This window comes from Ixodes scapularis, unplaced genomic scaffold (genome assembly GCF_016920785.2).
Source record: "Ixodes scapularis isolate PalLabHiFi unplaced genomic scaffold, ASM1692078v2 PGA_scaffold5__190_contigs__length_132052651, whole genome shotgun sequence".
Taxonomy (NCBI): Eukaryota; Metazoa; Arthropoda; class Arachnida; order Ixodida; family Ixodidae; genus Ixodes; species Ixodes scapularis.
In genome coordinates this window covers 50,875,841-51,007,161 of record NW_024609880.1, presented here as the reverse complement: position 1 = coordinate 51,007,161, position 131,321 = coordinate 50,875,841, and the positions used below count along the sequence as shown (strand labels likewise).

General features: G+C 45.4%; 3 protein-coding genes across 3 annotated transcripts; 2 read left to right on the top strand and 1 right to left on the bottom strand.

Annotated features, from left to right (window-relative positions):
* The first annotated feature begins 13,470 nt into the window (after positions 1-13,470).
* Positions 13,471-79,785, top strand: LOC121046138. The gene is made up of 29 exons (XM_042294203.1): positions 13,471-13,632; positions 14,878-15,078; positions 16,059-16,160; positions 17,231-17,390; positions 20,526-20,686; positions 24,948-25,148; positions 28,153-28,254; positions 28,545-28,686; positions 29,978-30,066; positions 31,826-31,949; positions 39,635-40,002; positions 41,174-41,284; positions 43,458-43,590; positions 44,110-44,276; positions 44,792-44,995; positions 45,367-45,470; positions 45,570-45,663; positions 45,745-46,072; positions 52,496-52,650; positions 56,834-57,034; positions 59,553-59,654; positions 61,944-62,091; positions 62,609-63,498; positions 64,878-64,948; positions 74,547-74,646; positions 75,736-76,092; positions 77,376-77,579; positions 78,086-78,187; positions 79,402-79,785. Exons 1-29 carry the CDS (start codon positions 13,471-13,473, stop codon positions 79,477-79,479), a joined length of 5,361 nt encoding a protein of 1,786 aa, XP_042150137.1. The 3' UTR covers positions 79,480-79,785.
* An 8,878-nt stretch (positions 79,786-88,663) lies between these two features.
* Positions 88,664-101,886, top strand: LOC8038741. Its single transcript, XM_029988323.2, has 6 exons — positions 88,664-88,910; positions 91,674-91,796; positions 95,697-95,808; positions 96,298-96,467; positions 98,504-98,660; positions 101,682-101,886. Exons 1-6 carry the CDS (start codon positions 88,664-88,666, stop codon positions 101,884-101,886), a joined length of 1,014 nt encoding a protein of 337 aa, XP_029844183.2.
* A 5,860-nt stretch (positions 101,887-107,746) lies between these two features.
* On the bottom strand, positions 107,747-121,675 carry LOC8036546. The gene is made up of 4 exons (XM_040207653.1): positions 121,402-121,675; positions 119,979-120,037; positions 113,728-113,773; positions 107,747-108,095 (listed from the first exon to the last, which is right to left on the bottom strand). The coding sequence occupies exons 1-4, from the start codon at positions 121,658-121,660 to the stop codon at positions 107,794-107,796; spliced, it is 666 nt and encodes a 221-aa protein (XP_040063587.1). The 5' UTR covers positions 121,661-121,675; the 3' UTR covers positions 107,747-107,793.
* Between the last annotated feature and the right edge of the window lie 9,646 nt (positions 121,676-131,321).

Genomic DNA, 131,321 nt, shown 5'->3' with positions numbered 1-131,321 from the left:
TGGAAATGGCATTAGTGAGCACCATAAAACTATCACTTCCCACCACCCCAGTAGTTTTGATGGCAGCCTTTGAATAAAAAAATTAATAAAGAAACAAATAAAAAACCGGCGATTTTTTTGTTTTTGTTGTTCGCGCTAATAGTGTAGCGCTCAGTAGCCACATAACTTGGGCTTTTTTTGAGATTGGACGTACAAAAACTTTCCGTGGTATAGGCTCCCAAGAATTTTGCCTAAATTTATATAGTACTACTATGTAAAATATCTACCGAAAGTAAAACAAAGAAAATAAGAAAGAATGAAACATGAACAGTAGATAGGACACCGAAGGTGTGTTTCAATGTCTACTGTCTTTATATTTACATTTTTTCTTCTTTTTACTTACGTCAATGGCCACGCGCTCACTTCAAAAGTAAATTCAAACAGAGTTCCCGGAGATTCTGATTTTCATGTCAAATACATCTAAAGTATGCATGTAGCTCATTCTGTTTTCCTATCCCATAAAAAAAAAGAAAGAAAAAAAAAAAAGCTAGTAATACGCCGGCAACTTTAGCTATTGTAAACGACTTTACTTTCGCGTGCTCGATATTTTGCGATTCTTGCGGGTTGCGGGTCTGGGAACATTTCGCGAGCACCAAATTTCCGGATTTAGATTGATACGTTATCTATCCATTACCAGAAAGTGATATACTTGCAAAACAAATTTTTTCGCAATTTTGTTTTTTGTTTTTATATTTTCCAAAACGTGGGTCCTCGCACAACTTAAAAAAAAATTTACGGTATCCAAAAAGATATCGACGTAAATGGGGTACATAAATAGCAACCGGTCAACAACTCCAGTTATTTATAGCATCCGTATAAACAAACACCGTCGGTCAGAAAATAGGTCGGCCTGATTGATAGACCGAGCCGTCCTAATCGCTTCTTCGTGGGAAGAGGGGGGGGGGGGGGGGGGGGGCACTATGGATTGACTTGGCTACTATCGACACGCCAGTAATTCTCCTTCCCGCGTTCGTGTTTCGTGAACGTAATAGGGGATCGAAGCGATGCAGCCTATACAAACCCGCCTTCGCATGGCCCGATGCTGGAGGGTACTGGGACTGATGCGCGACATGCAACAAATGCCACGTTATAAGGGGAGAGAGCGTTAACAGGAGAGCTATGTTTTCGATCTTGCATAATGGGACATTCACCCTATTTTCGGTTCGGGTTCGGTCCTGAAAGAGTAGTAGCCCATTTAGGGGACATATACCACAGTCACTGAGAGAGTTAGAACGGCAGGGCGTTCTCACGCTGCAGTACGGAAGAAGGGTCGGGGTGGTGCCGAAAAGCAAGCGAAAAAAATTGGGGGAGAGCGTCGGCAAAAGGGTGAGGGACGTGAAATTCATCCGTAAGCCCAGGTTTCTTTTTTTTTTTTTTTTTCTGCATGCACAGCTTGGCAAGCGCGCTGCTGGGCTGTTATAATTGACCGCCAACACACCGATATTTTATTACTTTTTGTTGTAGGAGCTGCGCCTCTTCCAGCTCGAAACTTCCCAGTCTCAAAGGCGTCTTTTTCGACGAGCCGCAACCTGTAGAAGTCAAATGACCTACAAAAGAAAAGAAAAAAAAAAAAGCGCAAAGAGCCACGGGGTTCAACGTTGCAAAGGTTCCCGCTAGGTCAGCGGCGTGGGCTTTCCATTTTCCCGGGGGGGGGGGGGGGGGTGGGGGGGGGCGGGGGGGGGGGGGGCTGAGAAGTTCTTCTGGGAGGGGGAAGGGGGGGGGGGGGGGGGAGTGCTTCTCCGCGCAATTGTTTTTTTACACTGGCAATTATCAGTAGTTTATTTTAGGGGGTACATTTTACAGCGTATGTATATCGCTATGTGTCCGTCGCTGTGTGCGTGATTTTGTTTCCATGCCACTACTAGAAGCTCGTTAAATGGCACGTAAACAGCGTCTTCAGCAAGGATCAGTGCCCAGGGGGGGCACGAGCCCCGATGCCTCACCCCCCCCCCCCCCCCCCCCCCCCCCACCCTCCCCCCGTAGTCTACGCTGATGCGCTAGGTTGCGCTGATGTAATTATATACACGCTTACAAGTATAGCCTGTGGCCACCGTCGTCTTGCTTCTGGCGTGTCTACAAAGTGTCACCGAGACAAAACAAAAACATTTACAATGTTATTTTATATATATATATATGTTAGGACACGTCGTAGAGTGTCTGATAGCTTGCTAAGGCGTTGCCATGAATTGGAGCCCAAACAAGATATTTTACATCCATTGTGTGCAGACTAACTTTTGAAGCCTGGCATGCTTACAAACGTCTACGGTCGGGGACAGGTTAAATAGTAGATGCTCTGCCTTCTTGAGCGCGAGCTTTCTGCATTTGATAACACTTCGTGGCACGCGCAGTCAAATCCCGGCGGAAGGCAACGGGCGCGGGCTAGAGGCCAGCATGCACTGGATTCTTAAGCTGTCACCAACCATAGTCTTCCACGCCGGTGCTCTTTCTGTGAAGCGACCCATAAGCTTAAAATAATAGCCAGCATAGCACAATGACGTCATCTGAAATCATACTACGTTATACGTGCAATGATGACCATAGATGTACACCTCCCGGATCCATCATGGCCGTGCAAGTGTGCGCGAATGGCGTTCGTATCGCGGTCGAAGCTAACCACTTGGCACAGCGATATTGTGGGACATACGAAGTATGAATTGCTGAAAGCACTTCCGTATTCGGAGTACAAAAAATAAAAATAAAAGGATAGGCGACGATTTGGACGCGGTCGATGCTTGGCTTGCATAATTAACGACCGACCTAATGCGATCGTTCAGCTGCGACGTTTAGAGTGCATGGCATGCCAGGCGCGTCGCTGGCCGGCCTATATTATACTCCGTTTCACTTTACGGTAGACCTCAGTGGACGCCACGAGCCATCCCATTCAATCCAGCGGTTTGAACGCATCACGTGACTAAGCTCCCCACGCGGCACTGTGCCCCAATTTAGAAGGTCACGTGACGCTGAGACGCCATTGGAATGGCTTCGATGGCTCGTTTACCATCCTCTGCGGTCCATTGTAAAGCGAAACAGAGTATAGCTTGCTGCGTCGACAACCCCATCTATGGAATATTCTATTAGCTATACCCAACCGCGGCTCTCCGACGGCTTACATTTTTACCTCGTTTAGTAAAGTTTCCGGGGTTATGGAAGTGTGTGCGCTGGGAGGAGAACTACAGTCACGTGTCCATGTACGTGGTCACTCGGAAGGACGGGGTTGTGTTCCTGCAGAGCCGTGTTGTAGAGAGAGTTTGGTCAGTGGGAGGCGCAGGGCAGAGCCAGGGCGTGTGCCAGATGCAGAAAGAGGGCTTTACACGCTCTCTTGGCCAACCAAAAGCCCAAAAGAATCCCCTAGCGGTGGTAGCGAGAAACCGTTTTAATCGTAGGTAGATGGTTTTAATAAGGACGTAAGAGTTAAATGTAGTAACTCTTCATGGTTGAAAATAGTGCACGCGGTGTTTCGATCATGATCGTACAGAAAGATGTAAGAAAGGAATGTGCCGCTCCAACTCTGTTTTGCTCGAACAGAGCGTGACCGCTCGGACGGCAGATTCCCGGCCCTCGGCGCCTGGCGTACGGATTATGTCGGTCATTCCGCTAGTCGCACTCTTCCACCATGATTTTGGATGATTGTGATTGAAACATCACGTGCACCATATTTTCTATCACCGAGAGTTACTCCGATGCACTTATTAAGTTAGTTTCTCGCCACCACCACCAGGGTAAAACTTCCGGGTTCTGGTTGGCCACATTCAAATTTGTGAAGACTCCCTGGAACACGCCCAGCCCACTTTCGGTCGATGGCGCCTCCTGATTTGTCTCCTATACTTCCCAATAAATGGCCAAACTCTCTACATGGCTCTGCGTTCCTGCGGAGCTGGATGGCTGGATGACAGATGTTAATGGCTATACCCTTTGTAACGGGCGGTAGCTTGCGCCACCTGGCCTAAGTCTTAAAAAGCAAATATATGAATCCTGCCACCCTCCTAACACCAATTTTCTCCTCCTAACTATAACCAGGCAGTGTGGTATATTACCAAAAAACCTTTAAAGAATCGGGCAAAAAGAATCATTAAATCATTACATTTTGTCTTTTCCCCGCGGCGAGGGAGTCGCCAATTTTCCTCTAGTCAAACCTTGTCGGCGTTACCCCAGCACCGAACCCACTTGGGGACAGGGTTGTGACTTTGGGCCGGAGCCACGCGAGAAGGTGTACCAAGTTATCTCGGTACCGCCTATCCCCAGCTGTGCTAGTTAGTTGTGCATCATTCAATTTTCCCTATATTTCCTCGAATCTTCTAATCGCCGATTTGTGACTGTAATTCTTTTCTCTTCCGTCCTTCCATCGTCGCCAGCGAAACCCAGGGCCCCGGCCAAATTTGTTACCCCATCAGGGAGGGCAGGGCGAAGCACCTTGCACTTCAATACCAGGTGCTCTAGTGCCTCGCTCTCATTATGGCAAGTAGCACGTAATGTGCCTGTCTCCTGAAATTTAGCCCTATACGTCCTCGTCCTAAAAACTCCCGTTCTCGCCTCATACAGTAAAGAACTCCCCAGTGAATTGTTAAACACATTTTCCCTTGTTATGTCCTGGTTTTGTGTCCTGTTCATGGTTAGAGCTGACTTTTCCTGCATTCTTCCCACATTTTTCTTTCTGCCTCTTTCACTCCCTCTTCCACGGACGTAGTCTGCTCAGCCACATCACAGTGTGTAGGTTACATTTAGACGTTCTGCAGCTTCGCTGCAGAACATCGAAATAAAACAGCATTGCTTGTATTTGGTGAAGACGTGGCTTTTCTATCACTAGCCGAACATCGCTCTCTTTCTTTCTGTCCTCCGGTGTCTCCTCATCATGTCGAGCACGTGGCCGCTACTTCTGTCCAGGTATCTGCCCTTCAGTCCGCCCCTTCTTCTTGCAAGGGAGTCTGAGGACTGCGACACAGTCAGTGAGCACCTCGTTCCACTACTCACGTACGTGCGCGATAAGGAGAGGAGGACGGCATATATACCTCACTCTTCCGCAAAGCCCGCGCGTGTACATGCGTTTCGATGGGACGACCGAAAGTTTTCGTTGTCGCCCCCATCTGGCTGAAGTGCTCATTTGGCGTACGGCTCAATTCGGATGAATGGACCAATTCGGCTGAAGCTCTAATTTGGCTGAATGCCCAACGTGGCTGGAATTTCCAAATCGGCAGGAAGTTTTCAAGGTGTGTGTATGTGTTTTTTTATGTGTTTTTTTTTTGGGGGGGGGGGGGGAGGAGGGGGGGCTTAAGAGATGATACTGCAATAACACAAGGATAAATTTAACATAAGGGAGAGAAAAAAACTGTTAGCCTTTCCGCTCTGGTGAAGAAGAAAGACCAGCGAAGCTGTACTATTCTGGGAATGAAGTATTTATAAATGTAAAGATTAAGGTGTGATTGGGTAATTGGTTATTTGAACGTTTAAAGAATCAGACATATACATAACGGTCTGGGATTGTTATTTATTTCGTAGCCACAGTGACCATGGCCTTGTGATCGCTGTGGTACACCGCCATAGGGCGTACGCTGACAGCAGGCACGTTCTTCGTGAAGACGAGGTCTATACACGTCCGATGCCCAGTCGTGGGCACCGTAGGTTCTCTCACATACGCAAGCCCGAAGCGTTCGAGCATAAACGAAGTGAACCACTTTCCCTCCTGGCGTGGAGTGTCAACGTTAAAGCACCCGTCACAACGGCAGACGCGTCGTCGCCGAGCATGACTTAACCGAAGAGGACCATCATGAATGCCTCAATGTCTCTCTTGGTGGTGGTGGTGGGGGGGGGGGGGGGGGGGGGGGGGGGGGGGAGGGCGTACACGACGGCGACCACCGGACCATCGCGCACCTTGACGGAAAGGCTGGATAGGTTTCCGCATCTATGAGCGAGGGCTGCAACCAGATTGCTTGTCTGGTTGCCGCCGTCGCGCATAGATGGCGGTAGCTGTCCAGAGCTTTGTGTAGTTTTGTGTCGACATTTGTTTGATACCGGACACGAAACTGGAAAAACTAGCCCTTAATAGCTCCGCTGTAAAAAGAGAGTGTTTAGGTGACCTCTTTTCGGGGCGCGGCGCCCGAAAATCTGAGCATACCTGCAGTGGTGTTTTCTTATCCCACAATAACTGAGAACTCCTAAAGAGGAAGCGCATACGTCTACGTTCATACTGAATCGCCCTTTTTGATACAATTGCGAGGCGAGCAGTCGAATAACCTGAAGATATTTTGTTGCAAGTCCTAAGAAAGATCTTGGACATCTCTTAAATCATGTTGAAAAGAAATATTCACGATCGACATTCCTTTCACAAAAGAGTTCAATATTTTGAAGGACTAAATAGTACCAATATAGATTTCTGGGATATAGTTTCTTTATTAACGATGACAGTTGCATTTTCACATACTACTGTCTAAAACAAAGTACTGAAATGGTACGTCATAGTTAAGATTCTTTTTTAATATCAAGATGTTGTTACGTTATGACTTTGCTCACGCTCAGTGGAACGGAGGATTGTGCACTGACGGACGCATTTAAAACGCTGATCTCTATGACTTATACATGATGAAACATTTCCAGCGCTTGATTGGTGCTTTATTTCTTTCTTTCGTCTAAAGATGGCAGAGTCATAGCACATTCGCAGTAGTTGGCTGGTTTATTTAGTTATTTATTCATTACAAAAATTTCCCCTCGAGGGCGTAAAATCAGGAGAGAGAGAGACGAACTAGTCTTGACGCCACGAAAGACAATCGGAACGGAGGTTGTCTGGAGCAAACTTACAGATGAGTTCGTATATATATAAAAGAAGAGATGTATCTAATATTTACTAAACCTTGAGTGCTAAGAGTTGGTCATAGCGTAAAACAAACCGTGAGTTCACATTTAGGCAACTTATGCTTGGCCGAAGTCCCAGTAGCATTCCAGAAGCGTGACCGTTTCGGCTCTTGTATTGCCTTTTGGTTAACGCAACGGTCAAACAAAGGCCTTCCCAACAGCAACCATGTGCCAATAATTTTTGTTGGTTTACTTCCTGGGGCATGTGCATCGGACGAACTTCTCAGGATTGCGCTCAAGCTATTGTATTTTGTTGTACTCAGAAGCTTATATTGTTAAGAAGAAGCGGCTGCTGCCTAGAGGCACGTACTCTTCCTCGAATGATACACCACCACTGATATAACACCGTGTATTTCAATTATCCTGCGTTAAATCAACTTTTACCAGGACCCTAACCCTCAGTGGAGGTGCGAGAGGGAGGGTGATTTATAAGTCCTCCACGGGTATCAAAACAAGACACAAAACGTGGATGGACGTCAGATCAAAATAGCGAGGTTATTGCTACACTATATGTGTGCGGAATAGCAACGCTCTTCATTGGTACCCCGAACGCAGACGAAAGGGGAACCGATCCTATTTCCGCAACAAAGTGACCGCGAGCATCCGAGCGTGCGGTGCGGTACCGTACTATCTTGGTCCATCGAGGTCATCGAGCCAAGTCATCGGCTCTCGATGGAAAACTACTCTCACAGTCGATTGATTGGATGAGTCAGCGAGAGCCGCGAACCTCCGCAGTGACGTGGGCGAGCATGCTATATACACCGAGACGTCCACGATGAAAAGTCGGCGTCCTCGATCTAGTGTCGTGACAGCGTGTTGACTTCATTTCTCCTTTTTTGTTCTCGTTCATCATCCAGATGAGCGATGGAATATAGCGTAGGCGTCACGAAAGCACACACGTTTACACGAAGAAGAAAGCCTCGCGTAGCGCGTTGCGGGTCAATTTCTGGAATTGGACGCTGTTGCGTGCGTTCAGCTTGAGAGCGCAATGGAAAGCTTTCAAGATGTGCGGCATGAGAGCGCAATGGAAAGCTTTCAAGGTGTGCAGCAGGGCTGCCAACACGGAAAGCTTTCAAGGTGTGCAGCATTGCTGCCAACACGGAAAGTCCAAATTTTCCTGGCGGACGCCTTTAGTTTCCCTATTTCTGCAGAAATTTCCCTCGCTAGCCCAGATAATTATGTAATACTAAATATCCGTTGTTTTCTGCATAATTTTCATTTTCACGATGATAGATACGCCTCACGTACGTTTCGAAAAAATGAGACTCCCGGGGCAAAACCGTAGCCACACTAAATCTGGCGAGAGGAACTACCGCAGAAGATTCAAACTGACGAATGAAACTCTATTTAAGCCCCAGATGTTAAGCACGTAATCAGAACATGGTACTGCATTAATAACTTCATTAGTGTTTTTTTTTTATAATAGGCAGTACAAATCAAAAAGTGTAAAACAAGTGAGACTTATCGAACTCCAACACACGGAACGCGACACACTAAGTACCATTTCGTGCACGGCACGTCACGAAATGTTAGTAGTCTGTACACTCTAAGAAATGCCTGCGTGTCTATACTTACCCGGAAAACACTCGAAGAGTCAATCCCTAAAATGTACCAGCAAATGATGAGGCGGAACATTTGTTGAGACCTCAAATTTAAGTCTGCGCTGCGGCATTACGCAATGGAAGCATGACGCTTTGCATTGCGGAATGCAGCAGCGCAGGGTTCGTTTTTAGGTCTAAACGCATGTTCCGCCTGATCATTTCCAGAGCTGATTTCTTAGATCGCAGAAATTGGCTCTTTGAGTGTTCTGCAAATAAGTAGACACGCATTCAATTCTTAGAGTGTATCTCCAGACTTCGTAGTATTCCTTCTTGGACTCATGCTTTCTTTTTCGAAAAGGCGCAGCGGCGCTGTCACAAGCTTCTACCTGGCTGGTTCCTGCCTCCATAGTTTTCACGGGGGCTATGAAAACTGATTTTAGCGAAGGAAGTTGTCTCAGTGCCCCTCAGTGCTTCCAGATGGTCGCACAATAAACCGCCAAACGGCTGGAGGGAATAGCCCAAATGTCGTCAAAGTCGCTACAATTTGGTGTTATCCCGAAAAAAAAAAAAATCCATATGGTTACATCAAATTCCAGATATATACGGTGAACACATTTCTGTCAAACTAGCAAGATTTTCCTTATTCCCACATAGACCTGAATATTACCTTAGTCTGAAAAATTGCCCTAGGGTTGGCAGCCCTGGTTTGCAGGCGCTCCTCATGCAGCGGCGAAAGCTCGAACTACGGTTGTCACCCTAAAGGAAAACAAATTGCGCTACCTCTCCTTCCTCCTCCGCGACAGGAAAGCGCAACTGCCGTTCCAGACGCCAAGTCTAGTTCCAGTTTTCCTGCCAATAAGTGTCGCCTTCACGTAAAAAAAAAAAAAAAAAAAAAAAAAAATACAGTTGGGAATTTGTTTTTGTAATGTCGACAGTAAGTAGGCCAAAAAAATTGCATTCTACGGAAGTTTAGGTGCAATCCAACCGCACGTATTAATTTTTTTAAGCTAATGCTTATCAGGGTTTTTTTTCTGTTTTTTATGCGAAAAAAAAAACAACTAAACAATAAGCTCTATGTGTCTAACTTGAGACAGATGGGCACCCATTTATTGTAGGGACGTTAGCCATAAATGAAGCCACGGTCGCACTGCTTATACACGATACAAAAGACAGGCTTCAGAAACTATCTGAGGCATGCGTTCCTTCCTTGTATGACTGTCCTGCCGCATTGGTCATACAGAAACTGTGTACAGACATACTCAACGAAGCACACATGTATGCGTGTTTCGAAAATGCCCTTGCATGTCCGCATACAATTTTGTCAATATGCCTGCAGACCGTGTTTTTGTAGGATGTAGGAGCGGCATGACTGGCGGATTAAAAGTGTAAAAGTAACCGAAGTTTTATTTAAAAAAAAAACAGAAAAAACTTAGTTTAAAGTGAGGATGCTTCCTACTCCTTTCATTGCTAAAACAAAGGCGCGAGAATCTTTGTGTTTATCTAACAACAAAATGAAATTGCTGCATTTCTAGTGAAAAAAAAAGTGAATATGTCGAATAAACGTATAGGAACATGTATAAGATAAGGTAAGAACCAGTGTCGTAGGCGTTACCAAAAAAAAAAAAAGAGTAACGAAATGCCTTACTGTAAAAAAAGGAACGCGTTACCGTCAAAAAGTAACGCACGTTACGTTTGCGTTACTTTTAAATGCGAATTGATTAACTGTCTCATGGAGCGAGCGGACGTCGTCAGTTTGAAGCGCGAAAACGGCAGATAGTTTCCTTCGGCTCCATTGGCTGGCGCGCGTCGACGGGGCTCCCATTGGCCGCTGCGCTCGTTAGTTTCCACGACCGCTCACCCCATGGCGCTGCGTGTCCATCAGTGCGGAGCGTCCAAGGTCACCAGGGGAGCACACGCGCCGACCTGCGACGAAAAGTACGCAGCAAACGAAAAAGGAAGAGGACGAGCGGCTTCCATGCTTTCGTGTTCACAACTCACAAGAAAAGCTTAGGTGTACCTCGATCTTTTTTTCTTTTTTTTTTTTAATATGAATTAACACATCTTATTTTTTGACGTTACAGGTAAGTATGCATAAGCGCCATATATATAAAAAAAGGAAAAACAATATGTCCTTTCAGGAACTGAACATAATTACCTTCTTTTTTTTTACGGTTCCACATAAATACCCACTAGAAAAAACGCAAAGAAAATTGCAAAAGATGTATATAGCTTGGCGCCTAGAAAGATAAACAAAAAATGAGATGTAATTTTGCTTTACGTCTTAATAAGGATAAGTAACGAGTAACGTAACTCTGATACCCGTTACTCGAAATAAGTAATGTAAGTACCTTACCCGTTGGGTGGCACTCAGTTTGTTGAACGACGTTTTAGCGAACGCCGACCTTTCTTTGAAAGACACATGCGTCCCCGCTACTCTCTAAAACGTCATTCGCTGATGTGATATCGACCCCTTACCCGTTACGGATTTTAAAATGTAACGAGTACGTCACAGCGTTACCGGGAAAATATGTGGCGCATTAGCGGGAAACCCATTACTTTCTAACGCGTTAGCGCCAACACTGGTAAGAACCTATGTATTCCTATATAACTTCGGATATGTTTGTTGAATAAATCATCGAGCAAAAAATTCCCTTTCCATTAGCGATATCTGATAACAAAATACAGGACGCTAAAACCTACCCTCCTGACTACAAATTAGTTTGTAACAGAGAGAAATATCACTAATCAAGCCGACATCTCTTTCTTTTCTTTTTGGTATTATAAGAGCAGGAAGGCGAGGTGACTGGGGTTCAGTCACCTCTCTAGTCGCAGCTGGGCGCTCTGGCAAAATTATATGCGACACAAAGTGCATCGTGCTTTATGAATCCCCACCGCTGCCCGACACACGACCCACCGGCGTGCGGTGGGTCGTGTGCGTGTAATGCACGTTCAAGTCTCCCGGCTGGTGGTGGCACTGCACTGGCTAAATTTCCCATCTGCGGCGTAGAGGCAAGTCGTTCATTGAGGTTGACTAGCTTCCGGCTGTGTCTAAACATGCATACAACACTTTACGTGACAGCTGAAAACTCTGGTTTGCTAGAACACACTTGGTTCCCGACAGAAGAATTGATAGCATAAACAAAAAGTTCCGCGTCCCGGTCGTTCACCTGTCTGAGTGCGCAGCTGACACTCCGCGAAAGCATGAACTAACCCGAGTGAAAACAGCAGTAAAGCGACAGTTTCCCATAATTACCCCAAATGGGTAGATTAAAAAAAAAAAAAAAAAAAAAAAAAGCTTTTGCGTGTTATATAACATAGTTTTTTTATTTGATATTTTGTATGTCTCCTCTCTCTCTTTTTCTGTCTTTTATTTCTACCTACCTATAATTTTTTTTAAATACCTTACCTCATTCCTTTCTTCCGACGCGAAATGGCAAATCAGGATTCAGACCGGTTGGCCTCCTCGCTTGTACGAGTTGCGTTTCTGAGACGCAACGCTACCAACGATTGTACTGGAGTGGTCTAGCAATTTCCAGCCATGAATAGCAGAAACAAGATGATGCTGCTAGCATCTCTTCCGGTATTCACACCATTCAATGGTTACAAACTCTAAGACTCTAGAAATTTATGTTTCGAGTATTCTCTCGCATTCACAACAGTGGCATATCCATGAATTGTACTCGGGTGAAGTGGGGATGAGACCTTCATTTATAGATTAGTACTTCATGTCGGCGCTTACTCAGTGCGCAGATCGGTGTGGTTTGAGCTTTCTTACTGCCGTAATTTCAGCAAAAAGCTGCTATAGGTAAAGTTAACTGCGATGGAACCAGCAAAAGGTCCCACCCTGAAGTGCAAAACAAATGATTTCTGTTCGCCGTTTTTTCTATATACGAGCCATATATGGGTTTAGTAAGCTAGGCAGAACTTGATATAATGTTTCTTTTTTTCTAAGTAAAGAAACCGAGCGCATTTCTTTTTTATTTGGGTCATGTCCGTTAGGAGTGTAAAGCGTGTCAAGACCATGCGCGATGTCAGCCGACGACCACCATTCTAGGGTTCTGACTCCTTTCGACGGAATGCATGCATACACGGTTTTCGTTCAATGGTTTGAATTGCAATGGCATCAAGTGGGCAAATGAAGCCATTTATTGTTCACGTTGCCCAAAACAGCCTCTCGCGTCTTCACGCATCACTTTGCTTTAAAATGTTCGCTTTCTCGCACTCGCCTGCCTTTATGATTTTCCAAAGATAGACGGCATTTCTTCCCGTCGTTTCATATCAAATCAGAGCGCAGTCTCGAAGGCTAAAAACACACTTACGCACACACATAAACGCGTACGCATCGAGACTAAAAGCGCATTGGCACGAAGCACTCTTTTTTTCTTTTTTTTTTTTGGGGGGGGGGGGGGGGGGCGGTGGAATTAGCTGCGAAGAAAACCCATACAAGAAAAGAGGCTGAGAGCTGTAACGTTGCGCTTCTGGCATTTCTTGGTTGGGGCCATCGTCTCACACCTTCTGCTGCGCTCTGGAGGTACAGGCACGAACCCTCCCTTCACTCCTCCTCCTCCTCTTCCTTCGCCCCCGCTGCCGAGCACACTGTTTTACATCTATTTCTTGCTTTTCTGCACTCGCCCGCCGTTATGATTGTTTCAAAAATAGCAAGCGGTGCTCTTGAAATGATATCGTTAGTTTTCCATATATACGCAATTTCAATATTCGCCTTCTGTGCGCTGCCATATTTGTTTGCTGGACTGTGGAACGCTCTGGGCGAACGACGCTCTGTGGAATATACGTGAAATATACGACGCCGCGCGCATGCGTCATCGGTCCAATGTAGTCGAACCCTTTCGCCTGCCCGATAAGCGATGGAAAAAGTGTGTAAAAAAGTTCTAGGTCCGTCTTTTTTTTTTTTTTTTTTGATCAGTGCGGGGTTGGATGTTTTTTGAGAGCAACTTAGAGACAAGGCTCTTCACCCTCCATGTTGCATAGGTCGTGTCCAGGCGCTGACCGCGAGCCATCGCGTCGTTCTCGTGGGGACCATGGGAGCATGGCCTCGGTGAGCGATGACCCCATCTCGCTGTGGCTGAAACTGGGCGCTCTGGACAAGCTGGAACAAGCCCTGCTCGACGGTTACGGGGAGCAGCTGCTGGGGAAGACCTCCAGGATTCCCCAGGTGGCCAGGTTCCTCAAGCAGGTCCCCATGCTGCAGGTGAGCTCGGGGTACCATTCCTTCCCAGGTAGCACGCCAGAGATACGCGCAACGTGGCACAGGCTTGGGAATCATATAAGGGCTAACTTAGGCCTTATACGGTTTTGTTGATCCATGGCGTTAGTTACCGCCACAGCACTTTTCTTTGTCGTTTCTGTGGCTTCTTCTCTGGCTTGCCACATAACTACAAAAGTGCCAAACTTGACCCAAGCACGGCACGTATACACCGAAGAACCAGCAGTGAAGTCTAAATTCGGCACTTGGTTTGACAATTGATGCCAAAAGTTCCCACATAAAAACAGAACATCCAGAAGTGAGGGTATAACTCTGGCACCTGTTTGGCAAGTTAAGCCCGAAGATTCCCGATGACAGCCAAACTGCCAGCAGCAAAAGCTAACTTTGGCACTTGTTTGGCGAGTTAGGGTCAAGGTACCCAGACAGTGGTCAAAGAAGGTCAAATTTGACTCTACCCCTGGCTTCTTCGAGTTTTTCAAGACCATAAGTTCCCAGACAGAAACGAAATTTTGCCCAAAATACTGTGCTATTTGTGTTACCTTGATCGAATCAATCGGCCGGAACAACGGGCACGTCCAGCCCTGACATGGGAGAAGTGTGTCCAAGGTCTGCTCGCATTTTGGCAAACGTCGTGAGATACGCAATATGACTCGGGGCTCTGGGAACCGCCCTTATTCGCACACACGTTTTCAAGAAGCGCTTTTGGCCGCGTCTGCATGCGTGGGGACCCTAAGCCGACAATGTCCTTTCCGAGAGATACGTGAAACCCAAGGGAAATTCAGGCTCCCAATATGATCTTGTTCAAACTATATAGGGATCTTAGTTTAAACAGCTCTCTTCTTCCACCGTGTACAGTAGTTTCTACGAAGAACGCTGGTTGCTCGCGTGATGTGCTTCCGATCATGTGTGTACCACGTGGCATGCGATGTAAAGAACGGTCTCAAGCACCATAGACTGAAAGACCTGCCTACGACTATTTGGGACCTTGTATAAGCCGTAGCTCATATGGATCCTCTCACATATGATACTTGGATAAAGTACGACAAAGGGGCCTAGTCCAGAATAGTGTGGACTAGGCATCTTTAGAACACCATAGATGTTCGTCATTTCTAATTCTTCTACTTGTCCATCGTTTTTAGCTCTTTTACTATCTAAATATTGCATGAAACGTCCTGTGCCACAGTAAGCGTACCTTTCACTCCGACTGATAGGGTCGAACCTTGTGCACAGGCGCAGATCGAGCAGATCCACGAGGACACGATGCAGGGCAAACTGGACGAAATCCGCTCGCTGCTGGGAAGTCGGCAACTAGCCTTCTGCCGAGACCAGCAGGGCGCCAGTCCCCTGCACAAGGCCGTCCTCTTTCAGCAGCGCAACATGGTCACCTTCTTCGTCGAGAACTTCCCGGGAGTCATGCACGCCAGAGACCATGTGGGTTCCCACAACCGAGTCGAAACAATACCACATAGAATACGTCACCACTATAGAGGTTACACGCATAAAGCAGCAGCTTGCGTCAGCATCGCCAGCTTCAGCGTGTTTTCCGCTTGGGGCGAGTAGGGGATTTACCAGCGATGACGTCATACACAGGCCTTGTCTTCTAGGGTGTATACCGTGTAGGTCGAACACGGGCGCGTGAGTGCCGGCCCAATAACTTTGCCTCGTGGACGTCTAACTTCAAAAATCCTACAACAGTTTTTTTTTTTTTTAAGCGGTTGCATTGATACGCAAAATGCGAGATTGTAATTTGCCTTATACATCTGATCTACATGGGGGGAGTTTACTCGCGATTTTGTAGTTTCGACGCCGAGCACCGCAGCTCTCCCCACATTTTGCGTTCCCGGATAGGAGCGACATCGCAACTATAAAAGAGAGATCCCATTATGCGAATCGGGTTTTAAAATAGTAACAGCGTTGAGGTGCAGCTATTTTGTCCGACTCTATTTTGGTGTGACATGTAAAAACATTATCAATGCTTAGAACAAAAAAAAAACTATTTAAAAATCGCGTCAGCGTTTACGAAACGTTGCTGTCACATGCCAGGCTTTAACGCAAACTTCACTATTTCGAGGAATGGGGAGAATACAGTAGGCATTGGTAAGACAATAAAAAATGTCAATGAGCCAAATGACTTCTAAAAAGGCACATTCAAGTTGAATGTGAACAAAAATCGAACTGACATCATGCTTCTACTTACAGATAAGAAATGCTATCCTCTAGTCTAAAATCTCTCGCAAGACTGCTTATGATCTTATATGGCCAATAGCCAGTTTTTTTTATAGAAAAACTGGCTATTGATGTGACCTATAGACGTTTTACCATGCGGTATATATTGTATTTCTGGGTACATACAGTTTGTCTTGAGAATGGGGAAAAAACATAAACTTACGTCCCCTCTTCGATCTTTCCAGCAAGGGCGAACTCCTTTGCACTACGCTGCGGTGCTCCAAGACAACTGGGAGATCTACAACATGCTTAAGGCAGCAGGCTCTGACGAGAACGCCACCGACGTGGTAGGTCTTTTCCGTACAAAGCTTGCGGGTTCTTTTTTTTTTTCGTTTTTGTTTTTTTACAACGCGGATTGTTTATTGAGACTTTCCGTTTAAGAAGAAGATGTGTGTCAGGAATGATATGGTGTGTCAGGAATACCTTGAACTTGAGCACACGCTTGAATGCACAAAATAAGAAATCCGCACGATGTTCGAGGACGCAAATGCTGAGGAAGCACCACTGTAGTCGAAGTAAACAAACACGAGCGTTTCTGCTGTCTTGAAGGTGCTGCCACCACATCACCGCACGAGTGATGTGGTTATTTAGCGACACCCGACGAGGATTCTCAGTCAAGGATAAATGCGGAATTACCACGCCGACCACGTCGACGATCACCACCGACGGCATGTTTTTCAACAGAAAGAAGGAACCGCGATCGGCGTGCAGCGCGCGTGGCCGAGCTTTCCTTGAACTGTGATTGGTCTGTCGGTGCGCTGGCTCCCTTCGTTCCCGAACGGGTCGAAAAAGTTCAGCCCGGCTCATTTCCTTGCCTTGTGAAAGAACACGAGCGAAACCAGCGTTTGGCGCTCTGTTGCTTTCTCTTTCTCTATTTCCCTTCCTATGAAAATTGTCCATTGAGGAATAATGGTGCTCGTGGGTTTCTGTAGGTTTCGGCTTTTGTAGCGGTGCCAAAAAAGTGAGCTGCAAAGTTCATTTCTGACAAAAAAGGAAACATGAAAAGCGTTTACAATTCTCTGTACTGCCGAATTAGAGCGCAGCTCTTGAGGAGGAGGAGGAGGGGAGAGTATGCTCTTTCGTACATTCTCCTTCTCCTTCCTGCTCCCCTCCCATTTAGCGGAAAAACTTTTCCCTTAAATTTAGCGGAAAAAATTTTCCACTAAAATTAGCGGGGAATTTTTTTTTTGCTAAATTTAGCGGGGAAATGTTACCGATAACTTTAGCGGGGAAATTTGCCCATAATGCAACGCGTGGTTACGCCGACGGCGACCGCGACGCCGCTCAAGCCGGAAACGGGTGCCTAAGAGCTGCGCTCTAAAAAATACAACAAATAAATAAGAGCATTTGTGCCCAGTACGGCCACACCCCTGACTTCTACCTGGAGGCCCCCGGGGAGCTGACCTTAGAGCAACTCAAGGAAGGAGTGTCCACCCCCAGGTCTAAAAAGTCCAAGCACAGGAGAAAAAAGTCGGAAGAAAACGCCACCGGTGCCACCTTCCGGGGATACTCCGCGAGTATGAACGCCAATTCTATTCCTTCCTTTTGTCACTGTTCAACCGTGCAAGTATTACCGAAGAAGTTACGGAGATCTAGAGAATAGCTCGGGCTCATAGGTTTCTTCTTCCAGGTGTCATTCATTTTATAAGACACCTTATCTGTTGGGCGTGCCACGCCCGAGTATATACGGGCACTTTCCCGTGGTGTTCCAATATCGGTTTGCTCCCTGTCCGTCCCAAACTTTTATTTTTTTAATATTTTTTTACGTATAGCGGAATGTATTAGTAATCGATGCAAACAATGTTTTGTCTTGTGGTGTCACTTTTTGATGGCATGCTTTTTATTTTTGTTCATGCTACGTCTGTTTCGGTATACTCCTTCGTTGTTACAGAATGGCAAATCTACTATGTCGTTCAACCTCGCGATTCATGGCGAACACTGAGATCTGGAAATTTCTAATAAGCTGGGTACTCGATGACTGGGAAGAAAAAAAAAGAGGAAGTTACAGTTCCGAATAAGCAAAGACCGAGTAAGGCCGCTCAAAAAAGTGACTTCTGGGTGCGAGGTCGAAGTACCACTGCTTAGTGTATGCGTGTCTCGAAAAGTAATAATATGTCATAGGTTGGAGGCATGCAGCCACGAATTAACGTTTTACCCATGGTATAGTGCGCATTTTATAAATAAATATTTTGTTCAGAGCAGGTTACGGTGTTACTGAGACTAATATTTGCGTTCGGCATGCGGGAACAGAACCCGGCACTCAAAAGGTAAATAATTGTAAGTTTTATTGCACATAATGGTAAACCCGGAGACTCCAGAAAGAACAAAGTGAGAATTAATTTTTTTGTTTGTTCATTTCAGAATACTGTCAATTCTTTTTTGGGATTATAAGAGGCAAAGCTACCTAAAAGTATGATTTCTAGGTGGACGAAAACAATATAATAGTCAAAATCGTCACTTTCTTAAATATTCAGTCAACTCATTAATTTATTGAAGAGGTGGTGTTCAAGGACATTAATCAACGAATCTACACTCGTGAAGCTAAAGAAATATGTGTCAAGGTTGTTCCAATCTCTTATGGCGAAGGGGAAAAAAAGAGTACCTGAAAGAATTGTTAAATGAATAGTCGATAATTGTATTGCCGTGTTTGTGTTTTGTTGTTCTTGTTTGCGAAAAGCTCACATACTTATTTTTTGTCTCTTCTGAAAGCGTTGTTTGAAAGGGATACCATAATTTAGGTTGTCCTAATTATGCGCGATCAGCAATGATCAAAACACCGGATCGTTTCAGCAGCTCAGTGGGAAAATCAAACCGTTCATATTTCTGGTAAACAAATTTTATTGGTTTCCTCTGAACACTTACAAGGATATTGATATTGGTTTGTGTATGAGGAAACCAGGTTATGATTGCACATTCTAATGCCGGGCGCACCAGTGTGGTATATGCGAACAGTTTGGTTTCATGACTAAAACATTTTAACGTTCTTTAAAAAAAAATTATGATAAGTATTTTACATGTCACATATTTTACATGTGCGTTCCAGTTATATGCGCGTCCCAGTTTATATCTGACGTTATCACGACACCTAGATACTCGTATTCGGTGGCTCTACGCAAATTTATACAATTTAAACTGTAAAAAACAAAATGTAGATTTTTTTTCTTTTTTTTTTCGGTCAGGCACATACAAACCGTTTTTTTTTGTGATTGGAGTCAATGCTCCAGTCTGCCACCTTTCTGAGACACCTGTTTAGTAATATAGTGAGAGGACAGAAAAAAAAAAGAGGGACACAAAAAAAGGATACACTGTCTGTCCCCCCCCCCCCTCCACCTTTTTTTGTTTTTGTTTTCTCCCTGTCCTCTGCCCCCAGTCGCAGGCTTTACCAACATGTTCAATATTCACCATCTTGCCTGCACTCTATGCATTGTCTTGAGTTTTTTTGTTTTTTTTTTTTGTTTTTTGTTTTGGCTCTTGCACGAAACAGCTCTTTCGATGTTCGGGCTTTTCTTGAAGTGCAGAACTATGGCTACTAACAGCTTGAAAAACGCAGAGTGTGGCTTATTTTGTTCAGGCTCCCGGCTTCGTGATTGGCTATTTGGCTTTATTATCGACAAATCCAATAGACCGATTTCACCAAGCGTTCGGCGCATGCGTGACGCCGCCATAACTTTAGTTCACCGGAGGCGGACGGCGGTGCACGAGAGGGCTCGTTCCGTCTTGTGCTCTACACGCGCAGACCTCCAGCGAGGTTGTCGCACGCGCCCAAAGACTGAAGTTCCCTCGATGCATTGCGGCAGCGGTGGCGTAGTCAAACTGCCTGGTAAGATCGGTCTATTGGTTGCGGAGCGATGATGAGATGCCAGATCAATACTGATGACGTCCAGCCTTTCTTAAACTGCCAGCGACTATAAGTAGGGTTTATTCTCTATCACGTGGTCCTTTGCATCACATTTTTTAAGACGTAGTTGAGTATTGATTTTTTTTGCGCTGGTGACCACGACTGACAGGAGTGACAAGCACAAAGTTACATAGACCAGGGTCATGCACATGTTACAAAGACTGCTCGGTTAAATATATTTCGAGAATAAAAGGCGCAAACCCATATATAGTTGGCAGGTAATTGGTACACCTGTACGATGTTCTGTAAGGGTTAACGTTCATGCCGCATAGACGAATGTCTATAGGGACAACATAATTGCGATACAAACTTTTTGCTTCGGTTCCATGTTTGCGATATGCAAGAAACAAAACGAAACTAATTATAGGTACTTCACCCTTGCCAGAAATAATAAAACTTTTGCTGTATACCATACTAAATTCTCGTTCAGAATTTGGCATTAGTAGAGGCATCGTGTTGTGCCTTGTCGACGTTTTTGAAAAACTAGGACGCCACACGGCACATTTAACTTGATGCAACCATCACAATGAGAAGTCCTCAACTATGCTTACAACTTGGCGGTAAGTTGGGCTAGTTGGTTTAACATCGTCAAACGTGAAAACAGCGCAAAAAATTGAACAAAGGACAAGTGAAAGAAGTGCACGGACAAAAAAAGTCTTTGAAGCTTACAACTTCTAAGACTTTTTTTTTCTGAAAATGCTGTACCAAGCTTGATGAAAGGACCCGCTGATAACACACTTCGTTCTTCTCGCAGAACCAGCGGGCCTCAAGGTTCAAATCCGCGAAGTCATCGCCCAGGGCAACCTGGAAGCTCTCGAGGAGCTTGTCCTCCACGGTCACGGGGACAAGCTGTTAGGCGAGATCAGCCCTAATCCCGTCGTCCAGGAGTTTCTCGACACCGTGCCTGGTTACATGGTAAAACTTATTTAAAATAAATTCACAGCATTTAGTTCACCTTTGCTCACGTCCACCCGAAACTACAGCCTGTCGCACACGTTAGACACCGCACCGAACGGATTGTCCCTGAGCTGGCCCTTCAAATGCCGGCCGGCCGCTGTGTAATGCCAGCTGCCTTCCTGTCGCTGCTGGGCCCACGCTTCTGGTCAAGAGATCCAACGAGTCAAAAGATCCAACGAGTCAAAAGGTCCAATAATGGATCTCTTGACTCGTTGGATCTTTTGACTCGCCAGACCCGATTCAAAAGATCCAATGTGGGTCAAGAGATCCAACGAGCCAAGAGATCCAACGAGTCAAAAGATCCACGGCGAGTCAAGAGGTCCAACGAGTCAAAAGGTTCAACGAGTCAGAAGGTCCAATAATGAATCTTTACGCGTTGGATCACTTAACTCGGCAGACACGAGTCAAGAGATCCATTGTAAGTCGAGAGCTACAATTACCCGAGAACTGCCGCTTAATATTGCAAAGGGGTCACAAAAAGCCCCTCACCATTCATGCCCTAGTAGCGGGGAGGCGTTGCACAATAAAGGTCCGTAAATGTGGTAGTAAATGTAACGTAAGGTCCGATGACGCCATAAAACTTTGCGTAAAAAAAAATCAAGAATATCAGGCTTTTGACGCGTCTCTTCACGTTTCCACGACAACATCTGAAAAAATTAGCCTCAAATCGAGCAGAAACTTACTGAGCTTGCTAACTTAATACACTTTCAACCAGTTCGCGTCACGCGCGTAGTTTTATCGGCCGGCACAAGCGGCTGCAGGATGGAAAATAGTCCCCTTTCGTCTTCGCGATTTCTCCGCGCACTCGCGACATTTAAAAAATTGGGTTGTGTGTGTGTTTATACAGCCTAGAACTTGGTCTGCCTCACAGGGGCGACGAGTCTCCCAGCTGTAGATGAGAAATTTAGCCAGTGCGGTACAACCGCTAGCCTGGGGTCTTTAACGTGCATCACGCAGTAGTGGTACACGACCGCACGCCGGTACGATGCTCATCCAGATCGAAACGGGCAGGGGTGGGGCTCGAACCCAGGATCCCTGGGTTCTGCAGCGCGAGCTTTCGCTCCACGTGCTCCGAGCTGGTGTGCTCTAGACCACTCGGCCACCGATACCCCCCTCGCGACATTTAGAAAACTCAAAGCGTGCTTTCTGTTTTTCCTTTTTTTTACTAACCGAAAGTTAAGCGAAAGTGACACGCACCAGATTCTTTGAACATTAAAATCATTCCACGGGCCCTTTGAAGGGGTCACGAAACGTTATCGGGTTGGAACGTTCCTGACCTTGCCGGTTCGTACTGGTCCCAGCCTGGCACAGACCACCATTGATTCAGATACTTCTCTGTCGTGGGGAAATTGTGAAATTACGAAGATAAAAGGGCACTACTTCTTTCAGTCTTGCCTTTGCAAAGCTGGATGGCGTGATTGTGGAATCAAAACCACTTGACTTAAACTGACGACACTCGAGCGCGGCTCATGCATGGATTGGACACGAGAACTGCGTGAGTACTCGACTTTAGCTCGTAACAATGAATGCCTCGGCGGACACTCGGGTTGTGGCTCGTGTCCAACCACTGCGGTGATGAGGATAGCTGAACTCTAACAATGCCCGGAGCTCAGCACGCGTTTTCTACTTTGTCAACCCCAGCACGTGGGCATGATTAACGTTGAAGGTATAGAATAGGCACCATGCCACCTGGCCGCTTGTTCTGGCTCCGAGTTGAGGGGATAAACGATGCTCATATTTCTCGAATTTTATTGGCGACTGCCATTGCCTAGGAAAAACTGCTAAGGCAAGTTTATTGAGTTATTAACGTTAGGAAGCGATTCTAAGTAGTATTAAGCAAAAGTAGAAAAATTGTTAGATTTTTCTACTTCGAAGAGAAACATCTCTTCAATGTGACCGTAGATGGCCACTTCGAAGAAAGTAACTCTCGATAACTCACCGGTTCTTTTCGTGCAGGTAAGATATCGAACTTGGCCAATGGAAAGGCAATATGACGAAAAATAATTTAAAATAATAATTCAAAAAAAAATATATATATATGTATTTTTTTTAAGGCGGGTTGATATTATGGTAAACTTTTCCCTTCTAATAAACTTTCAGGTTCGATATAACATATATCGAAATTTAAATTAGCATTTGACAAGCGGTTGCAGTAATGGATCATGGGATGCAAGGTTCCAAATATGTCGCGAAAATATGGAAGGTGCAATGTTGTTTTTTCCTCGGCTTTATTACGTGCGAATAAAATATTTCAGTTTGAACGGACAAAATTGACTAGGTGCCGTATATTAAAAGGAGAAGTAATATATGATTTACGTGTTTATGCAAACCAAAAAAATAAAATAATATATATGCACGTACTATCGCGATACCTCGAAAGACAAATAAAATTGTGCATTTCTTTTGATCAATGCTGCTCAACCTGGACACGAGCCAGTGAAGCGTGTGCATGCACAGCAAGACAAGGGGTACTAGGGTTTTCATTCTACTCTAAAATGCCTCGAACACAAAGGTGTTCAAGGCGTTGCGCGGAGCGAGATGCCCCATGATGCTCTCGGCTTCTGGCAAGGCTGCGGTGAATCCTTAGGTGAAAAGGAGTATAGCCTGGGGTCTTTAGGTGCACCACGCAGTAGTGGTTATACGATCGCACGCCGATGCTGGTTCTCTGTACAGCATGGTGCCAGCCAGCAGTCATGCTGTACTGACCGGCAAGATACTGCTACATGTGGACCCTCTGGATGGCTGCCAAACATTATGCTGTCCAAATGATACGCATAACTCTCCCTCCCAGTTCGGCTCATGCTGCGTATAAGACCAACGCGCTGTTTTCATACAAGCCCACACAAGCTGTGGGGAAAGGCGCAGTTTCTGCACGAGATGTGGGTACTGCACGTGCGCAGGAAGTGCGTCAAGTGGACCGTTTGTGTGTGCGCAAACGCAATACCAATAGCAGCGCCACCGCAGTGGCGGGACGTCAGCACTGCGTGTTGGTCCATACGTGCCTCGTAATTCAGTCACCGATTAACTGTTCGTTGATTTCTAAATTCGAGAAACAATCTGCGTCCCTACGACCGTGTAGCGTGCATAACTCACGGGAAATTCCTGAGTTAGTCAAGCATACCGCACGAATAAATGGGTTGGCCACCAGCCGATTTAAATGGAAAATGCACAACGCCGTGACACAGCCAGCCATTCAGGATCCTGAAACTTTTCATCCCTGAGGCCACTGTATCCTCTTCTCTTAACTCCCTCTTTTTTATTGCCTTGTTAATAGTCGCGGGATCCGACCCCGCTGCAGTGCAGTGACCGTCACGCCCCTCTTTGCCATTCGAAAGTCGTCATTCATTGTAGTTTTGCTTTTCTTTCTTTCCTGCTTTTCTTCAAAGTCCCTCCTCCCCTTTTTCGGTGATCGGGAAGGGAGTCAAGAGGTCCAACGAGTCAAAAGGTCCAATAATGGATCTTTTGACTCGTTGGATCTTTTGACTTGCCAAACACGAGTCAAGAGATCCAATGTGGGTCAAGAGGTCCAACGAGTCAAGAGATCCAACGAGTCAAAAGATCCACGGCGAGTCAAGAGGTCCAACGAGTCAAAAGGTCCAACGAGTCAGAAGATCCAATAATGGATCTTTTGACGCGTTGGATCTTTTGACTCGTTGGACCTCTTGACTCGGAATCCTGGGCCCAGCGCTCTCGTTTTGCAGCCGCGCCCCTTGGTCTTCCCTCTTCACCTTGTTCCATCCGCCGTTCTTGTCCCTTGCACCACTTTGCTGGTGCACAAATCCCGCAACTAAGAGCATTCATAGTATACGCGTAGTCGGCTTTGGTGCCGAAAGCACACTGAGGAGAGCTCCAAGAGCAGTCGCCGATGTTACGCTGTTCACGCTGTATTGAGGCTACATCCCAGTCTGGAGCACGAAAGTGCCAAGAGCTGAACCTACAACTGCTCTTCATTAAGAAGTCCTGAGTTCTATGTTTACTAATAATTTTATATGGCAGCATACGACGAAATGACTAAAAACATTTTTGTTTTGCGCTAGAAAAACAAAAACAAAAAACTCATGTTTGTCACGTCTTCAGTGTCCCGATTATACTTTGCAGGAAAACGAGCGTTGCGACGAAACGATCGGGCTTTCACTATGTAGCGAAGGGTCACCCTAATGACACTGGCGTTTGCTGGATTATTGATTCAAACGACTCTGTCCGCTCGCTGGCCTCGCAGGAACAGATCAACGACGTGCATCGAGCCGTGGTGCGTGGACGGCTTCGAGAGGTACAGACCCTGATGAACCACAAGTCGCTGTCGCTAGCCAGGGACTCCCTGGGCGCCACGCCGATTCACAAGGCAATCATGCACGGCCACCACGAAATCGTCCAACACCTCGCCGAAAACTTTGTCCAATGCCTCAGTGCCAAAGACCTTGTGAGTTCCGCTGCAAAATTATGCATGGCTTGAACGTGATGTCATCGCACGATGCTGGTGGTCATTCCCATTTGTTCTTGCCGAGAAAAACGAATTTACTGGTTCGAAATGTATGCTTGTTAAGATGAGCGCTCAGCAGTAATGCCACCGTAATAGCCCAGCCGATATGATTTCGATTGGAGTAATGTATTGCTGAGAATATTTGTTGGTCGCTCGAAATTGCGCCCTACATGTGAGTTCTTTCTGCGAAGAGGAAGTTAAAGTAAAATAATTATGGACGATTTTGGTCCCTTCTTGTCGCCCGTCCCACGGAGCGCCTAAAGACACTGGATCGTGAGAAAGTTATGCCAAACTCACTATATGGTCGCCATTTTTGTTCATGGATCGAGCAGTTTCTGCTTTACCTCTTGATTCTTGGTGAGCCGATCCAAATTGCCGGTGATAGGTTGCCTTATAAAGACATTTATTGAATACCAAGATTTTGTTATCCACAGATTGACGAAACTAGCGCATATCTTGGTCCCGCCACGAGATGCGGCGTCGGTGTTTGGCGGCATAGAAAAATAATTTTCCTCTCTTAAAACACGCAAAAACAACAATACCGTGTAAGAGATCTGTGGAGATAAGTGGGATTAATAAATTGATTGCATGCACAGAGCCGAAGGCGCCTACATTGGCGAGAAACAGTTTCAGTACGCTGATGCTCCCTAGAGATCTTGGCACGAGTGGTTCAGAACGAACCTTTCGAAGCGTCGAAGATTTAAAGGGACCAAAATGGCGATCTTTATGGCAACTGAAACAGATCCATTAACTTTCCCAGAATCCAGTAACTTTAGGAATACCCTTTCATGGTTTCGACTATATATACCATTTTACTGTTTACACCGCTGCTAGCGTCCCAAGCGACTTCCGGTCGCTTCGTCTTTGCAAGCTTGTCGAGCTTGCTTTTGTCACCAGCGCTAGCAGGGATGGGCAGTATTTCAAATAAAAGTATTTGAAATACGTAGTTCAAATACTTTATGTATTTTGCATTTGTATTTAATTACAAATTAGATAATGTATTTGACATGTGTATTTAAATACTAAAACGTGAGTATTTCAAATACAATTGTAATTAAATACAATTTTGTGGGCGAAATTACATCCCTCAAATTTATTGTCACTGTCCAAAGCAGGAAGAAAGCTACGTTCTGCACCCAACGCAGTGTCTCTCAATCAAGCACGAGCGTTTAGTGCTTTTCTTTGTGATTACGGTGCTAGTCCAGGGCAAGAATAGTGACGAAATCGACGTTCACAGGCAGACTGGCTAAATAAGTGCCCATGACACCTTGTGATGCTTTCCAGCCTGATTTCCCATATTTTTGCCTGGAACATTCTAAATGCGCGGGTCGTCCAGATTTTCGTAACTGGTGCGAGTTGCAACAATAAAAAATTCTATAGCTAGTGCTGCGCGTCTTTATCGTCTCGCTTCTTTGTTGGTCTATACCAAAATGTAATCGACAAAAAAAGCTGCTTGAAGCTCTGTACTTTTTTCACTTATTACGTCCAAGCGGATTACATTTTTTGGGATTACATTTCTATTACGTTACTAGAGCCTCGCACACCAACTCCCGAGCGTGCGATGCAAAATTAAATTGAGATACCCAGAAACCCGTTGCAGGTGTCCTGAAGTCGCCGACGCAAATTTTGAGGAATGTATTTGGAAAAGTATTTGGAGGAGACCAAATACAGTTGGTTGTATTTGTATCTTGTACTTAAATGCTTTTTTGGAAATGTAATTAGATTTGTAACTAAATACATTTTTGACGAAGTATTTTGTATTTGTATTTCGATGCATATTTGCATGTATTTTGCCCATCCCTGATGCTAGAAACCATATATGCTACACGGAGAACAAAGCTGGAGATTTTAGCGAGGGCCTTTAGCTGTACGATTTAACGACTTGAACAAGACAAGTTGATTTAAAAGAATATTCGAAAACTTTGAACAGATCTCGCGCTTCTTGGTTTTTTTGGCATTCGCCTGGAAGATTGGTGGTTAAATGTTTCATCGATGTTGCAAGCAGCGGCGTTAGAGGCCGACTTGAAGAATTCTCTTCTGCCGGGCAGAAAACCGGTCCCAGTTTCCTTCTCGCCATTTTCTCTCGCCCTCTTCTCTCCTTCTGTCTTGAATGAAAAGGATTATTTGAGGGAGGGTTTCCTCCTTTCTGCTTGTTGGTCGGCCTTTGAGGTGGGCTTTGTTCATTTCTTTTAGAAACCAAGAGTTCGCTGGGACGTCAAAAACAGAAGCACCGCCTGGTGGCGTTTGCAAAAAGGGTTTATACATAAATTGCACGTTACGTCATCGCATTATGCTAATTGTCATTCCTTCTTGTTCTTGCTAAAAAAAAATTCAATAGTGCAAACTATAAGCTCAAGACGTAACGCCCCAGCAGCAAAACCACCACAGTGGTCGCTGACGTGACGTCACTGCAAGTCATGTATATTCAGTATCAGATCACATGACTGTATTAAACGAGGCGCCGAAGCACCGCCATGTCTAATTAACCGCTCACTTTTGTCTCGGTGCAGCAGTTCACTTAACCCAGAGTAACCGTCTCTACGAAGAATATTTGTCTTTTTCACTACACTAGCCTCAACACTATTTCCCAGGTGTCATTGAATGCAACGTCCAAATACATGATTTAATATAAACGTTTATAACCTACTAGCTAATCCCCGGCCGAAGCGCAGCAAAAAACGAGAATCGATTAATTAAGTGATCATTTTGACGAGCTTAACTTATTCTTGTGACAAAAGGGCAAGTTCGACTAGCCTCGTAAAATGTTTAACGATATTGATTGAATCGATCTGCTGCCTTTGATCAGCTCCTTCGTTCCTTAGATTTGCTTCGGATATCCAATTCTTCTTAGTGAACTTTCGCGGGGCGATATTTTTTAGTCAGCAAAAAGGCTCCAACTTTTCTGATCATGGTCATCTATTGTTTTTTTTTGTTTGTTGTGCAGGATGGAAGGACACCTTTGCATTATGCATCCGCGATGAAAGACGGTAGGAAAATGTACAACATGCTGCTTTTAGCCGGGTCTCCGACAACCATAGTGGACAGCGTAAGTAGTTGCCGTTTCTCTATAGGGGGTGTTTGTTTGTTTTTTGTGCTTTTTTTAACCTTTACAGATTTGTACAGGTGGTTATTGGAATGGTCTACCGAGGAACAAAAATGTGGCCCCCAAAATAAAAGCTCAAAATGAGCACATTTATTACTCTAAGCTCTAAAATAATTTAAAAAAAAACATTAGAAACTAAGATTTTTTTTCCAGATAATTGTGTCGTTCTTTGTACTCACCGTCTGCTTTGGTTAAAACGAGTTTTTTTTTTTTTTTTCTCTCTTTGACTGTAGAAGGGGAAAACGGCGGAGTACTATCTTCAGTACCCCGACAAGTTAAACATGGAACAAATCATAAAGAGGAATCAACTAGCCAACGCGACTTATCTCGGAAATACAATCAGCAGGCTCAAGACCCTGGCACCTTCCTTTCAAAGTAAGAGGTGTACGCGTCTGCGCCGCGAGCACGCTCGACACCAAACTGCAGTAGTGAAAATTGTCACACGTTTGGATAGGTACTCCTCTCGTTTAAAGCTAGTTACTCAGAAAATCCGTTGGTCCTAAGGCACGCGTGCTCATCACGGTACACGGCCATAATGCTGGTAACCTCATATTAAAGTTTAAAAAAAAACAAAAAAAACAACAAACAAACGAAGAAACAAATGTATGTTTATTTTGCTGAGTACAGTTGAAACTACTTTCTTTATTTGGTATGCTTATTATGAACAAAAGCATTTAACGTTTTCTTAACTCTCAACAAAAGCATTGAAATCATGACTTCAAAAGAGATATGGCCTTAAGTACTAGGACAAGCGACAACAGATGTGCTACAATCTAAAATATGTGGTAGCCACTCTTTATTACGCCACCAAAAGTGTTTTATTTGCTTTTACGCTTAGCTTGTGGGATCACCAAAACGATGTCATAGTGCATTAACACAAATCACGTAACAACTTTTTTTTTTATAGTATTTTTCTTTTCGGAAGTACAAAATTGACTTTCTATTAACGATTTTTTAGAAGTCTATGTCAATCACTCAAAAAACATAACTCAAAAAGTCAAAACCCATCAAAACGCGGTTGTACAAAAAAAAAAAAAAATAATAATAAACACATCGTTTAAGACCTTACTGCTCTATATGTTTATAAAGACGCTAAGTCTTGTTGATCTGGAAAAAAAGTTGTATTACGCTTCGATCATAGCTTGGATTCTACCCCAAACAAAGTGGATAAAGTGATTTTTTTTAATAAGCTAAAAGCCTTACTTTGCTGGATAAATTGCCCATCTCCAGTAGATATCCTAAGGTCAGCGAAGGGTTAGAACGGCAGGGAGTCTGTTTCCAATACATGGTCTCCAGCATGCGCTCCTTGCCTTCCGTCGTTCTTTTGCTGCGCGTGCACGCCCGAGGCTCACGATACACCGAAGCATCACCGAAGGTGGAAAACTCGTGCTGGAGGTGGGACAACTGAAGGACCGCCCTGCTGTTCTAATGTCGTCAGGGCCAAAGGATACACCATACGCTATTTCAAAGTAGGCTAACTTCCCGCCGTCAAAACTTCTTCCATACAACTAATCTGACTTTAGATGTTATCAAAACTTTAATTATCCAGAAATATGTCACGCTACTCAGTGGCTAAGGCTCAAAACAATTGTGTTTAGTATCATCCGGCTCTAATTGCCCGAGAGGATATTGAGAAGATGCCTTTTCTTATCCCCCATTTATGCAGAAAACATTGTCAACATGCACGAAAGGTACCACCTAACGAATGCACCACCGAATGGCAACCAGGAAGGATTCTTCAATGGCGACGAAGAGGTACTGACCATTCCCCCCAGCTTTTGTCCGTACCACAGTGATTCTATCACATTCCTATTCGCGACTTTAGCTAAACGGACGACACCTAGCGGGAAAAAACACTGAACTGGCCGGAACAGGTCCTTCTGCAATTTCTTCTCGTCTGTCGGGGCTTCCGTGTTTGCGTGTCGGCAGTTGGCGCGATAGTCGCCAAAGTAAATCGGAGTAAGTGGCGTTGGTTGTGTCCAATGCAACTAAAACGGCAGCAACCAATGACAGGGGCGCACGGAGAACCATCAGTCGTAATGGCCTAAGGAATTAGGTGCGCGTTGTATGACTTCTCATGTGTATACGGCAAACAGTTGTCCTTGTGAAATGCCGCATCAGCGTGTCGCCTAGCGCGCTCGGGACGCAACTATATACGCCAGCGCGTGAACCAGACATTTTGCATTTATCAACGTTCATCAGCGCGATAGAAGGATGGTAGGTGGCTTTCGTTGCTTCCCTTAAAGAAGGCCAAAAAAGCGTCCGGAAGATCGGCTACGCCAACAATCCGCCGCAGGTTTAGAGCGTAGCGGATACGAGTAGGGCCAAACCTCTTTGAGGCCAATGCTTCCTTGCTGAAAGCCAAAAGTATGCGGAGCGCAAGTATCGTCTGCTACTTGCGAACGCCGAGCTCCTCAGAACGCCGAGCTCTGATTGGCTTTGATTGAAGGATATGTGTGTAGACCTCAAAGCAAGCTGCCTTGAGGTCTACCCACTATTCTTCCAATCGATCCAATCAGAGTCCGGTGTTCTGACGTCTCTGCGACCCCTGCAAGTAGCAGACAGTGCTTGCACTCCGCGTAGTGCGTTGAGCTGGCACATGCCATGGCACGACCTGTTTTCGACCGCCATATTTGTACGAAAGTGGCGACCCCTATGGGTCCTTGGAGTCGCGAATACTCAATTAAAGCTCAAGAAACGCAGGGCGTGGCTTATTCAATTAATTCACACTCCTTGATCTACGAATGGTTCATCGGGGCTCTTATCGGCGAATGACGGAATCTCATTGACTGAGGAGTGGTAATGAGATGCCGGCGGCACTCACCCCTCCCTGCACAGTGACTTCATGCTTGAACCACGTCGGGCAGTGTTTAGGCTGAATTTTGTCCAGAAGTTTTTATATCCCGTGAGTTCAATTAAGTGGGGCGAACGCCTAGTTTCAGTAAGGCGTGTCTTTGGATGCATTGGAATAGTATGTATACCAGAGTGTACCGAGAATCATGCATTCGAGGGAAAAAAGCTTGTCTATAACAAAACAAATTTGTGTGCGGAATAAACAAAGCTTCATTTGTTTCAGTGATTCTTCCCTGATATAATCGAGAGAAAAATATATATATATATATGGTGTGTCTGTTTTCCCACAGAGCACTTAAAAGAACCAATTGCTGCAATCTGTGGAGGGATCAGCTTGACGAATACTCTTTAAACATATAAAAAAATACAGTGTGTGGTGCTACACTGAGTATGTAGTTTCATTATAATGAAATGTTTAACTCATACTGTTTTTGTTTTGTTTTGTTCGTCTAAGCATACTTTTATTATTATTATTCGCCGAATTGCCTCTGCATATGGCATCAGTTGACTCTACCAAGTGCTTTTGTAGGAGAGTAGACAGACACGCACTGGATTATTTAGAGCGCAGAAAATCACGTTCCCACGCATGTACGCTGTCGTCGCGAGCAAAGCCTTCCCCAACCTAGGAACGCCAATTTGTTTACGTTTTGCGTCTTTCTAGAATCGATCCGAGGGCTCCGAAGAAGCGGGTGATGACAAAACGGCAGCGATTGCTTCTCAGGCGGAGGCGCTCAAGAAAGTGATGATGCGAAGCAAACCAATCTTGCCCCCCGTCATCCTGCCACGTATGTACAACATCTTGACGCACCGTCGCCATTTAATCTTATATGGCAAAGTCCTGTGCTGAACAACGCCCCCTTTACTCGTTGTCACATCAAGAAAAAAAGGAAGTTTTACGCAGTTTTCACACGCTGCGCCAAGTAGTTGTTTTCAAAATTTGGTTGTTAAAAAAAGTGTTTCTCTTTCTGCTTTTGAATTGTGTACATTTTGATAAAATGACATAAAGCTAATCTAAGATGCACCAAGATTTATCTTGATTTAAAACATAAAAGGACAAATTATTGCCGTTTCGCAAGAAAAACAAAAAATAGACTGTTTTTTTGCTACGGTTTCTGAGGTAAAAACAAGTATAGATAACAAGGCTCGATTTTATGATGTCACCCAATGGAGGCCAGTGCTGCGGGTCACAGGTAAAGCCCGAGTGCTGTGTCAGGATATGGCTGGGACTCGTTTCCAATCTGTGGCTCGCGCTGGCCTCCGGTAGGTGACGTCACAAATCGAACACCCCAGCCTTGTTATGTAGGAAGTGTTGACTGTACCGACTCTTGAGATCAAACATTTACGATTTATTGAAGTCTTTTGAAGCACCAGAGACTAGGGATGTCGCGAATCACCCTAGGTTCGATTTCGAAAGGTTTCGATATTTGCGAAGCGAACTGAGGTTCGATTTCGAAAAATTTCGATATTTTCGTACCGACCGAGGTTCGATTTCGAAAAATTCGCAACTTTTGACCACAGCGGAGTTTCGAATTAAAAAATTTCGAAGCTTTCACGGTTTCTAAAATTTCGAATTCGAATATTTCGAATATTTTTTTACTTCAGGTTCGATAAATTCGAAGATTTCGAAATTCTTTGTAAAAAAAATTCGAAAACTTCGAACGCTTCGAATTTTTATAGACATGAAGTTCGAACAATTCGAAGATCTCGAATTTCTTTTTGCATAAAGTTCGAAAAGGTCGAAGGTTTCGATTCCCTTTTAACGCTAAATTAAAAAAAAAAGAAAAAAAAATTTCGAAGATTTTGAATTTCTTTTTACTCCAAGTTTTCAAAGTTCGAAGTCCGATTTTCAAGTTTTTCCACAGTTTCAGTTTCAAATAACATTTTCACGACTCACTGGTTTTCACAAAATCGAGTTTAGAAAGGTTGGGGTGTGATACATAGAGTTATTAAAATGTACGCTAGAGGTTCAACTGGCGCTAGTGTCTATGTGACTTCCGTGACGCAAATTGAAGCAGACAGCAACCAGTCTACTTTTGCGTTGCTCCTGTGCATTCCTATGGAAAAATGCGCGTGCATTTTGTCTCTTCGCCGGAAAATAACACGGAACACTTTGGTTATTTGGGTCGTACCGAATAGTATACACCTTGATTAACACTGTAAAAGTGTAATTGCTTTAGTTAGCACATTTTTCTTCATCGGTGAGTGTTGTTTAACTTCGCTACATTTCAGTCCAAAACGTGTGTTCCGCAGCAGGTGTGTAAAAACAAGCGATGATTTAAAGCAACATTACAATCGAAAGAAATCTAGAGTGTGTTCAAGGCTCGCCAGCATTCCAGTGACGCTTATATATTGATAATATGCCAGTCCTGTCAATATATAAAAATGACCCCGTCGTGCATGAGCGGATAAAAATATTCAAACCGTAGAGAATAAAGTTCGTGGGCTATGAGAGGTGTCTCTTCGTATTATTTTCTCTGCCGAGCACTTGGGCTCAAAGATTTCAAGCGTGTTGGTGATATTTTGAAAGTAGAACGAATATCATTTTCGCTCAGAGCAGAAAGAATAAAGCGGTACTTATTTAAAATCGGAATAGATTACGTGGCCATCAATTTATTTTGATCGCACAAGCACGGGTAGTTACTGATCTAGTGTTACTGCGTAGTTCTTGCCGTCTCCCTTAATTTCCAGATGTTCTTCGTTCGTTTGGCACGTGTATCCCTCATGCTGAAAAGCGCCGACGTCGTGTTCGCGCTAACAGTGTCCGACAGTGCACATAAATACACGTACGAAACCGTTTTAGCACCGTTTTTAATAAGATGAATTTGAAAGAAAAACGCCGTAACTGACCAAATATTTCGTCGGCCTGACGGAGAAATGTTCTAATGTGCTAGTACGTACAAATTATTTGAGATATTTGCTGTTATGATCGAGCGCAGGGAGAAAATGCACTCACTTTTTCCCATAGGAATGCATTACCGGAAGTCAATTTTGGACTGGTTGCTGTCTGCTTCAATTTGCGTCAGCCCACTAGCGCCACTTGAACTTCTAGCGTACATTATAATATAATAACTGTATGGTGCGATATCTAGATTCTGCGAAGAATATTTGCCAGTGCAGAATTGTGATTGCCAGCCCCCGGGGGAGGGGGGGGGGGGGGGGGGGTCTTTAATTTGCATCACGCAGTAGTGATTGCACGAACACACTGTTTTACGAGACTCATCCAGTTCGAAACGGCCAGGGGCGAGCAGGAGGTTGAGGCTAAAAAAAACCTTGAAGCGACCTGGCGAACTAGCTCGCCACCCCTTGCACGCTGGTAGTAATCCGATCCGGTGAAGTTTATAATTGTCCTGGAGGTTTATTTTCTGGGACGGAGGAATCGCCTCGCAAAAAGCACAAAAGCCGACACAACTCGAGGTCGAGGAGCGTTCTACCATACAAGTGGCGTCGGAAGAGGAAAAACGGGGGGAAAGAGGGTAGCGGGGGGGGAGGGGGGGTTGGGGGGGGGGGGGGGGGGGGGGGCTTCAGCCTCCTTCTCCCTCTTGCAGGTATTTCGGACTGGAAAAGAGGGCGTGGTCGAGCTTATTTTAATCTCAAATTATTTATGCATATGTATAGCTACTGTCGCTCTTCACTGCATAAAAGATTGCGTAGATGGTCATTGTTAGAAACTCGTTGTCAGAAGGCACTGCTCGTCACATGCTTAGTGGTTCGGAAGTTCAAAGCTGTCTTTTCGACCTAAACACCTGTGCCGATAGTAGAAAAAAAAAAAAAGAAATAATAATAAATGCGGGAATAAAAAGCAGGAGAAAAAAAAAAAACTATCAAGAATTCGTCGGAAGTGTTCGATTCTTGCATATTCAGAGGTTCAGAACTTTGAAACAAGTTTCTTTTACCAAAATGTGTACAGGCTAAAAGAAACACGTCCCAGGAACGTGAAGTGAAAAAAAAAAAAAGTTTTCTTTTAATGACGTGCTGAACTTGAACACCATTAGAAATCTTCTCCCATGAGTTAATTTATTCCTTAACGTGAAAAAACAATAAATATATTATTTTGTATTCTGCAGATGGCAATGATATGTACTGTCTGTGGTGTTAATTTAAATGCGATACCTCAAACAACTTAGACGAAAATAAATATCAAGTTTAGGTCATAATTGCATGCAGATACATGTTTGGACATTTCTTCGAAACTCACGTTGAATAAAAATAATCACATCTTAAGACGGCACTTACCTAGGCTATACATAGATCATTCTTAAAAAAGTATAACATATCTACCATAAATAGCTCCGGCTGCAGCGTGCTTCAAATCTGGCACAAACGACAATCGTCAAAAACCCGTCGTCCTTCCTCGCCCCTTCGGGGATTTATTTCTTTAAACCTAAGCATGCCAGATCATTGAAATAAACGACATTGTCTTTCGTAAGGAACGCAGCACCACGTGTAAAAGTTCGAGAAAAAAAATTACGAATGTACCCCACTACTTGAAATCAAATGAAACCGTCCGCCGGTCTTTCGAAGTTCGACGAACGTCGAACTTTCACCCTAAAAGTTCGAAGTTCGTCGACCTTATGACTTTTCAGAATTCAAAAGTTCGAAACTTTTCGAATTCTCTTGATAAATAAGTTCGTAAGTTCAAAATTCATCGAACTTTTTGGTCAGTCAAGTTCGAAAGTTCGACAAGCATCGAACCTTGCAGCGCAATAAGTTCGAAAGTTCGAAAAAGATCGAATTTTTTAGCGTAATAAGTTCGACGGTTCGAAAAGCGTCGAACTTCTTAGCTTAACAAGTTCGAAAATTCGACCTCCGTCGAATTTTACGATATAGACAATTCGAAAAATCGAAATCTTTCGAACCTTTCGAACCGCTTGATTCGATCATCGAAACTTCGAATCGAAAAAAGTTCGCGGCATCCCTACCAGAGACATACTGTGTGTGTGGCAGAAAAGATAACAATGTGTATCGATCTCACCGCAAAAAAAGAAACGACGCTTGACCGAACGCTGCAGTGTCCGCCCAAATCTAGCGCTAGCGGTTGGGGTCAGAGGGCAAAGCTTTTGCACTTATCGTTATCTAATTCAATAGCTATAGGCTATATTCAGAAATGTTCAATAAGAAAACTGGACCCGTTTTTGCCCGTTCCCGGTGCCATTCGTATCCACACATTTGCAGGCATCGTTGGCCGCCATTTTTCTCAATATAAATTTCCGAAAACTGCTCTTAATCTTTAAATGAAAAATCGGCGAGCCCCGAACTTTGGCATCATGTCCCAAGTGCTAGCGCTACAATCGGGCATGAAGATATTGCTCGGCGATGCGTGGTCCTTCTATAGTGTGAGAAAAACACCGATCTCTTTTCTCCAAGACACCCTGTATTTTAAATGATCATAGCAATTTTAGCACACTTTCTCTCCCATTACCGTAGAAACCTAAAACACATAGTAAACATATCCTGAAGAGAGTTAACACAGACGACAGACGTTCTGTGTCGTCGGTAAACATGTACTTGGTGAAGACATTTTTTTGCAGGATATGTTAAAAAATATATATATATATAGTTGCAAGTCCCATATAAAATGCTACAACATTTCTCGGTGCAGAATTACGTTCAAACACAAATTATTTACGCATTCATTCGTTTCGAGGTCGAAATACAGACAGACAGAACTTTAGATGTCGAAGGAGGGATAAGACAAAAAGAAAAAGCTCTGCAACCTTTGAAAGTGAGGTTTGCCCGAAGCCTCGTCGCGTATGGGCAAGCCTTTACTTTGGATGCAATTTCGACCATATTGGTTTATTCTTTACTTCTTCGTAGCACCTCTATTCAAAACTGCCACAAAAAAAAAAAAAAAAAAAAAAAAACTCTACGCTTTAGAACATGTATCGGCGTTACGCTCTTCTCAAATCCACAGTGCAATAATCGACTTCAGATATTGTGTATTTAAACCAACCACTTTTTTTTGTAACATATTTGTTACAAAGAATATACAAAAAGGCCCGTGTTCATTAAGTCCATCTTAGTAATCAGAAACAAATATAGAAACATAAAGCTGAAAACCTTTGGTTTCGCAATTTAAGACAAGTTCCTCTAAGTAATACGCCTCGCAAGTGGGCTCATTTTCGTCTTCTGCGCATGAAAAAGGAAGTAGCGGTGACGTCAGAACGCCGAGTCCTGATTGGCTGATCGCGACCCCCTATTGAGCGTCGTCTGCTCCTTTGCAACGTCGTCTGCTCGCAACATCGTCTGCGTCTGTCTTACCTTTCCTGCGACTTTCGGAGCGAACTCGACTCGAAATAACTCGAGCGGTGCGTTGTTTTCGTCTAACAACTAGCAGACGCGCATCAAGGAGGGAAGTCAAAGGACTCACTGGCGAGGTGTCCCGGGGCGCCGAGGTTTGTTTGCTTTGTGTCCGCAAGTTCCCTCCCAAATACTTTTTACCTCCATTCGTGTGCGGCGAGACCCCTCACTCTTTAACGGCGCCGGCGGGTTGGCGCAGTTAACGTCGTCTGCTTTACGTCTGCTAGTCAAAGCGATGGCTGCTTTACCTTTCCTGCGTCTGTCGGAGATTCGCCGCTTTTTCACCGGCGAGAGTCACCGTTGCCTCGGGAAACAAGGAGATAACAAGAGGAAGAAATTGACCTCTTAATCTAAAATTGAGGTCAGCGATCAAAGTATAACACGGGAAGGGTTCACAAGGGTCGCGCGGGCATATTCCATTCAGCACGTCAGCCGGTCGTGGGCAGACGGTCGCCGAGTCGCGGAGTGCCTGCTAGGCCTAACTGCCCAGCTCGTTTGGTCGCGTTCGGTGGAATCGTCGCCGTTGGAGCTTTTCCCCGGTGTCTGTGCATCCAGCGTTCTTGTTCGTCGTGCTCTGTTTCAAACAATTTTTACTTTTTTTTTGCTGCTTGAAGTCAGGACGCGTGAGCTCACGTAGAAAAATAAACGTCCGTGGGTCGTCGCGACCGCGACGCTGTCGGCCATGCTGACTTGATCGTAAGAAGTGCGTAACAGCTTCGGAGCTGTCGTAGGATTTCGCCGTAACCTGCGCAAAACTTACGAAAATTTCGTTTCGTGAATACGAATTTGTTCTTAAGTTTTGTCTTACGCACATTTTTGGCGTAAGATCGTTTCGTGAATCTGGCCTCTGCACTGCCGAAAGTCGCAGGAAACGTAAGACAGACACAGACGACGTTGCGAGCAGACGACGTTGCAAAGAAGCAGACGACGCTCAGATAGGGGGGCTCTATCAGCCAATCAGGGCTCGGCGTTCTGACGTCACCGCTACCCCCTGCGCAAGGAGCAGACGAACTTGCCCTCCGCATTCTACGCTTTTAGGTAACGAGACTTCAGTCGTTTTGCTGCCTAAAATCATGGTTGCCAGTTATCCAAAGCTACATCTGAAATCGCAGAGAAATATTTTTTTGTCTTGCATAAGTGTTAGAACGGTTCGAGACAGTGCAAATCGACACTGCCTGAACCTTCTGACACCGTAACTAAAGGGGTATCCACACGAAGGAGAACTCCGCGGACGGATGTCGTGACGTCAACATCCCGGGAAACTCCGTCCCCGGCTCCGCCGCGTGCACTTGCGGAGCTTTCGTGCTTTCAGTACAAAGCCTCCGCGCCTCCGCCACGGAGGAGAACGCGCCGCGAGGCGTCAAAAAGGGATGACGTATGTGTCACGTGATGCGCGATCCGCGGAGGAACGTGGCGGATTTCTCCTTCGTGTGGATCCCCCTTAAAGGGGTATCCACACGAAGGAGAACTCCGCGGACGGATGGCGTGACGTCAACAACCCGGGAAACTCCGTCCCCGGCTCCGCCGCGTGCACCGGCGGAGCTTTCGTACTTACAGCACGAAGCCTCCGCGCCTCCGCCACGGAGGAGAACGGCGGCGCGAGGCTGGCAAGGCGTCAAAAAGGGATGACGCATGTCTCACGTGATGCGCGCTCCGCGGAGGAAAGGGGCGGATTTCTCCTTCGTGTGGATCCCCCTTAAAGGGGTATCCACACGAAGGAGAACTCCGCGGACGGATGGCGTGACGTCAACAACCCGGGAAACTCCGTCCCCGGCTCCGCCGCGTGCACCGGCGGAGCTTTCGTACTTACAGCACGAAGCCTCCGCGCCTCCGCCACGGAGGAGAACGGCGGTGCGAGGCTGGCAAGGCGTCAAAAAGGGATAACGCATGTCTCACGTGATGCGCGCTCCGCGGAGGAAAGGGGCGGATTTCTCCTTCGTGTGGATCCCCCTTAAGGCTCAGCAAGTCGCGTGTTCGAATCATAACCATCGCCACTTCCACCGACTCTGCAGTAAGCACAAAAATGGCGGCTACTCAAGACAGTCGGGGAATGGAGTGTCCGTACGTTACAAGAGGACTATACTATACGCGCAGCTTATTTAGTAGCTCTACATTAGATAATTCCGCGCAGAAAAATGGAATTGTGATTTTTCTTGTGTTCTTTTGCGCCCAGGACTGGAGGTGACCTCTGCTAACATCCGAAAGTGGATAGACGAGCACGACCTGAAAAAACTCGAAGGAGCCGTCTTCGAAGGCTACGGAGAGCGACTAGCAAGAGAAACCTCGACCGGCCACCAAGAGGTTGAACAGTACCTCCGAAAGGACGTGCCGCGCATGCTGGAGCGCATCCAGGCCATCCACCGAGCCGTGGCCGACGATGACGTGCCCGGCCTGGAGAGCCAGCTGGACAGCGCCGACTACGCGCTCGCCAGAGACCGCATGGGCATGACGCCGCTGCATCGCGCGGTCGTGCTCGGCAGGCAAGACGCGGTCAAGCTACTCGTAGACAAGTTTCCCGAGACCATCAACGCCAGGGACAGGGTGAGGATGCACGCTGCTTGATGTCATGCCGCCGTAAGTTGCATTCCGGAGAGACTTCGGGGACACTGACTGAAATGACGAAATGGTATCGCAACTTGAAAGGATGCCTTCTGCCTGGTAGGCTCAGAATGGTAACCAATGCTTTTCCAGGACAAGCTGAAGTCTATTATGCCCGAGTCCCACTATAGAGCGACCACAGAAACAACCGATGCCGACCAGCCTCAAGCACGCGTAGCATGCGTATCTTTTGCAAGCTTGGAATCACTCGTGCTCATTTCACGAGTACCGAAAGACTGCAAGCCTGCTTCGCGTGGATCCTGCATGTTCTGAGGTCTGTCGGTGTCGGTTGTTTCTCTCTGTCGCTTTAATGTTACTCGGGCATTAGCGAAACGTCGCCCTGCGGCTCTGATTCTTCTAAGAAACACTTTCTCGGTGTATTTCGTCTAGTTTGGATTAGGGATGCCGCGCACTTTTGTCGAACCTGAAGTTCGATGTCGAACCTTGGTGCGTCTAGTTTCAACCACCTTAGTATTTTGTATAAACAAGGAAACAATGAAGATTAAGTACATAAAAACGCAAAAACAGTGGCTTTAATTGGAGCTTCGTGAGTAGATAGCATGGAGCATGGACTACAGTCAACGCACGCTATGTAGTACAGAAAGTATTATCTTGGGTTTTAAGAAAAAAAACATAAACGCTTGAGTGTGAAAGGCCAGCAAAAGTCTCTTTTTCTGGAGAACTTCACGCACAATTTATGGGATTCTTCTTGTCCGGATGATTGTGCTCGGGTGTGCTCAGTTTTGGTAGACCAACTAAGTTTAATATTTTAGTCTTCCCCGGCACACCCAATCATAAATGCCGAATACGTTGTTAGAAATCCTTTAGTCTCATATATGACTGCAGACCTGTGTGCCCTACAACGCTGTTGTCCGTTCTCGCATATTCCCTTCTAGGAATCTGAGAACGTTTCCCCGTTGTGCCTGCATCGCATGCTCGCATCATTTGCCACCATCTTAACCCATAACAGCTGTAATATTTCAAAGAATGACTGACCATGCTTTTGGGTGTAGAAGAAAAGGGAGGATAGGGGAGAGTGAAGGGTGAAGAAGTGTATACAAAACAGAAACTCACTTAAATTAACCGCTTTTTTTTTTCTTCTATTGTTTTGCAGGAAGGACGAACTGCTCTGCACTACGCTGCGGCAGCATCCCGACGGAGCGGCCGAAGTCACCTGTACCGGCTACTCCTGCAGAATGGCTCCGATCCTCGCATCAGAGACAATGTAATTTTGAGATCATCTACTCAATACACCTCGCACAAATTTTTTAATCTTTAAATTCAAACTTTTGACACATACATTTTTACATACGTATGTCTAGTCTTGGGTAAGTTACTTTTATACAGTAATTCGTTAGTTACAGTTACTATCAGAAAAAAGTAGCGAAGTTACCGTTACAGTTACCGCAACAAAAGAGTAACTCGTTACAGTTACAGTTACTTTTCAGTTACTTTTCTATAACACAAAAAAAATTAGGAAAAACTAGAAAACGCCCTCACGAAGTTTTATTGCATAACGTGAAAAAGTACGCTTTTTACTTCATATTGTAACTTAGCAGAAGTTGCTTCTCAAAATTAGTGTTTGAAAATTTCCACGCCAGAGCAGTGGCGCAAATCAAAATACGAAACATGCGCAGTGGCCTCCGCGTGTATTGTTGTTTCACGGTTAATTCACCCGATTAAAAAGCGTTTTCACAGGAAAAAGAAAAAACACATATAGATAGTGCTTCAAGACACTAAGATCTAAGTGTTCAGTCACAAAGTACAAGCGCGTGCCTAAAGGTAACTAGATTTTTTTCGTGAAATTTACACGTGGCTATATTCGGGTCGTGACTCGTTAGGAAGAACGTATTCACAAGTTCGTGCAAGCCCGGCTTGACAATCGAAATGTCAGAATAAACGATTTGAAAAGTGCAAGGAATATCTAAATTGTACTCGTTCAGTGATATATTATTCATAAAACACTGGAAACTAATGACAAAAGTAAAGTCGTCACTTTCATCGTTACCTCAGAAAAAAGTAATAGAACTACAGTTACAAGTTACATTTAAAAAAAAAAGTAAATCGTTACAGTTACAAGTTACCAAAAAAGTAATGAAATTACAGTAACACGTTACTAGTAACGCGTTACAGTAACACGTTACTAGTAACGCGTTACCACCCAAGACTGCGTATGCGTATTCGAATTTCTATCAGTGAAACTATTTAGGCACAGCATAGCAATCATGTTATTTAACATAGATATTAAACTTACCCTCACTTTGCCCAAAATAGTAAACTTTGATTCACTCATAATATTTTTGTGGTGATGACAAATGTGCCTGCAGGATACTTCATTGCATGGTCACAACTACCTGCGGTACGAAATTAAATCAAAATGAACTCATTTATATAATTTACCGCGATTATCAGTGTTCTACTTTCTCGGGCCTTTTACAGGCAAAAGTACATTTTTGTTTGACAAGTTTTATTTCAAAGTTAAAATTTTTACTAATTAATAAAATGTTTACTTTACTACCGGCTTCACCATCATTCCTACATGTTGATATAATCACCGAAATACTCCTTGGTTAGTTTGCAATCAATCACAAGCTTACGTAAAAGAAGTTCCCTTCGGTAGTGAACCAAACGAAACCAAAACCAATAAGGTCACTAAATATATTTAATTCAAGAAAAAAAAAAGCAACACAGTTCTGTGAGAAAGAAAATTGGTTATCGTCTGGAAATTTAGGGCTCAAAAGAAACCAATGGATAACTAAACTTGATATTCTTCGGACAGAGTTTCAGTATCTGGTCCCTCACCACCAAACAGGTGCCAGAGTTAGGTTTCACTGCTTGGTTGCTCGGTTTTCACCTGACATCTTTGAGCCTCAATTACAGGAATTGACAGAGTTAAGCTTCAGTGCTGATTGTTCGGTTGTCATCTAGCATTTTTGTCTTATGCTTTGCGCTTTGCAACTCATGCGAAAACCAACAAAAGCCAGACTTTGGCTTTTTTTATTTTTCCGGCTAGTTAGGGTTAACAAAAGCTACCTTGGCCCAACTAATGCCTTGGAGCCATCGAGGTAGGAAGCTTCTGGAAGCGACATGACCCAACAGAGGTGAAGCCAGAAGTGCGGAGGGTAACGCGCCCCAACGATGACCAAAACAGCTGTGGTTTTAGTATCGTTGGGGGCGTGTCCCTCCACACTTTTGGCTTCACCTCTGGTGGCGTCATGTCGCCTCCAGAAGCTTCCTACCTTCATGCTTGGAGCAAAACCTTATTAGGCTAAAGCGATGACTTTAGGATTGCCAACCTTGGGCCAAATTAGGTATTCCTATCTGGCGTGCTGCCTCGAGAATTCCCAGATTCACAGCCTATCTTTTGACAGTGATCCTGTTTTGTTTTGTTTTCGTAGAGAGGCAAGTCCTCGGAATTCTACAAGACGCACCACTTACCCATGCCTCCGGAGATTGGCCAGCTGGGACCAAGTGCCAAAGATAAGGCGAGAAGTCGCTCCGAGCCTCCTGGGAGCAGACCTCGAAAGCATTGTGAGAACCCTTTGTATCTCATCTTTGTGACAGTTTCGTCAAGGGCAGTTCAAACAAGACACGTTTCTTGCAGTCACAGCATTTGCTGTACCGAAAGTGGAGCTTTTTTTAGGGTTCCGGTCCCATTAGAAATCATTTTTTTATTGCTATTGTTAATTCATTTCTTTTTTTTTTTTCCGGGGTGAAAGTTACATTTTCCACTTCCGTCATTGGACAGAGGTTTAAAGCATGCTCATCACGTGGGTTGTCAGCCACTCATGCACTCTGTTGTTGTCGGTCCCCAAACTCGAGAAAATGAGAGCGGGGAGGAGATGGACATCAAGGAACCGAAAGGTAAAGCCGTGCTGTTTGTGTGGTTAATGTTTTCAATAAAAACTTACGCGCGCCGCAGCCTTCACATTTTAAAAACGCACGCACGCACTTTTTTTTCCAGCGCACAGCATTGTTGTGTTCTGTTTAGATATTTTTTAAGGACTGCTATCAGCACGGGTGCGTTTTGTTTTCGCACTGCGTTTTCAGCCTTTGCGACGTCGCTGGTGGTCGAAAAGCTGAGCTCGGCGCTGCAGAAAGGAGACCCTGCTGAGATCCGAGAGCTGGTGCTCGAGGGCCATGGCAGGCACCTCCTGGGGAGGACAAGCTGGAACGAGGAAGTTCGCCAGTTACTCAAAGCACTCCCTACCCATTTGGTATGTCCCTGTTTCCAACCGCGCAAAGTAAAACCTGACTGTTGACGCGCAGCTGGCGATAAAATAGCATGTCCTCATGACCGATATAAACCGGCCTCTGTCTTATACTCTAAGAAATTTGGAGCGTCTACTTTACAGCAAGGCACTTGGGAAAGCCGATTGCTGCAATCCACGGAGGCACCAGTTATCTGTCTGTCAGTAGTCTGGCAGAACTTTTGAATGATATGCCTAATTTTAAAGGCAATGCATTAACTCTATGGATCAGGCTTTGCATTATTCAAAGCGAAAGTTCTTGTCGTTTTTCGGTGTTCTTGTCCGCCAATGGCGCAGTGTCGTTGAACGCAGAGGGATAATATAATGCTGGTGACCCTTGGCACCCTGCCTTTCTTGGGCTATCAGTGACCACAGCAGTCGATCACGTGCACAAAAACAGACCCTCAAAAAGTTTTTGAATACCTGACTACAAAACTAGAATTTCGTCATATAAGACCACTTTCTTTTTTTTTTTTTGTCAGCAAAACGTCAACGCGACGCACGAGGCTATCAGCAGAGGAGACGTTGCCAAGTTAAAAGAACTGGCGGCGCTGGACGAAACCTATCTCAAGACGCGCAGCGAGGACGGATGCCACCCAATCCACGCGGCCATCGAGAATCGACAACTTGAAGCAGTGCGGCTCATCTTGGAAAAGTTTCCGGCCTGCATTAATCTCAAGGCTTCGGTAAGTTGCATTAGGAAAACCCAATCTATCCGCGATACAACTTATGCGCCATCTGATTCTCGACTAAGTGCAAATGTGCCTTCTACTGTGTTGAGGGCGCAGCAAATGCAAAAGCCTCGGATATTAAACGAGTTGCTTTCCCGATAAACGAAGGAAAGTGATGAGTCTGGATGAGGGATGATGACGGGCTATTCTTGTGAGCCAAGCAAAAAACAAAAATAAATAGAGAGAGAGAGAGAGAGAGAGAGAGGAAGAGCGTGTGAGAGCTAGATAGAAGTCATGAGGGTTAGACTTAGACTGTGCACTATTATTTGTCGTGTGGAAGTAGCATAATGCTGTACACATGCCACATTGTGATCGCTTCTTTTCAGCACGGCCGCAATCCACTTCATTTGGCGGCTTTGAGAAGAGATACAGCCATCTACAAGCTCTTGGTTGAATGCGGTGCGGACCCAAAGGCCCTGGATCAGGTGACGTCTGTGGATATGTCCTCGGACTAGTTAAATTGCCCATCATTGCATCGTTTAGAACTATAAAGTAAGAACAGATCAACCTGTTCGAACGTCATGCGCAGTGTTGATACTTTGAAGCATAACTTATCTAGCGGCTTTAACGTGGACGGTTGCATTAGTGACGTCATTGCTGTCGTTAAACCAACCATAGGAAAGGCAAGTGTCGCTGTTCCGCTCATCTAAAGTGAGAACAGGACGTTAACCGGATTTCTTTTGCTTTGACCTATGTTCTTCCAGAAGGGAAAAACCGCGGAGTACTACCTGAAAAGCAGAAGGGGAAGGTCCAAGTCTTCGGCATCACCCAACCCTCCTCGCGAAAGATCGCCTCCCAAGGAAAACCCGTTCTCCAGTAAAACCACCAAGGTGGAGACCATTGCAGTTCCAACGATGGAAAAAGAAACACTCAGCGGCGGCGCGGAATTACAACGTCCTCGTGAAAATGTGGAGGAAAAACACGAGAGTGATAAGAAGGCCGTTCCAAACCGAGAAGACGCCAATGCTGAACAGAACGCCACCGCTGACGACGGCAACAGCCCCGAAGAGAGTGATTCTGGAGATGCGGAAGGTAAGCAGCCCCACAACGTACCTTCGAATTCTGATTCGAGAAGCACAGACGTAGATGTTGGAGAGATTGTCGCTGCAAACAATCCTGCAGTTGCTGATGTCACCTCTGCTGTAGATGACAGCGTTCGGGTGCCCGAACCCGATGTTCGGAACGGAGATGGGATTGGTGATAATAGACCAAAGGCGGACGATGTGGCCGACAGGTCTGCATGTAGCGTGGAGGAAAATGGCGGGAAGCAAAGCGACGACCTTGAAAGATGTAATTCAGCAGCTGAAAGCGCAATGAAAGATGGAAAGCCACCTACCGGTGACGAAAAACAACAAGAAAACGTGATGCAAAAATTTAATGGTGACGGTAAACCCTCTCACGGCGATACAGAGGAAGCAGACTATTCTTCCAAAGCGGTAACAACTCCTCTTAAGCGTCAAGATGTTGTCGAAGTTGACGCCACTAGTTCAAATCTTGATTTAAACTCTAAAGCGAAAGAAGAAGAGACAAGTGAACTGCATAGCTCAACTCAATCCAAGCCTGATGTTATTTCTCAGAAAGGAACGTCAGATTCACCAGAAGAAACTCAGGGCCAAGTTGACAAGAAGCGGGACATATCTAGTATTACTGTTCCACCTGATGGCATGCATACTGTGAACGTCGGTCAGACGAAGGATGAGGAGCCAGAAACTGGTGATTCCAACATTAAGTGTGATACAAGGCCTGACAAAGAACGCACCTTGTCAAGCACGGATGAAGGGCCTGCTCAGGGTGAACTTAACAGCTACAATAATATCACTGGTGAAGCTCACATCAGTGGTGAAGCAGATGCTGCAGACATTTCAAAGAGGTGTGAAACTCACAATAATGATGAAATAAATACTGATGAAGTTTCAAAGCAAAGTTTTTCGCTCCAGCAGGAAAACCAAACTGAAGATGAATCAACCGCGCAAATCGTCAATCATGATATTGCTCTGAAGTCTACATCAGAATACCCCAGCACATTAGATGAAGGAAATGACTTGCTCAAGAATGGAGTGCAAGAGACTCGAGGCATTGAACAAAATGGCACTGCAAGCTCAAAACCTGTGGTTCTCTCGAGACAAAACCATGTTAAAGCGAACAGCGCATCAAGCAAGCCCAATAGTAGCAAAAAATTGGATGAGGTCAAAAAGCTTAATAACAAAGAAAAAGCCACACAACTCGCGAGGAGAAGTACGCAGATTGTTTCTAAAGCACTGAACTCCAGCCCGGCAACCAAAAAAAGTAGAAATGAAAAAGGCAATGTCTCGGCTATGAATCCTAGAATCACTCCATTTGTGGAATTGAGGGTGAACGGCGAATTGCCAAAGACACCTCCCGAGGAAGACGGTGACCATATTCAAGAATCGCAAGAAAACGAACATGAGGCTGCGCGGGTCGAAAACAATAGTCGGGCCACGAAAGCTAAAAAAATGGGAACAAAAACTGAGACGTTTTCCGGCACAAAAGACAAAATACACGAACCAAACAAAGCTCATCTTAGATCTGTTCCAGAGGAACAGCCAGAGAACCATCAAGAAAAACAAGGTGCCGATGCTTCGGCTAATGGTGACGAGAAACAACCAAAAAGCAATGCTTTAGTTACTGCTGATCCAAAAGAACAAGAAAATGGCAATGACATTATTCGGAATTCAGACAATATTGTTTCTGGCCTTGATTTCAGCAAAGATAGGCGATTCGAGAAGGACAATGCTGCGAATATAGAAAAGGCCCGTGAAAAAAAGTTGGCTATACTTGAGCCTGAGCGTAAACACGCGACTTCAACAAAGGATACCCAGAACCTTGAATTCAGCAATGACGCATGCAAGGAGACTGGTAAAGACGCCGATAATCAAGATGAAAATGCTACGCTCAACGATAAGGCAAAACCAGCCAATGACACCACCAAATCTGTATCAGCGTCAGAACCACGTCACTCCACAGAGGCTGCCAACCCAACATCTGAACAAATCTCCATAAACGACGTGTCCCACGTAAAGGATGAAGGGCGTGACGAAAGGCCAACTTCTGGAGAAGGGGCTGATCAGCTTCCGTCCAGCAGAACTACCTTAAGTTCGAGGACGAAGAAAATACCATCGGACAAAGATCCAGATAACTCAGTCGCGAAAGCAGCTGTGCCTACGGAAACCTACAAGGATCATCTTGAAGGGCCACCTCAGGTTCAAGCCAGGACAAGCGGATCGACGAAGGTGCACGACGACCTTGTAGAAGCAAGTGATGGTGACCAAGCAACAACGGAGGAAACCAAAACCAAGCAGGCGGATGTCAAACGACAAAGAAGGGCTTCAAGTTCGAATGCAGACAAGGAAAAGCATGTTCAATATAAGGGGAGTAAGCTGTCCAGTAGCACTGCCATGCAACTAGGTAAGTAGGACCTCTCCGGTCGAGTCAACTAAATGCCCCCACTTTGCGCACACACAGTAATGACGGACACCTTTTCTCTGGACACCTAGGCGAGAGAGAAAGCCCGAATTAATTTTTGCTTCTCAAAGGCTGCTTGTTTTGTTCAGAGCGGAAATGCAACTTCCACTGCTTTTGGTCCCACCATCGTCCCCATCTCATCTGCCGCAACTCGAGCAATGAATGTGTTGAATATATTTTTTCATCTCATTTTGCGTAGCTTTTGCATGGCTACGTGGCCTCTACTGCTGCCACATTTCATTTACTGTGGTCACAAGATATTAATTTTTTTTATGCGCGCAAAGTTTGTCAAAAGTGATGAATCCTTATTATATATAAAAATTATCATGCTTATGAGGGTAATGATAAATGTCCGACTCATCAAACTAAAAAGAAAACTACAGAGCGCAGTTTTTTTTACATTGTTCAACATCTTATCATATGCATTCAAATTGTAACGTATATGGGACGCACGTACTACAGAGCTTGCACGAAACGGCTTATGGCTGAAGTTCACGTGTCTGCTTGTAACCACCTCTCCTAAAGCAGCCACCAAAGCACCACCAAAACAACAACCACATTATTTTGTTCCTGTTTACGTCCTCCTACCTTAGCACATACCGTGTGTCCATGCAATACTCGGAAAAAAAAAAAAAACTTCATCGCTCGATCATCGTGGGGTGGCATCAAATCACGTAAACATCATCAGCGTGTCATGGGAAGGCAACCATCCGCGAAGATCGACACGTCGCTGGTGGGCTTTGCTGCGGTCAAGCACGGCTGCTCTTTCTGCATGCGTAACATCCAGAATGGCAAGGCCGCTCGAACACCTCATTCCCGTCGTCGAGCATATGCTTCACAGCGTAGCCGTGAGGCACCATGCTGCACTGCCATGTGCGTCACCTTTTTCCATGGCCCCAATGCATCTTCTGTCTAAGAGTTCTTGTAGTTACGGCCTTGAGTGACTGTTCTACCGTATAAAAAAGAAATGTGTATTTTTGTTGGAAGGTAGGTCTACTCCGTTTTACTTCAATAAGGACTGCAGGCGAGGCATGCCCTCACATTTGACATTGGCCGATTTCGAACGGTGGGACATGGTTAATAATGACGCCGTAATTCGCGGCTATATCATTTCATGGTCCCTTTAACCGCGTGATGCTGTGACTTTGTTGACTGCCCAGTATAGACCAACACGCGCCTCTGACGTCACGCTGCTGCGGTGGCGCTGTCGACGGTACTGCGCATGCGCAGACGCTTCAGTTCACTCGAATTCGGTTTCTGCGCATGCGCAGTGCCCACACCTGGTGTGGGCAAACGCGGGCTTGTTTGTAAACAGCGTGTCGGTCTATACGCCATTCCCATGTATACAAACTCACAGCCCAGCGTGCGATTCCAACAGTCCAGCACTTACGTGTTGGTCGCTTCGAAAATGTGTGGAAATCACGCGCCATGCACACGAATGCTGAAAATAGCACCGACCAGAAGCTCGTTATTGGGACGGTCTTTACTATACAAAAGAGCACCGCAATGTTGCGTCCCCGCAAACTGAGGGAACAAACAATCCCCACAGTAAAACCGTTCCTTGCAACGTTCATGAAACAGCTCATCATTAATTCTCCAGCTGCTTAGCTAAAGGATCGGTTACCGAAAAATTCGTTAAAAGCTTTTTGTTTTTTCTTTTTTCATTTTTGTATGATGACTTATCACATTTTTTTATGTTGAATTACTGAATAGCATAGTATAAGGACCTTGCTCCATCTCCGACTTCGTCATTTCTGTAGCACCTTCCGTGTCCTAGCAATTCCAACATAAACAAGCTCGAAAATCTTGTTGAACCGGAGACACCGGAAGTTTCTTGAGCTTGTTTTTGTAAACAAAGAAAACGGTATATGAGATGGTCAGGAGTGATCGTCTCATATACCGTTTATACCAAAGATGAAGCCCGGGTGGGAGATAGTAAGCTCAGGGATTGGTGCCTGAGCCATTGCAAAGCCTTTGTAGCGCAATCCCTTCCCTCAGACAGACAGAAAATAACCAAGTCGGAGATAGACATATGATGCCAGTAAAACCTTTATGTTATCATACAATAGTTACACGAGCGCTTTTAACTGTCATTAAGCCAACGATCGTTGGCATCTCCCAACTGTCATTAAACTGAACTAAGTTGTCCGGTGGTACACGGTACATAGGCCTAACAATTAACCCCAGTTGAGATGCGCGCCAGGGGGCACAGTTTTAATCGAAATGAAACCAAAACTGATGTCACATTACCTTTTTTATATAAAGTGATGCAAATGAATCACATGCGCATTTTTCAATCATTATAAAGGTTACAAAATGAACTTCTTTTTTTTTTGTTTTTACAGTAAGAAGCGATAATCAAAACGTTTCACACAAATTCATGCAAGAAAGACAACGAAAGTCTTATCGGCACTGACATCACAATGGCCGCCCTCGCCGAGCTTTGGCTTGTGCGACGTGCCATGATGGATCTAGCGGCAGCCCTGGCCACGAATCATACCTGTTCCGACAACATTTGCTGCTAGGATACTTTCTAGATACCTCCCCAATCTTCCGCAATAATAAGTGCCTCGCTGGCGCTGGCCATGGGCACCGATGCGGCGGGCGCCGCCATCTTTAGCTCTATTGGGGCGAATCCCCATCAGTTAACTGAGGCAGGACAGCCCAGTTTAACTCAATGATCGTTAGCGGCTCGATGACAGTTCGCCCCGCCGTGTAACGCCGGTCGATCGCGATTAAGGCACTTGTCATTGGCTTAATGAGTTAAGAGCGCTAGTGTTGCTAGGGTATTACTGTGCGCATTACGCCTATAATAACCCTGCAAAAATAAATAAAAAAGTTCTTGTTGCTAGTGATTTACACAAAGCGCACAAAGCTCCAAAACTAATATATATATATATATATATATATATATATATATATATATATATATATATATATATATATATATATATATATATATATTCCTATTTTATGGTGTTACAGTATTGTTTCATTGTATTGAAGGTTTCCCTTTTTTATTATGCCCTGTACTATGTATTATACGTTCACCCCTGCCGGGGCCCTGAGGGACCTACAGTATTGCTAAATAAATAAATATATATATATATATATATATATATATATATATATATATATTAACAATGTCGCATATTAGTCTTGGCGAGCAGTGGAACGATCCACGTCACTTTATCTTCTAATTTAAGTGTTTTGCATTAGCAGGCGCAAACAAGATCTGCCTAGCTATGTTTGGTCTCGTGAGAGCATGTCAGTAAATAGAGTTTTGAACGTGAAATAGACCCATAAATAACATGTTATTTATAAAATGGATACAGCGACGTATTGCCTTTGCCAGGAAGCGTTTTGTGTATCCTGATATAGCTTCTTCTTTTTTTATCTTTCTACAAGGATTTTTGTATACGAAACGTACAATCTAAAAACGTTTGTCACTTCACTTTGCTATACAGTACAGATGTAGCCAATCACGGCGAACAAGAGAAAAATCCCAGCGAGTGACGAAGCTCCGAATGTGATTAGAGAAATCAAAATGCAAAAAGTGCTTCGTACTTCGCGCGCGCTCGCGCGCGTGTGTGTGTGTGCGTGCGCGCGCGTGTGCGTGCGTGTGTGTGCGCGCGCGCGTGTGTGCGTGTGTGTGCGTGTGTGTGTGTGCGCGTACACGTGCGTGTGCGTGCGTGCGTGTGCGTGTGTGCGCGTGTTTGTGCGCGTGTGTGTGCGCGTGTGTGTTCAGATCGAATCGTATTCCGCGCCGCGTCATTCGCTGAGTTCGTTGTATTGTTTGCCGTGATTGGTTGCCTGTGAGTTCTAGGAAAAAATACACCCAGAAAGTTTTTTTTTTCTTTCTTTTCAGTGTAGGCTGTAGTAATAGCAAGTAGGAAGTGCTTTATTATATTACATTTCGCCTGGGCGGAAGCTTCAGGAGCTTTCACCCAGTCGAAGCACACACTGTTTCAGATCGGCTGAACGAGCTCATCGATCTCTGGATCAAAGATGGCGACCTCCTCCGCCTTGAACACGTGGTCATCGCGGGCCAGGGAGAGCGCCTGCTCAACAAGACCTCCGAGGACAAGCAAGTCCAGGAGTTCCTGAGCCTCGTGCCCGCGTACATGGTGAGGACAATGCTGCCTTATCGTCAGCATTTGTTCGTTTTTATGTGTGGGTATATTGCTCTTGAGTGCACTACTTTTGTCGTTCTTCAGCTTAGTTGTAACTTGTTTCTACTATTCAACTTTTAGCAGCACAACCTTTTGTGTAATGCCCCATGGTAGGACGTACGAGTAATAATAAAAAAATAAATAAATAAATATAACCTTTTAATACTCTGTTTCAACTTACGAAGGGCCGCAGAAAATGGTACGAAAAACCGGAGCCAATCCACAGCTAGAAGAAAGTCACGTTACCCTCGGGTTAGGACGAGTGAACCACGGGACATGAAGTCACGTGGTACGTGTTCAGCGCTCAATTGGCTCAGATGACACCTGGCGTCCGCTACTTTCCATCGCAAGGTAAAACGGATTAAAGTTCTGCCTTAAAATAAATTATTTTAATTAATTCAATATCATAGTTTACACTTAGAATACAATTAGCTTGGTGATTATCCAGCTTGATAATTGTTTTACTGTTTATTGCAATAAAATGAAATCGAGGTCTACAGTTCGTCCTGCACGCTAAACAATTAGTGTGAGTCCACTTTCCTACAGATCACGGAGGCAAACAACAACGGCAAAGAACAGAAGAACAAGGCTTTACAGCTTCACAGGCAGTGCGATGATTCGAACCTGATCAAGAGTCGAGAAAGCGCGAATATATCTGATAAATGCGAAGTGTGAGGGCATAGTAATGAGCAAGTCAAATGTCATGCTCGATGTCCCTGCGCAGATCGCTTCTTTATTTATTTATTTTTATTTTTTCGCTTCATCCTTTTGTGAGCTTCGCCATTTTATGGGATCTGTCGATTTTTTGCCTCGATTGGCTGTCTCTGTGGCCTACAGGTGAGTAAACTCACGGAACTTTTTTTCATGGAGTGTACAGAACAGAGCCTCGGCACATAGTAGCTGTAAAAAAACGGCGTAAAAAAATCACCATAAATTCGCAAAAACACAAAACAAAAAAGTGTTGAAGTATTATAGCAACATTTGTCGAATCTAGATCCTCGGACAAGGAGAAATTAAATAACGGACAAGACGACTTGAGATTTTCTGTCGTCTCGTCCGTTGTTTTATTTCTCCTTGTTTCAAGGTTTAGAATATGACGTTTCCTACCCAGCTCGCCTGCATAGTTTTGCTCCCTGGTGAAGTATGTCTTGATCACGGAAATTGGCACTCGAGACCAACACACGTCATCTATATAAATGTCGGTTCATTTGAAAAAAATTCAGGCATTCTGTCGGGCGCTTTTTTACGAGGAAGCGCTTGGGTGCACAACGATGAATTGGCATGCACTAGGCAAAGCAAGCTTTACGGGAAATACGAACAACAACCATACTGTGATTTTAGACCTTCTATCGACCGCCTTTCCTTCGTGATAATGATGCGGTTTTACAAAAAAAATGCAAGTAAAAAAGGGTTTATGTGTGTGTGGGGGGGGGAGGGCTTTTTGGTTATTTACTCAATATTGTCACGAACGACAAATGGTGAGACGGCGAATTAACTGAAGAAACTAAACATTTAATGGGGCAAACTTGTGCCCAACACAAAATAGAAGAAGGTTAGCGTTTCAGGCGTCGATGTCGGCGAAACAGCAGAATCGAGCGCTGGGGCGACACTGACTCCGGCTCGCCACGCGGAACCCTTTATGTGCACGCGTGGACTTCTGAAATAATTGGCGTAGAAGTTTCGGCGCGTAGAGCATTCGGACCTAGAATAAACAACTATGTTCTCGAATTCACCAAAACGCGACATTTACAGAAATAACAGAAAGGTGCGTTTGCTCCCAGGCATCGAACCTCGAGCCCCTTGCGTAGGAGTTAGGAGTCAAGGAGGATGACCATTCAGCCACGACTGCGCTTGCTTCAAGACGCGCGTGGCAACATCCACTATAGTCATTGGGCGTGGCTTGTTACTCCTTCTCAGTCAATAAGACTGCAGCCTTCACCAACGAGGACGCCGTAAGACAAATTACGAAGCAAGAAGCGGAAATATAGCCACGTCCCGCGCTTCTTAAACAGTCTCTGACTACAAGCATATCGACAGTTTCAAGACTGCCGCGGTAAAAGCAAACATGGAGCCCTATGCTGCACGGCGGGACCGAGCGGGAAAAACGACCGGGATAACGCCGTCTGCTGCTATTGGTCAGCACCACGCCGCTGACCGATTGTGGCAGATGGCGTTGTCCAGGTCCTTCGGCCCCGCCGCGTAGCAGAGGGCGCCTGAAGATCATATATCAACTGGTGCGGGCCGTGATTAGCCCAGTAAAAATGAAGACAGCGAGGAACGCGATAATGTTTAAAACAACATCTGTCGAATCAGTCGGGTGAGTCGCCGCAGCAGTGTCGTCCAATCCGCCGGCTAGGAGTGAAAGCGAATCGGTTACGACGATTCTTCGTAACATGTATTGAGGGACACTAAATCAGTGTGCTCCGAAGCACCAAATAAAATCTTCGTAATTTGTTATTGGAGTGTTTTTTTTATGCTTCCTCTAGGAAGAGTTGACTTCTTTGAGGGCTATACATTATTTTACACACTATTAGACTGAATCAGTCTCTGCCACTTACATGTTTCATTACGTTCTGTTTGAAGCAAAAAGTAAGCAGGATAATTTGCACCTTTCAGAAAGTATTCGCAGCAAGAAGTTTCGGTATCGCCGCTTGGTCGAATTTCTTCACAACCCAAATTGAGGATATTACAACTTACTCTGCTGGTGCAACCGCGTGCAATGCCAAGCTTCTATGCACTATTAAAATTAAAACCTAACCGAGTGGGCAGCACGTGTACTACCCAGAGTGCGGAAAACAAAAGCGTTCTTAGCGAGATTCTCACCGCGAAAAGTCCCTCTTCCTTCACCCCTCCCTCAAAATCAAATCCTCTCGCCTATTTTTTTTTTTTTCTTTTTCATCTTCTGGGCTTAATGAAGTATCACCAACCGCAGGCCAGGGTCGCTAAACTCGTCAAACACGAATTTGAAGGCGAAGTTGACGGAGAGCACCGATTGGCCGATCATGGCGATGACTTCGCGCTTTTTTCGCCGACGTCCAATCGGCGCGCTCAGCAAACTTTCGGCTCAAACTTTGTGTTTCACGAGTTTAGGGCCCCAGCGCGGTGCACAAACTTGGCTCGAGTGCTTCGTCAGCTTTCGGCAAGGGCTCGTGTCCGGTGAGAGAGAACACAGGTCCCAGCCGAGCGCTGACGTACCGTTCATGTTGCATCTGTGCCTCGCGCTGGCCCGACAGCATCTACAGCATGTCGAATAACGCTTTTAAGGCAATTTAGACGGCCCGAAAATATCGGTTTTACAACGTATCGCACTGCGATTTACTGCAGAAGTGCAAGGCGGTGAAAATTTACAGTGGAAAAAATAAAAAATAAACTCATCTTGTTAAAAAAAAAAAAACCGCTATAGGGGCAGTTTACGTTGCCACTTCGCAAATGATGCACGCGAGGTGGGAAGTGCTGCCGACAGGTGGCGTACGCCGTGTCGAGGGGGCGCCCGCCAGTCTTTTGCGGGATCGTCTGCTACCACAGGCCGAATCGGCCGGCATTCCCTCGATGCGGCGTACGCCATCTGTCGGGAGCACTTCTCAATACGCATGCATCGTCTGCGAAGTGGCGGCGTAAATTGCCCATAACAAATTTCTGTTCTTCTTTTTTTTTTTTTTTTTGAACGGTGTAATTTTATTCCTTGATTTTTTCTCTGTAACCTCTCACCGCCTGCTAGCCGCTTTGTAGTAAATCACAATGTGATACGCTGAGAAACCAATCTTTGCGGGCCGTCTTAAGTGCCTTAAAAGTATTAGTTCACGTGCTGTAGAATAATCAACGCCCATGCACTAAAATTTTGACGCCATCAGAGTGAGATCGAGCGCGGACACAGATTGGACACGAGTGGTGTGTCAGCGCTCGGCTAGGCCTCATGTCCGTTCAGCACGACGAAGGAACCTTGGCTTCGGGCTCGGGCTCCATTGCTAAGTTGGCGCACTTCTAGGTTGACGTTCCACGGATGAGGAGAATGCCCTTCACAGGCTTCGACGTTCGTGTTGGTGACGTAGTAAATCTAACGCTGCCGTCTCGTTAACAAGGAAGATGAATAATTAGAAGTGAGGTTCTCAAGATGTGCACCCATGACCGTTTGACGCAGGAGCGCATCCGAAGTGTGCACGAGGCCGTAGTGCGCGGCAACTTGGCGGAGGTGCGTCAAGTGTTGACCAGGAAACGCTTCGCGCTGAGTCGAGACCACCTGGGCGCCAGTCCTCTACACCTAGCCGTGCTGCATGGTCACACCGACGTGCTCAACTACATCGTGGACAAGTTCCCGGAGACCCTGGATGGACCAGACAATGTACGTCAGTGCGTTATATATATATATATATATATATATATATATATATATACACATATATACGAGCGCCAAACCCGGTCCCACTAATGGACTTGGTCGTCTGCGTCGTCGCCCGCTATTGACCCTGACAAGTTTTTTGGCCCTATTTTTTACCGAAAGAGAGCATAAGTTTGTAATTTTACAAGAAAAGACCGGCCTGGGAAATACACCTTTGACGAAAATTTTAGATTGCTATGTGCAGGCGTCGATTTTTACGGTCCATTTTAGACCGAACCTGGTGACTTGGGACACCCTTTATATAGACGCTTTCAGGCAGCTGTGCATGGGCGCCGCCATAACTGACCTTCAGTTTTTGTTCCCTAGTATTCCGTTCGCTCCACTTCATCATTACAACAGCAGGACCGGCTATTGCCATTTTAAGTGTTATTGTGTCCTTCTCCCCAGCATAGGCCCTTCTGGAGACTCGTCAAGGCCCGCTTCAGTGGCTCGGCATCTCGGTAAGACAAGAGAAGGTCGGCTATGGCGGCTCAACCTGGCGCGCGCTGAAAGCGTCTATAAACAGCGGGCTACGGCAGTGCGGCTCATTATAGGGGGTATTCACAAGACGCCATATTGTTGGACGTTGTTCACAACGCATGCTCAGAACTAGCTGCCATTTATTGTCTTCTAAGAACAATGGTTCTGATTATGTAAATGAATGTTGAACGTGCATTGTTGTGCATTCCTCGCAGTCAGTACAGCAAAAGCTATGGATAGCCGTGCGCTCGCGGACCTTTTGCACCGATCAAAGCTGTGCACACGCAGTATTCGCTTCCTCTGAAATGCCAGAAACAGATGTCCTCAAGCATCGTTCTGCGCGTGAGCTGCGAACAACGTCCAACAAAATGGCGTCTTGTGAATACCCCCTCCTATGCAGCCCGGAACGGCGTTACTTAAGAACTAGTTCAGTTTCACAGCTCCCCAGGAAACGTGGGCTCCTCGGCGGTCGCAACGACTAGTGTCGCTGCAGTCGAGTATTGGTTCCGGTTCCTCGAGCCGCTCTGCTGAGTATGCGATGGACGCTCGCTTCGATCTTTTGTTCTGCTTTGTTTGTGCCGAGAGACCCCACTGACTTCAGAAGGTGAGACCAAGCTCTACAAAGAAAAGACAGAAACCTTACTGCAAAGTGTAAAGTTTGTGACGTGCGCATCGAAGACGAAGATGTCATCAAGTATTACCGTTACGTTATCGGCGGTAAAGAGGTGCTTGTTTCTCGTGAGAAGTGGCAGCTTGCACTTGATAACAGCACCGTGTTCGGGGACGTTTTCTGGTATATTTTGGAGAAGCTGGAGGCTCCTCCAAAAGCAGACGACGCACGGGAAGGAGGCGCAATACTCGACTGCAGCGCCGTTGGTTCTTGCGACGTCCACATGCGCCACTTTGTTCCATAGCCTGGAAAAGAGAGCTGCGGAACTGAGTCGGTTCTAGTAACGTTGGCCCGGATGCCACCGAAACATGTTCGCGATGCGGAGGAAGAAGAGGCCCACAAACGAAAGCGAGCCATGGCGGCGCGGTTTCGCCGGGCCAAACTGCAGAGTGGCTGGTGTTTAAATCGGAATGGTAGGAGTCGTCTTTGCACGGTACGAATGTATGATGCGTCAAAAGACACCACGGTTACCGCCACCTTTTTATTTCTAGGGTACGGCAATGAGCTTATTAATTTTCGTTCTCTTTTGCGAGCTTATTTGGATATCGTGTTTCCCACTCTCTGCTTCTAAGAAGACCCTTCAGGTTTTAGAGCGCACTTTGAGCTAAGGTGCCTGGAGCGCGTCTCCGACTGGTGTGTTTAGCGTCCTTTGTCGCCCATACATTCAAAGTGGTACCGAAGTGGCAACAAATGACGTCACAGAAGCCAGAGTGCCATGCTGTTGGATGTCGCGATCCTGGTGGTCGGTCGTGGAAACGCTAACGAGAAACTGCGAGTGGCACAGCCGAACGCGAGTGTCGCTGTCGTTACGGCGTCCCAACTTCTGGCTGCCGAAGCTTCCGAGGACTGCCACCCTGGAGAGCGACTTAAAGCAGAACAGGCATCTGCCACATACACCACAGTTGTTTGGACGCCGCCAGTATCGCGACTTGTGACAGCATGACACTTCTATGACGTCGTCAGGCGGAAATCGAGGGACCACTTTTTTGGACGCGGTAAACACACCAAAGTGTATAGATGTACTCTTATAGCCAACTATACTTCGTTTCACCTTGTGTGCGAGCGAAGGCAAAGCTGGAAGCGCGAGCACGAAAGCTCCGTGCGTTCAGGCTTTGCTCGAGCGCGCGAGCTGGGGAGAAATGCAAAAAGCGCTGGACTCGCGCTTCTAGCTTTGGCTTCGCTCGCAGATAAGGTGAAACGAAGTATAGCCCAACAGTTTCGATTCACCAGTCGGAGACGCGTTCCAGCCACCATGCTTTGAGCCTCTCAGTTTGCGTTGACACTGCCGCACACAGCCGGGATGCGTACCAACGACGGATGCTGCTCTTGCAGGAAGGCAGGACGCCGCTACACTACGCTGCCGTCGTGATGGAGGCCCAGAACTACTTCGACATTCTCAAGAAGGCTGGGGCAGACGACACCATCAAAGACAAGGTAAAGTAAATATGGCAGAAACGGTCTGTAATATATGAATCAACTCTGCCTGCATTATTCTAGTGACGTCTTAATGACGCCACATCATGTAACACTGTTGTCGAAGTTGCTTCGCACCTGTTATTGGTATTGCCATTTAGTTTTTCTTACTGTCATATGGCTAGGTTGCTAGAATACGTATCTGGCCATCCAAACGCTTGCACATGTCTATACCTTTTAATCGGTAGAATCAGATAGAAAGGTAGAGATTCTGGAACATTAGGCTTCACCATTTCTGTTCTCGTGCTATGCACATAAGAGAAAGGACAAATGATAATACGTTTATATGGATATCATCGGGAGACAATGCTATCCGCATCGTCTCCCCATATGACAACCAAGAAAATAACAATATTCAAATAGACCACAGATAATGCGCAGCGCTTTTTTGCAATACTTCTGATCACAGAAATATTCCCACTCGTTAAAGAACTTATAATACGAGCATAACAATTGATTAGTTTTTATACCACATCTCATGAGGTAATGTATTCGACAAAATAAGGTACAACACCCAATCTGAACTGTTGATAAGTCTGTGATTCCTACAAGCTACATTATTTTTCGATTTGGAAAAGACACCATAAAATTTGGCCTGAACGTTGAGTTTACGCCCTAGATGTCTGGACGACAACTTCTTCAGAAAACTGACAGGTCTGTCGAAGCATGGCAAGCAAATGACATTCTTATTTTACGCAAAGGACACTTGTCAATAAGTACACAGTAGCTCGCATGGATTGATCATTTGAATTTGCTTTAATTGTCTGACACTAGATTAGGCACACACCACAGGTCGAAAAATCGTCCAACCAGGCTAACTCTAAAGGTTGTATATCGCGCGCCCACCTTCCCCGCACACGCACACCTGCATGGCGTGTGCTGACGTCACATCAGTTGCCATTGTGGTGGCCTCGTGGCTGAGCGCGTACCTGCTGTGCATTTCGCATCCCAGAATTTGTTCTCCCGGCAAGAACAAGTAGAAATGATCACCATCATGGTTTGGTGACGTCACACGCGAGCCATGCATAGCCTGTGCACGCGCCCCGAAGAAACAAAATATATCATTTGTGAACCGAGGGTGTAAAATAAGCCGCGCCCAATTGCTTTTTCACTGGTCATCAATATTATATTCTGTATCGTAAGTGGGAGATCAAATAAAGCAGGGTGCAATCAACCACAATAATCTTTCGATTTTCAACTTTATTGTTTCTCTCCAATGGAGAGGGGGACGAAGAAAAAAAGCAGACAGTTGTCGTTTTACTCGGTTCTCCTCCCCACCACCATCAGGGAAAAAATAGTATGCTTGGTAATACATTATACATCAACATACAATCATAAACAAACTGGCACAGCCCATAAACCATAAAATATTCCCCAGCACGACGATGATCCTATTCAAATAAACGAAGTTAAACACTAGAGAAAGGGGGATCTCATTTTTTCTTTTTTCTGTTGAAACTTATAAAACCGATTCCACATCTCTGCATATGTTTAATACGTTTGGTAGCGAAAACTGCAGCATCTGGAGGTCATACCCTGCCCTTGATCGAGGCGTTGACCAAATATAAACACAACGGCTGGGATATATAGACGCCCTTTGTTTCATATTAACGATGAATAAAAAAAAATGAAAAAAGTTGATTTTGGCTTTCAGATTTTTGACACGTAAAAAAGTTTATAATTGAAAGTTTTTGTAATTGGCATAATACCAAGATTGTTATATAATAGTAGCGTGTGAGTATTTAATTCCGCATTGCACATAATTCGAATGATGTTTTTATGCAAAACATGTAAGCGGTGCATTAACAGTCAGCTTATGATATCTCAGTAGAAATCTAATGAACAATCAAGGACCAACCGCGAGTCTTAGAAATCCATCATACTTAACCATGCACCATCGTGGTAGGCCTGTTATTTGTAAGCTGTCATGATTGCCTAAGCAAGACAGAGCGCCAAGAACAACATAAGCAGATCAATAATAACAAAACAATAGGGAAGGATCACACTCAGTCAGTATAGAGATGTGGATAACTACTATAGTCACTGACAATTTAAGAAACGCAGGGCGTGACTTACTGTGCTCACACTTCTTGCTTCGTGATTTGTTCCTTACTGTTCTTGTCTGCTAGCGCCGTAATCTCATTGACCGCGGAGAGATAAGATGATCAGCACTCGCCACGCCCTGGATTTCTTTAGCTCTCAGTGACTCTAGAAGGTGTTGATACTTACGCAAGGATGCAACTCTGCTAGATGGGACATACGCCGGAGTTCTACGTGAAGAATCCCAAGGAGCTTACCATCCGCGACCTGCTGGAAGGCTACCAGACAACCAACGATGAGGAAAAGTCGGCCACCGCAGACGTCTGGAAAAGGCCGCCAACTCCACCTGAAGACGCAGGTGAGCTCAGGATTTTGTAATCTGTGGATTTGTGAGTGGAAGCTTAAAAGCGGCCAGTGGCTCCGAGAGCGGAAGGAGATGTTGCTTCCGCCTCGCATGCATCGAGAAACATTCTTAAGTGGACACAGCTGTGCATTAACACCTTCAATGGAAATGGAATAGTCATAAAAGATGTGGTTGATGCATTCTGAATTCATCGGGCGTTTGGTTGTGCACACTGAGGCGCAAAATGCTGCAGTTAAATTGATTAGGTGATTTCTAGTGTTTAAGAAGAATTTATATGTATATCCTGGGGGGTATAATAAAGACAGTATGCATACGACAAAAGCTGGAATTATGAAAAGTCCCATAAATACAAGAGTTTGGAATGATGGAGTTCTCACACAAAATTACTTAACAATGAAAAAATAACGACCTGCGTTCTCGTGAGCTCGTGAGTCTGAGAGACTTTCTTTTCGAGGCGTTCATTATCAAACGTCAAGAGATTTGTTTACGATATTTGATCTATAACTTCCAGAAGCCGAGGAGACGCCAGCCGTTCAAGCCCTGCCAGATGCTCCCGTTGTTTCGGAAGCGAAGTCGGTTCCAGCCTCCGTGCCTGATCAGGATAAAACAACAGACCAGAAACAAGCGCCTTCCAAAGAACCCGGAAAAGTACAAGCGCCGGTCGAAAAACCGGCGGACGCATCCGTGCACGAACTCAAACAAAAATTACCGGCACAAGTCCTACCATCCGCGCCGCCGATACAAGAGTCAGTAAAGGAAGAAATAAAAGAGAAAGTAAAGGTGCCGCTTCCAGAATCGACCAAAATGGCAGAAAAATTGCCGTCGGAAGCTCTGAAACCCGAGCCTGCTAAGGGAAAAGATCCAGAGACAACGAAAGTTTCAGTACTAGCTCCTCCTGCTCCGGCACAAGACCCAAGGCCTGTGCAAGAAAAAGAACCCCTGATCGTGCCGGTCGTGTTACCAACAAAAGCGCTCTCCAAAGGGAATCAAGTTCCTGTGCAAGAGCCTCCGTTAGTCCCCGATAAAGTGGAATCCCAAGCACTTCAATCGGCAAAACTAAGGCCAACTGCTGAAGAAGCGGCACAAGTACAAGGATCGACGCAGCTGCCAGAAAAAGTACCACAAGCGGAAGCGCATCTACCAGAAACGCCACGCGCCCATGCGCCATCCACGCGTGAGGTTCTTAAGAGTGCAGAGGTCCGACAACTAGCGCAGTCCATGCTGCGTGAGGGCAGGACCGTGGAGGAAGGCCGCTACCTAACAGACGCCGTGGGAGACGTCCTGTCCAGAGGTCTTCTAGCGGTCTCCAAGCAACGACCGGCAGACCCTGTCAACTTTCTGGTATCCTGGTTCAAGGAGCAGGTGCCTCAGAAGCCAGCACCAGTCGCCAAGGCTTTACCGGTGAGGATTGCTAAAACAACCCGCAAACTAAAAAAAAAAAAAAAAAACGAAATTGGGCAAGGAATTGGGAATCAATATGCATCAACGTATCGACAAGCATGATGTTGCGTCATGTTTGTGCATAGTGCAATTTAAACGAAACGGTTTTTATGTTAATATACTTTTACGAAAAATCCCACAAGTCATCTTGTCGATCCCACATTGCACCGCGCGTAGCGGGGAATTGTGGGTATGTTTCAGTGTGCACTCGGGCCGAGCTGTACGGTCCGTACATCCTGAAAACTGCGCGATTTCATCTCGATCGCTTAATATTATCCGTTAAAAAAACACTGAATGAACGCATGTTTAAGCCCTTACGTCTTATCATCGCTATGTCCTTGCGTTTTAAAATGACAATACGTTAAACCAACTTGAGCACCTTCTTCTACTTCACGTTTTGCACATTGGATTGCCGTAATGGGCCGAGAGGATGGCGCGGGCGCAGCGTATTTTTGCAATTGCCTACTCAGTGATACAATGTTCTTCTGTCTGCGGTGGCTACGATATATACCTAACCATTCTAAGATGTGTCGAACCTGAAAACCGAAGAGAAAATAGGAGAAATATGGAAAGTGGAACGTAGCTATGCAAGACCGCGCCCCTTCCATTGACCATCTTCCTTTTTGTCGATGAGAATCAAGCCAATTTGTGAAAAATTACAATATTAAGTAATACGGAAAGCTTTGGCAAATGTTTTTCATGTGCTCAATGCCGCTTCGTGCGCTCACTTCAAAGCATGCTTCGAGATGGCAGTATAGAAGCTTTGCACACACGCCAGTTACAGTAGCCATTGCAAAACTTCTCTGGTCTTACCGAGATACCGAGCCACTGAAGCGGGATTTGACGAACATGCACAAAGGCATATGCTGGGGAGAAGGACAAAGTAGAATCTAGAATGGCAATAACCTATCCTGTTGTGGTAATGATGAAATGAAGCAAACAAAATAAGAGAAAACAAAAAGTGAAGGTCGGTTAAGGCGGCGCCCTTGCACCAAAGTTATTCTATGGTAGAACTCAATCCGCCAAAACTTTCTGATACTGTAATAGCGTATCAGGTTCTATCAGGTTTCAATATTGCATCATACTAATAATGTATCAGGGACTGAAAGGTAGCACAATTGTTTAATACTGTAATAGCTAGTCGGGTATACTGAAAAGAAGTAGAGAGCCACCTTTTGCGTTTTTTTCTTTTAATTTCCTATTTACACCGGGAGAGTTTCCGTGAGACTCGCCGATTCTTAACACAGATTACAAGAAAATTTTGACATTTCGGTCTCCATATTATCTCCGTATGCATTTACATCACTCCAATTATTCCCTATTTATATTTTGTATTTCAGGACCCAAGTACAGTCACGAAAGAACGAAGCATTTCCTCCAGATCTAACACTAATTCCTCTTCGGCCACAAGGTAAAAGCAACACGGCTCCGTTGGGAACGTCGCCCCGTGATGTGCGCCTGGAGTTAGATATTATTTAGTTGTTATTTTATAGTTTACTCAAATGACCGTTAATTGTTTCATCGTATCTTGTAATGTTTTCAGAACGTTCAAATTGTCTCCAGGCTAGTTCAGTCTGGCGTAGGCGGTGGCGGCGTCAGAAACGTAGTGCGTGGCTTATTTTCTATGCGCTTCCTGCTTCGTGATTCGTTCTTTGCCGTTCTCATTGGTTAATGCCGCAACCTCATTGGCTGAGTAGTGATAAGGAGATGCCGGAAATTCGTCACACCCTGCTTTCTTAAGTTCTCAGTGACTATACGGCGTGCAAGTTGTTTCTCGGTTGGTTAAATTTGGTAGTAGTTTTTTTTTTTACCGGTGATGTGTCAACGTTGTTTTGGCATTGTTTTTTTGTAATTAATCACAATATTTTTACTAAAAAAAGTAAATTTAAGTTATAGGAAGGTTTTATGAGAGGCCACTCTACCTGACTTAGTGATAGCCATTCGATTAATTGAATGTGAAACAAATGCATTTACAAACATGCCACAACATAATAACACGCATCTTATTATACTATTAATGTTAGACAAATTAAACGTGGCTTCTAGCGTAGATGCCATTTTGCAGCGCTGTAGAATCCGTTTTTTTTTTATTTCTGATATCAGAACACCGTGTACCATCGCAATCTCATAAACCAATACATTTAAAAAAAGATTCTTAGACCTTCATGACTATACTTTGAAAGATATCTGCGATGTTATAAAAGCAAACTTGGAGTCACTGTTTGTTCTCAGGGTGCAGTATCGCAAAAGGTCCGTTGGTTTCTAAGGAAAGGGGATAGACCTTATGCTTGGAAGCTTGCCACCCTTCTCATTGTTCTCGAAGCGTCCACGTGTTTCGGCCGCGTGGTCAGAATAGTGGCGGACTTAGAGGGGTTGGAGGAGAGGGGGGAAAGGGGTCGAATTGTTGTATTACGTGTTTGAGACATGTACTCTCAAACCCCCCCCCCCCCCCCCCCCCCCCCGCCTCTCTGGAAACCCCTCCACCGCCTTTGAGAGTATTGCGAGAACCAACAGATGACACTCAGAAAAGGTGTGGTGCTGAACCAGCCATTCTACGGTTCCAAGATACATTTTACCTTCACAGATAACACCGTCACCACTTTTAGTTTGTACGCTTGGCTGATCCACTCCCAAAGGTTAGTTCACAATTTTGCGTATGACTATGACCGAGTGCCTTGTGATCTCTTGTGACCGCTTCCGGTGAGAGAACACAGCAAAGATCAGTGGAACACACTGGCGCCATCACCCTGGTAGCCCTGGAACTGCCATTGACAAGACAGAAAATGTGTTGCAGTATATATATTTATATCAAAGTAACGCAGCAGCTATAAGAAAATATAGACTATAACATCGGCAATAAGTATTTCGAGCCCACAATAATAATAAAAAAAAAACTAAGGAACTGAACGTAGATTGCAAGTGTTCCACAGGTTTACCCGATAGATGGCGCTAGTGTGGTCTCGTCGTGCGAGGTCACAACCGAGATCACAAATGTGTAAACCAGCTAGAACATTCTCCTTTGCAGTATGATTGTAATGTGGAATGATTTCTAATTGGCTTTAAGAACAAAAAAAAAACACTTTTGGCCAATTACAGCTCTCATTGTTTATTTTAAATTGGATTAAACCTGTTATACCGTCAGGTGGCGCAGGTAGAGAGAAACCGTTTAATTTCTTTATTTTTAGATCTCACTTAGTAATTGTAATTGTACAAAACACGTTTGGTACACACAAAAGGTACATCATGTCCCTACATTGGCACCAGCTTGTCGTTGGGACACAAGTGGCATCGAACAAAAGATCGATGGGGGTTTAGGGTGGTCTGCGAACATTGAGTGGCTCCGACTGAAACGCAAACTCCACGTAAAAATACTGATGTGCGCTTTTATTATAGAGTGGAAGAAAACTATCAAAGGAAAAAGGGAGTGTGATATTATCTACAGTTCTGTTATTAAACGGGTATTTTCTAGAGAAGTAAAATTCATGACCAAATGCTTACCACAATGAAGTGTCCCGCCAGGACCTCGCATGTCTTGCTTTGCTAGTGAGTTTCCGCACGAAGATTTTTGCTTGTGCACACACGTCTAGGGCGCGCACAGGTACAGAATCCCGCGTTGTACTCTTTCACCCAGGTCACTGGATCACTGTCACAAACATGTTATACCCTATGAGCAACAATCAATAGAGTGCCTTAGTCTTTTTGACACCCCCTATATACAAATAGTGGTGTATTGAACAGAACACAAAAACTGGTGTCTCGGCATCAACCACAGATAATTAATTCTATGGCGTAGTCACGTGTGTGTCATCGGTCTTTTGACTAGATTTGGGTCGTCTCACCTTTAGTAATAGCTTTTGTACGTTCCACGTGGTAAAATGTCTATCTGATGCTGCGGCCACGTTCGATATATTGTCAATGCAACCATATTGTCTAAGTCGTGTTAGCCGTCGTATTGGGGCCATCAGTTGGTCTGTCAGTTCATAGCCTCCTGTATATGGCAAGTGTAAATAAACCAGTTTTGTATATTAATCAACATATTTTAAACATTTCTAAGCACCTTTTGTGCAGCGCCGTACATATTTATTTCTTTATTTATTTTATTTATACATACCCCTGGGCGATAGACAGCTCAACGCACCTATTGTGCGCTGGGCTGCATACAAAGTTTGCGTTTGCAAAATTCTGAAACGAAAACACACCATGACAGCTGGTGGCGAAGGGGAAACAAATAATAGGGCATAGAGTTTTTACACAACAATTTTCTGAGCATTTCACATTGTACCTAGTACCAAAAGAATGTTTCTCCAGTAACCCAGAACACCCGATCGAAAAAAAATATAAATGCGCAAAAGCGATTTTCTTGTCTTTCGTCATATACGCTACACTTAGTGACAATAAAGGAAAGGTTAAACACATGCCTAGCAACCTACGAATTGCAGTAGAATTGATATGCTTAATCACATGAGCTTTCTGGGAGTTGCTAAATATATTGCTCATGGCTGCGAACAAAAAGTAGATAAAATCTTAAGCGTTCTCAGCGTGTCCATATATATAATTAAGGGGCTTCTCGCAGATAAGCTGTTTATTGTACCGACCTGTCCCAAGAGTTACAAGAAGTATGACCAACCTAGGCCCAAGTTGAGAGACGCTATCGTCATTACGACGAAATCATCACTTGTAAGCGTACTCTTGCCGTGTGAGGGTCCACAGGTGCTTGTCAAGTCCACAGGAGGTCGCTAGTACGACCTTTTCCCTAAGTGGACAGGACCGGGAAACGCTCTTCAATTAAAGTTACTGACACCGCACTGAATGCAAGAAACATGCGTCACGAATCATTCCGGTTTGACCCCAAGCCATAAATTTAGGAACGACAACGTTGGCGGCCTCGAAAGTCAATGAAGAGTTTTAGAAAATTATTTTCGAAGGTCCAATACTGCTCCGGCACGAACTTCAAGACATGCCTTGAAGTGGCAACGCAAGCTGCCGACACCAGTATCGTTCCACAAAAGATCGCCTGCCAAAACCCTTAAAAAAAGCAAAAAGAAGTGAAACAAAAAATACACTTTTTGATAAGTTGCTCAACCACGAAGGAGCAACGTAACGACACTCAACAAGTGTCGTTATATGAGCTGTAAGTGCTAGCTTCTGCAACTGTAACTGTTATCAAGCAAAAATCCATAACCAATGCCACTTCATACGCATTTGTTATAATGCGTATGAAGTGTTCATGCGTACGGGAACATCTTATTTTGGTTATTCATACAGATGGTGCGAGCGTTTGCAGCTCGTGTACTTACGTTCCCAGCATGCTCCTTGGTGCTCGGGTAATCTGGCCAACTGTCTGCGACAGCCTTGAAAGTTAGCGGAGCGCCTGTTATTTGGGCACGCTGTGCTTTTCAAGCGCAGCGTGTCACCTGGTCATGCCTGTGACTCGAAGCGCTTGTTGTTTATAGTATTTGTCCTGTTGTGGATCACTGGGTGTTGTCAAATGACATTTATTATTGGCGTAAAAGTGTAAAGCAGTAATCTCCCCCTGCTAATCATCACTCGATGATCGAGGCAGCTTTTGCATCTTATCGCCTAAGTATAACATGACAATGCCGTTGAATGGCCGAATAAAATAATGATTAAATCTTTCGAAATCTACAAAAGCCACCAATTATTCGCACATCAGATGTGCGAATAATTGGTGGAAAAAATGTATTCAACAAATATATATATATATATATATATATATATATATATATATATATATATATATATATATATATATATATATATATATATTTCGAAATTTCAGTTTTTTCTTATTGTTCAGACTCAATTTTTGGTTCGCTCCACGATTGGCTTTGAGGTCAAACTAAAGTGGTTCGGGCCTTTCTTGTATGTCTAAACTGGTCAGCAACTTTGGACGGCTGAGATCTGCTTTTAAGTGGTGGTGTCTCTCAAGAAAAGGTGCTAGGATTAAATAGTACGTGCCTACCAAGATACCATGAGGACCAAACCTATTTGGACAGAGCAAAGAATCCGTGCAATAACTGGTCACTTTCGTCATATGGCGTCACGACCTGCATTTTTTCGTTGTGTGCCATAGATAACAACGAAAATGGGGACGGCTGTTAATTTTATCGATGAATTCTCCTGGACCGAAAACAATACATTTTTCTTGATTTAACCTTAAGGTACATCCCTGAAAGCATGAAATGCTTAAAAACTGCTATGTTCACAAACACATGTTCTTCACTGCACAAAAATACATGAAAGTACGTTTCGAGCGGTGTGAGTTAGCCTGCTTTTCTTTTGAGTTGTAGTACTTTGTTGTGTTCTACTACGCTTGGTTGTTGTCTACTTGTGTAACATTCCAGAGGTGTCGTTCCTGCTTCTGTCAGTAGTCTAGCTTCAGAGTCCCCATTGTAAGCGTTCCCTCTACGTTGTGTCAATAAAGAAATATTTGTAGACCCGTCCAGTTCGTTGTCTGTCTTAATTTTACTACCCGGGCCATATATTTGGTACTCTGGATATGAGCCAATACGCGTAATAGCACTTTTCAGTATAAGCATGTATCCTTAGTTGCGGCTTGCATGGTTCTTTTTTTCTTCTGTTTGAGCACATCTTAGCGCAGTCTGCAACTTTTAGCGCGATAAGATGTAGGATTAGAGCACGACAAAGTAATATACTGCTAAGTTCGCACATTTTGTTTTTGTTAATATTGAACAAAATATAAGACACATCGCAGCCAGCGTTTAGCTTAGTATCCTCAGGGAAACAATGTTTGTTAGCAAAATGTTGGCTGCCCATCATCTGTTTTTATTTTTTTTCGAGCTCCTTCTCGGAGAGTTTGCTATTTGCCTGTACTGTTTCTTTAACTTGTTTTTTAAGTGTTTTTAGGCTACTCACACCTATGCACGAAACGAAAAAAACACTATCGAATTAGATTACAAAGTATTTTATCCAGACGTTTTCCGGATTTTCTGCAAGTGAAATTTCTGTATTGTATATTTGTATTTTTTGCGCAAGCACAAACCTATTAAGGGTGTTAGGTAAGACATAAAGACATGTAGGTAACATACGATAAAGTGTAAATTTAATATTTACTACTAGGATAGAGCCAGCCTGGACCTAAGAGAGAGAAACGTGAAAGTACAGTTTCTTTTCTATCTCTGTACTTTCACGTTTTCCTCTCTTAAGTTCAAGCTGGCCCTATCTTATAGTCAATGACAGGTTAAGAGTTCGGGGGACGCTCCTCACAACTCTTTCCACTTTAGTAAAGCGAAGGCTGGAGAGGAGGTTGCCTTCTCTCCTGCGTTTGTTGTGCTTAAGTGAAAAGGGGTGGGAGGAGCCTCCCTTGAACTCTTAACCTGTCACTGACTGTATAGTACCGCGCAGCAACTAGCTCAACTCAAGCCCATTAATATCTGCATTCTGCAGAGTGTCTTGTTGAGAAATTGCTTCAATCGAACTGTCCCAAAATTATAAAGTAAAAAAAAAAAACACGCTTACATCAGTCTGGGTGTAAAAATGACTGGAACAGGAATGTATCCACGGGAACAACAAAGAAATAGAGTTCAAGAATAAAAAGTGCAAACATCTTTCAAAACATCACTCGGACCGTCAATACAGGTATAAGGACAGGATAGTGACTATGAACGAAACATTTTTGAAGCGCACGTTGTGACCACGCTAATAAACGAAATTCAAAAAACTTTAGGCGCATCGGAACTATACGTATACTCCTGTCGTCCAGAGTAGAGTGAACGCGAGTGAATGGCCGCTCTAGTCACCAAGGTCTTAAGAAAAGCAGAGCATGGCTGCTCATGCTCACGCTTCATGCTTCGCGATTTGTTCTTCAGACTTTTTCTAGGTGGGTGCTGCAGTCTGATTGGCTACGAAACGATAACAAGATGCGCGAGATTCGCAACGTTGTGCGTTTCTAAGCTTGTCAGTAACTGTAAAAAGTCAACTCATGCACTGATATTGGCAATAAGTACAGGGGATGGTTAAATTGTTGAATCAGGCTCCTTATAAATGGTGGGTCATTTTGTGAAAAGGCTATAAGGACGCATGTATAGGCTTATTTGATAACATCTTGGTGAGCAAACAGATTGGGCCGGTGACGCAAAGACACAAAACAAAACTAAACAAAAGAAACACTGGTATGGTCGTCTGCAATGACTGAGAGACACGAGAATCAAGGAGTAAGGCCATGGTTGACCTCAGTCACCCTGTTTAAAAAAAAAAAAAAAAACTTTGTAAAAAAAATAAAGTACTCATGACACAGAAGCTTTTGATTGAATTATAAATGTGATAACAAAATCAATAATATTAACGGGTATCCCTTACAAAGAAACAACAACAAACTCGAGCTAATCTAACTGCAGCAGATTTTGATATTCAGCTAAATTCAGCTGAAACTCCTATAGCTCTATTGTGATGCGTCTGCGATGTTGTTATCAAAAGCATTAGAACAAAAGGAACTATAATCTTGTAATTACTATCTTGAACCTTAATCAATATCGTCTCATGGTAGCATTCCGCGCGATGTCCTCGAAGCATACTTTTGAGTCTTAGGATCAGCCAGAAATGGCTTATTTGCCACCAGAGTCACTGGCAGCTTGAGAAAGGCAGGGTGTGGCAAGTCCCGAGCATCTTATGAGCCAATGAAATTGCGGCATTAGCCGTTAAGAACGCTGAACAACCAATCACAAAGCAGAAAGCGTGAAGCCACACTGAATTTCTTAAGCTGCCAGTGACTTATAGGTCCACCATAATCACTGTAAGCATATTGCAACATGCCTTTTTTACGGTTCGCCATTGTCCAACCAACAAATTCGAGGCGAACTTGTGCAAGGTGCAACATAAAAAAAAAAAATCTGCTCTAAAGACGTCTGAAAACGTTTCGGTTCGAGTTACCATAGCCAGCCGGCAACGGCCAGGCGGCGCCAGCAGGGTGAGAGCGCACTGTTATACCCTGTCTCGCTGTTACTTGGCAAAGGGTGAACGATAAGCCCCACATTGCGTGCTGAAGGCTTCGAAACGCGTGGCGTATACGAGCGCAACGCACACATATTGGAACTTGACGCAGCGAAAAGACTGATACTTCTTCGGAGTTGAGGCGCGCTCCGGTGATACGCAGTCACGTTCCGATTGGCCCGCCAGGGCCGTAGCTTTCGCTGTGCTGGCACATTACGCGATCACGGCTTCCTGGGATATCCAGTATTTCTTGCTTCAGACACTAGGCTAAGCGGCGCCATCAGAGTAATAGCTCACATTTGAACAATGCAGCCGCCACTCTCAGGGGTACCCAATATTTCTTGCTTCAGTCGCTAGATGGCGCCAAACCAAACAGCATTGCAGGTTAGAATAGAATAGAATAGAATAGAATAGTTTATTCCAGGTTTCTTTCAAAAATACATTTTCCAGAATCGTCTCACTAAAGCACATGTGTGCTTGTGTGTGAGAACGGGCAGTCCAACTCTACAGGTCTCCCTCCCCCCCCCCCCCCCCCAAACGCATTACTACAGATAAAAAAAAAAAAAAACAAGAAGAAAACAAAAACTAAATTTCAAGAACCCGTGGGGTGTCGTACTGTGGCTCAATAATCATGAACACTTCGCGGATTGAACTTTGCACCGTGCAATCATATCCGTTACATTCATCCCGCGTAAAAAGAAGAAACACCGCATGGAGCAGTAACCAAAAACGACAAGTAACGCTCAACACGGAAAATGTCTATCCGAGCGAAAAACAAAAAATAATGAAAAATATATACATATGTAAAAAAGATACCGTAGACGTTGCTCGTGAATTCCGATAATGAAACGCAAAAGCAACAAGAAAATATTCGAAACTAAATGTTCAACAGCAAAGTCACTACACAAAAACCAACACAAGCAGCGGCCATGAATCAGTAATAAAAAAAAAAGAAAAAGAAGCGACAAAATTGTTTGACATGAGTGACAAGGCGAGATTATGAATAAAATCCAAGGGCCCACTTCCAAAATCAAATCGAACTGCTTTGACACCATTTCAATATTTCTTTTTTCACAGTACGTAACGATTGCATTTCCTGCAAATTGCCAGGAAGTTGGTTAAAGAGATTCGGGACATAATAATTTCTTGATCGTGTTCCATAATTCGTATATACTCTAGGAATATCATATTTCTCGGTCCTCCTAAGCTGTTTTTGTCTGGTTGACTTTGTCTTGTAATCGGTCGTAAAGTAGTTTGACGTGATGATTGTATAGTTCCTCAGATTACCTATCGCCAGAAGATTAAGCTTAAGATTAAGATTAACCCCCAGCTTCCCTAATACCGATCCCTGGGGTACATCGCAGGTGAGGTTGATGGTGTCACTTATACTATCCCTATAGACAGCGTGTTTCTGACCACGTGTTGCTGACAGGAACCTGTAATTTTTCGGTCGTGGTTGTAGCAGCTGTGGCAGCGAGTCGGACTTGCTGGTGCGAAAAGTGGGAAATGGGTGGGAAAGTGTTGTAGGGAAGGGTAAATCCAATTAACTCTCTCGTAAACGGTGAACTGTTGAGCAAATTGAAATGCTACAAGAGTTCCATGTGTCCCTCTAGCGGAGCTTTTTGAAGTCGGCTGACGTAAATATTTGAATTAAAATATTAAAGTAAACATAATAATAAAGCAAAACCTATGTGGTCGAAAGCCTAATCGCACAAAACAACCTTCATGGCAGGGTAGTTGTTAAAGAATTGGCCAGTTCTCTGTGAGGAAAACTATCGCTCGTCGCTTCGCGATCGAGTTCCGATTCGATCTCCATGGGCTTCAGGGATAATCAATTCGTCGTGGTTGCTAGACAAGCCCTGACGTTTTCACGCTGTAGATGCACTGAGAAGCTGACAGCCGTGTCCACCCTCCACACCATATCACGTCAGGCACACGTTTCTCCACTGCCCTCTACGACTCCCGTAGTGTGAAACATTTGACTGCGCAGAAATTACGCCGAGTGTTGTTTGATTAGCGTGCTTCTGCGTCGATTCCAGCGAAGGAAGTCTGAAGAAGGCAGGCTTTACTCAACCTTTCACCGAGGACGTAGTGGACGAGGATGCCGACCACTACAGGGATGACCACACGAAGCTCAAGGTTAGTATACCTCTGTACCACGGACAGCGTAATAAATGCAGGGCGTCCCATACTCCTAATTATAACTCCCTGGCCAACGAGATAGCAACATTACAGAACGCCGGAGAACCAAACACCAAGCAAGGGGCGTCAACAAAATAAGTCACGCCTTGTCTTTCTTAACCTGGTACGGACTCTAAGAGCAGTAGAAGTCCCAAGATGTGACAGGTCCAACTGTTACGTACGACTTTTATTCACCGTGCTCTCGTTGTGTGTATGCAAATATTTATGAAAAATGTTGCAGCTAGTAATTATTTTCTGTCAAGAAAGCCCCCCATATTGGAGAAGGAGACAGACGATGTGTTTTCCCTGCATATTTATGGTGTCGAGCCTTGCATTAAAAATCAGCATTGAAAGCAAGGTCAATTATGTTTTCACTACCGCGCGCCTACCTTACTCGACTAGAGGAAGTTACATATGCATGGCGTCTATTGACGTCCCATCACCGGACATTGGAGTGGCCTTATGCCCCTGAGTGAGTATCTTCTGCAGCCTACATTTCGCACTGTTAAAGTTTTCACCCCGCCAGAACAAGTAGGAATGACCTCCAGTATAGCGCGATAAGGTCATGTGCAAACCATATACATAAAAACGTATGATCACACAGTATGAGCGAACCGTTGTGTGAAAGTGGATCTTTGTGGACATGCTAATCCAAGCAAATGAACTAATGGAGCTTTTGGACGGATCCATCTGTGCGAAAGGTTCTACAGTGCGAAGAGTACTAGGTCAAGTATCGAAAACCTCTGGAAAACAACAGCACACGTACGAGAAAAATTATATTTAGGGTGTATACCATATATGCCTCGAACAACTAAAATGAGGTATCTATATGTCCGCGTACGAAGACCGCTGTCAAGTGCCATGCGTCTTTCCTCGATTATATTCAAAGGATAACACTCTAACTTCGACCTCCATCTTACCTTTCCAGTCACCTTCAGAGTTTTTATTCTTTGCACTGTCCAAATGTTCTATTGTGCGAACACTGACGTTATCCTATATCACATTAATGTAATCAGGGGCGACGTGCGCGTTCCGTTCACTTACCAGGACGAAGAAGGGCAGACGGTGCTGCATTTCGCGGCGTCCCACTCGCACAGCGAGGGATGCTTCTACGCTCTCATCCGCCAAGGCCACGTGCTGCTGGCCGAACGGGACGGCCGCTACCGGACGGCCCGGGACGTAGCCCGGGAGGCGAGCCAGAGGGACAACCTCCTGGACCTGGACCAGTACGTCCTGGACGCGTTCCTGGAGCGCCGCAGTGACCTCCTGAGGGCGCTGGCCCACCAGGGCTACGACCAGCTGCTCAACGCCGTGGACAAGCACGGCCGGGACGTCACCTCCATCGTCACCCAGTTCGAGATGACGGACATGCAATCACTCATGCACGAACTCGCCTACTTCTTCGTAAGTGATGCCTTGAAGCAGGAAGATACGACACAAAAGGACAAGGACACAACAGGGAGACAAACAAAGGTCGATGTTTATTTCTTTGGTGTGCTTCCCTGCTGTGCCCTCGTATTTTGTGCAGTGTTGCTTCCTACTTGTAATCCTTCTCGTGTTAAGATGGAGGCTTGAAAATCATATCAAGATGGGGGTTTCCAGACATGCTAAAATAGAGGCATGGAGGAAGGCTTCATCTTAAAAGAGAATCCTTTTACTTAATTCACTAACCGCTCAGGCCGTACGGGGACAAACCAGCCCAATTGGCACAGCCAAATTAATCTCTGGGTGTTACTTATCTGCACTTCGCTTCGCTCTTTAAACTCATAATTTTGGTTCTTCCTATTTTGGTTTGTTTCTTCTTTTTCGACTTGGTTTGTAGTTCTTCTTTTTCGGCTTGTTCACTTGCAACGTTTGCAAAAAATGATAGATCGTACTTTCATCTACCCTGTCGATAGAGGTTCACCAACTATTCTTCCGTGTAAAAGGCAGAATATTAACTTGCGTGGGAGGTTGCCCACCCCCACGCAAGTACGGGTATGCTAAGTACATAAATTTACTTGCTCTCTAGATTAAAGTGACCGCGCTCACCAGTTGGCCGGCAAAGGCTGCGCATTGGCAACGTCTCCAGTCATAGGTGTAGACTCGTGCCCGGGAGCGGGCTATGATCCTTACCGAGACGCTGTTTACGTGCCATGTAACGAGCTTCTAGTGGTGGGGTGTGAACAAAATAACGCCGACTTTACCTTCAATGACGAAATACATGGGGAATGGAACCCCAGCGTGCTTTTGTTGGCTTCAATCTCCAGTTCTGGCGAAAAGGTAACGCGCAGCACCCCCCCTCTCCCCGGAGAACTTCTCAGCCTGTGTCCCCCCCCCCGGGAAAATGGAGTCTACGCCGCTGTCTCCAGTGCACTTCGAAACAAAGCTAACTGCACTTACACAATGTTAATCGCCCAACATATTCATTGTTTCACTGAGAATCAGAACGTGATCAGCGCTGCAACTGCGACGACTGAGTAACTATTGACTGTAACCAGAAATGATCGAAGTTCATCTGGACAGACTTACACATAAAATCCGTGCGTGCATTTTATATATATATATGTATATATTTCCAAGTTTACGTATAGTATAGTTCCTAGCAGGCTTCGCTTGTTCTTGAAAGTGAGTGATTAATCCTTTCACGAACATGTGGATACGCGCCGTGTCTGTTTCAAAGCGGCAAATATCCCAATTTCTTGCAGAAAGCGCGTGACGAGCTGCATGCGTTTGTCCGGAACGGTTATCTGGAGGGCCTGCAGAACCTGATCAAGAAGGACGCTGGCCTGGTAACCGCAAAGAGTCAGCGCGGACGATGCGCGCTCCACGTGGCCGTGCTAGTCGAGAACCCGGAAATCATCGAACACCTGATCAGGGCCAAGCGAGATGCAGTCCACGTCGCCGACAATGTAACTTGCACCTCTCCAATCTCCCCCGTCCCTCCAATCACAAACAAAACGTCTGAATGTAACGTGATCGAGGTCCACTTTGTATCCCAAGACACTTCATCCAAGGCGGCTGCGTGAGCTCCGTATAAGCACTGATGACATGAAATGTCGTGATGTAGACACTCCTCGGGATGCGCGGTCTTGGGATAAAACATCTTGGAATAAAATGCCTTCGGTATGACGTGTCCAGGAAGAACTGTCCTGGGATCAACTGATCTTGCTCGTGACTGTTTAGAAGTTAACATTACGTTGGATCAATATAGTCTCACAGATTACATACTTTGCTAACTTCGTCGCACTGTCGTGGATGGCGCAAATGTCGAGGCAATTGTCCGAGTCTGATTTGCAAAGATAATGCCTTCGAGACCGAAAACAAACACGCAGTGTTTAATCGGAAATTAAATATCCTGAAGTAGCCATCAATATGGCTGCAAGTCAGTCACGCTCTGATTGGACGCACCTCGCAGATGGGACGAACACCGCTGCATTACGCCATGGCCATGCCACACGTGACCACCATCGGGCAGATTCTGGTCCAGAACGGCGCGTCGCGGACTGCGCGAGATGTCGTAAGTACGAGTCAGCGTCCCTAAATAGGCTACACTTCAAGGGAACGACATTTCTGCAACCTTGATGCTCGTTAATCATTGTTGCCAGTAACCTGAAGCTTTATCTGAAATCGTAGGAGGCGGTTCCTCGTCGTCCAGGACAGCGTTACTAGAACAAAGTCAGTTGACAAGCTTCCTAGAACGCCTGGCGCCTTTTCGTGTGGCGCTTGCGTTCGGTGGCATTCGCTACGCTATCATCCCGCCTGTAAAGCGGTATAGAACCGGTGGAACGTTGGATGCACGTTGCCTGCGGTGAAAAGTGATCATATTGTGTTTTTTTTTTTTTTTTTTTTTTTTTCTAAACATAAAGTTTGCACGAAAGTTTCCGCAAAAGAGCGTCCTTCGAAAATGTTTCCTGTCTGTGGTTGCCCCAGAGGCTTTGCCGCGGTGGTGTCGCTATAGGAACGCGATCCGCTCGTACCTGCTCGCGTGTTGGCATCAGGGAAAGACTGTTTTCGAACGACGGTCTTCCGTGGAGCTTTTCATCTGACAGATCAAAGAACGTTGGTCCAGGAATGTCAGAACAGTCGGCGGCAAAACAAAACGATAACACCTGAGCTTCCTGACGCCGTATCTAAAAATAAAAAGAAGTTAAATTTTTGAAATTTAACGGCGGCCAATTGCGTCCGCTCAGCAAGCACCAAAATGGTGGTGACTTTATGAAAATCGGAGAGAAAATTGCCGATTCTTTAAGCGTATATTAGTCAATGGCTATAGGTAAAGCACTGCAGAAAAGTATGAGATCAACAGTGGAATGCTGTATAGTCCTTAAAAACAGCTATTAAGTGCTCATTTCATAGGTAATCCTTAACATCTGCATCTATTTTTTGTGCGTGTTTGTGTGAATGAAATATAATTTGTGTACTAACCTTTGTTTTTTATATAAAGCAACAGCACCGAATAGTTTGCTTATTTTCAGTTGTTTTATGTCGAGTACCGCATCGCTCCCGAGGCATATTCTGAACTTTCTTTTATACGCCAATGGGTTTTGCGGTGCATAGAAAATCCACAAATTCCGAAAAAAAAAAAGATTGAAAAATATATAAAAACATTGTTTCTATAACTTGTCTCCTTTAATTTAAAATTTCACTGACGTTTCTTTGTGGACTGTTTTATTGTAGAATGTTAACGGCAAAGATCCTAGAGTCAAATGTCTTTCCGACGTTACATTTCAGAAAATGCGTACGCCGAGCTACTTCTTCATCTATAAGCAAGAGATAATGAAGCTCAAAGAAGAAGAGACGGCGGACTAGGATATTCTTCGCACGTCGGATCCAGGATCTACGTGGGGTTATGATGCCGCGCTAACTCACGGCTATCATGCTCTGTTTACGCTTACCGGTACCTGCAGAACACTATAGTGATGTGTTGCAGTCACACCACACGTCTCCAAGCTCAACGACCAGGTGGCAACCAAGAGCCAAGACAGAAGCGGATGCTTGTCGCGCCGACAGAGCGCATAGAGCTCGCGCTGTTTCTGACATTCATACAAACAGTTGTCGTGCTTAGTTCTGGAGATAAAACTAAGCCATGTGTTCTTTATATGATGGAATTGTGCTTGACCAGGGTGATAAAAAGGCAATGAATTTCTTTTTTGCTAGATGTTGGTTAGAGTGGATTCTTGACGTTTATTACTATAACATACGAAAGCAAATTAGTTTTCTTTCAATGCTACTCCGTGTCATCTTGTATATTATATTGGCACATAACCGCCATCATTTAGACACGGCTCTGCAGGCCTCCATGGTACGGCCTGTTGCCTTTCTGCGGTGCCGCGGCTCTCGCACGAGAAAGGTAGGTCATCTAAACTAAAGGATGTGCAGTGAAGGGGAGTGATCACGTGTGCGACGAACCTTCGCTCCCGTAGTTGTTCCCTCATGGTGACCGTGGCCCAGATCACATTTCAACAGCGGTTTTTCAGTTAGTTTTTGTGTGTTTGGTAGTACTTAGTCGACAAAAACAACATACCCTTCGAGGTACTTTCTCTCTCTTCTCTGAGAGGCTGAGTACTCGTTCGTGAAGAACCGGTGGATTTCTGAAAGCCAAAAAGGTAAGACAGCCATTAACAGGAGTAGCGGATGACGCCGGCGATCGGCGCCCGAATGCCGGACCCCTACGTCATTGCTCCTTTTTCGCGATCAGCAGACGACAAACCTGCTCACTCTGATTGGAGGGACAAAGGCAGCTAGCATTTGCGTCCACCCATTGTCCTTGTAATCAGAGGTTGGCACTGTGACGCCACTGTACCCCTGCGCAAGAAACAGACAAACTTTCTCGGAGTATGGGCTCGGACTTTAGGCCTTCGCTGTAATACATCTTAAAAATAGAGTATAGCAATGGCAGCATCAAAGGCAGCGGTAAGACGGGGTGAATTGTGTGTTGCTTCCTAATGATGTTGTACAGATGAACTTGATACTCATATTACGCCTCGGCGGCGCGAACATCGTCGTGCGTAGCGCAGCGTCTCTGAATGAAACCCAAACAAACTGTAGGGCCCTAGCGGGAGTGGAACGCTAAGATTGCGTCTCTTGCGATTTCATTCCGCAGCTTTGATTCTATTATATCTCACTTCCCCGTTTCCTCCGAGGCCTAAGCTTGTTCTCTTCGCCCTCGCCTCCGGCACCTTCTCCCGTCATATGAGGACAACGCTCGCTCAACACACTTTGCAATCCGATACGAGTTAAGAATGCGCCAAATAAACACACGGACGAGCCTCTGCATCGAATCGTTCCGCAGACCAACCAGGACAAACAGTGGTCACGACCTCCGCGATTCCCAGATACGCAAAGTCTCGGAGTCTGTAGCAGGGATTCATGATAATTCAGCCAGAGACTTCTATATGAGCTTATATCACGGGCAATTCCGTCATCGTGCGCCGGTCTCCAAAGAGGAAATAATCGAAAATATTCATATGAAGGTGACCGTATTTGATGGAATGAATCAATGTTTACGAAACCGCTAAAAGACAGCATTTGGCGGCGTATTGGCAATTTTCATCGCGTGTCTTCGAACCTACTTTCACGGCTTTGTCTTTCTACCGCCAGGCGCTGTAAATATTTGATTCGCTCGAGAAATCTGGTGAGCGAACCGGCCGCCACAGCTTTCTGTTCTAGCCGCTAGGTGCCGTCGATTTCGCTGGAGTCACCTAGAGAGCATGTATTACAGAGAGTTTCCAACTATTTGATCGGGGTCACGTTTTTTCCGGGCCGCATTTGCAATACGAGCTGCAAGGAGGTGACGTACACGTTGGTCGTCTGCAAACGTCTCAGACGTTCCTCCTCGCAAAACGAAAACGCAGCGCATGTGCACTTGGAACCGATCGCCGGAGGAGGTGTCCGCCATTAAATTGCAAACGTTTAAGATGAGCCCTCTCTTGAATCTACGCTATCTAGAGTCGCCAATGCGCCAAGCAACTTAGGGAGAGGAGAAGACGAGAGGGGACTTCAGGACGCCGAGGTCTGGTTGGAGCGATTAGTGAGTTGGCAGAGGTACCCGCATCCTCAGGTCAAGCCCCTACCTAACGTTTGCAAAGAATGACGATGTTGATGGTGTGGAATGCACGTTGCAGAAGCACTCTGGAAGCTTTAACACATTCAGCGCTTTAACATGTTAACGTTCTCCACCAAGTAATATTCAGGACTAAAGGCCCTGTCACACTGAGGCAACACGACGGCAACGGCAACACAACACGTTGTCCAACAGTCGGGCAACTTGTTCCTCGCTCCCCATGTTGTCTGACAAACCTGTCACGTCGCGGCAACAGCACGACAACATGGACGACAACTAAAATGTTGCCTCGGAATGTCAGCTTTCGGCAACAAAAACAGCAGTAATTTGTGTTGGACAACGTTTGCTGCCCTGATCGCTGGCTGAGCGAATTTCGGGCCGGCAACACGACAACATAGATAGCTTCGATGGTAGAGCTAGTCCCCTATCAATAACGTGTTACTGAAACAGAGGCTTGGAAAACGTTATTTAACAATAATTAGGACTGGCGTGCAGCTAAAATATGTTCGATTAATGTTTTTGCTTCGTAGTTACGGAAAGCGATTTTCGAAATGGTCTCACCTACGGTCGTGAACGTTCAGACTGGTTTTGAAAATAGAACTGCCGAGACCAGCTCACATTACTGATAGTAAAATAAAATGACATGCCTACTCACCCGCTGATGAAGTATGATACAAATAATCCAGAAAACCAAAGATTAAAAAATCGAAGCACTAAAACGACTATTCTGATCATGATTGTTGATACTTGGAACTTGGAAACAGCCGCTACCAAAGACTGATTTGCTTTAAAAATACCGAGGACGTTTTGGGGAAATGAAGCGATCATTTAGCAGGTGGTAGGCAAGTAGACAGCGTTGAAAAATATTTATTCCAGCGATTGTTATGAAGGCCGATTGCGTCGGTGTCGCAGTTTTGAAGCACTGACAGTTCAGCTCACCACCACGCTACAAAAGACGCTTTGGGGTACTGCCGGTGCTAACTCAATTTTACAGTAGACATAGGAATTGCGGGAAAGAACCGGACAGAAACACTTCATACGGTGACGTAAATCCCGAAAATATATCAGCGATGTAACTTTCCTCGGTTAGGGCTATCTGCTTTGTCAGCGAATGAAGAACATTTCGATAAAATAAAGAGCGGAAAATACTGCCCATGTCAAGTTTTCTAATCACAGTCACTGGTTGATGTAGTACCGTGGTAATTCCCGGCCCTTCGAACGCACTAGCACTTTGTAGTGTCACATTTCCAGCGATTCCGCGCCGCACACGAACGAAGGTAAACAATCAAGATGGCGGAGTGTTCCCCGTGTTATCCTCGCCGTCAGCGCGGTGTGACAGGGTTGTCGGACAACAAATCGGGCAACACGGTTGCCGGGCAGCAGCAACATGTTGCCCGACTGTTTTTGTTGCCGCGATGTGACAGGGTCGCCGGCAACACGACTTTCCCGTGTTGCCGGATAGAGTTGTCCAACTGTTGCCTCAGTGTGACAGGGCCTTAAGTAACTCCACGAGCGAGCCATGCTGCCGAGAACTGGCGCTGCTTCTAAGGAACTCATGACGGGACAGCATTGAAATGGAGCCTTAGAGACTGCCACCAGACGCAATTTTTTTAAACTGTTAATTTGTTTTAAGATTTCATTTCTTGAATTTCCCGCCGGCAGACCAGAAACACTAGTCTAGGCTAATGTTTCTGGGCTGCCGGCACAACATAGACCACATCTAAACAAACAGATAAGCGCCACGATTTCGTTTCCTTACCCCTCTAAGGGTGAACGGAGCACATACTTCTTTCACCACAGTGAGGCGGAAGCTATGAGCTCACCGGAACCAATCAACCACCTTCTTTTCATCGCCTGACCTCTTCTCTATGCGTGGCTATCAACGAGATCGTGGTTACGTGTCGAAAGATACACGCGTGACCGGTTCAACGAACAGGAAGCTTCCATCGTACCTTGGGGGTGAACGGCTTATAGACATGTTCAAAACCAGAGAGGACTGGAGACGCAGATCTCCGCCTTGACAAGGACCCAAAAACGTTTCGTGCGTAGCCTTGGCCTTGTTAAATGAAGACGCTTTTTGTAGTAAAAAAAGACGGGAAGCGAGAAAAGCCGGTGCTGCTCGCGGTACGCATCTTTGTTTTTCCTTAGAGAGTTTATTCGGGAATAAACAAACGAGCAGATTTCGCCACCAGTTTATAGACCGATCTCACCAAGCGTTTGGCGCATGCGCGAGGAGTCATAACTTTAGTTCACGGGAGGCAATCGGCCGTGCACGAGCCTGTTCGTGCCCTGCACGCGCAGAGCTCCAGCGAGGTTGTCGCACGCGCAGAGAGACTAAAGTTCCCTCGATGCATTGCGGCAGCGGTGGCGTAGTCAAACTGGCTGGTGAGATCGGTCTATTGGGAAAGTACGTTCTAAGAAGCACGCGCCATCCCTTTCCTCAGCTGACAACGCGTCTGCCCACCAAACAGCCAGCCCCCTTGTGTGACAATGCAGAATAACTTGGGATCTTCAGGTGCTTTGGAATAATATACCTCGAAAGGAATGACTGGGAATGCGTCAACTAGTGAGCTTGAGCGAAAAAAATTAGACTGCGTCCGAGTCGCAACAAAAACGTTTCATACGACGACTTCTTGTAAGTACCGATACGGACTATACATTATTCAAAATTAGGAAGACGGAATCATAACCCACTTTAACTAAGAACGTTCATTGTTGAGTTAACAGCGAAACCTGTGAGTCGACTGTCTTAGAGTTACATCTAAAGAAGAAGCTATTCATCATGTTTAACATTTCTCTGGTGTATGCCAGCGGAGCGACTGTTCAGTATGGTTCACTTTGAGGCGCATAAGGATGTTGCGGTGTAAACAGAACGATCTAAGTTATTGGTATATATACTGTATATAAATGAGCACATTATTGTCTCAAAGTATTAAAAAATAATGTCAAAGTAATTTCATTACTTGTGGGAAGTAATTGTAATGTAATGTTATTACGTTTATTCTGCGGTAATTTGTAGTGTAGTTCAATTACATTTTCGCATTTTTCAAGAAAGTAATTTGTAATCTAATTAGTTATTTTTAGGTAATTTTGACATCTCCGGTTTATCATGTTAATAAAACCACGGAAGACACAAGATGTGTTAGGGAATATTTCACTATTCCAATATAAACCAGAAAATAAATATTTACACCGTGGCTAATTTAAGGACATTCATTCTGAGAGTTGTCTTTCTCACTGTATTGTCTTGGTCACAATGAGGGGTGGCGTCGTCAGCCTTGTATGTCGCTTGAATAGGCCGCTGGCGGACCGTTGAGTGGACCGACGGCTGGTTCATGGGCTCGGAGACAACTGTTGGGGACCTGAAACTTCTGGTTCCCAGGGATGTTGATGTGCCCGGTCGAAGGAGTTGTCCTCCGCGCCTCAGGTAGTTCAGTCGTCAGGTCGGCACCTTGACTTCAAGAGGCGACGGGGACAGAATTGGGCCTCGTACGTCTGGTAACGTCGACGAATGCCCGCCTAGCTGTACGCAGCTTGGCTTTCTGAGACCGAGCTCTTCTCGCGCCCTTCTCGAGCCCGTCCGATAAACAGCACCATTTCTCAAGCATTTCTTTTCTTACACGCATTTTCTTTTTTGTTTTCATGGTGGATCGACCATCACACCAACGTTCCTTGTTCTAACCTCTTCGACAAGTGCTTTATCTTTATCTGCGAGAGAAGTCAGAGCTTTTTGTGTTTCTCTCCAGCTCGCTCGCTCGAGCCAAGCCTGAACGGACGGAGCATTCGTGCTCGCGCTTCCAGCTTTGCCTTTCTTCGCACATAAGGTGAAACAAAGTATGGCTTTAGGTCTCTCCACTAATCGTTCGAACCAGAGCTCGGCGTTCTGATGTCCCCGTGCGCTCTCATCTCCTCCTCTCCCTCAGTTTCTCGGCGCGTAGGAGGCTCTGGCATTTCCGAAGGACTGAAGAGCTCGCGAGCACAGCTGTGATCGGCGCTCAATGTGCGCGAGCGCACGGTATAGCTTTGGTATAGCTTTGGCTCCATTTCCCCCAAAAAAAGTCCCCAAGTATTGGGCAGGAGATCGAAAAGTCACGCCTCTAGCGGTACGCTTTAACTTGCAGGCTTCTAACTCCGATTCCCTCAGACCCTGTCCCCGGATGAATATGACTCAGCAATACTTCGGCAAAAGGGTTTATAGATTCACTTATTGCCTGGGGGGTTATGTTCGTGATGGGGGAACGGCCATCAGCGAGGCCGGGGAAAGATCCGCTGCCACTGCAGCTGTTCCAAGTCCCAGCGGTGGTCGTCCACACCGCGTATGGGGACGTCGTCGTCCAGGGTCGCCGTCGCTTGTCGAGTCCGCCACTCGACGTAGCGCCCGCACTGCCCCGCGCCAGCGTCCGTCTTCCCGTCGATTCCCGCGCCAGGGCCTTCGTCTCGTGTCGCCGCTGACGCTTCCTGCCGTCCGCCGTCCGAGAGCGTCGCCGTCCAAGAGAAAGCCCTCTTTGTCCTCCGTCCCCTTATCAAGCCTTGGGTCCTTTGTTCCGAAAAGCCAGCCGCGTGACGTCAGTTGGTTAAGGTGTATCCACACGACGGACCAAATTGCTCTTTTGGTCCGCGGGCCGCGCATCATGTGATCTTACGTCACCGGTTTTTGAGGTCCGCCGGCGGTCCGCGGCCCGCGCTTTTGAGAAATGCCAAGCGACTTTTCTCGCCCGGACCTTGGCGGCGGACCGCGGCGTTTTTAGTATAATTGAAGCGCTAAGTCTGGCAACAAGCTGACTTTCGTTGTTTGGATTGAAATCCAAATCCAAAGTCGTTTTCTTTTGGCGCCAACTGTGGAAGACGAAGAAGACGAACCTTTTGTTGTGCGACGATGCAACTTTTTATTTCATCGCGCTCATGGAGCGATTCCCCGCTCTGTGGGACAATAGTCGCGACGACTACCCAAATAATCATCTAAAGATGTCCCCATGCCTTTTTCGGTTCACTTAAGTCGTCCTCGTCCTCAATATTCAACGCCAGGGCCACCTCGGCCAACCGTCTCTTTCGTTCAACCTCCATCTTGGCTCCTTACAAATAGCCTCAAAGCAGCTCGCTGCATGCGTTTGGCGGAGCTGTAAGGTCGAGGGTTAGACCGGCCCGTTCGGTCTGTCGTCTGCTCTTTTGGTCCGCCGTGTGGATGCTCATTGCAGCCGGGCGGCCCGCGGGCCGTGCATCACGTGATCAATCGGTCCGCGGACCGGTCCGTCGTGTGGATACACCTTTAGGGGAACGGTGCAGCCAAATTTTCTGGTTTTTGTTTTTGATCCGAGAAATCGAAGATGACGATCCGAAGACCGCTCCTCGTGCTACTAAAGCACTGCTTAGAGCGAAGCGCTTGTGATCAGACCGTTTCACCTTGTGTTGTACCGCAGGAAAGGCTACAAGTGCGAGCTCCTTTCTCTTTGGCGCACCTCGGCGACACAAGCTCTCGTACACCAAGGGCAGCTGCCACCGCTATGAGCTCGCGCTTCTAGCCTTCGCTGCGGTACAACGTAAGGTGAAAAGGAGTATTGGCGAGGTTCAATTTCTTTCTTAAACCGTGTTGGTAAACACCGGGTTGTGGGGACCACACGCTCCATAAAGCGCCCCCTATAGTTCGATCTCCTGTATACTCCGAATACACGTGCTCGGATGGACAAGGGACCCAAGTGAATGTGTGCAAACGCATCGTTTCTTTTCCTATTTCTTCCTGCGAAAGAAGAATAAAGAAAGAAACAGTTAAAGTTGTTCCTCCCGGTGGTGTGGGAGGCAGGTTCCGCTTCGATGGTCTGGAGCGTGGTGGCACGAACGTCGCTGAGTGACGGGTCGACTCACTGCTTGAATAGAACTATGTGCATTTATTTACACTCTAGTTACAAGTCCCAACTTGGGAAACCATCCTGCCTCGTCTAAAGTCTCGACCCCCGTCCCCAATTTCTCTCCATCAAATCCAAAGTCCGAATCCCTCAAAATCCTCTCCGCGCTCCTTTTGTAGGCCCGTAGGGGCCTCCTTTCCCCTCAGAAACCGACCAATCTCTTCAAATTCCGCCACTCACACGTGGTACACTTTTCTCCAATGGTCGGCGAGCTGTCATTTTGGCGTCCTAACCGCCAAACCCAAACTCCTTGTAGAGTTGTTCTCTGCAATTTTCCCAGCCTGACTGGCGCCAACCGCTAAGTTATTGCATCGGGCAAAAAGAACAATTTTACACTAAGCGGCAAAACCCTCTGCCTACACGCACATTCGGTTATAAGCCACAAGCATCTTCCAGCGCGGGCTCTTTCGGTCCCGGTCCGAGCAGACCCCCGAAACCCGAGACGCTTCTTAACGACCGCAAGGGGGGACCGTTCCCGCACCGCGGCCGCTCTGGCCCCACCGACCCAAACGTAGAAAGCTAAAAAAACACAATGCCGACGCAACTCTGGAAAGATAAACCTTCCTAACCAAAAGAAAACACCTTAATTAATAAGCATGACTTCTAAATACTTAACTGAAACTTTGACGTCCATGTTTATACAGCGTAAGGTCGGTCTGCCTTTGAGGTGCGGCGACACTAGTTTTCTCTGTACCTGAGAAATTTAGTTGGTGCAGTATGATACATATAGTATAATACACTCTGCTACACGACCGCCACTCCGGTACGATGTTTATTCAGTTCGAAACGGGCCGTGGTGTGGACTGAACCCGAGATACCTGGGTTCTGCAGCGTGAGCTTCTACTCCACGTGCTCTGAGCTGCAGTGCCGAAGACGAGGACATATTGCTCCAAGTAAAAGGAAGCAAAAGAAGAGGAGGAGGAGGCGGTGGACCACAGGGGCGTGCGGGCGTGCTCGGCGGCACGAGATCCCCCTGTCGCAGCCAGTGCCATACCAGTGCGACAAAGAACCCTCAGTGCCCCTTAACGCCATGCCTATTCTGTACACGGACGGCGACAGCGGCAGCGCGGACGCCAAGGGAGCCGCCGGCGCCAGTGGGGTGACCAGGTTACCCTTCCGCGATGACTGCCCTTCTAGCGAGAAGAAGCGCCGCAAGAAGAGCGTCATCGGACGCTTTGGACGCGCCGTGGCCAAGTCCTTCAAGACCAACGACAAAGGATCCTCCCGTCACAGGGATGTCGAGCTCGCCAACGAGAAACTCAGGCAGATAAACAGAGGTACCCGCGTCTTGTTACTCCATGGAGCCTTCCGCACGGGGTGTGCGCTGACCTGTAGATCGTTTAAGACCGCAGACCCTATAACATCCTAAAGAAGGTGCGTTATGGTCTGAAAACTATTTACGAAGAAACTTTTGTTCTGCGTTCACGTGTAGCCTCTTTTACAACGAAACATTAAGCAAAAAATGGGCAACCATCTCAAACCTGTAACATTCCCTGGCATTCACTGGACTACATATTTGGGTGAGCTGTTTAGAGCGCATGCTCAGAACGAGCTCACGTTAATAAGCTGCTAAGACCGTCATTCTTCATGGTGCGGAATGCACGTTGCAAAAGAACTGTGGAAGCACGCAGTCAGCACTGGCTCAGCAGTCTCGCACACAGCTATGGCCGCCAATGAATCCAACGTCCCTTGTAATTCCTTTTAAGACATTGGTCAATGGGTCAACGACCCTTGTCAATGGGTCAACGACCCTTTGGAAGTTGACCGATTTACCAATGTCTATGGGTCAATGGGTCATGGCACAGCCAGAGCCGTTTATACTGAGAGAGTTTGGCCGATGGGCGGAGCTTGTTGGCCGCTAGAACCAGCGGATTTCGCGATAACACAATATGGCGTTACTTCTTTGTCTTGTTCATTCCTGTGAAATCGCGTAGAGTTCCTATGAGTCAGATCCACAATATGGCGGACGGAAGTAGTCATCCCCCGGTTGTCAGACTACGCTGCTGTGGTTGTCAGACTGCCAAAATCTCCTTAAGAAGGCCAAACTCTCTCAGTATAAACGGCTCTGGGCACAGCCATTTTCTAACCCCACTCAAGCTATCACTAATGGTGGACCATTGTCGCGGCTGCGTCGCACAGTTCTTACTACGGAATGACGATCTTCTCGATAATCTGCATCCCGAGACTCACATTATGACAAAATAACGTTTCACGTCATGCGTGTCATGCTTCGAACATTTTTTTTATTCGTTTCACACTACTTCCGCAGTGGTCCAACGCTATCAAAGCTACTTGCGTGAGTCGCCTCGTTTGGTGTCTCCTACGCGCAAGAGCGTGTACGAATGAGGCGCAAAACGAAGCCACATGCTCCAGCAGCAGCACGGGGCTTCTCGTATACTGTGCTAGGCGCTAGCCTAGCACAGCATACGAGAAGCCCTGTGCTGCATAGAAGCCCTGTGCTGCATAGAAGCCCTGTGCTGCATAGAAGCCCTGTGCTGCATAGAACAAGACATTTGACACCGAGTATAACAATTTTATAGTCACTTTCTTTGTAAGATCTAGAAATATTTGGTAAAAGTCTCCTTCACTGTCCACAACAGTATCACGGCAACCAGTTTATTTACCGTAAAATATTGTGCTATATATTCTGTCGCTACCATGTTTTTTATAGGGTACTTTTTATATCTAACAAAATCTACGACATTTACGATGATGAAGCAGATTTTCTCTATGTAGCGGGCGAGCACAGTAGATTACTTCCATAAATCCGTCACCGCGAGCGTCAATTGCATTCTGGGAACCCAGAATGCAACGCTTTCCGGGCCAGGAGCGGAGTGCGTATGGATTTTGCCTCTCACTGATTCCCACAATGCATAACGTGGCATTACGTCGTGATGAGGCACTTCAGGTTTTGGAACGAGTCTATAGAACCGTCATGCCCTAGCCATAATTATATAGAAAAAAGAAGCTTTAAAAATATTATCGTCCACTGTCTAGAATCCTGAGCCACCGTTGGATGGATGGATAGGTGGATGGATGGAGGCTGGACCCTTTTAATCGGGCTTCGGCTTGCGCCACCTAACCAGTGTTTTTTTCTTATTTTTTCCCTGTAACATTCTTCTAACATTGAAATATGTATCCAGAGATTCTTAAGAGCTACGATCCGTAGGACGGAGGTGCCTTTATGTAACCGGGTGCCCACACATTCCGCCCTACGGGTTGCCTAAAAGGGAGTAAGAAAAGATGCCTCCTTCGTTCGCCCTTTGCCACCAGTCCCAGGACCTCAACCCTCGACCTACGCCACCATGTGTTCCAGTCTCGTGCCATCCGGTGACTCAAATACCAGCTTAACTTTTGCTTTACTAATGGTGATGATGAAACCGCGTTTCTTCAGGCACTGCCACTATGGCACGTCAAGGGCAGATGAGAATAAGTTCTTCGCCTTATAGCATCTCGTACTTTCTTTATTTGTTTTAATTTCGAGGGTGTCAACAAAACAAAACAAACTGACCAGTACGAAGCGGCGACTCATAGACCCTTTCATAAAAATACCGAAAAGTCTAAGCCCACTTCGTGCAAAAAAAAAAAAAAATGTTTCACTGAAGTAATCGCTGACGCAGTACTTGCATCTAATTCGTGCGAAGGACTTTACTAACGTTCCTAATTTTGACGTCTTGGATCCTCCGTTTAGGAGCGACTTCAACTTCTTTATTTATCAGCCAACATAAAGCCGCCATTTGTTTGGCACAAATACCGTACACTCAAACGATGATAGTGATCAAAGTGACCGGTCTGGAATTCGGGACCGGTCTATTCACCCACTCCTATCACTTCCTTGAGGTGTCCGCAAATTGCCACCACGCACTGTCAACTCAGCCGTGAAGACGCAAGTATGTAGTGCCGAGATAAAGCTGTTTTACGAGAACTTTAGCATGGTTTATGACTTATTACTCTAAGGTTTAACAAAAGGCAACTCTAAAATATATATTTATAGACACAGCTTTTTTCCTAATTCCGAACACCCTTGTTCCACTGGACAGCCGACGAGTTCCGGAAAACGACGAGGACTTCCACCGCCATCACGAAAAGATCGGCGCCTACCTTGGGGGAACGTCATCGTGACCTCGCGGGCAGATTCTCGGAGGGCGGAAAAAGTAACTCTGGTACGATGTTTTACACGTAGCGATATTAAATACAACTCAAACGATAATAACGAATAACGTGGCAGTTAGAAGGAACTGTCTGTAGTCAACAAATTTACAGCAGGCTTCAATGAACCCCATTCCCCTAAAGCCCATAGGTGTGTTAGTGCTTGCCTTACAAGTAGCGTCAAATTCTTTAAGGTCTCATGCGGCCGGCTGACGCTCGGTGACAAGGAAGCGTGCGATTGTTGTTGATGACGCCTCCTGAAAAAATTATGAGCTGGCATCTCAGACGATTTGAATCTGCAGGAACGGTGGCTAACCTCTTTACAAACAGTCTGACTGCAGAGCCAAGATTAATGCATACAATTTTACAGTCCGTGGAACAGTGGTATCACGTGCCTTCCTGAGTGGCGCCATGCAAGTAATGAGTGGACGTATATTGCTTTAATATACACATAGAATATTATGAGCATAAAAATTAATATCAATACGATGGTCTTAGACCATGTGGTTGGGGGGAATCAGCGTACGGTGACACAGGTGCATTCTGTGAAATGAGAAATTCATCAGCTGCATTGTGATTGCTAACTAGTGAACGCGCAACACGCAGCGGTGATACACCGGTAGGAATCAGTTCATCGAACGACGTTTCCTCGACAGATCGTTTCATCAACAACTCGAACTAGTGTTGTTTTTTTTTTTTTTTTTTTTGTGTTTTTTTTTTTGGGGGGGGGGGGGGGGTTAATAACCTGCACGAGACTGTCGCCGCGAAGCGACCTGTACGGGTCGGTTAGGTGGGTTAACATTTTTATAATGTGCAGCCGCAGGCTGTCACCGCGAAGTGGTGTGAACGCAGGCGGGAGTGTGGGTTAACGCGCACTTCACTGATACACGCGTGGCGAAACGACCCTGCAGCGTGAAATTCGCGTAACGAGTGCCGATGAAACGTTCGTGTCGACGAAACGAGTCCATGAAAAGTTGTCCACGAAACGTACTTCCGCGAAACGAATTTCGACGAAACAATAGGGACCCCCCGGCGAAAAGAGCAGGCTACAGGCCGCGCGAACAACGTTGCGAAACTCGTAAAGCACACTCACGCACTCAGACAATGCGTTGTCATGTGCTTTACTGCAACACTCCTGCCAGCCAGCACGCGCGAACAGCCTCCCAATCGCTACGAACGACGAACCGCGCGTACCAGCGAGCTCGCGACATGACACAAGGTTCAAACGAGTACCGGACATGAGCTTTCAATTCTGAGAAGAACGTCAAACACGGACTGAGATAGCGGCGACCGTCATTGAACCCGAAAGTTTAAAGCGACGCAAATCCGTGATTTCGTTCCTTTCGAGGAAATAAGTGTCAAAAATACGAACGCATATATGACAGTCCCCAATCAATGTTAATAAAAAGAGCAGAACAAACTCACCGTTTTGATAACAACAATGTAGTTTAACGTAGAACAGTCGCAACCGCAAAAATCACCAAGCGCCTTTACCCCTCGACAAAACAGGCGCGGTAGCAAAACAAGGAAAACAAGCGAGCGGAGATGGGTAGATGAAGAGATAGCGGTAGTGTGATTGTACTAGACAAAAATCTCACCTCGAGCCTTTTCGACTATGCGGTAACTAGCGCCACCTCGTTTCAGATCCTTTATTATAAGTTGTTTAACAGTGCAATAAATGATATTTTAAAGAGTGAGAACCGTTGTCTATTAGTCTAAACCAAATAAGACAATTTTCAGCTTGTTGCAAACAACTTTTGTTGTTGTTTACAGAATCGTAACTTTAGATTTACGGACAAGTCAACCGTATTTCAGATTACGGATGCTTCTCCGTAGCTTTTAATGAGAAGTTCTACGTTTTTTTACGGAACGTTTTTACCGTGTAGGAAGCAAATGGCGGCGCGGCACTGAAATGAACTACCCTTATATGGGAGTGGCGGCTGAGCACTCGCTCGTGGCACGTATGTCTCGCTTAGGCGCAACAATGGTTTTTGGTACTTGTCAGAAATGCGAAGCGTGAATTTTATCAAAGGGTTTACTTTTCCTCTGAAGGAGCTTGATGGAGTCCACGCTTCGCGTTTCTTACAAGTGTTGGCAATCATTGTTGTCCGAACGTGCGAGACACGTGCCACGAGCGAGTGTTGCTCTGCCTGTCGCACCCAGAGATCGCTCATTATCATTATCATTCGTTTTTTGTTGAGGGGGGGGGGGGGGGGGGTGTTTGATGACCTATCGCCATCTGTTGGATTAAAACAACACCATTTTCCGAAGCTCGGTAGTTTAATCACGTGACCAACTGCCGCAATGTGTTTTTTTTCTTCTTTTTAGTTACAACAGTCTAGTGTAAAAAGTGCTAATCTCTTGCGCTAGGAATTAAAACATTAATTCTGCTTTAGAGGCTACATGAATATACGCCTGCATATAAATAACAGCACGCATCGGAACAATGCCCCGTTGTAAAACAAGCTCTCACTCCGTGCTTGCACGCCAGCAATCAGAATCGGCACCAGGGGTATCCACTCAACACGACGCCGCAGCAGATACTCGAGAATAAACTCGATCCTCTCCTCCTCATCATCATAATAATAATAATAATAATGATAATAAATCAATCGGTGTTTATTACAGTGTCCAGGAGCAACCTTGCGGTCTTGGTGCGGGCGCACTTCAAACTACAAACTAATAAAAAATACAAAAAAAAAAAAAACAATTTGCGCAAAACCCCAAAAATAGAGAGGGGTAACAAAGTTAGGAATTCTATCCTGGTGAGAATCATGTGTTCGAAAGAAAGTTGAAGCGTGCAAAGTAAAGGCGAAGCAACGAGAAATCTGCAACGCAATAATAATAATAATAATAATAATAATAATAATAATAATAATAATTTTATTCCACAATAGTCAGAGGCTCGTTACAGATACGGGTGCGTCCTAAGCCAAGAGAGGCTTGTGGGTCGGTACCCGGCCAGCCAAGACGACAAATTCATAGAAAGCAAGAAAGGTAACGTAAAAACAATGGTACAATGCTAATTAGGCTTCACGTTGGTCAACATTTTCTTCAGTTGTCTTTTTTGTATTAGTCTTAAAATTTCTATCTGGAAGTTTGTCAACGATAGTAGGAGCGAACTCTCATTCCATAACACGTCAAACATCAGGGGGCTGAAAAACCAAGAAAATTAAAAGGAAGATCCATTGGTGGATGTGGGAATTGGATCCCTTGGGAATGCGATTGCATGACCCCTGGGAACCGCCACACGCGTGCCCTTTTTGGAAACGCTAACGCTGAACCCTTCACTTTTTTGTTCTGGCTTTCTCTTTTGCTTCCTCTATTTTTTGCTACCTCTTTTTGGCTTCGTTACGGGGTCAGCGTTAGAGTTTCCCAAATGGGGGCGTGTGTGGCGTTTCCCAAGGGTTACACTAACGCATTCCATAAGGATCCACCAATGAATCTTCCTTTAGTTTTGAAGGTTGTTTGAGGGTTTCTTTAGAAAATCTCTTTTGAAAGGGTGTTTTCTGATGTATGCTGTGTATATTTTCTTTTTTTTTTTTAGAACACCTTTGATCACGCTCCGTCTTCTTTTGCCGCCTACTTAGACCAGCGCTAGTACTTCATTCGCACTTTGTAGCACAAACCAAGGCATGTACGCGCTCCACACACCTGCAAGTTCAGACTCGTCCCAGCATCCGCACGCGCATTGGCTTCCGCCCCGTGACGTCACCTCCCTCTCGCCCTCATCTTTCCCTACTCTCCTCCTCTCTACACGGCGCGCTTCCCTCTCCACTGTTTTGTTCGCAGACGGACGCCGTCAACTTTTCCGTGTCATGTAAATACTAATGTTAACGCATCAAAAAAAAAAAAAAAAAAAAGTCGCCGGCTTGAACTATTGTTTGAAATAAAATCGCACATTTATCTCGCAGAATGCACGAAAGAGGTGCTGCGATATCGAGAGGTGTCCCCCGTCGTGACGAGGCATCCACATGGGATCACAGTGGTGGCCGGCGTCCGGACAAGGGGACATTCGGAACCCAAGTAAGCACTCCGCCGACTAGAGTCGCTGCTTATGCGCAGGGTATCTTCCCTCCATTCGTCGAGTTTCTTGCAGGCAACGCCGTTTTTGGTCGCTTAGTACAAGCAAACGCAATTGGGGATCCCCGATTCTGAAATGCGACTGCCCGTGCTTCGGATACGGTGTCGGGAAGCTCAGGAGATATCGTTTCTCTCTGTCGCGGACTGTTTAAACATTAGAGAGTTTTAAGGAACTTTAAGAGAGTTTTAAGGAAACCGATCCATAAAACCCTTAATTGTTGGAGTACGGATAACCGTTACCTGCGTTTTCAAATAAAACTTCAGAAACAAACAATTATTTTTTGAGTATCGAAATAGTCGAAGTGTCGTCCCTCTGTAGCGCAGCCTATTTAGTGACTCTAGCTTGACACGTACGACACGTATACAATACAGTCCAACCTCCAGAGTGGCTTGTCCTTTTCTTCTTCTTTCTTTTTCCCCATGGCGACCCAGGAACTTCCAGGAGGACAGCGGCAGTCTCAGCATGCACCTGCACCACAGCGAAGGTCCCCGGATGAATGTAGCCATCCTCAGGCAAGAAGTGGAGGAGTCATTCGCCGTCATCGAAGCGGAAAGCCCCGTACCGTCGTCTTCCATGTCGACGGCAAACATCAGCATGTCCAGTGAGGAAACGAAACATTTTTTTTTCGTCTGTTAGTGATTATAATGCGTCATAAACGACCCTAATATTAATGTAAAGTACAACAGATTGAGCGTAAGTAACAGGCCGAACGTTGGCACTCGTACTTTACATGTGGCCCGCGCTGGCCCTCGTAGGCGATGCATAAAATTCTGCACTACGGATCTCCATCGATACTTCGTTTCACCGTAAGTTCGAGCACGGCCAAGGCCTAGAGGACAAACAAGCGCATGCACAGAGGCGGATGAACGCGCACGGCAAGACCGCGAACGCCGTGACGTTGCGTTCTCTGCACCGCTTGATTAGAGAGTTTGGACTTTCCGCTGGGCCGGTTGGGACTTCCCGCTGGGCCGTAATCTGGCAACCACGACGGTAAGTAAGAGGGGTAAGAATTAAGATGGTCGTGGGGAGGGATGTGGATCGTTGTCAACAGAGAGGATAAAGTTATGGCGGGAACTGTTGTCACTGACAGCATAGGAAACGCGTAACATATTGTGATCATCTTGATTCGTGGGCTGAGCAGACTGCTTTAGTGGAAAAGAGAGTGAAAGAGGCAGAAAAAAAAATACGGGAGGTCAGAGTGGTAGAAAAATTCAGATCTAACAATGTACAGGACACAAAAAAAAAACAGGACATAAGAAAGAAAAATATTTTTGAAAATTCACTGGGAGAACGGGAGTTTGAAAGACGAGGACGTATAGGGCTAAATTTCAGGAGACAGACAGATATGTGCTGCCTGCAATAATGAAAGCGAGACACTAGATCACTCGGTTTTAAAATACACGGGGCTTTGCCCTGCCCTCCCTGAAAGTGTAACAGGTTTGGCCGGGGACTTGGGTTTCGCTAGCGATGATGGAAGGACGGCCGAGGAAGAGATTTCACTCACAAAGAGGCCATTAAAGATTGGTAGAAATTATCTAGGGGGAAACTGAATTATACACACCTAACTAGCGCAGCTGAGAATAGGCGGGACAGAGGAAAATTGGGACCCCCCCTAGTAAGTAATTAGTAATGCTAGTAATTTAACTTCAGGGGTTGCGAATTTAAGTGGTCGTTTTAGTTGTCAGAGTTCGTTTGTAGCTATTGAGGTAACAGAAGCAATGTGGGAGTTCCAGGACAAGTTATTCGAAATGGTGATTCCCAGATACTTGTGCTCTGGGACGCTGTTAAGTGTACGTCCGTCTACGCTGTAGCTAAAAAGGTAAGGGTATTTCTTCAGTGATATGAACATAGTTGCACACTCGAAGGGGTTTAAATTCATTTGCCAAAATGGCAAAGGGTATAGCCATTAACATCCATCCATTCATCCATCTATCCACAATGCTCGGTAAAGTGGGCCGGTTGAACTCCAGCCTTCTGCTGATGAGTGTAGATCGTCTGATAGTCAAGTCTGGATAGATGGATGCTAACGGCGGCGCCATTTCTAGCGGGCGGCGGCTTGAGCCACCTAGTCTAGAAGCTAAGAACCGAAAGTATGATTCCTCCCTTCGCCCTTCTAAGCCAAGTTGCTTACCCTCTGCAATTTTGTATTGTAACTATCACAAGGCGGTGTGGGATATTACCAGGGTTACCTTCGGGGGATCGAACCCAAAATCTACCCCCCCCCCCCCCCCCGGCGCTCTTTCCCCCTGGTGAGGAAGTCGCCTATTTTAATTTGGTCAAACCGTGTTGGTGTTACCCTAGCACCGGGCCTAGTGGGAGACAGTAGTGACAATGCACACACCTTGCTTAGGTTTGTCCACTGTCACGTATCCACTGTTTGTTGGGGCACCAGTCTATCGATAGACTGGTGCCCCAACAAAGCCTTTTCTACGCACAGGTGACCAGACCATCTTTTGAAGCGTGGTTTCTTACGAGCCTGCAGTCGTTCGGCATGTAGAAATATGATAAAGTTTTTTAACCACGAACCCAGACGCTCCTGGCGCGTTCACTCTTTCGTGACGTTAGGCGCGGTCTACCGGCGCGTAGAGGAGAGGACGACAGTGAGGCTACTCTACGCCAACGCGCTCCTCCCAACAGACGAGGACCTGGCCTCTCTGGGCGCCCAGCAGTCTGGCACCCCTGCGGTGCTGGAGTGCGGCCAGATGCAGGAAATCAAGCTGCACAAGTCGGCCGGTGGAGATGACTGCATCCAACAGCGCTCCGTCAGCAAGAACACCACCCTGCCCGACCTCAGGTAAACTAGCTATAATGGAGATATGGGAGAGTGTCTACATCGTAATAATACTAAAAGCGCCAGGAAACAAGAGTTAGAATAAGGGGGTGCAATATTTATTTTTATATAGTCCATGTTCTTTGGCAATGCATAGTGAAAAAGAAAACGTCTGCACCTATGTAGTTGAAGAAATGTTAAGAAGCCAGTCCGCCTCCGACACGCGCTCGATGCTTTCCGCCGGAGCTTTGGCTGCGCGTGAGGCGAAGTGTTGCTAGAGGCACAGAGCTCGCGTTCGAGGCTGAGTCTCCACTGGGTTTTTAACACTGATCCCTAGTGTAGCCGGCTGGATCGCGAATCGGGAGCCCGTAGGTGGCGCCACCGGCGGCCTTTGCTCGACACGAGGCAATACACTAGTGATGCAAAACTATCGATAAATTGACTATCGACACTATCAATAGTTTTTCCAAAACTATCGAAAAACTATCGATAGCTTTTCGATAGTGGACTATCGATAGTACCATTGATATTTTTTCCCATCGATAACACTATCGATGGTATCAATAGTCACCAGAAATCTGACTATCAATAGCAAAAAAAAATATCGATAGTGCTATCAATAGCAAAAAATATATATCGATAGTGGTGGTGTCAAGCGTTGCTGCCATTAGCTGGTGTCAAGGGATAGCTGCCAGTGGTTTTAACCTGTCACTGACTATAGTTAGCCTCACACGGAACGCGGGGATCCAGTCAATGCAATATTTGAGTTCAGCCCAATGAAAAACGAGGATTCAAACACTTTTTAACCCCTTCCCATCCTAAAAACAAAAAGAAAAAAAAAAAAAAAAAAACGAGATTTGCGTTTAACATGAGCAGCGGCATTCTCAATGTGACGCTTCAGAACTTTTCACTCCGTATTTTTTTTTAGCCCCTTCAATCGCCAAGCTTGCTTTGCATGCTGCTGTGATTCGATGGCTGTCCGCGCAACTGGGGCAGCCATCGAATGGACGCGCAAATATTTTTTTTTAACGCGTCCAGGCACTTGGTATTAAGAATGTCACTAACATTTTGTACAACTTCCAGGTTCGACTGGTTTGGCGAACCTTGAGACTGTTCGCGAAGTTCGACAAAGTTCAACTTATTGACATTGTTGCCCGGCTTCTACACAAAAACTTAAAATTTTGGGAAAAACAAATTAGTTTATTTTATATTTCATACAATGATTGCGTGTGTTTACACGATATAATTTACCAAAGATCGGTACTTTTAAGGGGAAATATGGCCTCAGAATTCATATTATTCAGAAAAAAAGTTTCTTTTCTTTTAAATAATACGTTTATGTTTATTGCATTCCAAAGAATGGTTTCAGAAACTTTCATTTATAAACACGCAGGATTTATTTCACAATAAATTATTTTCGACATGTCGGCAGCCCTCCAAGTCAGCAAGGAGCAAGTTCTTTGATTTTTTTATGTAGCGCTGCTTCATACTTGTTTAGCATAACCTGAACGTCTCACCCTCATTGGAAGTGCCATTTACTCTAGATTTAGTCCGTAGAAGCATTCAAAGATTAAAAGTATCAATGGCCAGGACAACCCTATGCATCCAAACAGTAAAAATTTCGAAAGTTTGGTATGAGCAATCTTATTGGTTGAGACCCGAAACAGGGTCTACGACTGGTCCTGACCGGTGATGTGATATTGTGCCATCGTCAGTTACACCCTTTCACAGTATTTTCCAATTCACATCATATTTCTGCTTTGCTGCTCTTCCTTAGTATGATTTGCCTTTTAGTTTTGCCAGTTTATCTGTCAAGGAATGCCTGCTACAAAAGTTAGCTTGCCTACAAACGACACAAACTGGTAGTTATTGTCAGGCGAACAACGAAGTCTCAAAGAGGAAGGTGCTGACAATGCTCCAGGTGAGTTTTGCCTACCTCGGACTAATAGAAAGGAAAGAAACCTAAAGTTAAAACTTCAAATGCGTTTTTCTCACTTTCACTTTTTGGCTGCAGATGTGGTATCAGAAAATGTATCGTTTGACATTTTGAAAGTGTAAAGATTTCATTAAGCGGTGTCCCAGACTGAAATTTTCAGAGGAACAAGCTAAGGTACTCATAATCTGGAAAAGCTAAATTCTTCACGACAAAAACTGGATATTTTAAAACGCAGAAATTTGTTAAAATCTTTTGCTTCTTTCTGGGTGTTATTGTTTTTCTCTAGAATTGCAATTTCTACAATTAATATTTCATTGACTTGCACCATAAGTATTTTACTTCACATTAAACCAAACATTTTGTGGATTGCAAATATTATTTTTTTAAGATACATTTCCTAATAAAGTTTTTTTTTTCTGGAGCTTGTTAAACATAGTATGTTGTATAATTGACCAACAAGACTGAAACTTTAAATGTCATCAATCCTAATAAGGTTCAATTCACCGAGAAAGTTTGAATAAATTTAAGAAAATGGTTGTAAAGTTGACTCCTCCCAGGCCATGTCCCCCCTTATTGTTTTCGCTAGTGAGTAATGCGAACCAGTGGAACAATACGTGCAACAAATATTGCACACTTCCACCGCCAGACGGAATCAGCTCGTTTTCAAATTTTCGCGCATGCGCACGAAACTTAAACTTCAGTCGAGCTTCTGTCGAACTTCGCCTTACAAGTTTGAGAAAGTCGAACGTGATCAGAAACTCGAGCCTCGGCAGGTTCGCGACATTCCAACTTAATATCCAGTTTAAAGCTTAAAATCAAAAGCCATCGTAAGGTTCGGGCTCCTTGGAATTTTATTACACTACAGTTGCCTACCCAAGCGGGTGACACCAGACGCAGGCTATGATTGATTGATTAACTGCTTTAGGGTACGGTCTCATACTCACGACGCGCTGTGGTACCAGGGTATGATACCGCGTCTCAAGCACAACACATTCTTCAGAGTAACGAGTTACGTACCTGCGGTACCAAGGAATCACAGGTACGAAACTCGTGAGATGTAGACATTGGAGATATCCAAAGATCAAAGATGTCATCTCGTTCACCGGCAGGACAGCCAGTGTGATGGCCGCCATCAGCGCGGAGCACTGCGCCCGTGCCGCGATTCAACTCCAGGACGCCGCAGTGCAGACGGAGCTGAGCTTACGGGACCCCAAGAACCCGCTCTTTTGCCAGGCTCTGCGGAACTTCTTCGCAGCCCTGCGGGACTTCCTTCTCTGCTCTGCGTGCGCCCACAGGGAAGCGACAAACGAATAGCCGCACTCAACACGCAAGGCTCAACGCAACAACCTACATGCGTGGGCTGGCCCTGCCTGTCCTATCGCCTGATTTCCTGGTGTCCTGACACGCGCCGGCGAGTGTGGGCCATTGACAACTCTCCCGCGCTGTGTGCTCCTGCTTGGCTCCTGCGAAGCGCATGGGGAGGCGAGGAGGAGAGCATCTGTTGTCATTGCCAGTTTCTCGGTCGTCGCTCGGGAGCTGACACACCACAAACTTTGTCGTCTGGGTAGAAACTGTGCTGCTGGAGTGGGGGCAAAAAAGAAATGGGGAGGATCGTCGTGGTTGGCGGGACCACCTTGTGTGTTGCTGTTTCTGCGTGTACAATTTAGCTTGAATAAACGTGCAACGTTCCGTGGAATACTCTGAGGCGTCGTCAAGAGCGGTGTTGAAAAGAATGTATACTGTGCCGCTTTTTCTTTTTCCGGCTCACGAAAGCCATGGCGCCGCGAAGAGTAGCAGTTTTTAAGGTGGAGAAGACACAGTGCATGTGTTGCAGTGGCATCGGAGGTGGTTGAGAGATGTGGTTGCGACGTGGAGTGTCTGGAGGTAGGAAAAGGAGGGCGGGGGACATAGGTTTTGTTTTCTGTACTCCGTTTTATACTTAATATATAACGCTGTCAAAGCTGCTGGCGCGATTGCGTGGCTTCATCTATGGTTTTGTTTGCGCGAGAACGCGAGCAGAGAGAGAGAGAGAGAGAGAATAAACGTTTATTAAAGCACCATGGTCCGGTGCCCGACGATAGTTACCACAGGTCCCCCAGTACAGCACGAACATGTTGTACCAGCTCGTGCAGTAGTTGTCGGACGACGAGGTGATGTTGGGGGGCGATCCAGCCTGCCCAGTCAGGGGGTTGGGAATGGGGTGGGAGTGTGGAGAGGAGGACATTAAGTGAGACTTGGACGTGGGGACAACGCCAGAGCATGTGCTCGTTAGAGGGGTATTCCTGGCAGTGGGACATGAAGGAGATCCAGGGAGACTCTGCATGTGATGTCTAAAGTTGTGAGAAGGGAGGTTTGAACTCTGCAAAGGATGGAGGCATCTTGTCTAGTGTAGTTAGTGCCTTCTGTAGAATGTTGAGGTGGTGACAGGGCCACGTCAGGCAGAGTTAATCTGCCTTTTGTCCTGTTACCCTTGACTTAGGGTCTAAATAACACCAATTCAATTCAATTCAATTCAATCATATTCGTCTGACCAAACTTCTGAGGTGTCCGGAGAGGGCCCGTCGTTGCTGAGCGCGTGCGCGCGTACGTTAACATCGATAGCTTCGTGGCCACTGATCCACTCGATAGTTACGTGAAGGGAGGGCCGTTGTGTGAGGTGATCGATAATCTTGATGTTAATGTGCGGGGAGAGTAGATTATGCAAGAAGGCACGGAATGCCGACTGACGGTCCGTCCTGATAAGGATTTCGTCGGTAGGGTGTTGGGGAAGGGTGGTGGTTTCAGATATGGCCAGGGGTTCTGCCAAAGTGGGGTTTGGAACCTGGATGTGTGTCGAGGTGAGTGTGTAATGGGGACTGTAGACGGCGATATGACAGCGCGTTGGGAAATGAAATGCGTCTGTGTAGTAGGTTGCTGTGTGAGGAGGGATCTGCGCACCGCTGATGTGGTGTACTCGCTTTGCGCGACGTGCTTCGTTGTGCTCAACCGACTTGTGTTTAGGGATTAGGAGGACGCGTACGCGTGGGAGGGATGTCCACGGAGCTGCCGGGAAAGGGATGGGGTGTTAGTGCGCGGTGGGATAACCGACAAGTTGTAAGAGTTGCCTGGCCTGTTTGGACGTTTTGAGGCGATCTTGCTGCGCTTGGTGATGAACCGTGATACGGTCTTCGAGAGAATTCAAAAAGGCCTGTAGTTTCGAATAGGTGATTGTTTGCGCATCGGGAGACGTCAAGGGCAAAACGGTGGCTTTTCAGGAAGGATGTGTTTAATTGCTTCATTTGTGTGGATGACAGTTTTTGGTAGGGCAGTTGGTACATGACGCGCGAGTATACAAGGGCCTCGATGGTCTTGCGGAGCTCGTGCTCTTTGAGACCGGCCTGGCGGCGTGTAAATTTGCAGATCATGTGATAGACCTGGTTGATTTATCTCGGGATGAATTGGAGTCATAGATAAGGTTGGCCTGACTGGTGGAGATGGAAGTCGAGCACGGTAATGGACGATTTGTGGGAGATGTCTGCGCCATGAATGGATAGGGAGATCAAACTCCTCCTTCTGTCTGCTCGTTCGGTATGGTCATTGGAGACAACCACGAATTCGAACTTGGTTGCTGAACAGGAGAGACCAATGTTGGTGACGCAGGTCTGAATGGTGTCGAGGCCCTGCTGAATGGTTTGTTCAACCTCCGTGGGAGAGCCTCGTGAACACCAGACAGTAAGGTCGTCAGCGTAGTTGTTATGATGGAGTGTTGGGATATTTTCAAGCTTAGTAGCTAGTAGGTGGATCATAGCAATGTTAAATAACATAAAGGGGAGAAAGGTGAGGTTGGGAAGTATAGTCATTGACTTGAAGTTGTACTGTCCGGTTAGAAAGAACGGCTTGGACGTAATTACGTGAACCAACGTGTAACTGAGAGCGAGAGAGGTTGTGTAGGATAGCAGAGAGGGTGACCATGTCGAAGGCTTTGTAGACGCCCACGGTTGCGATTACGCGGAGTTGGACCGTGCTGGGGAATCGGTAAACGTCCTCGTAGATGCGCATGGCCGTGACTTGGGTAAAGATCTGTGGGCGGATGCCTCTCTGTGTAGGGGCGAAAGCGTCTATGGAGTCGCGGTGCCACTGCTATCTGCTGAGTACCATGTTCTCCATAAGTTTTCCAAAGCAAAAAGTTAAAAATATAGGGCGGAAATTAGCCGCATCCGTTGGCGGTTTGGCTGGCTTGTGGGTAAGGATAACTTGTGCGCCATTCTTGCGGGATGTGGCCGGATTCCCAGGCTTCGTTGATGTAGGAAAGAAGAATGACAAGATAAGTGTCGGAGAGGATGCGTAGCGCAGTGTAAGTGACGCCATTTGTACTCGGGGTGGTTTGTGTTTTGATGTCGCAAAGGGCAGCGAAAAGTTCGGAAAAGCTAATGGGTGAATTGATGCCCTCTCTGTTGCCTGGTTCTGGGGCCAGCAGTGCCGAGTGGAGGAGGAGAGTAACAGTGACGGAGTAGAAGTGTTGAAGGGTGTCGTTTGCTAGACCTTTGCCGGATTGCTGATTACGAATAAGTTTCACGAAGTGGTGGCGCGATTTCGTCTGGCGAAGCAGAGTCCGAAAGATATGCCATACGCGTGCTGTGTGGAGACAACCACTTATCCCGTCGCATGTGTCCAGCCAGTTTTAGGTAGCGAGAAAGCTTAGTCCTGGGCTTTTTGGGTGACGTCTTGAATAGCTGTTTGAAGTCGTTTATTTGTCTTGTATCTCTTCCACCTATGGACTAGTTGGTGCCGTCTGTCCCATGATTAGAAGAGATGGGCGTCCATGTGCGGGTGGTCTTCGGAACGAGCAATGTGCCTCGTATATCGGTGTACGACGTCTAGGACGGTGAAGAACTAGTCTTGGAGGAAGGTTGGAGGTGCCGTGGAATCAGGTTGGGTCCTAACTTTGCCCCATTTGGTTACGCTTGTGTGGGGGACGAGTTTATGAGTGGTGTGTCGATGAAGGATCCTCCCCGACGATAGATGGCTCTCGCCAAGCCCAGAAAACCTGTCCGCGCCGAGGCTATAGGAAGTATTCACTGGCGGCCATAGCTGTGTGCGCGACTGCTGAGCGCGTGCTGATAGCGAGCTTCCGTAGTTCTTTTGTAACGTGCATTCCGCACCCTCAAGATTGCCGGTTTTAGCAGCCTATTAATGTGGGCTCGTTCTGAGCCTGCGCTCTAGACAGCACCCACAAATATGGCGCCCAGTGAATGCTCCTTATTGTATCTGAGAGGAGTGGAATGTATTCCCCCTAGTAAAGTATTTGAGGTCCCACTGGAAGAATTGAATCTCGTGATTTAGATGGAGCAATGTCGCAGTTAGCTTCACGGAAAAGAAAAAAAAAATGACAGCATCTCCACGTGGTGAATGATGTTGATTGGGGCAAAGCTCTGGTGGTGCTGATGATACTGATTTTACGGAACGTGGTTATATACGCATTTGACCGCAGCGCCATCTCGTCTATAAACGTTGAGCCAATGCATGCAAAGTTTAACGCGATTATGCACGCATTTGACCGCAGCGCCCTCTCCTGTATAGACGTTGAGCGGCTACATGCAACGTTTCATCCATGACATCCCCAGCTCTTGAGTTACTACCACATCTCAAAGCCCCCGACTCGTCCCGCAGTCGTGGCCGAGTGGTTAAGGCGATGGACTAGAAATTCATTGGGGTCCCCCCGCACAGGTTCGAATCCCGTTGACTGCGCAAACATGTTTTCTTTTTTTCTTTTTTTTAAAGAAGACAGATGGGATGGCAATCAATGTGCAGTATAGGCTGTGGTGCAGTATAGGCTGTGGGTGCAGTATAATGGTGCAGTATAGGCTGTGGGAAGACAGGCTCGTTGACCTGAGGCTGTAGGCTTCCAGAAAACCAAGCAGCAGATCCACGTCCACTACTGCGTGGTGCACGACAAAAAAAAAAAAAAAACCAGGATAGTGGTTGTACCGCATTGACTAAATTTCTCGCTTACAGCTCAGACACGCCCACTAAGGCACTAATTCCCGGCTGTATAAACATACACACAACAATTTGCTTGTGAACAGAGTCGCCGAGTAAGCCGCAATGCCATCGGAAGCTTTTTTTTTTTTTTTTTTTTTTTTTTTATAATGGGGGAAAAAGAAAAAACCACCTGCGACATACCGGGATCGTTATAGAGGCACCTCTCACCTCTAAATATGACTCCTTCAGCAGTACTTGCTGCTACGATTGTTTCTATACTTCGTCTCACCCTACGATGGACTAAAGGCAGAAGCTACGAACCGCCAGATCCAATCACGAGCCACTTTGACATTGTGTAGTATTTCGTTTCGAAGCACGTATCGGTGCCCACGTCTCGGATGACTGATGGGAATGGGCCGACAGTGGATCGGATCGAGCAATGAGTGACTCAGCAATTTTACATTGCAAAGAAAGCTACGGCTTACTGGCTCATTGCAGTGTCGAAGCTATAAAAATGACTCAGCGTCTGTGGATTCGGACCATTATTTGTCCAAACCTAACCAATGCTAAGCGTGTCATAGTTTAGCGTGGAACGTGATTGGACCCGGCGGCCCGTGGCTTTGGCCTTTAGTCCATCGTAGGATGAGACGAAGTATAGATGGCTTCTCCGGCATTCTGAAGCAGTAAATGTGTCGTCGACACTTTCAGTGGAAGAGCGGGGACGCCATCTTGAACGCAGGGACACGGTATCACGGTCGCGATCACGATAAGGCGACCACGGTACAGCGTTTCAGGAACGTGACGCCGGTGTACGAGTCGCGCATGTACAGTTGGCCCCACGGTAACGGTAGTACGGTAACGGTTTGCAAAAGTCCCTAATAAAATAGGCGCTGGAATTTCGCTGCAAAATCCCGGCAAGTTAGGCTTCACTACCGAAATGGTTGTTAAATATATTCTAAACAAAAATTAGAACAATCGCAAGAAAGTGAACTCAAAATTAACTGTTGGGCTAGTTGGCTACACATTGTATAAAAATTCAAAAGCGCAAACACCAAGGAAAAGAAGAGGGGACAGGACAGAGCGCTCTGTCCTGTCCCCTCTTCTTTTCCTTGGTGTTTGCGCTTTTGAATTTTTATACAAAGTGAACTCGCAGACTTTCGTTTCGAGTGTGGTACCAAAATTTGCTTACAAAAGACAAAATAAAAATACTATATATATTGCAGCTCATTTTATTGAACTATACAGTGTGGCCAGTGTATCTCACGCTGGACGACCGCTCCCTCCGCAAGCTTCGCATGCCACCGGGTCTTTGTCCTTCGTCAGAAGGGTCGTCGTCCCCAGTCCCGCGGCGCCGCTGCAAGTGGCGATGAGCAACTTGGAAGCCAGTGGGATGCCCGCAGCACCCCAGCTTTGCATGGTAGCATACAGGCCTCCCTTCACGACCAGGCCCGGCATCACCGAATTGGTCCAGGCAGCGTACGATCCCGCAACTACGCCGCTAGCTCCGAAACCAAGACTGCTGATCAGGAGGGCAGGGACGGTGAGCCCAGCGGCAGTGGCAGCTGCACGATGCAGGGGCAGTGATACACAAGAACTGGTGCTGACGTGACATGACATGTAGGATGGCTAAGTTCAAAATGAGTTTCCGATTCTTTTACGGCGACAGCCGTTATTAGGGAGCTTTAGTATATCGTTACGATGCCTCCAACAGCGAGTTTTAGTAGACCGTGTTTCCCCCTCCGCTAAGCCCCTCCGCTACCCGGAACTCTACAGCCAAGGCCATCGGCGCGCAGGCGCAGTGGCGGTTTCTTCATAGCGGAGGGGGAAACACGGTCTACTAAAACTCCCTAATAACAGGGAGTTTCCGTAGATCGTTTTCCCTACTCCGCTATGCTCTCCGCAACGAAGACTAGTGTGCATGCGCGCCGCTGGCCTTGACAGTAGAGTTCCGGATCTTGTACCGGATCTTGTTGCAGGTTGCGTTGCAGAACGAAGGAAACGACCTACGAAAACTCTCCGACGATTCCATGCATGCGCAAAGGCGCAAGCGGAGTAGCGGTACCGTTATCAGAACGATCTATACTAAAACTTCACATTAGGGAGTTTTCCTAGACCGCGTCTCCACCTCTCCCAAGCCCTCCTCAACGAAGAAGCCGCTACTGCGCTTGCGTGCCGATGGCCTTGATTGTAAAGTTCCGGATATTAGGGAGTTTTCGTAGAAGGCGTTGCCCCCTCCACTAAGCGTTCCGCAACGAAGAAGTTGCTACTGCGCCTGCGCGCCGATAGCCTTGAATGCGGAGTTCCCGCTATCGTAGCGGGTTGCGGATGGCCTTGCGGGATGGCGAAGACGATCTACGAAAACCCCCTATTGGCAAGGTTTCGCAGCGGATTCCTTGTGTTTTTCGTACACCTACGTCGTGGCGCGTTAAAATTTAGCTGGAAAAATTTTCTGCTAAATTTAGCTGGGAATCAGCGTGTGGCAACACTGTGACCTGTCACATGACCATGTAACGAGGCCATTTTTTTTTCGCTGGTACATCTCTCCGCTAGTCACGTTACGTCACGGTATCACGCGATGTCACGGCGTCACGTGACATCACAGTGCCGCACGTACACCGTCCGCTAAATTTAAGTGTCATCGCTAGTGGTCCCGCGCAGCGCCGCCCTATGCGGAGAGCACGTCGTGTGCTTCTTGCGCAGGAGCTGCGGTGACGTTAGAACGACGCCGATCTCCTATTGGCTGACTGAAAGAAAATAGTGGGTAGACGTCTCAAAACATCTACAGCACTGCAGTCTACCCACTATCCTTTAAATAAAAGCCAATGCTTGTTAATATAGATGAATCCAAAGCTACTGGTCCTGATGGCATCTCCCCTATAGTGTGCGGTAGCGAAAGATCTTTTTGTCATTTTTTCTAAGTCGATACAGGAGGGAAAACTACCTGATGATTGGAAAATAGCCAATTTCGAGCCGGTTTTCAAGGGCGGATCTAAAGGCATTGTTTCGAACTACAAGCCGATCTCGCTTACCCCAGTGTGCTGTAAAATTGTCGAACATGTTTTGTACTCGGCGTTAATGACGCACCTTGTTTTGATAGGCTTTCTGAATGATCAACAGCATGGGTTCCGAAAAGGTTTTTCATGTACGACGCAGTTAATCGAGTTTTATCATGATATTGCCACAGTACTTAATAATAGAGGTCAATTTAATTGTATATTTTTAGATATCAAGAAAGCATTTGATACTGTCTCTCATTCGGTATTACTGCAGAAACTTGAAGTTTTAAATATTGATAATAATGCGATGCACTGGTTAAGAGATTACCTATAGCTTCAAGGCAGCAACAGATCATCGGGTCGTGTTTTTGTAACACCTGGCGTGCCACAAGGGTCTGTGTTGGGACCGCTTCTCTTTCTCATTTATATTGATGATATTTCCCGAGGAATTGAATCAGAAATACGTCTGCCGATGATTGTGAAATTGTACAACGCAGTGTCTGGTGAAACAGATTTCACACAGCTTATGAGAGATGTTAAACGAATGGAATCATGGTGTAGTAACAATAAGATGTCATTGAACGCTATAGCAAGTGTGTTCATGTGTGTATCACTAGAAAACATAATAAATTGACTCATCAGTACTCCATTAACAATGAAAATATTAGAATTGAGCCATCTTATAAATATTTAGGTGTTATATTTTCTGAAGACGGAACATGGACAGCTCAAGTGAACAGTGTCGTTTCCAGGGCAGGCAGGGCTTTAAGTTTCTTACAGCGCAACCTTAAACATGTAAGCAAAGAGCTTAAGGAGGCAGCGTATAAAGCGTATGTTAAACCGATATTAGAGTATGCTTGTCATGTGTGGGATCCGTCTTGCCAGGTTCGTATCAGTGCTATAGAACGTATTCAATCTGTTGCTGCTCGGTTTGTCCTGGAAAGATACGATCGTTCCAGTAGCACAACTGAAATGAAAAAGGAACTGGGATGGGTGCATTTAAATGAACGTCGTAAGAGGCTGCGTCTCAAATTGTTTTACTCGATTTATCACAACCAAACAGGAATTTGTGCTGCAAACTTTCTGCATTCCCCATCTTACCGTTCTGCTCGCAGAGACCATTGTTATAAGGTTCAGCCGTACTTCTCCAGGACAAACATAATGAAACACTTTTTTTTTGCACGAACCATTGCGGAATGGAAATAATTACCGGCGGAAGTGGTGTGCCGCGAGACTGTGGATCTCTTTTTTAATGCATTGTGCCCCCCTGCAAATAATGCCTCTATAGGCGCTGCGGGTTTTTCATGAATACAGAATAAAGAGCTCAGCGTAGTTCTGACGTCATCGCAACTCCTGCGGAAGAAGCGGACGACTTGCTCCCCGCATAGCTTGCGTCAGCCAGTCCGTCTTGCAGCGGCGGCGCTAGCACGCGGCGTCTCCAAGACAGACGCGTTTGCCGCTTTAGTAGGTCCAGAATTTAATTTGAAAAAAAGGGAACTTGCACCGTGTAGCACCCTCCATTTACAACTTCCCGCTCTTCCTTTTTTTGTGGCTTCGATGGGAGAGGCCAACTGATGTGAATTTGCATTCATACCATTCAGCTCGCTTGAGGGGAGAGAATGGTTACCGGACGCAAGCAGACCATAATCCTGATCGCTCTCGGGTCGACGCCGGGGACTTATGCCCGTCTGCTTGGCACTCGAGTTTCCTCCAACGTATCAATGTTATATTCTGTTTTAAGTCATCCGCTAGCAGTATTTGGGATGTGTCACGCTTATTCAGGAGCCGTATTAAGTTAGTTCCCGGACTATTCTCCCTCCGCACGCGCCGAGTCACCAGCCCGTTCATACGCTTCGCGGATGTTGAGTGCCTAGCGCAAATTACTCTTACGTAAATTTCGCAATGTTCAGTTTTAGTTGGCGCTTCTTGGTAATTTAGCAATGTGCAACGAGAACAACTTCTAGTTCGCAGCTGAGGGGCTTTCCGTAGAGTGTTCTGATAAGCGAGCGCATACGAGGATGCCATCGTTGCCCGTGTTTTCGAAGAAAATTATCTGTTAAATTATCGAGCGATCTAAAATCCTTCGACTAAGAGTTTCCCAGAGTCTCCTTTCTTCCTAATTTCCTATGCGTCAGCCTGTCCAGCGAGATGGCTCGATTGAAGCGAATACGCTACTCCTGATATGGGATGGCCACGCCGTGCACGCTTGCAGCGTGCCTCCACCAAACTCTCTCAGCAATGAAACAGCGATCTTGTTTTTCAAACATCTATAGAGGCCGGATGGTTACAAAGAAATAAAATAAGTGAAGCTTGTGCGAGTGGGCTGGCATTAAAAACGGCGCCGGCACTAATCTTTGTCGTAACGTTAGAGCCGTCTATTTCATAACTGAATTGGTTACGAAATAACATCGTGCCAGGCGGCTCTTCGCCAATGGTAAGTTTGCTCGTTTTAATAGATTTAAATTAATTGATTGGCCGTTCCTAACGGCGCTGAGATACCAGCATTCATCGTCATATCATTAGATGAAAATTAATGGAAGATATAAAGACAACAAAGTCAGCTTTTTCATACAAAAAAAGTAACATTTATTAAAGGCATCAAATAATAAATTCATTCACTTCGCGGTTTGGACAAGAAGGCAGGCGAAAATGCTTTACAGATGGGACGTCCCTGTCTTGTGCTGTAATTATTCAGATGACACATTACATGCGAGTTTTCTGTATCAACTAGTTCGCTAGTTTTCTAGTCCATTTGATAAAAAGTTTCCAGATAAAAAAAGCATTCTAACCTTACAAAGACGGGAACCTTCCGTGGGCGTCCACAATTGTCGCGCTTGATTTTATTCAACTATATTTTTCGACATTTCTTTTCTTCTTTCTCTTAAAAAATTGTATTAAAAAAAATCTTTGACGGTTTTGATTAGGACATCCAACCGCACAACAATTGACCATTTTCTGACCAGAAAACCTAAAGATAAGGGTCTGTACGCAGGATACCATGCGGCCCTGCATGTGTGCGCGTTGGCCTGGGATCGGTAATGGTGGACAGGCCCGCGCCGACCCCACGCGTTTTCCGTTGCTAGGCGGTTGCTAGGCCTGACGTCAGTTCTATGGGAAGAGTCTGAGAGGAGCGAAGGTATGGCGGAAGGCCACCGAGGACATTAGATGTCAAGACTCTTCTTCATATGGCTCCGCTCGGGGCCAAACTTCAACGCCATCTATATGTGCAAATTAGTGGTATACACTTACTTGCCTTGTAGTGCACCTAACGGTTTTGGTCGAGAATGGGTTATGAGAGAGATCACAAAAGAACTTTCCTCACTTTCACTAGATGCTGCCCAAGATGAATCCCTCAGAGTCATAGCTAGGCTACAAAACCTGCCTTTGCAGAAAATATTGTAGAAAGACGAGTGGCGTTCACTCTCTCGACTTGCAGACATTATAAGTGGCCATATGACCCAGTGCTTATCACAGCCATGTGCTAGTGTTTTTTTAATGCACAGTGCATGTGCTATGCTCTGGACACGGTTAGAGTTTGGCTATTACCATCACTGCGGCGATTGGACACGAACCGCAACCCAAATGCTCGCCAAAGTATTGATTGAGTCCAAGTCGAGTGCTCACGCAGTACTCCTGCTCGATCCCTGGGACAAATTCGGCTATTGTCACTTAGGGTTATTCCCGTATCAGTGTCATTTGATGCCCACCACTGTGTCACCATTTGCGAAGGAAACTGAAATTGTCCATTTCCATCTTTGAAATTGCACTATGACAAAACAACTACTGGCTCAATGGCGTTGCGTGAGAGTATACAATTGCGTTACACTTGTATATGATGCTCGTGTCAAGTGTATAATATAGTATAGCCAATATCGTTTTATAAGCCATTAATGCACCTCAAAAAGTGACTCGACTAAATTAATCAAATAATTTGTCACCTCAACGTTCCAGCCAAGAGTGTCGGGAATAAACAGGGCATCGCCATAAACATGCTTTATGTTGATATAAAGTCTGCGTTGCTAATACAATGCCCTTACAAAGTTTCAGTTTTGGTGATGCAAAACAGGCGTTGTGTGCAGCCACTAGAGAAGACTTCTGAGAATGACGGCAGGGCCAGACTCAATTTTGACAAGATTTACCTAATTTACAGATTGGGAACAGAGATTACAGTCCCTCCCACCCAACAACAATTGCGTACCTGCACAGCCTCCGACTTTAAGAAGCGTTTTCTGGTCCATCTTTTCCTGCAAGACAACAAGTGTACAATGAATTTAGCGTAGCATGTGTCTCTCGCCCCAAGCCGACTCTAGCCGGCTTCTCGGTTGAACATAGCACTCACTGGAGTCACTGATAGCGTGAGAAGGGCAGAGAGTTCTTTCAGTTGTTCTATTTACAGCGCGAGCTTCCTAGCTTCGATAACGGCTCCGCGTCTCGTGAGCTTCGATCGTGCACGCGCAGCCAAAGAACAATGGGAGGCAACGAGCGCGTGCACGGCCGAACATCAAAAAGAGACGCCCCACCGTTCTTATCCTGCCGGTGTCTACAGTAATACAAAGTGTGGAGGGTACCACCAAGAAAGTACGGAGGGGGAATCCGCTCAGATATAACAATATATTATAAGGGGACGAGCAAGAGAATGGTACACGGTTTTCGGACCGCAAGAATAAACTATGCATCGCAGAAAGCTGACACTTTACGAGAGGGTGACGTACGCTAGCGGTGATGACAAAATGCGAAAGCTTGAGAACATGACATTAGCTGGATCAAAAGATACATTAGAAAAACAAAATTTATTTATGAGCCAATGTCCACCTAAGCCTAATATTTATCGAGTCAAATAATTACATTGTGGGTGCCTGTAGCATTAATTGCACTGGAAAATGAAAACTTGTTAACGAGAAAGACAATGATTGTTTTCTTTCTTTCGGGCAGGATTTTTTTTTAATGAAAATACATGCTATAAGCACTTAAGAATGTCATTTTTTTTCGTTTGATGTATATTAGGCTTAGTTAGAGCTTGGCTCAAAGGAATCTTGTCTTGCTCTCGCATCTTTCAATCCAGGTAACGGTATAAGTTCCTAAACCTCTGTATTTGGTCACCACCGCTAACGTCACATTTTCACGGAGTTCCAGTTTCTCGCGATGCGTAGTTTACTTTTGCGGGCCGAAAAAAAAAACTGTTTGATTTGCTCAATCGACCAGTGTATACACTCTGAACAAAAACAGCGCAAAGGACAAGGACAAGAGAAAGAGCATTCACGACAGGACAAGCGCCTGTCCCGTCATGAATGTTCTTTTTGTCCTTGTTCCTTGCGCTGTTTTTGTTCACCATGTATGACGACTACCAACCAGCTCAGCTTTCAACTTTATTACGATCCATGTATACATACTGTGCAATCATTACTCGGTGGAATGCTTGCACACATTTCATGGCGTCCTGAGCACACCATCAGGACGCCATGAAAGTTGGCAGTCTCATGTGGCTGGTCAAACTGCACTTTTACAGATAAGACATAACATGCCGTGCCATAGACAACCTTTTGCCACAAAAGCAGTCCACTATATTAATTTCGAAGTATTAAAATATTTATTTATTTATCGACACGTACAGCGATTTTTCTTTTTCCTTAATCGCGGACATTCCGAGGTCCTACACCAGTTATGACAGCTGCTTCCAATGCATAAACAAATATCCAATCTAAACAAGACACAACTTTTAAAGAGAATTTGTGCTACATTGTGAAGGTTATCGTATAAACCATTCCCATATTTCAGACATGGGTAAATTACTAATTTAATTACAATAAAAATTATTCTGCTCCAAAAGTAGCTTAACTACAATTACATTATTACTATGTGAAAATAATGGATTACAATAACAAATTACTTTTTAAAAAGTAATGCAATGCCTTTAACAATTACTTATTTCTGATAGCGACCCAACTTAAGCCATACAACTTTAAACAAGCATCGCTGTAAAAATGTCACGTATTGTACTTTCCTTTTATGAATTTTGTGAAATGAATGATAGAACTTGAAAGTTCGGAGTGATGAAGTCCCGCATTCTTATATTTTCAATAAATAATAATATTTGGCTCATGTACTAAAAGACGCCGTATCACTAACGTAAAATTGGGTTGACACGCTTTTGTTAGTCAGGCAAATAAGAATGCGAGAATTAGTTATATCTTATTATTTTAAGTGTTAGCATAGAACTACAATCCACACGCGCTAATACGACCGCATTCACCTACAAACGTTTCATGTTGTTGTAAATTATTTACATTGTGTTGAAATCATAATGGCTCTGAAATATATAAGAACTGAATCGGGGCAATCGATGGTGACAACTTATTCATAGCTGCGAGGTGGGTATCCAAAGTGTTTATGCAAATAACATTCGAAGTAAAAACAACAGGAAACAACAAACTTGAAAATAATACAAAGAAACAAATTCGCGACCGTACTGGAAGAGCGACGTAAAAACTGGCAAAGAAAGAAAAATAAGCTTAGGCAATAAAAATCCCCAACCTTGGCTGAAAGCTGAAGCTCTTATTCTTTTACAGCGGAGCTGTTAAGGGCTAGGTTCCCCAGGATCGCGTCCGGTGTGTCGACACAAACCTACCTGGACAGCTACCGCCATCTATAAGCGACGGCGGCAAGCACACAACCAGTATGGTTTCCGCCGTCGCTCGTAGATGGCGCTGAACTTTCCAGCTATATATGTATATGTTACACGAGAACTTTGGAAAGCGGCCATAGTACCGGGACTGACTTTTGCCAATGCTGTTATCTGCGTACCCGGGGATGTGCGGGAGATATTGGAGCGCCGTCAGCGAGACGTCGGGAGGCAGGCCGTAGGATGCCATGGTATGGTGGCCAACGAGGCTGTCCAAGGAGACCTCGGGTGGTCATCCTTCGAAGCCAGAGAAGCGACGAGCAAGATCGGCTACAACGGGCGGCTGCGATTCATGGACCGAAATCGGTGGGCAAAGCGACTCTTCGTATACATCCACCTTACAAGTATACAGACAAGATGGAGGAAGCGGCTATACCAACTGGAAAAAAACTTTGGTTTCTTCACAGTGCCCGTGAGTGCCAATACAGACACAAAGTGGGAAACGGAGGTGCGGAAAAGAGTGCGTGAGGAGGAGGCCCTTCAGTGGGCAAAGGCGGCCAAGAGCAAGTCAACGCTACGGGTGTACAACCTCAGCAAAAGTACAATATCAGCGGAGGCTCAGTTATATGATAACAGCCTGGGCAGCCGCTTGCTTTTTGAGGCACGTGCAGGAGGGCTGAGAACACTAGTGTACCAACAGAAATATAATCGGATGGTGGAAACAACAACATGCCGGGCTTGTGGAGAAGCGGATGAAACCATCGAACACATCGTCCTCTCATGCACAAGCCTGCAACCAAGCCATCCGGTGCAGTGGTATTACGCTCCCGAAAACGGACAGACACCTGGCCAGCCCCTTCCACAAGCCCAATTGCTGGCGGAAGCACTCGGCTTCCAATCACCGGCGACGGGGTCAGCGCTGAACGCGTTTCTAGATAGAGATGCTGTTGCTATCCCTCGAAGTGAGGTTGAAACGCGCGCCGCAGCGTCCACGAAGCCGATTGGACGGAGCTGGAAAGTAATCGGAAGAACGAAAAGCAGACTGGACTGGTGGCGAAGGACAAAAGCAAATTGAACGCGAAGAAATAGTTTTTTTTTCTTGTTTAATATATATATATATATATATATTTTTTCGGCTAGGTACGAACGTTGTTCGGAACCGCCCGATACAAAGGGAACAGCTGCAAGATCATCATCATCATCATCATCATCATATAGAGTGCCTTCATACACACGCGCGCTTTTGCTTGAGTGGTGACATCTCGGCCATTTTTCCGCCCAATCGTTCTTTCTGTGCATTTTGAAGTGCGCGCAATCCGGTGTCACTCAGCACGAGCGCGTAGCTTTGGCTAATGCATAGACGCCATTTTACCGCCCAAGTCACGCACCAAGTGCGCGAGAGCGTCACGCGCTGGCACATTCAGGGCAACAATGGATGTCTTCACCCTGAGACAGACAGACATGTAGGCACCCTACAGCTATAATTAGGGAGGCTCAAGTGAGGGTGGGTGCAACTGCTAGATCGGGGATCACGGGACATGGACGCCATTTAATTGCTAAATTTTGCTGGGACTCTATGGGGCAAAGGGTCGTTTTATTTCCTAATTCAGGTCATAAGAGCCCATTAAGGTGCTTGAATAATTTACACAAGGTATAAATGATTACTTTTCCATAGCCACCAGTTTTGTTGCGATAGGTTAAGTATTTTTTTAACGCGAAAAATGGTAAATTCCGCCATCTTGGACATTGCTGCTTGTCTGGCAACCCTGCTTTTTCCTCTCGACGTGGAGCGAGGAGGAAGCGAGAGAGCCTGCGCCAAGGCGTTCGTTGCTTGCAATGGGAGCCGAGAGGAGGAAAGGCGCATGGAGCAACAGAGTTGCAACAGAGCGGGCGTCTGCTCTCGTGCAGGCAACATTGGAGCATATCCTTTCCCGAATCCTCTCCCTCAGGCGCCGCCATTAAATTGCAAACGCTCTCCAGCTTTTGAGTTGCACCCACCCTCACTAGAGCCTCCCTAGCTATAATAAAGGAATTCATCGTAGGAAACAACGCGAAAAACAGACGACGACGAAGAAGAAGCACACAGTGTATCGACGAGTACAGCTCCGCTGGTCTTCCTTCTTCACGAGAGTGGAGAGGCTGAACGTTTTTTGTTTTGTTTTTTGTCAGTATTTTTGCGTGTTTACCGTTTCAGAGTTTATATGTTTACGTTATTGTTTTCTGCTTGCACCGCAGATGGCGCCACACTGTTCCGTTGAAGGTGGGCGCCAATGAGGACTGTCTCTCGACCCGCAGTGTAAGCAGCAAAACAGCGAACAATGCGACCCTATTTCTGTTGTGTGTGTCTGTGTGTGCGAGCGTGTCACCGAGAGCTAGGCCGCTTGTGCGAGCACTGAGGCTTTCAGACTAATTCAACTATACTCCGTCTCATTAAAACCGTGCAGTACAGACAAAGCTGCAGGGCAGAGACGCATATATACGGTCGGCGCTGCAAAGTCTCGCAAAGGTAATGGTAATTCTGCCTGAAATTTTGCAACTACTGCTGCTAGAAAGTGATTAAATTAAAATTACAATTCCTTTTAACGAAAAGCAGCTAACTACAATTTCAAACTACAAAAAGTGATGAAATTACAGTAAATCAATTACTGTAATTGAATTATTACCTAGGTATGCAATATTTACAAGTCCTGACTCCTCAGGCCAGTCCGCAGATGCTCGTCGCTTCGGAAAGCGAGAAAGTCACGCGCCATACGCACGAACATTGAAAATTGGACCCGCCAGGAGCTCTTTTTTGGAAAGGTGTATGAATCTTCCACCGTGCTGCGGCCCGCACTGCTGCGAGAGTAGGTGGCTTTGTCTGGCGTCGCACTCGCTCGCGTGGCTAGTTTTGTGAGAGTTGGAGCGTTGCCGAAGGTATACGCTGGCCTTGACAACGTGGCACAAAAGAGTTGACGCCCAATATTCGCGAATCCAGCCAAGAGGAATCGAAGAGGTACAATAGGTTAAACCCAGGAATTCTTCCGAGTGCATTCTCTAATATACACACACCTGAACAGCTCGTTCTCGGAGAAATGATAATGATCGGTCACGTCATGGTACTGTCAGCGTGCACGACTTCGCCGGCTCCTCAATCTCCCGGTTATATATGTTAGAGCCCTCGTGTATAACTAAGTAAAGTAATAACGCGTTGATGTCATCAAAGGTCAAAGCTCATGACTTCTGTACGCTTGGCCCTATCGAGGCCGATGACGTTGAGGCCAAGTCCAGCATTGCCTACAAGACAATTCCGTAGTGCAGACATGTTTGCGTCACCAACAAAGGCCAACGCTGGATGCAGATTGGAAACGAGTGCTGCGTCAGCGCACGGCTTCAAAAGTTTGAGCTGAACGAGCGAGCGCTGCGGCTTTCTATGACTGATATTGAAGAGCTCGCCAGAATCGAACATATAGAACTAAAAATACTGCCATCCTTTTGAAATACAAGCGTGCGATTGTCATTGGCAGATAGAGTTGATCATGTTTAACCTATGTCTGAAGGTAAGAGGGATATTTTAAGTTTCGATTCAGCATCCCTTTATTGCTGATCAAAATCCCTTCGATAAGTGCTGGTATTTCCCCTTCGGTATGCACATGCTGAAGAGTGAAATACCAGTCAGGATTATGCAGAAGATGCTACTTATGAACAAAACGTATGTGCGCAAACAAGCAGATGATTACATAATACCACCAAAAAAAAAGGTTTTGAAATTTTGTGTTCGTGCTGTTTTCTATTTTACCCTAGTCTCAGGTTTTTTTTCGTAATTATGCTACTTATACTGAAATTGTACTCACCCAGACCTTTGAGGTAGAGGCCAGTTCCAGCGCTTGGCGGCCTTGGTGCTCCAGTCCACCTTTTCAGGATAGTGAGGATGGAGAGCCCTTCATTAGTAATCCCCCTTGTGAAATCAGTCATTGCGATAAAATGTACGAAATTTTATTTTTTTGCGAAGTTAAAAATTTTTTTGAAAATTTGTTCGATAGGTTGAGAGGCTCCACATGCTCCACTAAAACCCTGTCGATATCCTTCAAGGCCCGATGAGAATTACAGAAACACACTGGCTTGGAAGGGAGAAAAAGGAAATCAGGTTCTTGTTGTTTTTAGGCTAGTTGGCGTAAGTTACCGCCTGGTATAAAGGGTACAGCCAATATTCTCCATCTATCCATCCATGTTGTAATAGAGAAGGGGGGGGGGGGGCAGTGCAGAATGTTCTTTACGGGTTGCAAAACGTTTACTGGTGTGAAACAATTGCTGAAAAAGCTCACGTCACAAAAAAAAATATTAAAACAACGTGCAACAGTAGTTTTTAGACTGCCTGCCTGACCTACAACTCATTCAAGTGAAAACCGAGGAAAAATTTGAGCGGTGGTTTTGGTTTCGGCATCATCTTTATTTGCCCTTTTCTCGATAGCTATTAATAAATAGGATACCGGGAAGATAAGCACTGGGTGTTTTGAACATATGTTTAGTTTGGGTAGCTGAAAACTCCAGCTGAGCAAGGTAACCCGCCGTTCCGTGAAAGAAAATTATATACCGCGCGAGTCAAATGGATTGTTGACTTTTGAAGGCACTGGATAAATCTGCTTCTCATTGCTTCGAGCTAACATTTCGTACAGACATGACTGAAGGTGGTGCATTTTCTGTACCAAATTTTCAAAAAATGAGCTTGCCTGAGTAAAGAGTTAAAAACCAAATTAAGAGCCTAAATTCACTACATATGGCGGCCGTTTGCAAATGAAAGACGTCCCGATGACTAAAGAGCCGAGAGATGGCGACATCTGTTGACATATAGCCAAAATATCCCGACAAAAATAAAGCTTTTCTTGTTGGTTTTACGTTCATTCAGTGTGTGTTATAGCAAAAATAACAAAATAGTATGCACTAAACCGATGAAGTTCGCGCCATATTTGACTCAAACATATTGTCTGCCGTCGGAGATCAGTTTCTGCGCCTACCACCATATCTCGGCTGTTGCGTCACACGGCCGTCTTCCCCAAAATTCGCAATGTTTGCGTAGAAGTTGGGAAACACTGTCCATAAGTCGAACCTCGTTGTACAGTTTGCTCAAAGTTCGAAGGTTCACCGCATCTGTCGAACCTCCGGGTTCGACAAAGGCTCGCGACAATCCAATTTTTAAGTAAGCACGCTAAGACTGGGCTGGCAAATAATGTTTATTCGCGGAACGAAAACTTAAAACCAATCAGTCCTTGGAATTACCTGCCACGGCTTTGCCAACGTCCAGCATCACCGTTGGTGTGCTCGATACCGCTGCATAGCCAGTTGCGCTGAAAGCACCAGTGGAATTTCTCTTAGTTATATTGTCTTCGACTATAGGCCAGTATACATGCAATTCACCTTTTTCCAAATATGTGCTGCCACCTGGACGCGCGACCGGGTTCGGGATTGAGTGGCTAGAAAATAACGAGCTTGCAAGGCTTCTCCTACCCGTTGGGCACCCAAAACGCTGTTCACCCATTTAGACGCTGTCATGGGCTCCCCAAGACTTCGCTTTTGTTCCCATACTGTATTATTTTCTGCCCCGAAGTTGGTACGAAGAAGTCATCTTCACTTTCTGCTTGGCCAGAAAGTAGAGAAAGGGTACCAAATCTATTTACTCTTAAACCAAATCTTCTAATTAAAAAACGAACTTTTTTTTTTTTTTTAAGAATTGGCACAGATACAGTCAGACATACTTTCCTGGCGAGAAGGAGGTCGAAACGGAAACCTTATCGAGCTCCACACAGGATGATCAATGGCTAAGTGTGTTATGTCGCACCACAGCTCGGGCTGCCGAAAACCTAAGATTCTGGGCTCAAACCCCAACCATGCCCGTTTCGATCTGGTTAAGCATTGTACCGGCGTGCGGTCGTGTAATCACTATACAGGGTGAGCATTAAAGACTGCACTGGTCTTTAAAAACATTAGCACTGGTACCGGACTGGCTAAACTTTCCATCTACAGCGGAGACAGCAGACACCCACCGGGGCTGACTAACTTCCCGATGTCTGAACATACACAAAATTAAGCTTCTACTCAAGGGTAGAGGTATCTGCGTTGATCTTGTGGGGACATTGTATTGCTCCGCCTGCGATTCTTGGGTGAGCACGCCACATTTAGCGAGGGGTGTAGTAGCGCACTAACAATGTTCACTGAACTGTTGACATCAGGAATATGTGTTTTTCCTCGATATCTGTCAGAACAGGAAATCCGCTTACGAAATCAGTGCCTTGTTGGAAGTAAACCGAAACTATCTTCGAAAGCATATTTCAGTGGTCGATTTTCCCATCACTGAAAAGAACTAGGGCGAGTGCAAGAAGAGAAGTACTAGTTGCCTAAAAACGCACGGACAGCAACTGGCCAGATGCTCGGCTGTCATTCCAGAAGGCCGGGATGTTGTCCAATGGAGAAAGAGCTATACTCCCGAATATTGCACCGGCTGCATGCAACCGTTGAAATATACATTTCGAGAAAAAACCTCAGCTTGACGGGCTGAGGCGTCAATCGATAACATCAACAGTAGAACCACTATATATCCGTAAAATAGTTTTACAAAGCAAATAGTGCCCTATTCAGCTTTGCAAGATTGTTGCAGCTTTCGTATAGTGTATTCGTATTTATACGGTATGTATGTATAGCATAATAAAATGTTAATCAATGTACAGCCAGTTTGTATGTTTATCTTTGCGAAAATCACTATTTTTATCACAAGGGAAGCACAACCTGCATTTAGTAAGTTTGTTGTGCCGGCACAGTCACTTTAGATACTTATATGATATAGTGCAATTATTAGCATACTGACCGTGCTACATTAAGCATAAAGGAGGATTCGAGGCATACTTCTGTTAAAATTGAAGTACATCAATGGTAGGCCCTTTCTTTTCTTTTTTTAACAGGAACAGCTAAACAGTCCGTCATGAGATTTCCAAGTGACTGCCCAAGTGAAAAATGTAATATGCATAAGAAATTTTTGTCCAATAAACGCATATGATCAAACAAGAACATACAAGAACCTTATAAGAACATAGAACATTATAAGATTATACTATTGGTTATAAGAAACTTCTTATCAGTTTCTCATAACATCTTAGGTACTTGTATGCTCCTTATGTGGTCTTATTTAATCATATGCGTTGATTGAACAAAGAAATGTCTGATACACATACTGTAAAATCCCGAGAGATGCCCCCATCTCCGAAAGATACACCATTCAATTTTTGGCACGATTTCCTTCTTTCTTAAAAATACCGAAAGATAGCCCACTTATAACAGTTGTGGGGCCCTGGAGGTGACCTCGGCAGGAATGGTGTTGCTTAGCCACAGTGGGAGATAAGCGAACATTGCTGACTGGAAAGGACAGTCGTCTTTAGTTCATCGCCTCTCCCTGCGATTACAAGTTTCGCAGGTCACATATCTAAAACTAGCATTTTTTTTTTTTTTTACTTTTTTCAGATCGCACTTCGAAAGTTATCCCGGTCCTTAGTTTCACCCGATTTGCTTTCGATTTTAGGTGGGCCATCTCCCGGGATGTTACGGTAAGATATTTTACTATTCGCAACTCCAACGCCCTATAGGTGGCGGGGCGGTAGTTCCAAGATGGCGGAAGAGACGGGGATAGATTCTCCCGGATATCCCGTGCGCCTGCTCGCGCTGACGCTGTTCAGCGCGCTTAAAATGCTTTATTTGTCCACAAATGCGAAGCGGTTAGGGAGGGATCATATTACAGGTGACGGAGATGCTAATGTACGTTAGGAAAATGAGCATGTTATTATTTAAAAGTTGCAGAAACCTCAAATTGCGAAGCTTTGTGGTGAGCGAGCGTGTTTTAGGCACCGGCCACGTTACTGTTTGTGGCAGAATATTTTTGAGGGTGATGAAGATATGTTTGCGCTTTGCCTGGCCATTAGTGCTCTAAAAGGAGAGCCGCGAACGGTGACCGTCAAGCTTTGGAAGAGCAGCGTTCACTGTATTGGTGTTTTCGCGTCACAGCCTCAAAACTCGCTGCTCACCGTCTCGGTTTTAGTGTATTGGAACACGTAATCAAACTGCTCTATGGTTATTAATAGAAAGTTTGTTACCGCAGGGCTATAGCCTGTGGTAACAAAATGGTACACCGCACGGTATACCGTGCGGTGTACCATTACAACGGCAGCTCGCGCTGCGCCTTTGAAACACTATTTTCAGTGCGCTCCAGGAGCGTTGCCGTGCTCATCGCTCTAAAAGAAAAAAATGTTGTAGTTTTTACACCCCTTGTCACATATTCGGCACTTCAAAACTTCAGGTCGCCGTGCAGCCCACTGACGTCAAACTGACGGCCCCAACTTTTACGGGAGGCTTGACGACGGCGCAATATAAGATATTAAACAGCTAAAGTACGCATCAAAGAGTACAGAAACAACAACAACAACAACAAAAAGGAATACCGAGGTTCTGCAGCAGGGCAAAAAGAAAACTATCTTTTTTTTTTTTTTTGCGGTCATTTACACTTATTTAAGCTATTTTAATAAGTTGCACAACTCGGCTATCAAGCCGCTCGTGAAAGCTGGTATAGTCAGTTACAGGTCAAGAAGGTAGCGGCAAATGCCCCTCAAAGGGAATCGGATATCCCTCCGCCACCTCCGCATCCAATAGCGTCCCACCGTTTCCGTGACGTCGCGGCCAACGCGCGAGGAGGGTCTTGCCTTTCTGTACATATTTGCTTTATTGTTCGACTTTGACTTAGCATTGTGGAAGCCACGAGAGGGAGATTAGAGTTCTCCCCCATCGACGGAAACAAATGCGACTTTCGGGGACTAGCTTCCCCCCCCCCCCCCCCCCCCCCCCCTCGATGGATACAAAGGCTGCTTTCAGGGGCTCTACGATGAATACAAAGGTCGCTTTCTTAAAAAGTGGGATCGGAGACAAGTTGGAATCTATTGAAGCGGAACAAGGAGCGTTTCCAGTGAACTCTTCTTTCGACTGCGGAGAGATTTGAAACGGGCGCATCACACTTGTGGGAGGAGCTTCTCCTACCTTCTTGACTTGTAACCGACTATTAGCCCCGAGAGCGAGCACAAGCGTCGCTGCGGTCGCCGCGCCCGGATTGGGTGAGGTGTACCGTGACGTCAGGGGGAGTACTCCGCTCCGCGATCTCGCATCGGCTCGCCTCCCAGCACCAATTTTCTGGTTTGGCGTCAGGGTGTCGAACCGGAACCGAACCGAACCGAAAACCGGAACAGAACCGTTATTTTTAGCCGAACCGGAACTGAACCGAACCGAAATCTTCGCCGCCATCTTGGAACTGAACCGGAACTGAACCGGAAAAAAATATAACGGTAACCGGTTCAAAACGGTTCACGGTATTTTTTTTTTAGTATTACAAATTTATTATTATTGGTACGTGTATTCCTCTACGTATTGATCAAATCGTCATATACAGAATTGCAATGTATAATAAATCCTGTTTTTTTGCGGCGCTTTCTTATTGGCACTATGATTAGCCATGTGTCACAATGTCACGTGACGTCATGATGTCAAGACATGCTGTCAAGTAATGTCACATCACGTGACCCCGTGACGTCACGTGACTCACCGCGTTAAGTCGATTCGAATTGAGGACGTCGCTAGATCTATTAACGTTGTTGATACCGTGACGTCACATGACATCACAACTTCGCACTGAGAGTCACGTGACACCATGATGTACCCGATTGTCATGATCCCGATTCAAATGCTCTGGTTCATGACAATCAGTATCGCCAAACATTCGGGTAACGCTCGTGTTCAACTCAAAGATTATGATGGGCCCGAGTCCCACTAGAGCTAGAAACAGAAACAAACGAAAGCGACGAGCCTCAGACACATGCAGCATGTTCGCGATGGTACCTTTATACGGCTTTGAGTTGTTCGGTGCTCGCGAAGTTAGCACGAGTGTTTACAAGCCTGCAAATGGTACCATCGTGTGCATGATACTCGTGTTTGAGCATAGCCTTCTTTATTCTACAAAGCCTGTCAAATCGCAAAATACTCTGGTTTAAGGCTGTCGTTTGTTTCTGTTTGTCGCTTTAGTGGGGCTCGGGCATTATAGCCCAACTAAAATTATATCTGAATATCAGCCCATGCTCTCTGCTTTGCCAACCCTGCGTATGACTATGATAAACACTGACGGTGTATATATTAGGATCAGATCACGTGGCTGATAGTTCTAATTGTGAGTTGAGGAGGGGAAAGCTGTTTCATTTCTTTCTTTCGACTGTCTGCCATTTCGCGGAGGGGCAAACTAATGGATGCTTTTGCAAGTTATCAACGTCAAGGATTACAACTTAGCGGTATTTATTGAACTTAAGGTAAAAAAAAAAAAAGATGCTGCACGACCCATTTTACATGTATGCACACCATTGAGGCTCCCAAACATGTTTTCGTTATTGCTGAACTGCCTCAGAGAGTTGTCCCGAGAATAGAAGTGTTAAAGGGTCTAAATGTGACGTATTAGTCGGACGTTACATGGAACTATTGGTGTGTACGGGAGGGATACCTGAAAAGAAAAATCCTAGTGGCCTCACGGGGATAGCCGAACGTTGGCAGCCGCTCTAAGTCTCACAGGAGTGTCGCTCTCAAGTTCTCTAAGTTTCGACCGCCCTGTATTTTGTTTAACCTTCACAGTCTGGTGCAAAGTTAAAGCAAGGAAGAATTACTGTTAACAAGTGACACAAATATAATTTCATTTCATTTCATTTCATTTTATTACCTTAAGGGCCTCTACGTGAGGCATTACATAAGGGGGTTTCGTATTGAGTGATCGAGTGAACACCACTCAATACGGAGCAGGCAATCCCTGAGGAATAAAAAGTATCTTGAGGAGCAACTAAAAAAAAAGGGAGTGGGGAGGGGGGTAGTTTTAAAGCATACTGTGTCGTAAAGATTCCTCTGCCCCACATTTTCGGCGCAGACTAGCAAGCGGTGCCTGGAAACGATAGTGACAGATGGGTAGTTGGTACAACTTCTATTTGTAAAAACACTCTTGCCGGAAAGCACGTTTTCGTCGTGCCAGATACTCGCGCCGTGCCTAACGACGATGTACCAACAAGAAAAATATGTGCCTCTCAAATACATAGCTTGCACTGAGCGCGAAACTTTTGCAGCGTGCATTTTGCCAAACCGGATTTGATTTTCTCAGCAAGAACAACTCGCAATGACAACCAGTATTTAGTGCGATTACGTCACGTGCAAACCATGTTAAATACTTCAGCTTTCTGGTGAAGTGCGACGTTCGCAACACCAGCAGTAGACGTCCAATGTGTAAAGTTGTGTAGTACTTATAGTAGTCTCGCGATGATATACGGCAGCCTAATGAAATGTTGGAGCACATGACTGATAAAGAACAGAGTCATGAAGTAAGGTCTCAAAACAAGTGCACGTAAAACCTAAGATAACATTAGCCTCCCGAAGTAGTATCCCGCGACGTTTCGAGCTGAAGCAAGCTGATGCCCAAAAGTGATTTATATTAGGATTCTAAAAAATCTTTGTTTGCCCTGCGCGGAATCTATGTTTAATTAGGAATATCATTTTTTGCATTTCTATGCATTTCTTTTTGCAGTAAAGCGTTGTGTAAGGGATGATTTAGAAAAAAATTGCGTGTCATCTCCTTATTTCTGCACATTTCGTGTATTTGCCTTCTGATATATCATGTGACCACAGTGTTTTTTGGCATGCCCTGCAACCCACTATTTTACACTGCAAAACAGCTAACAAAAGCACGTTGCCGAAGACACAACAACTGGCGTATTTTCGAGTATCGTCCTTACGTGTCGGTCTCAGGCGGTTATGTGAACTTCATAAAGTCAAATTTATCGATGATAATAAAAATATACTTAATTCCTGTCTGAAGATTTGGCAGCATAAATAGAAGATTCTCACCTCCAAGATATATAAGTAAATGCGCCTTTAAATTATCTGAAAGATGTTCGGCAAATATTTTTCGGCGCTTTTATCCTCTATAGACACGTTATAGGTGATTTTGAAAAGATTTAAATAATGCTTTTTTTATTATTTTGAGGCTAATTTAAATAACTATATGTGTTCCTCACGCATATATAACTTCTCAAATATATAGAAGTTTATTATCGCGTTTTTTTATGTGTTTTTACTATCGCCTTTTTTTACTGGAACGAATGGTGGAACTATGACGATTGCACACTTAAACTCTCAGAAAGTGTCCAATTAGGTAGCTTCCGAATTGAGTAGAGCATGAAATACCACTTTGTTCTATTTAACAAAAATCATCAATTAGCGAGGGTGATGCTTATTTGCAAATTAAATTGACCTGCATTTTGTCAAGAGCAAACCTCAACATCCAGGCTATGCCAGTTTATCCAATATAAGAAAATGTTCACATGGGTAAGCACTGTTTTAGGTCAGATTCGATCTCAGTACTAAGGTGCTCATAGGTTAGAGTGAACAATTTCAGCCACTCCTTTTCGTATGATTCGTCGCCCGCATCATGGTGCTGAGAGCAAACAATATGCTAGTTAGAAAAACAAGCATTGCGATTGTCGCTTAGTGTTCCTATAAAATATAGACTGGAAGGACTTGTCCCGTGACTTTCGTGACATTTTGAAAATTATATTCCCTTAAGCTCAGTCGTCTCGTCATCATATATATATTGTGAAACGTATTCCGTAAAACACATTTCATGATATATATGGCGACGAGGTGCCCATTTCATGATTGTATTCACTGTAATTAATTCCTTAGTTCAAGGGCAAAACCACGATTCAACATCTAATACTGCGACACAAAGTTGTACCAATCACGGGTAGTTTAGGCAACCTACTTCACTTCCGAAAACATTTCGATTCAGGTACAATATATGTGACTCTGGTAAACGAAGGGATGTTGAGTCGTATAAACACGACGTTTTGTATGTTAATGTAGATTTTCCTTTCATGTTGTGTAGGAATAAATAACAGAATTTTATAATTTTGGTACCTAAGAATAAAACTGAATTGAAAAAAAAAAAAAAAAAGACTATATACTGTAAACGACTATTTTTCGTGGGCTCAATATTTCGCGATTTAGGTCAAAGCTGAAGTTTTGGAATAATTCGCGGGTTGTAATTTTCTCGACGCGGTGGAATCTCAATATAAATTTCAATCTGTTTACATTTTACCGAAATTGTTCGCTGGACCCATTTTTCGCGAATTGTAGGCGATTCGCGAAATTCTCAAAAATAGGTCCTCGCAAAAATCAGATCGTTTACAGCAGTTAGTTTCACGGCCTAAATAGCGCCTATTGACAGAACAACGCGGAAAATATATTCTCAATTTAGCGGTTCAAACCGGTTCGAACCGGTTCGAACCGGTTTGAACCGTTATTTTTTGCGCCCCGGAACTGAACCGGAACTGAACCGAAAGCCGTGAACCCGAACCCGAACCGAACCAATAAAAATATCGGTTCGACACTCTGTTTGGCGTTGTGTGCCGCAAGCTCTTCGGAGGAGCTGGACTTCGTTTACCTGGTGTGCAAGACGTTGAGTTAGGCCGGTATTGACGTGCTTCCGTACATTTTATAAGCCTCCTTGTCCCTTTTACCTTTAAAATTGGGTTACAAATCCCGAAAGCTTTCGGCGGAGGCAATTCCGCCGATGAACCTCCCCGTCCGTCCACACGACACAAGGCAATCTTGCGAGGGGTCGGTGAAGCGATGGCGCAAGCGTTTCAGACGCTGGAATTCTGTTCCTTGCACGTTCATGATTTAAGACGATATTAGATCCCGCTTTCAAGGCATTTGAAGTGGCATTTATATCATGGGCCTTTGGGTAGTCGGCAAATTAGCTCGCGACCCTGACTCTGCGCTGCCACTCTGCATGCGCTGGTTCGCAGATGTTTTAAAGGCCGTGCGTCTGATGATCTTGAAAGTGCTCGTGGAACAGGGTTGTTTTACATAAATGTAGCTTCTTAAATTAATTATATAGTTTATACACGTATGCAGGCATATTTCTTAGAAGCTGCACAATTAGTTTGTATGGTAGCAGCAAAAACGGCCGAATTACCCCCAGTTTTGTCTGTATGATATGTATTGAACTGCCAAACTATGCACGGCAATAGTGCCGTAATATGGAATGTTTATACTTTTTCCTGACATTCTTTATTCCAGCCTATTCCAAGAATACACCGTTTAGTCTGAATTGTCATTTCCAATTAAAAGAGACACTGCTGCAGGTCCTCAAAAGCTTCCTCAGCCTCCAAACTCCCTACAGCTGGACTCTCTGACATCAGAGGAAAACAGGAGTAAAAGCAAGCATTTGAACGTCTGTCCAGTGGTAGATGCAGCACTAGCAGCAGAAAATGTGGAACCTCTGAAGGGCGGCAGTCTGCGTGAGAAAAGCTTCTGGTATTTTAGCTTAAGGACAATTCGATTTAAGTAAAATCTCAATTTTAGGGATTGAGGGGCTAATAACGAGCTAGACACCTTCGCTTACGTTTGTTATATATTACTTGAGGGTTGATATGAACAAGTCCACAAATACCACCCGTGTAGTTCATTGAAATACTATCCGAATCCAGCAAAGGTCAAATGCAAGCAACGTATATAATAAATGTTCCTTGTTTCTTTTTTTTTTACTTTTCCCCTGCACTTGGGCTGTCTTACTTGTGATTATTTCTTGATGGCCCAGACTGTATTTAACATGTTGCTCGAGCAGCATGCAGCTTTTCTGCTTCGGCGATCTTGTTTAAAAACAGATACAAAAAAAATAGTATACGTAACCTGCCAATTCATTCAGACCATCAGCAGCATTTATTGTTCGAGATGTAAATCTATAGTGATGCTCCTGCAATTGTGGCCATATTTCTTTATTTTCATATACCAGCTGCGATTCATGCGTTCCCTGCCCTGTCAACCATGCTTAAAATGTTGGTTGAAGTTTCGCCTGTAGCTACAGGCCATACCTCAATAAAGGTTCATATAAAAATTTACACTTCCTACGAAAAACACGCCAAAAAAAAATTAAATAGAAACGAGCGCGCCGTCAGCTAGCGTCGTCACAGCCTCCACAGGGCGAGCGGGCCGAGTCGGGGAAAAATTCTCTCCTCGCCGTGACGTCACCCCGGTTCGCCGTAAAGGGGCGCCACGCGAACTTCTCGGGGCTAATAGCGCCGGTT

Excerpts from the sequence above, each read along its gene's own strand:
- LOC8038741 (XM_029988323.2), top strand. The coding sequence starts at position 88,664 with ATGCCTATTCTGTACACGGACGGCGACAGCGGCAGCGCGGACGCCAAG. Across the intron at positions 88,911-91,673 it reads ACTCAGGCAGATAAACAGAG|CCGACGAGTTCCGGAAAACG; the intron begins GTACCCGCGTCT and ends TCCACTGGACAG. Across the intron at positions 96,468-98,503 it reads GGCAAACATCAGCATGTCCA|ACGAGGACCTGGCCTCTCTG; the intron begins GTGAGGAAACGA and ends TCCTCCCAACAG.
- LOC121046138 (XM_042294203.1), top strand. The coding sequence starts at position 13,471 with ATGGCCTCGGTGAGCGATGACCCCATCTCGCTGTGGCTGAAACTGGGC. Across the intron at positions 44,277-44,791 it reads AAGCACTCCCTACCCATTTG|CAAAACGTCAACGCGACGCA; the intron begins GTATGTCCCTGT and ends TTTTTTTGTCAG. Across the intron at positions 45,664-45,744 it reads TTAAACCAACCATAGGAAAG|AAGGGAAAAACCGCGGAGTA; the intron begins GCAAGTGTCGCT and ends ATGTTCTTCCAG.
- LOC8036546 (XM_040207653.1), bottom strand. The coding sequence starts at position 121,660 with ATGGGTGAACAGCGTTTTGGGTGCCCAACGGGTAGGAGAAGCCTTGCA. Across the intron at positions 113,774-119,978 it reads CCTCTACCTCAAAGGTCTGG|GAAAAGATGGACCAGAAAAC; the intron begins GTGAGTACAATT and ends GTTGTCTTGCAG. Across the intron at positions 108,096-113,727 it reads TAAAGTCGGAGGCTGTGCAG|CTGCCACTGCCGCTGGGCTC; the intron begins GTACGCAATTGT and ends TGCATCGTGCAG.